The sequence below is a fragment of the Schistocerca nitens genome, chromosome 11, assembly GCF_023898315.1.
Source record: "Schistocerca nitens isolate TAMUIC-IGC-003100 chromosome 11, iqSchNite1.1, whole genome shotgun sequence".
NCBI classification, from domain to species: domain Eukaryota; kingdom Metazoa; phylum Arthropoda; class Insecta; order Orthoptera; family Acrididae; genus Schistocerca; species Schistocerca nitens.
In genome coordinates, this window is record NC_064624.1 from 83,688,452 (window position 1) to 83,832,630 (window position 144,179).

A 144,179-nucleotide genomic window follows, 5' to 3' on the forward strand; every position below is an offset into this window, starting at 1 on the left:
GAGTGCTGAGATGTCTCCGTGCTGTGGCCGGCCTGACTCTGCCTTCAGCCTCCTTACGGCAGCGACGCGTAGTGGTTGGAGAGCGCCTCTGGACTCCTCGCTTGCGAAATGTCGTAAGTGGCCTCTGGTGGGGTAACTTGTGGATCTCTTAAAGCGTCTGCCGAATGAGTTGTTTCAACACTTGCGTGACACTCTCTCGTGGGTCAGCCACACCTGTCACAATTTGTGCTGCCCTTCTCTGTATACGTTCAGTAGCCGCTATCAGTGCTATCTGGTATGAGACCCACACACTAGAGTATTGTGCTATGACAGGACACACAAGTGTTCCCTAACCAATATCGACAGCACATGGCTCCACTGTCCGAGTATCCTGCCAGAGGTCTGAAGTCATCGTCAGTAAATGTCCACCCAGCCCACTAGTTTTCAGTTTGTCAGGATGAGATAACGCAGCAACTAAGATGACATGAAACATAAAAGAGTGCCCCCAAAACAGCTCTGTGTGAAATTCTTGTAACAACTGGGAACGGAACTTCGGACGCTCACGCTCCCCGTATGTCTGCTGCGTCAAATTTGTATAAACATGCAAGATCAGGACGGAAACCGCCATCGGCTTCTGCCCCTCCATCTAACTGCAGTCCTACTGTCGATGTCTGCGACTATCTTTCCGCACAGCTAGACTTAAATGTTTCGAATTCCTGTGTAGTCTCTTAACACTGAGACAGTACCCACGCTGACAGTTAAAATTATTGCTGATCATCATACGATGACGGCCTCTCTGTTAATGGAAATGTAAAACATGAGTGTTGGCCGCTGGATCAAGTTAAAGTAATGTAAATAACTGTGCCTAAAATTCAACAGCGGATATGAATACCTTTCTTAAGTTCTCAGAGGGTATCAAACTGCACAAAAATTGGCTTATTATAAAGTCAGATGGTGCCTTTAGTTTTGTTCTAACAGAAGCGACAGATATTTCTACACTTTTGCGGTTCGTTGTGATAAATACTGCCCAGAGTACATATTTGGTAAAAGTGAAAACACCAAACTTGGTACAAAGAGTTTCCTATCAACTATAACCCATTTAAATGCCTTATTTGACGTTATTGATAATTTGGAAAATTTCACCAGAAAGAACAATAATAGCTCACAGCAGACTACTTGCTATTCATAACCAATGATTTGAAAAATATGGTAAATTTTTTTGGAGAAACTGAAAACAGCAACGTTAATTGTTTATGTGAGCATGTGAATTTAATGGGTGTGCAAAGGAATCATTACAGATACTCGCTAAATTATATTATGTTTTGCAGTATTTGATTTTCAATATCACCACATACTTACGAGTTTATAAGGAGCACACACTGTCTTGTGCTATCCCATCCTAATACACTACATAAGATTTCTCCACATTTTGAAACACACTGAGTAGGTGAGCAGCTAGGTGGCAGTTTTCTGTCGTATACAACACAGAAAATCCAGTTCCTTTGTGAATCAGATCAAGTTGTTTCACTAATAGTTGACAAAATTCAATTGAGGCTTTATTTGGACTTCACATTAGATAATATTTTGGAATCTGCAGCCAGTTCTAAAAATGTGGCAACTAGAGCTCAGGTTTTTATCCCTCCAGTTAGCAACATAAATGGTAAAGAACCGTTCGCTCTAATTAAGAAAATAGTTTTTAGACTACATGCCACTGGTTTTAATTAGCCTGTGTTGTTAGTGAGGATAATTCAAATATCAGATGGGCCACATCATGATTTGCTTCCCCTCCTCAACTATCAATTGTTTACAAACACCCTTTTGATGACACACAATCTCTCTTTATGTTTTATATTCTCCTCACATATTAAAATAAGTCACAAACAACTGAAACGATAAAAAGATAGTGATGAGGAAATGAAGTACCCACAGTTTGAATCAGTTTCAGAAAGTATACAACTGCTTGTGGACAAGTTCTCTGCAGTTAAAAAGCTACATAACGTTGAGTGTACACAGATAACAAAATCTGCCAAAAAATCTAATTCAAAGTCTGTTTCTAAAAGTGACATTGAGTGACCAAATGTCAAACCTGTGCTTAATAGTTCCACTGGGATGGTTTTTCAAGATTTCTTAGCCTTGAGGAAACACAATCTTACTAAGGTTTGAGAGCACTGCTACATTCATCAATATTAATTTACACGTGGTGTAACATTTTAAATGTTACCTTACCTGGTAGAGATAGCCATTTCAAGAATGCTCTGTAAAAACCGCTTTCCATCTCAAGTGACGAAATTATCAGATATTGCGAAAGATTTTTTGTCATGGTTCGATATATGGAAATGTTTCCCTGATTACACATATGGATTATCCAATAACACACATTCAGCCATATCAGATACCACTCACATTCTAGAAATGACAAGTATTGCAGTGAGGGCACCAATTTTAAATATTTTCTGCCACGAAATGTTCAGACAGATGCTCTAGAAGCGAGATTTGGAAAACAGCGAACAATGGAAGGATCCCAATAATTGGTATCTTTGGTATTTTGAGAAAGGTATGAGGCATTCAATTCAAGCTAAGGATTCAGACCTTGCTGCCCTGGAAAATTCCATCATCTGCTCTTCGAGAAGTTGGAATAGATTTACATTCTTTTAAAACTGCCGGCCGCGGTGGTCTAGCGGCTATAGGCGGTCAGTCCGGAACCGCGCGACTGCTACAGCCGCAGGTTCGAATCCTGCCTCGGGCATGGATGTGTGTGATGTCCTTAAGTTAGTTAGGTTTAAGTAGTTCTAAGTTCTAGGGGACTGATGACCACAGATGTTAAGTCCCATAGTGCTCAGAGCCATTTGAACCATTTTTAAAACTGACTGAGTAGATGATGTGAACTTACCTCCATCATCACCAACAAACATTTACAGTATAATGGATTCCAGTAAGGAACGAGTTTAGTCTGTTCAGGAATACTTGCCTGTTTTCACATACTTGTCAGGGTATTGTGCCAGAGCTTTTCTTAAGAAGTTGAGATGTGAGACATCTAAAACATATTAAGAGCTAAATAAAAGACTTTTAGTAATTGAAAATGATGAGAATATAAGAAAGATGGACAGAAGTATGTCATAATGACCTAATAATGAGTTTATTAATGCTGTTATTTTCATTTATTTGGTTGCTAAAAACTTGGTGTCTAGAGAACATAAACAGAGCTTCGTGAGATGCTCTTTCCAGAGAAATTTACTGTTGATGTAATTAAAAGAGAGGACTTCTTCCTAAGGGAGTTTTCTTGTAGTAAAGTTGATCTCACAGATCACAGCTTTCTTCAGTGTGTAGTAAAAGTGGGTGTAATATGTTTCTCAATAATTATGTTAAGAAAATTAACGTTGTCATATCTGTAGAAACAGCTAAGAGAGAAGATTGTCAACTGTAAAGTAGTTTGGAATAACGTTTGTGACACGTAAACCAACATTTACATTTGTCATTTTCCCCTCTATCCAAATTTTCTCTTACCAACATGCGTAATTGCATTTTTAACACTGAATGTGCATAATAATACTAAGCCTATATTTTACTTACAAAGATTTCGTTTCATTAGCAGCAGTATTCTGGTACATATGACACGGACACAAGGGCGTATCAGATTTATGAAACCTCTCTTTTGGCTTTGTTGATTAAAACTTGGTTACATGAGGGACTAAACTATCCGAGCGACAATATCGATACGATCTCTAGTGAGTCATTTATGTCTCCGTGAATTACAATTTTGTCAAAGTGATTAAACTCGTGATCACCAGAATAATTACTGCATCCTGTCTGCTAACTTTTACTAAAACTATATCACACTAACTGCTGTAGCATACTTTAAAGGCTATGGTGTATGTCGGTTTCACTAGCAATGTTTTTCTTAAGAAGCAGTAAAATTTTGTATTTGATCTCATACCCAATAGAAGGAAATCACAGAGAGTTGCAGCCAGCGTGTCATGCATTTGGCACTATAGCCTACAGGAATGGCACAGTTTCTTTGTAAATGGCACACAGACTGACAGTCGAGAACTAAGTCTGTTACGCTCTCACGGAAGAAGTACACGTTCTTGCGCTGATGCTGGTTTGCAGCGACAGCCTAGTGGCGGTGACGTGACAGTTGTGATTTGTTTCTTGTGTCTTCGTTATCATATTCTCTCTTGAAGGGTTCAACGGTTGATACGTTATTAACTGACTTTATAAATGGTAACGTCTTTGCGATAAGTTATCAGCGCCTCGTAACCATGAAACGGCATACTGCGGATTATAAAATAAGCTGTTTCATGTTTAAATTGTCAATTATTGACGATAACAACTCATTCCTAAGAACACTCTTATACGAAGAAATTAACCGTCGATAAATCATTATGTGACTTTCATTATAGCAATGATTATAATCAATCATTCCAAGAACGACGTTTTCCGTAAACATCCCGTACTCGAAGATAAAGTCCTGTGAGAGGCCCATATTGAACGCAAACGAAATTCGATAGCCGTGGTCGATTTTTGCGTATGACGTCAAAATTACGTCACGTGTGCAAGAAGTAAAGTGAAACGAGTGTTACCTCATTTGTTGTGAAAAAAGAAATACAGGCAGAGATTTCAATACCATGACCTCCTTCATAATGTTTCATTTTCAAACAGTCAAATAATTCTTTCTGTTTACAGTGGTGAAATGTTATTTCAAGCGATTAGTTACTGTGTCGAAATAAACACTGTGACACATCTAATTGCAAGTACATGTCATTTTAGAGTAACATTGCACCAGCAAAAAGTACCACTTTTCTAGTACACTGATTATTCTGAATTGGGGCATTATAATTATGTTAACGATATTTTTTTGTTCCCCTTGATTTGCGGCATTTGTTAATTAAGTAGATAATTCGGAAGCTAGTGTTTTGAGGATAATAAAATATTTCATGCAAAATGACTGCTATCAATAATAGTGTTCCTAGGCGAACGTACGTATGGACCTAGCACAGCTGAGGTCAGGCAGTCTGCGGCTGAGGGTAAGTGGAGCAACACCTGTGTCTCATGTCGTAAGCTGTGTGCCGTAGTACGATAACAAACATTCTGAAATATTCGCGCTATTTGTGTATGGTTCGTTTTCTTCAACTCTGGGCTTCATTTGTGACTTTTTTGACAGTAATCAATAATTAACTCCGAGTGAAAACTTATTAGAGGAACATCCGTGATTATTGACTCTCATGAACAATGACTGCTTAGCAGAGCACTGTTGACGGACTTGATTATTTTTGTGCACTATCATAAGTGTTTCGACTTCTCTAAATGTGTATGAGGGCAGTGATATGGTGAACTAACAGGTTAAATGTTTGTCACAGGTGAATTTTTTTCAGCTACTGGACTGTGTCGTGTGGTTACTAACACTAGGACAATTTAACAATCTATGAACCTGTGTAGTAGGTAGTACTCTGCATTCCTTTGATTCGAACTATATGTGAGACACAAATCTGGCAATATCGGTGAACACTTTACACTGAGAGTGTAATTAAAGATTAAAGTGTTTTAAGTCTACGTCTAGTGTCGACCACAATATCGCTATCGACTATTAGTGGAAGTAACATCTTTCAGGAAAATTTTAGAGCCAGTGCAGCTATCGAGAAGAACAATAGAGGCTTATGCAGAAGGAAGTAGAAATGTTCTACACTCTTCCAAATTATTCGAAGAGTACTGTAGGTGCAACTATAAATAAGCTTAAATATTCATTCTAAGCCTCCAATAAGCCGCGAATTAAAACAGTACTGTAGGCTTACTATGTTTTTCTTTTACAGACTGCAGAATGACAGAAACGTCCAAAACCAGGTTCTCAGGAATATGGCACGAAACCGGTCATTCGAATGAAAATCGAGAAGATATTAGAAGAAATTACTTCTCGACTAATTGGACACAGGAAAGCTGCATGGAAGTATTACATTCCAAGACAAACCATTGTGAACAATTTGAGAAACAAGAATGACGGAAAAGCTGGATGGCCCACTGTTCTTACCAAGACTGAAGAGAGATGTTTTGTAGAAGACTGTATCAGTGTCAGTGATACGGTTCTTCCAATATCAATATCTGACTTCAGGGGCATGGTTAAATCATGTTACCTGAAAAAGAACAGTAGACTGCCTTGCTGATAATATGCTTGAATTGGCCTGGGGAAAGGCATTTTTAGAGAGACATAGTTCTGAACTGTCTCACAAATTTACAGTCAATATTTAAACGAAGAGTGCTGCTGTAAATGAGGATGTAATCAATATCTTTTTTAGAGAAATACAAAGCTGAGGTTAAAGGCGGTCCTGCTGAAAAGTTTACAGTTTTGATGAAAATGTATGTCATGACATACCAGCAAAAGAAAGCTCTTATTTCGTTGGACATGTCGACGTCCTGAGAAAATTGAGGACACCTCAAGACCGTGCTTCACTCTTATGTTGTTGGGGAATGCAGCAGGAGCATTCCTTCCGCCTTATCTTATTGATAAACGTAAACGAAAATGGACTGACTGGATATACAGTCACCTCCTGGAACGCAAATAAACACAGCAGAGTGGGTGGCCTAAACAGAGTTGATTGACAATTGAATTCAAACTCACTTCCTCATGTTTGCCTCAAATAAGGAATGAAGGAGATTAATATTTGAAATATTCTCTCTTCTCAAATCTCAATGAAAACTTCAGAGCTTTGTGAGAAAAAGAACATATAGTTCATTTGCATTCCACCGAACGCTACTAGTCTTCTGCGATCTTCCGATCTTGTTTATTTTTCTCCTCTGAAGAGATTCTTTGTTACAGCGTTTTCTGAAGGGTACATTTAGCGGCGCATTGGCGAATATTTTGCGTTTAGGTAAAGAGACAACTACTACAAATTTAGTGAAAGGATTGAGAAATGTGGATATTAAATGCGATGGGAAACTTAGAGTATCTCCCTGTTGCGCTAGAAAGAAGTTTTGTGTTATGATACATGTGGGAACTGAATTCCAGAAACGTTCGGAGACGGCGAGAAAGACAGTCAGACTCTAACGTGAGGATCGCCAAAACGTATATGTTCCCCATAGAACCAGGGATGATATGGACATTGTTTCGGGAGAGGATGTGCATGAAAAAGAAAAAAAACATATTTCATAGCCATGTTCTTATTTAATTTGAAATGCTGTTTAATTCGCCTAAACTTTGAAGAGTGGTTTATATTTCATCAGTCTGACCCTTAGTGGGGAACTAATGAATCAGTAAAGAAGTCGATGTTCTTGTATACAGGTGCTAATACTACATAGTTAACCAACACCTAGTGCCGTGAGCAAAAGACCAACTACCTGCCTGCCATCTGTTGGCAACGTCAGGCAACAGTTGTGTGGCCCGCCTTTTCCGACCAGTAGCAGCCGACAGCTGGAAGTCACATTTATTTCGCATTTTGACGTCTTGTCAGATAGTAGTTGAAGTAGAGTTCATCTCAACAATGATATATCTTTTGTTCTTCAAAGACTTGGATGTAAGGGCTCGAATATTTGCAGTACTTATCACAAAAATATTTAATACTCGTTATGGTAGTTCGTGGCAAATGCTATATAGTTCGTAGCTATTGCGTACTCAAATTAAGTGAAAAATAAATGTTTGTTACGTAATTTTTGGAGAGGTACATCAAATTGTTGTTTGTATCTCGTAACGTGGGCCAAACATTTGCAGTAGTGATGGGCTTGAACTGCGATTTTACCAAATTAGTGATTTCTGTGAATGCTGCTTTTTAGTATCTCTTACTCTTAACTGTGATTTGTCGCAGTTAAGAGCATAGTCGTGTATCTCTCCGCGGCAAGTATGTTTTACGTTTTTTCTTCCGTTGGCTTTAATTTTGTGTTAAAGAAACAACTGTGAAAATTATTAATAGTCTAAGTAATATGTAAGTAGCCGTACAGTACCGTAATAGTTCGTGTTTAGAAAATGAATTCTAACATATTGTTATGTTCACAGGTACCTGAACTACATTTCAGTCACTCAGTAAAGTGAGAACTCAAAATATCATTGTCAACAGATCTCGAGAAATTGCCACTGCGTCTTTAGACCGTTTTCGTCAGACGAGAGGTTAGTTTCTAAGCGTTTCGATGGACTTAATTACTTCAGTGAGATCGTTCTTGCAAATGTGATATTCATTATAGCAAATATTAGCAATCTATCAATTATATTGCTAGTAATTAGTGACAGCAAAAATTGTTTAATAATCCTTGTGTTTTTGCAGACGCAGTTCTGACTCTGATTACTGGTTGCTGTACGTATCTATCCACATCAAGGCTGTTGAGAGAGACTCGTGAAGATTCAAGACAGCTCTTAGAGGATTTGCAGTTTAAAAGTGAAATAAGTGTGTGAATGATTAAACTGTGTTTTATTGAAGTTGTGCGATTTTAAAGGAATAATAAATGTTAAATACAGTGAGTGAATAATAAAAATCTCATTTTCCACATATTTAAGCCGTCCTATACCCGTAATTTTCCGCCACTTATTTACTGGTAAACACTTGTTGGAGAGTGACATGCCGCCCCCCCCCCTCCTCCCCTTCTCAACAATCTTGGTGTGACACTGACGTGTAACATATCCCAAAGTCTACAATATGCATTTTGAGGCTGTTGATATGAAAGTGGGAAGTACAGATCTTCCAGTTAAATCAGGAATACCTTAAGTGCATTACTTGAAAGTAACACAGGAAAAGCTTACTTATGTAGGTGGTAGTAGTGTCGGCAAAAAGTTCTTGTGTGTGAAGTTGCCATGTAGAACACCAGGTGTAAAACTTTTCTCCCGAGTCTTGAACTGTGTCGGAACAAAAGTGAGGCATTCATATGACTGTTTTCATTTCACTACACTTATACAGATGTCTGAGTTCTGCTGTGTTATCATTGCAAAGTCCTGTGGGTATGTGGAGTATCAACCAAAACTGTCATATTGGAAGCAGAATCAAACACATTTGTTACGTTACTTGATATTTTCAGGAGAAAAAGGCAATGTTGCTTCCTATTAATATAATACATTCAGAGTCACAGCAGTATTTGACCAACCATAACTGATGCTGAATGTGCATGTCGTCATATAACATGAAGGGCTTATTTCAATAGTGGTACAAGTCCATTACCTCCACTTTTCTGTCTATAATGCTTCTGAAATTAATGATCCAAACAAACATTAATAAAGTTTCAACTCTAGCAAGAAGCCATAGGCTTGAATATTTCTGGTATCTCAACTGCAGATTTTTTAGCGCTCATTTAACTTTACGACTCTGTATCTCAAAATGAACAAAAATGGACTTGTACCACTATTGAAATAAGCCCTTCATATGCACACACAGCACATCGATCTCGTCACGCATCTTCGGCGGTACACCGCAAGGTTACCGCCCTTCGATAGTGCACTTCTAGCGCTTATCGAAGTGTTAGGTGTTCCAGGTGCCAGCCAGCCAGCCAGCCAGCCAGCCAGCCAGCCCAGCAGCAGCAGCAGCAGCAGCAGCAGCAGTTCCCGGTCCCGGCCTGCAGCAGTGGTCCCGCAGCCAGCCAGCCAGCCAGCCAGCCAGCCCGCCCTCCGGTGCCAGCAGCAGTCCAGCCAGCAGCGGTCCAGGCAGCAGCAGCAGCAGCAGCCGCCGCCGCCGCCGCCCCGGCCCCGTCCGCGGCAGCAGCGTTCCTGCCTCTCGCCGTCGCCGTCGCCGTCGCCGTCGCCGTCGCCGTCACCGTCGCCGTCGCCGTCGCCGTCGCCGTCGCCGTCGCCGTCGCCGTCGCCGTCCGCCGTCCGCCGTCCCCCAGTGTGTGTCCTGTCCTTTTAGTGCTGTGTTTTTTCTTTCTTCTCCTTGTCGTCATGTCCGCCCCCACCACCACCGTCACTACTACCACCACCGCCATCGTGTATACGTCCCCTTCCGCCGCCTCCACCACTATCACTTGGTGTGCCCAGTCCCACCCCCTCCTTCCATCCCTCCCCTCCTCTCTATCCCTTCACCCTCGCTCTTTGTCGCCCCCTCTCCCGCTTCTTCCTCTCGTTCTGATCCCTTCCCCCCACTCCCCCAGCCTGTCACTGCAGCTCCGGCTCGGGTGGTGGCCCGTCGGGCCACTGCCCACGCCCAGCTCTCCCCGTCGCCATCGCCATCGCCATCGCCGCCGCCACCACCACCACCGCCATCATCGTCGCCTTCACCATCACTGACGCCTTCGCCTGCACCGTCACAGTCATTATCTCCGGCGCCGACTGCTGCGTCCGTGCCGGGACCTGTCCCTTCCCGCCACCTCCCCATCGTTCCCGTTCCTCTTATCACCACCCGCCCATCAGCCGCTGTCAAACGCCCTAGTGGCGCCCCCACTTCCTCTGCTCCTAAAAAGGCTCCACCCCGCCCCCCATCCCCGCCCCAAAATACCATGGACGTCTCCCCACCAGGCCCCGCTCCCTCCTCCTCCTCCTCCTCCTCCTCCCCACCCGGTCTCTACAAATATCTCCTGTCCCGTCCCGATCCTTCCTTCCTCGAGGCCCGGAATCTCTCCCTCCTCCTCCGCCAACATTTCCCTGGCGCCCCCATATCTCTCCTTACTCCCAGACGGGACTCTGTTCTTATCTCCTCCCCCAGCCCAACCCTCCATACTGACATCCTCTCCCGCCTCCCCATCACCCGTTTTGGTCCTAACGCCTCCCTCACCCCTGCTCCCTCCCCATCTCCTACCCGCCAACCCCAACCCCCGCGTCGCCCGCCGACCCTCACCGCCGTGATCACTCGGCTTAGTCCGTCGATCGCGGAGGAGGAGGTGTTGGCGGAGCTGAAGGCCCATCCCACCCTGGAGGTGCGGGCAGTCCGCCGCATTTTTAACGCGACTGGCCCCACCCGCCTTATGCGAGTGTTCTCTGAGGACGCCCCCTCCATTGACCGCCTCCTGAAGGAGGGTGCCCTCCTCTTCAATCAGCGGTACAAGGTAGACCCCTCCCGTTCCCCCCCTCAATCCCTGCGCTGCCAGAGATGTCTGCGCTACAATGCGCATACAACAGCCGAGTGCCGCGAGGCCCCCACCTGCCCGCATTGTCGACAAGCGCACTTCCTCCGGCAGTGCCCCAACCTTCAATCCCCTCCCTCCTGTAATACCTGCAGCCTCCCCCACCCTACCTACTCCCAAAAGTGTAAAGCCCGACCCCCTCCCACCACCCCTGAACTCACCGTACCTGTCCGTCCCCTGGACGCCCCCACCCCTCCTGGCAATTCCCTTCGTCCCCCCCCCCCACTGCTGAGGACATCATCAGGTTTCTCACTATTGTCCTCCAAAACGTCCATCCCTTTCAGCGCCCCCACACCCTCCAACAGATCTCCCTCGCCGCCCGTTCCATCTTCCACCTTAAAATGTACGCCACCTATTCCCATAACCAGGCCCATTTCACCTTCTCCCGCCTTGACACCCTCGTCTAAATCCTTATCATGGCGCGACAGCATCGTATCCTGTTCAACAATATCCGCTCCCTTCCCGCCAACAAGAACCTCTTCCTGCACACCCTTGCTACCCACCGTGTGGATGCCTTCCTCCTCAATGAAACCTTCCTCCTACCCCACCACTCCATCCACACCTCCCCCTATCTCCTCCACCGATCCGATAATCCCCTCCCAGTTGCGCGTGGCGGAGTTGCCATTGGCCACCACCGCCAGATCCCCGTTTGGCTCCAACCTCTCCTTCCCGACCCCACCGAACACCTGATCCTTAGTCTCTTCTTCCCCGGCCTTACCGTTACCTGTGTCACCATCTATGTCCGCCCCAACGCCCCTCTTCCTTTCGAATTCCTCTCCCACATCGACCGTACCTTCTCCTCCTATGTGATCGCCGCCGACCTCAACATCCATAGTCGCTCCGCTGCCCAGTTACGGCGGTGGCATCGGTTCCTCTCCTCCCTTCAAGGCGACCTCATCCCCATCCCCCAGCACACCCGCCCCGAATCCAATTCCACTCCCGATGTTATTCTCTCCTCCCCCAACCTCCTTGGTCGCATTACGGTGGATGTCCTGGAGCCTATTGGTAGTGACCATCTCCCTGTCCTCCTCACCGTTTCAGACGGTCGTCGCCCCCGCCCCGACCCTCGTCATGACCCTCCCCCCAAGTACATCCATGACTATTCCCGTGCCAACTGGAATGCCTACCGGGATACCCTCTCCACTCAGGTCGACAGCCACCCTCTCGCCTCCCGCCGTCCCGATGATGTCTCCCATGCCGCCTCCTTTCTCCAGCAGACCTTGTCTGAGGCCGTGGAGGCCCACGTCCCTACTGTTGCCATCCACCCCCACCGTCCTACCTTGCCGCCACAGGCCGTCCTCCTCCTCTGTGAATCCCGTCGTCTCTACCGTGCCTTCCTCCGCACGCGTGACCCGGACACCCTACGACGCCACCGGCAACTACAGCGACACATTCGAAATTTGCTCGCGGCTAAGAAACGCCGGGACTGGCGACAGACATGCACCCGTTTAAATACTACCCTCCCTATAAACTCGTCCAAGTTCTGGACCGCCTTCCGTCGCCTTACCGGAACTAAGCCCTCCCACTACTATCCTCTTCTCCACGATGACCACCCCTTCCCTGACGCCCTTAGTAAGGCCAACCACTTTGCCTCCTACCTGTCCGATGTGTTTTCCATCCCTGATGATCCTCGGTTCGATTACTCCCTCTTCCCAGATATCCGCGATCGAACTGACACGTCTGTCCCTCCCCTCGCTCCTGGTTTCCAGTACTTGGACAACATTCCACACACGGAACTTAATGCCCCCATCACTACACAGGATCTCATTACTACACTCCGCACCAAACGCAACTCCGCTCCTGGTCACGATCGTGTCACCTACCGTCACCTTCGTGAAGCTCCTGTCTCTTTTCTCTCCACCCTGGCCAGGCTCTACAATGTAGTCCTGTCCACTGGTTACTACCCCGACCTGTGGAAAACCTCTCGTATCCTCATGCTCCTCAAACCTGGCAAACCGCCGTCCGCCGTCTCCTCCTACCGTCCCATCAGCCTTACCTCGGTCTTCAGCAAGGTCCTGGAATCTATCCTCACCCGCCGCATCCACCAGCATCTCCGCCAGCACCGCCTCCTCCCCGTTACCCAGTGTGGCTTTCGGCCGTCCTTCTCTTCCGACGATCTTCTCCTTCACCTCACTCATCTCCTTTCCGAACAGCTCAATTCCCGTCGCTCCGCAATCTTCCTCTCTCTTGACCTCGAACGCGCATATGACCGCGTATGGCATTCCGGTCTCCTCTTCAAGCTCCAAACCTTCGCCCTTCCCATTAACTACGTTCGTCTGATCGGTTCCTTTCTCTCCCGCCGTCCTTCCCATGTCACCATCCATAACGCCGATTCCTACACCTTCTTCCCCTCCGCCGGTGTGCCCCAAGGCTCCGTCCTCTCCCCCCTTCTGTACTTGTTGTACACGGCGGACATGCCGCCGCCGTCACCCCCCGTCCTCCTTCTCCAGTTTGCCGATGACACCGCCTTCCTTGCCCTTGCCCCCACCCTGCAACGCTCCCAACACCTTCTCCAATCCCATCTTGACCGGTTCACCGCTTGGTGCGACCAGTGGTTGCTCACGGTCAATCCTTCCAAAACCCAGGCGATCATTGTAGGCAAAACCACCCCTTCCTTCCGCCTCCTTGATTTCTATCTCACCGTTTATGGCCGTCCCATCGCTCTCACCCCCACCCTTAAGTACCTTGGCGTCACCCTCGACCGTCGCCTCTCCTGGACTCCCCATCTCCAGACAATCCAAGCCAAGGCACGTTCCCGACTCCGTCTCCTCAAGCTCCTTTCCGGCCGTACGTGGGGTCTGGACCCCTCCACCATCCTCCACACCTATAAGTCCCTCATCCGCCCTATCCTCTGTTACGCCCATCCTGCCTGGATCTCCGCCCCCCCTTCCTTTTATAAATCCCTCCAAATCCTTGAACGCCATGCTCTCCGCCTTGCCTATCGCATCCGTCTCCCCTCCCCCACGCGGATCCTGTATGATCTTATCCCCTTCCCCCACCTCCTCCTCTTCCTCGAACGAATACGCATCCTCTACACCTCCCGTAAACTCGATCCTCCTCACCCGCTCGTCTCCCCGATCCTCTCCCACCCCCGCCCGCTGCCGCGCCTGTACTCCCATGTCCCACCCGGTCTCCATCTCTCCACCCTCCTTACCCTCTCCCAAGGTGGCTTCCGCCAGCTCCCCCTCCCTGATGATGTCCTCCTCCCCTCCATCTACCCCTCCTACCAACTTTGATCCTTCCACCCTCCTCCTGTGCATGCTCCTCAGGGCACCCTCCCTCCCTTCTCTCCCTTTTTCCCTCCCCCCTCCTTTTCTCTCCCCTCCTCCCCCGGGCCTCCCCTCCCCTGTCCCTCTCCCTCCTGCCCCCGTCTCCTCCGCCATTGGCGTCCTTTTCTCCCTTCTCCCCCACCTCACCCCCGTTCCCCTCTTGGCAGGTCCCCGGACTCGCACACGCTACGTGGACTTTCGCGCGCCGGAGATCGCCGCCATCAGTGTCTTGTGTGTGCCGTCGTGTTTAGTGTTCAGTGTTCACCGTCACACTCCGTTGTTCACCAGTGCCATCGTCTTCTTCAGTGTTTGTGCGTCGTCTCAACAGTTTGCAGTGTGGTTTATCGTCGAGTGTGAACGGCTCCGTGTTTGTCTCTCTGTGTCTCCTGTTTTATCGCCCACCATTTTGTGGCTTTTTTGTTTTTCTCCTGTTTTTTATGCTTATGTCTTCTTTGGCTGAAGAGCAGCGTAGTGTGCTGCTGCCAGCCTGCCTATTGTATAGGTTTTAAAATGACAATAAAGTAAAAAAAAAAAAAAAAATCGATCTCGTGAGGCACAAGGCTCTCATAACGAAGTAGGTACGTCGGTCAACATATGGCACTAGGAAAAGTATGTTAACTGCGCTTTTTAGTTCCTACTTGCGACTCTTAGTTGCGATTTGTCACAGAAATCGCAGTTTGACTCGGTAGCCAATAGCGTAGTATGAACTTTGCTCAACAGATGGCAGTGCTAACTGCGCTTTTTAGTTGCTACTTGCGACTCTTAGTTGCGACTTGTCACGGAAATCGCAGTTTGACTCGATAGCGTGTCGCAGAGATGAGCGTAGTACGAACTTTGGCCAACAGATGCCACTGTTAACCGCGCTTTTTAGTTGCTACTTGCGACTCTTAGTTGCGACTTGTCACTGAAATCGCAGAAAGCAGTGCTAAATTCGACCAATAGATGGCTCACGTCTTTGAATGTGAAATACTACTTGCGACTGCTAACTGTGACTGAAATCGCAGTTAGATTCTGTAAAGTTGCTACTGTGATATCTGTGACTTCTCAGTCACTGTGATTTCTAACAGATACGCGATTTCCTGCCCACCACTAATTTGCAGTGTATGTGTTATATTGTTAACATAGAGCTACGGAGTAGGCTGTCTTGCTTATGAGTTGGTTCATATTATGTCGGATGAATGAGGACACTTGAGGATTTGAATGCAATGTTGTGAACATTATTTAAAAATTAGGTAATCGTGTTCAACATACAGAGTTTCATTGTAATATCAATATGTTAATCCGTTCACAATCCAGAAGCACTATAACTGACGCGTTTCGAACGAGCAAGACAGAATTACTCTGCAAGAAAAAAATAAAGGCGCTATAAATTAATAATGTTCTACAATGGTGATCATTTCCCTTGTAATGTGTAACATAATAAAACGTGCTTCAACTTATTTCTGTTGCATCAGAGCACTTTCGATACTGGAATAGAATTTGATGAATGGAGAACTTAAGCCCATTAAAAATGTTCGATTGAGGGCGAGACGAACAACATAACCAGGCAGTCCGACGTCTCATTCAGCTCTCGATAGCCAGGCGTGCAGAAGACTTCAGGGGATTGGGCCCACAGCTTCTGATACACAGGCCTCACGGTCAACTGTGACGTCATTGCCGATAGACCGTCGCTGATTGCCGCAAAAGCCTGCAGTTCTTTCGTGAAAGTTTAAAAAAATCACGAGACTTAGTTCTCGACTATCAATCTGTGTGCCACTTACAATGAAACTGTGCCGCCCTTTATCGGTTAAAAAGACACTATGCCTTTCCTGTATACTGTTGTGCAAAATGCATGTTACGCTGGTTGCAATGCTCTGTGATTTCCTTCTATTGTGTTTGAGATCATTTGCAGAATTTTACCGTTTGTTAACAAAAACGTTGGGAGTGAAACCGCCATACGCCACAGCCTGTAAATTATTCTACGTGATGGAGATAGTTTTAGTAAAACTTATAGATAGGATGGAGTAATTATTCTGGTGACCATAAGCTTAATTACTTCGACAAAAATATAATTCACTGAGACATAAATGACTCACCAAAGATAGTATCGATGTTGTCGTCAGGATCAGTTTAATTGTAGACCCTCATGTAACCAAGATTTAACCAAAAAAGTAAAAAGAAAGATTTCATAAATCTGACACGTCCCTCTGTCTGTGTGATCAGAACTGTCAAATATGTACCAGCATACTGCCGTTAATGAAATGAAATGTTTATAAGTAAAATATAGGCTTAGTATTATGCACTTTCAGTGTTAACAACGCAATTATACGTATTGAGAAGAGAAAATTAGGAATGAGCGGAAAATGTAAATGTTTGTTAACCTGATACAAAATTTATTTCAAGCTCCTTTACAGTTGACAATTTTCCCTTTTTGCTGTTATTACCGTTACCGCTAATTATTGAGAAAGATATTACACGGTACTTTTACCACCCACTGAAGAATTCTGTCGTCTATGTGATCTACCTACGAAAACTTGCTTCGGAAAAAGTTTTTTTTTTAATTTCATCAGCATCTAGAATTAAAAAGTAAATTTCCCTGGGAAGGGCATCTAATGAAGCTGTGTTGAAGTTCTCGGGAGACCAAGCTATTACCAACCGAATAAGCAGAAATAACAACATTAATAACCTCATTACCCTGCAGTGTTTTCTAATGCTGATAATATATAATCTCTCTCTAAATATGTTTCACATGTGTTGTGTCTCAGATTCTTAAGAACACCATTTGCACTGTGCCCTGACAAGTATGTGTAAGAAAAGGCAAATATTTCTGAACAGACTGAATTTGATCCTCTCTGAAATCGATTATACTGTCAAAGTTTGGTGGTGGGGCCGTGAGTCGTGCTTGGGTTACTCAGTTGGTAGAGCACTTGCCAGCGAAAGGTAAAGGTCCCGAGTTCGAATCTCGCCCCAGCACACAGTTTTAATCTGCAAGGAAGTTTCAATATTAAAAATGTTCCACCATGCACAAATTAATTTTGATGAATTTAGCAGCGCTCTCGAAACTTTCAGTAAGATGATGTTCCCCCAAGGCTACCAAACCTTGAACAGTCCTCTCATTGAAAATATCAAGCACAACTTTCAAAAATTTTCTCACTCCAGGTTGTTTTTATGCAGATACTTTAATTTTTTTGGTAAAAATTTGTTATCTGTTTGTACTCCACGTCGTGCAGAGAATTTCGCCATAAGGAGTTCTTTGCTTTGTGAAACAGTTTCAAACTGTGGGCACTTTATTATCTGATCTGGATCTTCTTTATCGATCCAATGGTATGTGACACATTTTAATATGTGAAAGAAATGTTAAACTAAAAAAGGCGTTGTGTGTCATTACAAAGAAGATTGTAAACAATTGACAGTTGAGAAGGGGAAGCAAAGAATGACGTGGCCCATGTGTTAATTGAACTTTTGTCACTAACATCACAGACTAATCAGTGAACAACAAGGACTGATTCACAAATAAATAGAAGCTTGTGTTTTGAATACAACAGTTAATTGCCCCCTAGCTGCTCAACTGCTGAATGTGTTTGAAAATGCAGACAAATCCTATGCTGTATATTAGGATGGGGTAGCGCAAGACAATTTGCGCTCCTTATAAACTCGTAAGTGTGTGGTGATATTGAAAATAAAATTCTACAAGACATAATGCAATCTGGCGAGTATCTGTAACCCTTCTTTTGGACACTCATTCATTTCACTTGCTAACAAAAAATTTAATATTCCTACTTTCAGTTTTATCAAAAAAATTTAACTTTTTTTTCAAATAATTGGTTATGAATAGTAAGTAGTCCGTTTCTGAAGTATCTTTGTTCTCTCATGGTTTTCCAAGTTATCTATAACGTCAATTAAGTCATTTAATACTACTTTGCATGACCTATATTTTCTGCATATTTACATACCCTGGGTCCAATGGACCCATAATGTATAAATCGAGAATTTAAATAGAAAGAGTATTCTGCGGACATTAACACGCAGAAATATTTTGTTTTAAAGCTTATCAGTATAATAGAAGACAGCTGCGGTTATTTTTAACACTTATACTGAAAAATAAGCCACCAGTATTATCACAGACTGTTCTCGGATCAGTGGCTATAGTATTCACGAAGAACAAATCAATAAGGAAACAAGGATAATAATTTTTACAGTTGTTTCGCACCACACTGCTATGGTCTTGCCACACGTTTCGTGCATTTACAGAACACTGTCCTTTGGAGCAGGACACAATAAACAGCGACTCTTCTGATGACTGACAGTGCTGCTATTGTTACTACTGCTGTTTTGTGTTTTAGGAATAGTAATAAACTTCTCCATATCCAGGTATATGGATTTCTGTTAAGGGGGTTAGACGATCTTCTGTTTATAAACAGTTGGATCAACTCCACTGAAAGGTCCTTGATGAAAAGTCTCCTCCCGCGTAAAGTCGCTTTGTGATACATGGAATGTTGTGTTTTGTAATGAATAAAGGCATTTCGAGTGTGTACATCCCTTATGTTGCACCACAGAGCCATTGGCCACCATTTAGTTCCTCTTTGCATGTATAATCCATAATATTCACACCATCCTTCGTTCGGTTGTACGATTTCACAATCTCAGGGGTCAGCTTTGGATACTGTTCATCTATAGATTTATCATGATGCATGGTACATAGGACTACACACTTGTTTTTTCTTTCGTGATAATCGAACCATCGTCATTTCTTTTGTAAATGCAAATAGACTTGTATTTTCTGCTCTACTCAAAGTAGGCTTAATCTCTTTTGGAATTTCTGTTTTATTCATCCTCATTGTTCCCACAACAATAAGGTTTTGTCACAACAGATTTTCTGCCAATTTCATACTTGTAAAATAATTATCTAGAGTAACATTTCTGGCTGTACCAGCAATATTGCCTGCAAGCATCTTCACTGTGGTAAGTCCCACATTTTTCTGGGGTGACTAACCTGGTTCTCTTCCTGTGTACACAGTCCTGTCAATGGCATAACCAGCTTATCTTCACACATCCAGAATATTTTCATTCCATACTTTCCAGGCTTGTTTGGCATATACTGCACAAATTCACAATGGCTCCTAAATGCAACTAGGTGTTCATCCACAGCGACATTACTTTTAGGTATCATTATTTTCTTGCACTGTCTGGTAAATATTTTCCATACATAGTATATAGCAGCAAGCTTATCGGTTTGTAACCTAGCCTCTTTCTTCTTTTGTCATCAAATCTAATGAATCTTCTTATTGCCTCAAACCGATTCACAGACATTGTAGCACTGTATAACAGACTGGAAAATTTTCATGAAAAAATTCCCTAATTGGAACATCCCAAACCTTATCTGCGCCATTATGAAGTAAAATTACCCAGAAGACGAACATTTCGTCTGTAGCTTCATCATTCCAGTTTATTTTTTTGGTATACAAAGTCTTCTTGCTTCTAGGTTTGTGCATCTCACGATTTCATCCGCAATAGTTAGAGGAGTAAATAAATCCTAAGCATCTTTGGGAGTGTAAGCGATTACGTCCCTTGCTGGTCTTGGAATATTTATTCACCAAATTATGTGCAGGCATTTTATTTAGCACTGGGGGTACTAAACCCACTGCATACCATTTGGGGCAATATATATGGTAGCATTTTCACTGCTTATTTGTCCTGAGGCATTATTACCTACGTCATCGTCATCATCATTACGATCATCATCGTCACTGACATAATCATCACCACCACCACTACGTTGTCCTTCACTCAGAGAGCTGCATGCCGTTACCTAAGGAACAATTTCACGGTTTTATTCTGAAAGGAAATCATCATCTTCAGCACCCCACTGACTAACAGCTGATTCAAAATTTGGGCTTGATAAGCGTATGCTATCTCCTTTCCTGCTCCTATTTATAGATGTAGATTCTGATATTATATCTGAAAAAATGTGAAGAAATAACCTCTCTTCTTCTGTAGACTGTAGGACTGTAACTCATTTTATTGTTTAGTGTTACAAATGACACTTACCTTTCTTCCGAGTTCCTATCGAATATCAAACACACCACTGCTGTGTAGCAGACTCCCACAACATTATACTCGTAATAATCCACTACAGTATTTCGCTCTATTACACCACACAGGAGTACACCATCTGTTGCGAGCTGTAACAATATATTTCCTGCAATGAAAACAATGTGTAGGTGTACTAATAATGTATTCTCTGTATTTCAACAAAACATAATCGATTACAGCCCAGTCTAATTTGATAATGCTGCAACATAAACCATAGCTATATGTATATAACAGGTTATATAAGTATGTGGTATAAAGATGACAATGTATGTAACACTTAAAACTGATGACACGGATTTCTAATGGTACATTTAATGTGTTACTGAATACTGCAAGAGAGCATACCCGATGAGTTGGGCCACAATTTTAAGTCTTTGATATTGTAATTAAAAGTTACTATTGTCTGCAGGTCTGTTGGACTCAGGGTATGCATACCAGGTTCAAATGGTTTATTGTTAATGGGAACTTCCTTGTACCAGGTTTTGTGGTTACACATTACCAAGATGTAACTGCATACTTGGGCCAGTATTCACCACAACAGAACATGAAAGTGTAAGAGTGACTGTCGTTTCTATTAGAGCAAAACTAATGACACTATCCTACTTTACAGTATGCCACTCTTTCGGCACCTTGATCCCCTCCAAGCACTAAAGAAAAAAAAAAGATTTAAGGCTACGAAATGTCTTTCCTGTTCATATTGGGCATAAGTTGTTACATTGGCTACAATAGCTAGTACCTAGTGTCTGTTTTCCAGGCTCTTCCAATGAAAAAGGAGGTGACGAAAGGTACTCCAGAAAGTTAGGTAGAATCCATGGTACAGTTGCTGGTCTAAGGCGAGGTTTCAGAAGAGGCACAGAATATTTCTTTCCTGTGGATGTGTAGAAATATTCACCACGTCTCTGAATGAGGTCATCAGCGAAATGGAGTTTGCAGACCTTGAAATTTGACAAAAACATTTTATTAGCTACAAGTGATAATGCCCAAGGACAAGGTTGCCACTAACGCACAGATGCTATTAGTGTCGGTTACTTTCAGAACAAATTGTTCAATACTGACTCAACATTTTGAGTTATAAAGCTGCATAAGTAAATCACAGTCCGCTAGTGATTCGGTACTTTATACAGTGAAATAGCTCTGCTACAGATTGGCATCAGGTCAACTGAAATCACGTTGTTCCTGAACAACTGGACATCATGCTAACACGAACACACGACAAGTTGTTCTTGCTCTCTGTATTAAAGCACTCATACCATGACACAATCTAAGTGACTTGTAAAGACACTGAGCTTACCTTTGAATTCTGGGTAACATGGAAATTTTCATGATGTATTGCAGTCAGCTATACAGTTCTGCTGGAGTTCTGACATTTTAGGAGAAAAAAACACCGCTACTCGTGGCTCATTTCCATAATTTCGTCTGCAACTAGGTACACCACATTTCTACACCATTTCGAATCATTGCACTTAACTGTCGCATATATCAAGAGTGTAAATAAGACAAAGTAAGAAATGCATGTAACTATGAAAACTTCAATTGGTTAAGACATGTTCCTGCAAAACGCAAGAAAACGAAATGAAATCAGCCACGGCTGGTCCTGCCATCGAGCGGTACGCCACGTAACTACACCCTGTTGCAAGTCGGCGCAACAAGATGGCAGCACGGTAAGTAGCCTCATGTTTGTCCTGAACGATCGTTACTCGACGTGCAGTTTTTAGCGTATAGCTTGCCACCTGGAAACAAAACCTCACAGCATGCGTTGTGACGTCACAACAGGAGTCAAACAATATCTGCACTTTGGGATGCCCTGCAACATGGATTGTCCATTTAAGTGAATGTATCATTAGTTCCTGCGTCTTGCATAAACGTAAATTATCATTTAAAACAACGTAAAATAAATATGGTCATAATTTCCTTCACTGATTCCTATTATCACTGCAAATCTCATATTATTTATACTTTTTTTTAAGTGCAGCTTTGTAATTTTAACATAGGCTCGTAGATTGACAAAACTTAAATCGTAATTTGCACCATTTTGTGCTACAATTAGCGGTCCACGTATTCGCATTTTTATGTTAAAACGTATATGTTTCATCAGAATAAAACATTAACATCTCTTAATGGGAAACGTGTGCAGATGTGAATTACTAATTGCAAAATATAGAGGCAGCATACCATGTTCATTTTCTATTAATGGAAAATTACCGAATTAGCTGATACCTAGCCACCAAAATTTTCTTTCATACAAATAAACATCTAAAGAGCAGCACACAAATCAATTCAAATATTTTGGAATCTATTGATTCATGTAATGTCATCAATGAGTAAGAAAACACACATTCATGACCCTTAAAAATAATAGAGATATTCTGTTACACACATCAGTCAGGATAAAAAGCACACACACAGAAAGCGAGGGGTGGGAAGAAATGGAATAATTATTTAAAAATATAAAAGTGACTTTTTATTTCACCTCATAATGCGATTTCCAATACACTCTCCTACATATCAATAAAAAAATTCAAGTATGCTCTAATGATGTTTTACTTCTTTTAAAAAACTTTTAAATTTTTCTTCATAGCTGCATAATTTCTTCTCTTAATATGATTATTTAATATGATATTTACACAACAGAGCAGTATGGAACACCTGATAGATTCAAGACTATGTTCGTTTTTTACATTGAAATCCACCAAACAAATCACTGGGAATATTACAGGATGCTACCATCAGAAGCACACACCTTTGATTTCCCTATTGGAGAAACAAAATTTGATGTTCTTTTACATTTTTTGAAAAGTTAAATAAACATATGTTACACATGATACATCTTCTTTGGGATATGCCAAGCCTCCTAGATCATTTGCCGTTATCAAATGATCATCTTGCTTTACATCATCTGAAATAAGAAATACTCACAGTGCAATACTCACAGTGAGGTTTTTTTTCAGCACTTGGTGTGAGCAGTATCCTGATATGTAGTGAAATAACGGCCATTTGTCCTCCACTATCCCTTCAACCTCATTCTCATCTACCACCAAACTTAATAAATCTGGTACTGGGATATCATTTAACTCCTGGATTTCAAAAGTTGTTTCAAAACTATATGACACGTAAATAACCACATCGCCAACTACTATAGGTTTTTGCTCAGTTTCAAAAGCCTGTCTAAGAGAAATATGGTATTTTCCCCCACTTAATTCCAAACTGTCAGTCCATACTCTTCCAAGGAGCCAATATGACCCGTTTTTGTCAGACAGACTGAAATCAGTCAAAGCAGCTGTTGTATGTCTTAAAGCAAAGCGTGTTTCTTTAGAAAGTTTCCTGTTATCATTCAAGCCATGCCATAAACCTAACCAAGACACAAAGCTCTTTAAAAAATCAAATATATGATAGGAATTAGAAGTTGCAGTTTCCTGAAAAATATTTCTTAGCCTCTGACCCTTAAGTAAGAGGTTGGCAGCCCTGCAGCCAGGCGACTAGCGCGAGTTTTGGTGCTCTCGTAAAGATAAGTCATTTTAGATTATAAAACATATAGATTAGTACTGAATACGTGGTAAATAAGTGTATTAGTGTGCCGTTTAAGTCTACCATTAAAGGTTTCATTTTTCTTTACGTAATATAGCAGAAAACACGAAAAGACCGTACAGTCGTATTTTCTGTTTACGTTCTGCTGAAGCAAATCTATAGAATTTCGTTTAGTTGTTCCTTGCTCTCTCCAGCAATTTAACTTAGCGTACCTCTTCATTATTTAACTAGCATTTCCGGAAAGTAGCGTAAAGTTTAAGTTGTTGTTTCAGAAACTTTGCACTTTTGTTTTTGTTTACACACAGTTGTGTAAACAGTTGCGTATAGGCCAAATTTGTGTAACCATATTTTCGTGTTTATCTGTAATTTAACTGACTTATTCTTAATAAACTATTACGTTTATCATGAGTGAAAAGTGCTTGACTTGCCGTAGAATTGTTAGGTCGGGGCTTTGGTGTGATGGGTGCTGTAGTTTTTTCCATGTGGGTGACTGTAGTGGCGTGGGAATAGGGGACGTAAACGAGACTCATCAGTGGTTTTGTAGGATTTGTAGTAGAGATAGGAAGATACTAGAACAGGAGGGGAAAATTGCCGCCCTTCAGGCTGAGTTAGACAAGGCCAGGGGAGATCTTGACAGGTTAAGGAGGGAGAAGGGTAAAGAGAGGTGGGAAGTGGCAACAGGCAACAGGAGGAACAGGCCTAGAACTTTGTCTGACAGCTTTATGGTGAATGTGGAAAATAGATTTGACCTGTTGCTTCAGTTAGAAGCTGGTGAGCCTCAAGCAGTTGCAGGTGTAGACAGGGCACAACAAACTTTCAGCAGCAAATTGAAAAGTAAGAATGTAAGGAAATCAGTAAAGAGAAAGAAAGTGTTGTTGTTAGGTAGTTCCCATGGAAGAGGTGTTGGCCAACTTTTGCAGGATGAACTAGGATCAGAATACCAGGTCACCAATTTTTTTAAACCTAGTGCTGGTCTGGAGCAGGTGACAGAGGATTTAGGATCACTTTGCAAAGACTTCACTAAGGAAGACACCGTGGTTATAGTGGGTGGGGCAGGTAACAGTATTGACAGAGATCCTGGGTACAGTATAGAGTGTGACCTGGCGAAGATTGCATCAGCATCGAAGCATACTAGTGTTGAGTTTGTATCTGTTCTTGGGCGCCATGACCGACCTCATTTGAACTCTTCTGTCAAGAGAGTTAATTTGGAGCTGGAACGGCTGCTCATGTCGGGTGCGGGGTCACACATTGGTGTGGTTCCTGTTGATTCTCTCAGTAGGTGGGATTATACTAGGCATGGCCTTCACCTCAACAGGAAGGGGAAGGGTAAATTGGCTGGGGAAATAGCAGGAAAGTTAAAGGGGGGAGGCACTGTCATGAGTGGTAAAATACCAGTGGTTATAGGATTCAGAAAAGACCCTTTTTTAGGGTAGAGAGGACAGAAAGAAAGCAAATTTTAAGAGAGGTTAGAACCGAGACAAATCTTCAGTTTGAGAAAGAAATCAAAAAACATAATTCCAGTTTATTACATCAGCATAAACAGCCATTGGTTAAGAATTTTCAACTGTCAGCAGATATTTTAACTCCACCCAATTTTAACTCAGTCAATGAGAAATGTCAGCTATCTTTATTGCATCAAAATATTCGAGGACTGAGAAATAAAATTAATGAATTAACTATCTGCATAGATGAATTAGAGTCTTCAAACCCAGCTGACATAATCTGCCTCTCTGAACATCATGTGACCACTGGTATAGAACTTTTAAGTATTACAGGGTTTAGGTTAGCATCTCACTTTTGTAGATCAGAAATGGAGAAAGGAGGAGTTGCCACATTCATCAGGAACTGTCATAAATTTAAGAACATAGACATTCAAAATTTTGCCTAGAACAGCATATGGAAGCATGTGCAACAGAATTAGAATTTCACAAAAAATCCTTCATAATATTAAGTGTATATCGAGCACCTGCAGGTAACTTTAATCTGTTTGTCAACCACCTTGAAGCTGTACTGGCCCATTTAACAACCAAAAACAAAGAAATAGTGGTTGCTGGTGATTTCAATGTAGATTTCTTTAAAGACTCTCCCAATAAGAACTTGTTTGAGTTAGTAACACTATCATTCAACTTAATTCCCACAGTAAAGTTCCCCACTAGGATAGCCACTTGCTCACAAACAGCCATTGATAATATCTTTATAGAAAAGTCCAATGAACAAAATTATATTACAAAACCAATAGTCAATGGCCTCTCAGACCATGACATGCAGTTCCTTCTGTTAAATGTTAATACTGAACAGGATATAAAATCTGTTAAATCTGAGCTCAAAAGGGTAATCAGTAAGCCAAAAATTGATTATTTTAGGACACTCCTCAGAGACATTCACTGGACTGATGTTTACAGCGTTCATGGCATGAATGAAAAATATAACATTTTTGCTAATAAAGTGCTTACCTTATTCGAACACTGCTTTCCCCCAAAACTTACCAAGGTTAGAGCAAAGTCTACAAAGAAGCCATGGATTACTCGAGGAATAGGGGTATCTTGTAAAACTAAAAGAAAACTGTATCTGTCACTCCGAAACATTTCCAATGTTGATGCTATAGCACATTATAAGAAATACTGCAAAATATTAAAGACTGTAATACGGATGTCAAAGCAAATATATTACAAGGAAAAGATAGTCATATCAGACAACAAAATAAAGACAATATGGGATATAGTGAAGGAGGAGACCGGTAGAACCAGACATGAAGAGGAACAAATAGCATTAAGAGTAAATGATACATTGGTGACAGATGTGTATAGAGTTGCAGAACTTTTTAACAAACATTTTATAACTGTTACTGAAAAGATGGGGTTGTCAGGTTCGGTAGATGCTGCTATGGATTACCTTAGACCAGACATTTCAAGTAACTTCCTTAATATGAATTTGACCCTCACTACCCCAACAGAAATAATGTCCATCATAAAATCTTTAAAATCAAAAACATCTAGTGGGTATGATGAAATATCAACAAAGTTAATTAAAGAATGTGATTCTGAGCTAAGTAACATATTAAGCTATCTGTGTAACCAGTCGTTTATTAGTGGAATATTTCCTGAATGGCTGAAATATGCTGAAGTTAAGCCACTGTTTAAGAAGGGAGATAAAGAAATAGCATCAAATTTCCGTCCAATTTCACTGTTGCCAGCATTCTCAAAAATTTTCGAAAAAGTAATGTACAGTCGTCTTTATAACCATCTTATCTCAAATAACATACTGTCAAAGTCACAGTTTGGATTTCTAAAAGGTTCTGATATTGAGAAGGCTATCTACACTTACAGTGAAAATGTGCTTAATTCATTAGACAAAAAATTGCAGGCAACTGGTATATTTTGTGATCTGTCAAAGGCATTTGACTGTGTAAATCACAATACCCTTTTAAGTAAACTAGAATATTATAGTATAACAGGAAATGCTGCAAAATGGTTCAAATCTTATATCTCTGGCAGGAAACAAAGCGTGTTATTAGGAAAGAGACATGTATCAAGCTATCAGGCCTCATCCAACTGGGAACTAATTACATGTGGGGTCCCACAAGGTTCCATTTTGGGGCCCTTACTTTTTCTTGTGTATATCAATGACCTTTCATCAGTAACATTACCAGATGCCAAGTTTGTTTTGTTTGCCGATGATACAAACATTGCAATAAATAGCAAGTCAAATGTAGTGTTAGAAAGATCAGCCAATAAAATATTTGTGGACATTAATCACTGGTTCCTAGCCAATTCTTTGTCACTAAACTTTGAAAAAACACACTACATGCAGTTCAGAACTTGTAAGGGGTGTCCCAAGAGTATATGTCTAACATACAATGACAGGAAGATAGAAGAAGTGGACAGTGTTAAATTCTTGGGATTACAGCTTGATAATAAATTCAACTGGGAGGAGCACACCACAGAACTTCTGAAGCGTCTTAACAAATCTCTGTTTGCAATGCGAATTTTGTCAGACATAGGGGATATAAAAATGAAAAAGCTGGCATACTATGCTTACTTTCATTCCATAATGTCATATGGGATTATTTTTTGGGGTAATTCATCAAGCCAAACTAAAGTTTTCCGGGCACAAAAACGTGCAGTGAGAGTTATATGTGGTGTGAACTCAAGAACATCCTGCAGAAGCCTGTTTAGGGAACTAGGGATACTAACTACTGCTTCCCAATATATTTATTCCTTAATGAAATTTGTCATTAAAAATATATCACTTTTTCAAACCAACAGCTCAATTCATGGAATCAATACTAGAAATAAGAATAATCTTCACAAGGATTTAAAGTCACTTAGTCTTGTACAAAAAGGTGTGCATTATTCAGGAACACACATTTTCAATAACTTGCCAGCAGCCATAAAAAGCTTAACAATCAATGAAATTCAGTTTAAGAGAAGCCTAAAGGATTTATTGGTGGCCAACTCCTTCTACTCCATTGATGAATTTCTTAGTAAAACCAACTGATTTGTATATAAGTACAACATAACTTCTGCACAATTTCAGTGCAGTAATGTGTTAATTGAAAATTTGTGTGTGTGTGTGTGTGTGTGTGTGTGTGTGTGTGTGTGTGTGTGTGTGTGTGTGTGTGTGTTAGTATAATCTAACTTCTGCACCATTTCAGTGCAGTAATGTGTTCATTGTAAATAAGTATTACAGTAGTTGTATTACCTTATAAATAAATAAAAAACTTTTTTATTTTAAATTCAGTGCATTAGTATTTGTAAAATGACTCTTAGTGTTCATTAAAAAATGACGATCATTCCACTTGGGACCTGTGGAATGGTACATTAGCTTATTTGTGTTAGTTGTAAATATTTGTCATGTATTGTTGTTTTTCTGACATGTTCCACATCCTGGAGGACCTCCTCACTACGGATCAATTGGAATGAAAGTAAATCTAATCTAATCTAATCTAATGTTTTCGCATTCACAGTACACCACTGAAGTTTTATTATTCTTATAAATGTTACAGCACTTTAAAAATTTTGAATTCCTTTCTTCGAGCCTAGTCTCTGCAAAGCAACAACTGTCATATCATTAAAAAGCACTTGTTTAGCATCTTGCCTTTCAATTGAATTTGGAAACAGAGATTTTAAAGCTAGAGAGTTTCTCTATTGTAATAAATCATCCTTTTCAACCTCCCTCCATGCTCCCACTGAAATCAGGAAAACACAGAATCTGCTCCTTTTCATTGAACCAGTTGTTACAAATACACTTTAAAGGATGAACTGTATCCCCAAAATAGTACAGTGGGCGATCTGCAGAAGTCCTTGCAGGGTGACAGTACTTTAACTTTACTTCTGGCGGAGTGCTAAAGTTAGATATTGCTTTTCTATAAATTCAGTTATTGTCTCCCACTAACCCAACTACCTCACATCAAGCTGCTTCTAATTTAAGAATTACTTCTTTTATGTATGAGGAAACTACATAAGACTGAATTGTTTTAAGTGGGAGAATGTATACCACATCCTCGTAAGGTGAATGTAATCTTTGTATCCTAAAAACATAAACACTGGTTGCACACAAAAAGTTGTCACTGTTGAACACACCACCTGCAATATTCCCACCTTCGTTGTCAAGTTTTTGATGAAAGTAATAAATACTCCTTGCAAAAATAGAATTGTAACTTAAATATACTCTGTTAGTGATATACGACGCCGCTTTTTCATTTTCTGTTAAAATATTTTATTATACAGTAGATAATCGACGGTCGCAATTTGCACACGATATCTACAATGTATTTACCATAAATGAGGTCCTCTGATTTAAGTTAAATTAGTGGTTTTTGTTGCTAATATCAATAGGTACTGTCTAACATTTTTTTTTGTATAACGTTATTTTTTGTTTTATCACGATTTTTCTTTATATCGGTACGCTACGTTTAGCCTAGACATTTACTGAAGAATACAGCAATTATAGCGTCGCAGATGTGTTTGACGTCAGTATATGCCTTTCAGATGGCGATGAGTTTTCGTCGCTGCTTATGGTGCAATTGCTCGCCGACACTCACAAGCACGTGTGAAAGTAGTGGAAACATCGCGTTACCCCGATATGTGTAGCTCAAGTTATGAGAAAGAATAGTTAGTAATGATTGTAAACATGCGCTGTTAAGTTTTAGCCACAATTATTCACATTACTTCAAATCCAACTGTCGGCGCTCATATTTTACATTTCCGTCAACGGAGGCCGTCAGGGTATGAAACTGAACAATAACTTTAACTGTCACGGCGGATATTGTCTTAGGGTTAAGAGACTAGACAGGAATTTACAGAATTATTTACGTCTCGTTGTGCAGAAACAGAGTCCTAGCAGGATTCCAGTCAGTTGCTGTGGCAAAAGCTGATGCTGGTTATCATCGTAATCTTGCATTTTTGTTGAAATTTGACGCGACAGAAATACGGTGAACGTCCGAAATTCCGACTCCGATTGTAACAAAATTTTCGACCTAGAGCTGTTTTGGGGGAACTTCTTCTTGTTACATGTCATCTTAGTTGTTGCTTTGCCAGATCCTTACGGACTGAAAACTAGTGAGCTGGTCTGAAATATAGTGACGATCACTTCGGACCTCCGATATCGGTTACGAAACATCTGTGGGTCCCGTCATAGCACGATACCCAACTGTGTGGGACCCATACCACACAGAACCGACAGCGGCTAATGTACGTCTACAGAGAAGGGCAGCAGAAATCGTGAAAGGTCTGTTTGACCCACAGGAGAGTGTCACGCAAATGTTGAAACAACTCAGTGATGAGAGACGCAAGCTGTCCCACGAGAGGCCGCTTACGAAATGTCGCAGACGACTGCTAAGCGAGGAGTCCAGAGGCGCTCTCCAGCCGCTACTCGTCGCTGCCGTAAGGAGGCTGAAGGCAGAGTCAGGCCGGCCACAGCACGGAGACGTCTCAGCTCTCGCCCTTAATGCACTGCGTTCGCGAACGGAACGGGAAAAAATTCAAGATTTGTTACCGTGCAAAGTACTCTCTGCCATGCAGTTCACAGTGGCTTGCAGTGTACGTACGGGGATGTAGATGTAGACGTGACGGTGAATATTCGGTGCTCGTAAATACGTCGCGATGTAGATACTTCCAAAACAGCAACATGTGAACTAGTGTGTGCAGCTCCACATAAAGACAGATTCAATTGTTAGATTTGTCCGTGGGTTCTCATGTTGATTCTTGGATCGTTGAAGCATTTTTGAGGCGTTAGTGGTGCTCGGGAACTAACGATTAATGACCGGGAATCTTGTCACGGATACTAACGATAGAGTAGCGTTAGACAACGTCTTACTAATATTACGGTAGGTCAAATAAAGTTGGAAATTTAGTTGGAATCCTATCATTTTAAGATTCTTATTATGCTTAGCATTCAGACTACCCAACCGTCGAAGTATTATGCACTGTTTACGGCTCAAACGTTTGAGCTCGCGACTGGTGGAGGAGAAACCTACTGGGGCAACTCTTACGAGACCAGAGGTAAGAAAGTCGACTACAAATCAGTTACCAGAAGTGTGGGGAGGACGCACTGGACTTCGATACGTGAATCACAAATAGCGGCACTGTGCACCCCCGTCTACGTATTGTGGCAGACGATATTTCAAACATTCATTCCGCTGTCTGTTGTGATAGAATTACGCTTTGCATCCCTGTGCGTGGATGTGTCACTAAAGTGTCAAACTATATACTGAACAAGAGCTTTTGTAGCCCTCTTGTGGTAGTGTTATTGTTGGAAGCTTTACGACACTGTTTGCGGACGATACGGCGGTCTATAAGAGAGTGGCGACGCCAGAAGACAGTATCGATTTGCTTAATGACCTGCAGAGGACTGATGATTGCTGCAGCCTCTGTGAGTTGACCCAGAACGTCAATGAATGTAACATATTGCGCATAGATAGGAAAAGAAATCCACTGCTGCCCAACTACACTACTGATTAAATGGTTCAAATGGCTCTGAGCACTACGGGACTTAACTGCTGTGGTCATCAGTCCCCTAGAACTTAGAACTACTTAAACCTAACTTATCTAAGGACATCACACACATCCATGACCGAGGCAGGACTCGAACCTGCGACCGTAGCGGTCGCGCGGTTCCAAACTGTAGCGCCTAGAACCGCTCGGCCACTGCGGCCGGCTACTATTGATTACAATTTGATGGAAGCAGTATCTACCTTAAAATATCTAGGAGTAATTATCTTGAGCGACCCTATGTGGAATGACCATGTAAACCAAGGAATAGTCTCATAACGAGAAGGATTAGGAAATGCAACGCATCCACGAAACACGTGGCTTACAAGATGCTTGTACGATCGATTCTTGGGTACTGTTCAACAATCTGGGACGTTTACCGGATAGCACTGATAGGAGAGACAGAGGAGATTCAACGAAGACCGGCGCGTTTCGTCTCGTCATCGTTTTGTCGGAGCGAGAGCGTCGCAGGGGTGCCCAACAAACTCCAGCGGCACACGCTACAAGAGAGGCGCTGTGTACCACGGAGAGTTTTGCTGCTGAAATTTCGAGAAGGGATGAGACGGACGGCGCGTTACTTCCTCCCTCAAACACCCCGAGAAATGACCACAACGAAAAAATTGGAGAAATTAGAGTTAACGCTACCGACAATCATTTTTAACATTCGCCATTCGCGACAGGGATGGGGACGGTTGGGATCAGTTGGCTACACGCTCCCATGCTTCAGTGTCACACTTGGGCCGTTCCTCTAAATGCATTATTTTTTCCTCTCTTTCAATTTGAAATACTTAGGTCTCGTAATTATAAAACTTATCATCATTTTCTATGAATAATGCATGACTTCTTGTTTCTAATTACATATTGGACGCGAAATTCCTGTTTCCATTTCAAATACAAATTCCTAACTATCGATGTTTTATGAAAGACTATTCATAAAAGTTGATTGATGTAAGAAAACATAACAACTTAATTTTTAACGCAAAAATGAAGAACCAAATACTCTTTATTTGGACTATTTCCATCGTTTTATACCCCAGAGGTAGACAAGTAGCGTAGAAACATGAAAAACTATCATTTTAACAGCATCGAGCACATCATACAAATGCTGTATTTTTGCAGGAGAACTGACCTGGAGCCAACCTGCGGGATTTGGCCTGAGAACTAACAAGAAAAAAATGTTTCAAATGGCTCTGAGCACTATGGGAATTAACTTCTGAGGTCATCAGTCCCCTAGAACTTAGAACTACTTAAACCTAACTAACCGAAGGACATCACAAACATCCACGCCCGAGGCAAGATTCGAACCTGCGCCCGTAGTGGTCGCGCGGTTCCAGACTGTAGCGCCTAGAACCGCTCGGCCACTCCGACTGGCCTCTACGGAACAGGAAGCAGCCTCAGCCATTTTCGTGCTGCTCATTACCAACGCGACAATCGGAGCACAACACTGCAGAAGCTGTAACTGCACACGATTTTTGAAATGAAAACTACGTTGCTAAAGGGTGATTAAGAAAATCGTTGATGGCTGTTACTACATTTGAATATCTTAAAGTTTCAGTTAACGTAACTTAGCAATAAAAAAAAATGGCTCTGAGAACTATGGCTCGTGTAAGGAGGAGAAATGCGTACCATCACGTTTCCGACTTTGATAAAGTTCGGATTGTAGCCTATCGCGATTACGGTTTATCGTATCGCGACATTGCTGCTCGCGTCGGTCGAGATCCAATGACTGTTAGCAGAATATGGAATCGGTGGGTTGAGGAGGATAATACGGAACGCCGTGCTGGATCCCAACGGCTTCGTATCACTAGCGGTCGAGATAACAGGCATCTTATTCTCACGGCTGTAACGGATCGTGCAGCCACGTCTCGATCCCTGAGTCAACAGAAGGGGACGTTTGCAAGACAACCACCTGCACGAACAGCTCGACGACGTTTGCAGCAGCACGGACTATCAGCTCGGAGACCATGGCTGCGGTTACCCTTGACGCTGCATCAGAGACAGGAGCGCCTGCGATGGTGTACTCAACGATGAAACTGGGTGCACGAATGGCAAAACGTCATTTTTCCGGATGAATCCAGGTTCTGTTTACAGCATCATGATGGTCGCGTCCGTGTTTGGCGACATCGCGGTGAACGCACATTGGAAGCGTGTATTCGTCATCGCCATACTGGCGTATCACCTCGCGTGATGGTATGGGGTGCCATTGGTTACACGTCTCCGTCACCTCTTGTTCGCATTGACGGCACTTTGAACAGTGGACGTTACAGTTCAGATGTGTTACAACCCGTGGCTCTACCCTTCATTCGATCCCTACGAAACCCTACATTTCAGGTGGATAATGCACGACCGCATGTTGCAGGTCAGGTCCTGTACGGGCCTTTCTGGATACAGAAAATGTTTAGATTGCTGCCCTGGCCAGCACATTCTCCAGATCTCTCTCCAATTGAAAACGTCTGGTCAATGGTGGCCGAGCAATTGGCTCGTCACAATACGCCAGTCACTACTCTTGATGAACTGTGGTATCGTATTGAAGCTGCATGGGCAGCTGTACCTGTTCATGCCATCCGAGCTATGTTTGACTCAATGACCAGGCGTATCAAGGCTGTTATTACGGCCAGAGGTGGTTGTTCTGGGTGCTGATTTTTCAGGATCTATGCACCCAAATTGCGTGAAAATGTAATCACATGTCAGTTCTAGTATAATATATTTGTCCAATGAATACCCGTTTATCATCTGCGTTTCTTCTTGGTGTAGCAATTATAATGGCCAGTAGTGTACTTCGAAGAGCATAACAACACCAGTCTACGAGTGCTACGGCTTCTCATCAATCGTCGCGTTTGTGTTTGTTTACAACAGGTTTATTCTTATGACGAACGGAGTGTAGTAAACATGAGCTCTAAAATGCTTAACTGAAAAGGCTATGAGCACACGTTCAGTAGGAGAGATCATTTCTCAGCAGCGAAGATGAAAAAGTGTGAGAATATTGAAGAATGGGATACAACCCGTCGGCTTTGATCAATGATGTCACACGTTACCACACATCTGGCATTGCAAAGATTTAAAAGCATAGACGAATGTTGAGAAACAAACATTTGAAGTACAGTGGCAACAGATCGTGCACATGTATCATGTACATCAATATTTCGAATGTAGTGTGAGGCATATCGCTTTCTCTTACAGTAGAAAACCCTAGTATAAAGTGATATATCTGACATTGGCATGGAGTGCCTATGTTGATATATACACGAATTTTACGTTTATCAGTTTTTTCACCTTCGTTGGTACTAGCGTCAACTGAAAAATAGGATACTAGTACTAGCGAAGCCGAAAAAAGAGACAAACATAAAATTTGTATCCTGTACTTCAGGTGACCTACATAGTCCAGTGGAAGAATACGATACTAATACCAGCGAAGGCGCTAAAGTACTGCCGGCGGAAGTGGCCGTGCGGTTAAAGGCGCTGCAGTCTGGAACCGCAAGACCGCTACGGTCGCAGGTTCGAATCCTGCCTCGGCCATGGATGTTTGTGATGTCCTTACGTTAGTTAGGTTTAACTAGTTCTAAGTTCTAGGGGACTAATGACCTCAGCAGTTGAGAACCATAGTGCTCAGAGCCATTTGATAATGTACTTGCATCCTATATACATGTATAGGTCAGCTGAAGAACACGATACAACCATCGTAATTCAACTGAGGTATGTGATGCCAGTTATGCGTATGTCGCTTCTTCTTCTATCGCCAATACTTCTTCAGCTGACCTAAATAGTACAAGATACGAATCGAGTGCAGAGGAAACAGCAATTAGAACGACTGACTATCAGACACAGGTATAATTCGCAAGACCTACGCAAGTGATTCAAAATTACCACCAGCATCAAAAATCGTACACATTATTTATTTCTTAATAAAACATTCATTTATTCCTAGTTACGATTATTACCACAGAAAGTAACCAATTTATTACCTATGGTTCGAAAATAAATTAATATCTATGACTAAAATATGACGTCATTAGTCAAAGCCGACGAGTTTTATCCCATTCTTCGTTTGACCCTGAACACCTCCCAAAATATGGAAAACAAAGAGCTGCAATAGAAGAGGTTGGTTTCACAGCATCTGAGATGACGAAGTGCTCATAGCTGTTAAGGTATGCATGTTAGAGCTCATGTTTAATAGACATTTTTGCTTCGAATGATCATTCCAGTCATATCTCTGAATATTGACCGTTGCTCCTGGGACAGCAGAAAATTGGAACGGTTATCACAAAAGAACTTTAACTATTTATCGAAATGGGAACGAACCAAGTACCGCGAAACAAGGAAAGACTACAGCTGTGGCACAGTCTTAACATGGTGATAAACATCTTAGTAAATTAGCTTACTACGCCTATTTTCACTCATTGCTTTCATATGGCATCATATTTTGGGGTAATTCATCACTGAGGAATAAAGTATTTATTGCACAAAAGCGTGTAATCAAAACAATAGCTGGAGTCCACCCAAGATCATCCTGCAGACATTTATTTAAGGATCTAGGGATATTCACAGTAGCTTCTCAGTATATATACTCTCTTATGAAATTTGTTATTAACAACCAAACCCAATTCAAAAGTAATAGCAGTGTGCATAACTACAATACTAGGAGAAAAGATGATCTTCACTATTCAAGATTAAATCTAATTTTGGCACAGAAAGTGGTGAATTACACTGGCACTAAAGTCTTTGGTCACTTACCAAATAGTATCAAAAGTCTGACAGATAACCAACAAGTATTTAAGAAGAAATTAAAAGAATTTCTGAATGACAACTCCTTCTACTCCATAGAGGAATTTTTAAGATGTAAATTAAGGGAAAAAAAAGGTTGTTATATTAACTTAAGTATGTTATTAAATTAACTTAATTATGTCATGTATTGGAAAATTTGACTCGTTCCACATCATTACGAAATATCGTATTCATGATCCATGGAACTGGTATTAATCTAATCTAATCATAACAGTCATGGCGCTCCATTTCTTTCTTGTTACCCGCAGCGGTTGCAGCGCACCAAGCGGCCAGGAAGTTACACTGTTGAGTTCGGTGAGATCTTTTAAAAGCGAAAGCGTTGCGTAATTGTTTATATTGGTCTTTAGAATGGTTTTCACAAACGGAAGCGTATGTAGCGCTGCACATTGGAACAACAACAAGAAGAAGACACCACATTTTTCTTTTTTAGTTTCCTAGCATACCTAGCAGATGTGAACTGCTACATTATGGAACAGTTCATTTACAATTTTCTTGTAACCTACAAATATTTCCTATAGAATGTCGTGTTCTTTAAGAACAAAAACATCGCTAGTAAACAGAAGGAGACGTGACAGCTTGCAGAGAGGCATTTTCGGTTGAGGCGGAATCTTCTCACGAAATTTCAATCACTAGTTTTCTGCTCCAAATGCGAAAACATTTTGCTGCCGCCCACCTACATAGAAAGAAACGATCATTATAATAAGAGAAATCAGAGCTCGCACGGAAAGATATATGCATTCGTTTTTTCCGCGCACTGTTCGGAGATTGAAATAATAGAGAATTATTGTGAAGGTGGTTGGACGAACCCTCTGCCAGGCACTTAAGTCTGATTTGCAGAGGATCCATGTAGATGCAGTGGCGGATACATACGGGGTGGAACCCCCCTCCCCCCTCCCTTGCGTGGCCGATTCGTTCGTTTCTTTCGGCAGTAGACTCGACTGAATCGAGATATGAAGTAGTTGTACTAAAAATAAAATAATTGTGCTTGCATAAGGCTGATTTCCAAAATAACCCAGATTTAGTTGTACTTTCCTATGTAGCACGCGCGTCCGCGTGATCATATTTTATACGTTTTTGTCTGGGACATAAATAGCTAACACACACCTACGAGTAAAGTCGCGACCATTCTAGTAACCCCGATTCGTTATCCTGTCTGGCATTTGTTCAAGAAAGTCGCGAATATTCTACTGTTTCCTTGTACAGAGAACCTTCGATACGTAGCGTTATAAATACGGACTATTCGCCGAATGGGAAGCTAGTTTACATTCAGAAGCAGAAATATGAATATTGAAGAATGAATAAGTAAAAAGTCCTAGTTGTAGCAAGTGCAAGTGTGAAGGCTAGTCAAGAGTGAGATTGACCAATTGATTGTGAAGTATTAATAATAGTAATTCGTAGTAATTTCTCAGGAAAAATATTGTTATGAGACTCGTAACAACATTTTTACCAATAACGTAACAGTAGTTTCCCTTACCTAACTCGTAATCTACGGTAATAGTGATTTTCGAGAAAATGCCTAAAAACGCATTTTTATTACAGTAAAAGTAAAGGTAGCTCAAGATATCTATAGCGCCCCATCCTTGAGGTTCTTCTGTATCCGCCACTGTGTAGATGTAGATATATATCTACTCAAAAACGTAAATTTTTCTTCACTGCACTTCCAGTCAAATCAGTACACGTGGAAAATAGGAAACGTGTAAGCAATGCAATACCTACGTTATTTAAAGTAGCAGATAAACTACCACAACTGTAGTTCAAGGAAAAACCCGACTGGAGTCACAATAAAAGAATAAAAGCAATAAAACTGTTTCCCAATACAGATGAAACCAACTCCGTAATTGTTGCTGCGTCTGATTCACAAACAGTTAGAATCTTCAACACATTCGATTTTGAAGCAAAAGTAATTAGATTTACAAAAATATTTATGTATTAGAAAGCCAAGTGACGTGTAAGACTATGCGAAACATTAGGCTGCTTACGAAGTTGTTACGCGTCAAGGAAAGCGTCTGTTTTAATTAGAACAGGCAACAAAACAAATATATTCTTCTCATCCATGAAATATACGTTTAAATCCTCTTGTTTTCAGCAGAGTAAGCTACAATTATACGCATATTCGAAAGTATTACTTCATCATTCGGTTGTAGCTTATGTCATTGAACCAGGTTCAAATGGCTCTGAGCACTATAGGACTTAACTTCTGAGGTCATCAGTCCTCTAGAACTTAGAACTACTTAAACCTAACTAACCTAAGGAGAACACACACATCCATGCCCGAGGCAGGATTCGAACCTACTACCGTAGCGGTCTCGCGGTTCCAGACTGTGTAAGTAGGCTGTTCAGGTTTTCTTATTGGTAACGCCACGTAGCGCTCTGTATGAATATCACTGGCTGTGCTGTGTGCAGTCTATGGCTAGTTTGCTTTGTTGTCTGCCATTGTAGTGTTGGGCAGCTGGATGCGAACAGCGCGTAGCGTTGTGCAGATGGAGGCGGGCTGCCAGCAGAGGTGGATGTGGGGAAGTGAGATGGCGGATTTTTGAGAATGGATAATCTGGAGGTGTGCCCATCAGAAACAGTACATTTGTACGAATGGATGTCATGAACTGCTATATATATTATGACTATTAAGGTAAATACATTGTTTGTTCTCTATTAAAATCTTTCATTTGCTAACTATCCCTATCAGTAGTTAGTGCCTTCCGTAGTTTGAATCTTTTATTTAGCTGGCAGTAGTGGCGCTCGCTGTATTGCAATAGTTCGATTAACGAAGATTTTTGGTGAGGTAAGTGATTTGTGAAAGGTATAGGTTAATGTTAGTCAGGGCCATTCTTTTGTAGGGATTTTTCAAAGTCAGATTGCGTTGCGCTAAAAATATTGTGTGTCGGTTTAAGCACAGTCGTATATAATTTTTCAAAGGGGACGTTTCATCATTACGATGCTATGTTTTACACGGTCTTGTGTAGCTTGAGACCAATACGCTGAGAGGAAGGCATGATAAAATTCTCCTTCACTGTGACAATCGTGAATGACCGATCGCATTCTTTCAGCTGGTTCATTCTCTAAGTAGCCACACATAAATTCTAATCTGTGCTCTAACGACCAGTTGGGTGGAAAACAATGAGAGAATTGATGGAGCCATGCTTGTGGATGAATGTCGTTGTCAGAATTCTTAAATGTTTTGAATTTACGTGTTGTAATGAACAGCTTATAGTCAAAATCATCGTGTCGGCGAGTCGCACATCGCTCATTGTTACTTCGTTTCGGCGGTTCCATCTCAAAATCCAATGCGCCTTGCCAATTTCTTTCATAATTTCCGAAGTGTCCTGTGTTATTATTTTGTGGTTGTTCCGTATTTCTATGTCCCTCTTCTCGTACTGGAACGCGAGTGTAATTCTTATATTACTTGTGCCAACTGATCTTGTACTTCCTGGATTTCTCTTTTGTACTGTGTATTGATTTGATTTTGATTTTGTTTGAATTTTCTAATTTGTTCATACTCTTCTGTGTCAGTGATGGCTACAGGTCTTGTGTCATTCAGATCATCATCTACCTTTGCAGATAAGTTAGTGAACTGATCCGAAAGTTCGGCTACTTTCTCCGATAGTGTACTTATTTCCTCAGTGTGTTTTTCTGAACCAAGTTTCAGAGTGTCCATTTGTGTTGAAATCGTATCTACTGTGTCCTTTAAGTTTTCTTGAGTTTTTGCAAGTTGTGTAACGGAATCGGTAGATGCAACTGAGTCAATTTTAGCTTGCAAGGTGTCGTGATTTCCATGAACAATAGTTTGCAGTTCTTTTCTGGCTGCTTCGTGATTTTGTAAGGCATTTTCATGACTCGAAAAAATAGGTTGGAAATGCTCACAACTTTGTGTTTTTACGTCATTACAGACTTTTTGACATTTCGATTCGATGTTATGTAACTCAGTAGTTAAATTTTCACGTGTTTGTTCAAGCGTGGTGTCTAAGTTTTGAAGATTTTGTTCCATTGTGTCTAACTTTTTAAGATTTTGTTCCACTCTGTCTAACTTTTTAAGATTTTGTTCCACTGTGTCTAACTTTGAAGATTTTGATCCATTGTGTCCAACTGTTGCTGTGTTTGTCTCTGGTGTTGTTCCATTGTGTCTAACTTTTGAAGATTTTGTTCCATTGTGTCTAACTTTTGAAGCCTTTGTCCCATTTGTTGCATTAACTGTAATAACAGTGCACTGGTGTCTGAAACATGTTCCTCAGTGCTTTTCGGCAGTGAATTTGCACCGGTAATATTCGCATTTTGAAAAGCAGAAAATGTGTCTTGATTTATTTGAGAAAACGGTGAGGACGCAAAACCTGAATCTACAGTATTTGCAAGATTGTGTCCTGTCGTTTCTGAATCCTGAGGCGAGCCGTTGCCGGCTGATCGATCGATAATGCTTCCCTGTTCACTAATTGTTTCACTGCCTACACCATTATGTGCAGCCCGCTCCATGTCCCTACGCACAATTACCAAATTACTACTTTGAACATTAGTTAATTCATTACATGGTGGCGCTAACACACTGCTTTCGTCTTCACTGTCATTTCTCAGTTTACTTTGGAGCCTAGTATTACGTTTTTCACACGCCATTATTGTCACAATATTTCACACGACAACACAGAAAAACACAATTTGAAGAGCAAAAATAAGAGACCACATTAACATAGCACTGAAAATAATATGTAGTTAGTTGCAAGCGCAGCTGGAAATACTTGGTGCAAATCTACATGCATGCCACAACTGTTTTACTGTACAACAATGAAAGACTGCAACTACAAAGGCGATTCTCTCTACAATTACGCGCTAGCAATAAACAAAATCTACACTAATTACACAAACTACAAGAAAAAATCAGAAGATTCCAGTGAGGTATCCTCGGCTAAGGGTTGACATATGACACGTCCCCTTTGAACAATTATACATGACTGTGCTTATACTGACACACAATATTTTTAGCGCAACGCAATCTGACTTTCAATAATCCCTACAAAAGAATGGCCCTGACTAACATTGAACTATACCTTTCACAAATCACTTACCTCACAAAAATCTTCGTTACTCAAGCTACTGCAAAACAGCGAGCGCCACTACTGCCAGCTAAATAAAAGATTCAAATTACTGAAGGCACTAACTACTGATTGGCATAGTTAGCAAATGAAAGATATTAATAGAGAACAAACAATGTATTTACCTTAATAGTGTTGAAAAATTATAATATATATAGCAGTTCATGACATCCAGTCTTACAAATTTCAAAACTCCGCCATTTCTCTCCCCACATCCACCACTGCTGGCGGCTCACCTCCAACTGCGCAACGCTACGCGCTGTTAACATCCAGCTGCCCAACACTACAATCGCAGACAACAATGCAAACTAGCCACAGACTGCACACAGCACAGCCAGTGATTTTCATACAGAGCGCTACGTGGCGTTACCAATAAGAAAACCTAAACAGTCTACTTACACTATATGGAATGTAATACCTAAATTATTTAACGTAACAAATGAGCCCCCACAACTGTAGCTTAAGGGAAAACGTCAGAAGTAATAAAACTGTTTCTCGACACGGAAAAATTCATTTCACAAAATGATTTGCTAAACCTGAGCCGCGTACGGCAAGAATCTTCAACACGTGCACTTTTGAAGCAAAAGTAATTACATTTACAAGAATAATTGTGTATTAGGAATTCGAGTGATGTGTTAGAAAGGGGGTAAATCACGAGACACCATAAAATTTTTTTAAGTGGTTCGGAAAGTGCCCATGGCAATAACAACAGAAATATGTGCTACTCGTGCATGACATATGCGTTTACATTCTCCTTCTTTCAGTGCAGTATGCTGCAAATACACGTATTCCAAAGAATTGCTTAATGAATTAGTTATAGCTTACATCGTTGAACCAGTGTGGTTGGGCTGTATTCACATGTATTTGATGATACTTCACGTCTCTTGATAACTTCCAAATACATGAAACTCAAAAATGTAATAGCTGTTTCCTGAATTAAGTAGAATATAACTAGAAACAAAACACTATCCTTAAGACGCATGTGACTGCTTTCTCACCCCTCGGGGCGCTAGTATCGCTCTAGCTGTCGAACGGTAAGGGAGTGCGGCCATAAAATCTAGAGCTGTTCCCAAAATATCGATATCCTTTCCAAAATATATCGATTTTCAACGTCGTGAAATTCAACGCCGACATATCGACATTTTTATATCGAAACGCCTATATCGAGTGCCGATATTTTTATTTTATATTCTTTTCTCTTATTGAATTTCTATTATTTATTTTTATTATTTTATTATTTATTTTATGTTATTATACTTTATTTATTATTATTTGTATGTCTATTATATTCTTTTTCGCAATTTTCGGCAAATATTTGAAGCTTTTTTTTAAAAATAATAGTAGAACATAATTTTATTTTCTCTGTGTGAATGAGTCATTTATGTCTCAGCGAATCAAATTTTTGTCGAAGTAATTAAACTTACGATCACCAGAATAATTATGACATCTAATCTACTAAATTTTAGTGTTGATATCACTGTCACAGTAACTCTGTTAGTGTAATTTACAGGCTATGGGGTCTGTTTCTGTCGCCGCGTTTTTCTTCGCACATAGTAAAAGTTGGCATACGACCTACAGCAGAACAGAAGGAAGCCACAGCGTATTGTAACTAGCTTAACATGCATCACCTTAAAATACGGCAACTACAGAGTTTCCTTGTAAATGATAAAGAGCGGCACCACTTCTTCATAAATGACACACCGTTACACTTTCGGGAAAGAAGTAGACGCTCTTGCGCTGACGGTTGTTTGCAGCAGCGACCTAGCGGCGATGACCTGACAGTTGCGCCGTGAGGCCGGGATATCGGAGGGTGTGGGTTGAGACCCCTGTTATCTTCTGCAAGTTCTGCAAGCCCGGCTGTTCGGAACCTAGCTGCTCGGTAACGTAAAACTCTGTATCTCATTAGGTCAATATCATTGTTTTCAAGGAAAGTATCTACTATTCGATTACGCATACCACTTTTCAAATACTAAATACAAATACATTGCACAGACTCTTACCGCAGTCTGTGCCTGCCAAAAATTACACCGTTTCGACAATTCGATGCGATTAGGTCTAAATCATTGTTTTCAAGGAAAGTACCTACTATTCGATTACGCATACCACTTCTCAAATACTAAATACAAATACATTGCACAGACTCTTACCGCAGTCTGTGCCTGCCAAAAATTACACCGTTTCGACCACTTCTTCGTAAATGACACACCGTTACACTTTCGTGAAAGAAGTAGACGCTCTTGCGCTGACGCTGGTTTGCAGCAGCGACCTAGAGGCAATGACCTCACATTTGCCCCGTGACGCCTGGATATCGGAGGGTGTGGGTTGAGACCCCTGTTAACTTCTGCAAGCCCGGCTGTTCGGAATCTAGCTGCTCGGTAACGTAAAACTCTGTATCTCATTAGGTCAAAATCATTGTTTTAAGGAAAGTACCTACTATTCGATTACGCATACCACTTTTCAAATACTACATACAAATACATTGCACAGACTCTTACCGCAGTCTGTGCCTGCCAAAAATTACACCGTTTCGACCACTTCTTCGTTTATGACACACCGTTACACTTTCGGGAAAGAAATAGACGCTCTTGCGCTGACGCTGGTTTGCAGCAGCGACCTGGAGGCAATGACCTCACAGTTGCCCCGTGACGCCTGGATATCGGAGGGTGTGGGTTGAGACCCCTGTTAACTTCTGCAAGCCCGGCTGTTCGGAATCTAGCTGCTCAGTAACGTAAAACTCTGTATCTCATTAGGTCAAAATCATTGTTTTCAAGGAAAGTACCTACTATTCGATTACGCATACCAATTTTCAAATACTAAATACAAATACATTGCACAGACTCTTACCGCAGTCTGTGCCTGCCAAAAATTACACCGTTTCGACCACTTCTTCGTAAATGACACACCGTTACACTTTCGGGAAAGATGTAGACTCTCTTGCGCTGACGCTGGTTTGCAGCAGCGACCTGGAGGCAATGACCTCACAGTTGCCCCGTGACGCCTGGATATCGGAGGGTGTGGGTTGAGACTCCTGTTATCTTCTGAAAGTTCTTCAAGCCCGGTTGTTCGGAATCTAGCTGCTCGGTAACGTAAAACTCTGTATCTCATTAGGTCAAAATCATTGTTTTCAAGGAAAGTATCTACTATTCAATTATGCATACCACTTTTCAAATACTAAATACAAATACATTGCACAGACTCTTACCGCAGTCTGTGCCTGCCAAAAATTACACCGTTTCGACCACTTCTTCGTAAATGACACACCGTTACACTTTCGGGAAAGAAGTAGACGCTATTGCGCTGACGCTGGTTTGCAGCAGCCACCTAGAGGCAATGACCTCACAGTTGCCACGTGAGGCCTGGATATCGGAGGGTGTGGGTTGAGACCCCTGTTATCTTCTGCAAGTTCTGCAAGCCCGGCTGTTCGGAATGTAGCTGCTCGGTAACGTAAAACTCTGTATCTCATTAGGTCAAAATCATTGTTTTCAAGGAAAGTATCTACTATTCGATTACGCATACCACTTTTCAAGTACTAAATATGGTGTGTGTTTCTGTCGCCACGTTTTTCTTCGCACGTAGTAAAAGTTTGCATACGACGTCCAGCAGCACAGAAGGAAGCCACAGTGTATTGTAACTAGCTTAAGATTCATTTTGCACCTTAGCATATGGCAACGACACAGTTTCCTTGTAAATGATAAAGAGTGGCACCACTTCTTCGTAAATGACACACCGTTACACTTTCGGGAAAGAAGTAGACGCTCTTGCGCTGACGCTGGTTTGCAGCAGCGACCTAGAGGCAATGACCTCACAGTTGCCCCGTGAGGCCTGGATATCGGAGGGTGTGGGTTGAGACCCCTGTTATCTTCTGCAAGTTCTGCAAGCCTGGCTGTTCGGAACCTAGCTGCTCGGTAACGTAAAACTCTGTATCTCATTAGGTCAAAATCATTGTTTTCAAGGAAAGTACCTACTATTCGATTACGCATACCACTTTTCAAGTACTAAATATGGTGTCTGTTTCTGTCGCCACGTTTTTCTTCGCACGTAGTAAAAGTTTGCATACGACCTCCAGCAGCACAGAAGGAAGCCACAGTGTATTGTAACTAGCTTAAGATTCATTTTGCACCTTAGCATATGGCAACGACACAGTTTCCTTGTAAATGATAAAGAGTGGCACCACTTCTTCGTAAATGACACACCGTTACACTTTCGGGAAAGAAGTAGACGCTCTTGCGCTGACGCTGGTTTGCAGCAGCGACCTAGAGGCAATGACCTCACATTTGCCCCGTGACGCCTGGATATCGGAGGGTGTGGGTTGAGACCCCTGTTAACTTCTGCAAGCCCGGCTGTTCGGAATCCAGCTGCTCGGTAACGTAAAACTCTGTATCTCATTAAGTCAAAATCATTGTTTTCAAAGAAAGTACCTACTATTCAATTACGCATACCACTTTTCAAATACTAATGCACAGACTCTTACCGCAATCTGTGCCTGCCAAAAATTACACCGTTTCGACAATTCGATGCGATTAGGTCTAAATCATTGTTTTCAAGGAAAGTACCTACTATTCGATTACGCATACCACTTTTCAAATACTAAATACAAATACATTGCACAGACTCTTACCGCAGTCTGTGCCTGCCAAAAATTACACCGTTTCGACCACTTCTTCGTAAATGACACACCGTTGCACTTTCGTGAAAGAAGTAGACGCTCTTGCGCTGACGCTGGTTTGCAGCAGCGACCTAGAGGCAATGACCTCACATTTGCCCCGTGACGCCTGGATATCGGAGGGTGTGGGTTGAGACCCCTGTTAACTTCTGCAAGGCCGGCTGTTCGGAATCTAGCTGCTCGGTAACGTAAAACTCTGTATCTCATTAGGTCAAAATCATTGATTTCAAGGAAAGTACCTACTATTCGATTACGCATACCACTTTTCAAATACTACATACAAATACATTGCACAGACTCTTACCGCAGTCTGTGCCTGCCAAAAATTACACCGTTTCGACCACTTCTTCGTTTTTGACACACCGTTACACTTTCGGGAAAGAAATAGACGCTCTTGCGCTGACGCTGGTTTGCAGCAGCGACGTGGAGGCAATGACCTCACAGTTGCCCCGTGACGCCTGGATATCGGAGGGTGTGGGTTGAGACCCCTGTTAACTTCTGCAAGCCCGGCTGTTCGGAATCTAGCTGCTCAGTAACGTAAAACTCTGTATCTCATTAGGTCAAAATCATTGTTTTCAAGGAAAGTACCTACTATTCGATTACGCATACCAATTTTCAAATACTAAATACAAATACATTGCACAGACTCTTACCGCAGTCTGTGCCTGCCAAAAATTACACCGTTTCGACCACTTCTGCGTAAATGACACACCGTTACACTTTCGGGAAAGATGTAGACTCTCTTGCGCTGACGGTGGTTTGCAGCAGCGACCTGGAGGCAATGACCTCACAGTTGCCCCGTGACGCCTGGATATCGGAGGGTGTGGGTTGAGACTCCTGTTATCTTCTGAAAGTTCTTCAAGCCCGGTTGTTCGGAATCTAGCTGCTCGGTAACGTAAAACTCTGTATCTCATTAGGTCAAAATCATTGTTTTCAAGGAAAGTATCTACTATTCAATTATGCATACCACTTTTCAAATACTAAATACAAATACATTGCACAGACTCTTACCGCAGTCTGTGCCTGCCAAAAATTACACCGTTTCGACCACTTCTTCGTAAATGACACACCGTTACACTTTCGTGAAAGAAGTAGACGCTCTTGCGCTGACGCTGGTTTGCAGCAGCGACCTAGAGGCAATGACCTCACAGTTGCCCCGTGACGCCTGGATATCGGAGGGTGTGGGTTGAGGCCCCTGTTAACTTCTGCAAGCCCGGCTGTTCGGAATCTAGCTGCTCGGTAACGTAAAACTCTGTATCTCATTAGGTCAAAATCATTGTTTTAAAGGAAAGTACCTACTATTCGATTACGCATACCACTTTTCAAATACTAAATACAAATACATTGCACAGACTCTTACCGCAGTCTGTGCCTGCCAAAAATTACACCGTTTCGACAATTCGATGCGATTGGATCAAAATCATTGTTTTCAAGGAAAGTACCTACTATTCGATTACGCATACCACTTTTCAAATACTAAATACAAATACATTGCACAGACTCTTACCGCAGTCTGTGCCTGCCAAAAATTACACCGTTTCGACCATTTCTTCGTAAATGACACACCGTAACACTTTCGTGAAAGAAGTAGACGCACTTGCGCTGACGCTGGTTTGCAGCAGCGACCTAGAGGTAATGACCTCACATTTGCCCCGTGACGCCTGGATATCGGAGGGTGTGGGTTGAGACCCCTGTTAACTTCTGCAAGCCCGGCTGTTCGGAATCTAGCTGCTCGGTAACGTAAAACTCTGTGTCTCATTAAGTCAAAATCATTGTCTTCAAAGAAAGTACCTACTATTCGATTACGCATACCACTTTTCAAATACTAATGCACAGACTCTTACCGCAGTCTGTGCCTGTCAAAAATTACACCGTTTCGACAATTCGATGCGATTAGGTCAAAATCATTGTTTTCAAGGAAAGTACCTATTATTCGATTACGCATACCACTTTTCAAATACTAAATACAAATACATTGCACAGACTCTTACCGCAGTCTGTGCCTGCCAAAAATTACACCGTTTCGACCACTTCTTCGTAAATGACACACCGTTAAACTTTCGAGAAAGAAGTAGACGCTCTTGCGCTGACGCTGGTTTGCAGCAGCGACGTGGAGGCAATGACCTCACAGTTGCCCCGTGACGCCGGGATATCGGAGGGTGTGGGTTGAGACCCCTGTTAACTTCTGCTTGCCCGGCTGTTCGGAATCTAGCTGCTCAGTAACGTAAAACTCTGTATCTCATTAGGTCAAAATCATTGTTTTCAAGGAAAGTACCTACTATTCGATTACGCATACCAATTTTCAAATACTAAATACAAATACATTGCACAGACTCTTACCGCAGTCTGTGCCTGCCAAAAATTACACCGTTTCGACCACTTCTTCGTAAATGACACACCGTTACACTTTCGGGAAAGATGTAGACTCTCTTGCGCTGACGGTGGTTTGCAGCAGCGACCTGGAGGCAATGACCTCACAGTTGCCCCGTGACGCCTGGATATCGGAGGGTGTGGGTTGAGACTCCTGTTATCTTCTGAAAGTTCTTCAAGCCCGGTTGTTCGGAATGTAGCTGCTCGGTAACGTAAAACTCTGTATCTCATTAGGTCAAAATCATTGTTTTCAAGGAAAGTATCTACTATTCAATTATGCATACCACTTTTCAAATACTAAATACAAATACATTGCACAGACTCTTACCGCAGTCTGTGCCTGCCAAAAATTACACCGTTTCGACCACTTCTTCGTAAATGACACACCGTTACACTTTCGTGAAAGAAGTAGACGCTCTTGCGCTGACGCTGGTTTGCAGCAGCGACCTAGAGGCAATGACCTCACAGTTGCCCCGTGACGCCTGGATATCGGAGGGTGTGGGTTGAGACCCCTGTTAACTTCTGCAAGCCCGGCTGTTCGGAATCTAGCTGCTCGGTAACGTAAAACTCTGTATCTCATTAGGTCAAAATCATTGTTCTAAAGGAAAGTACCTACTATTCGATTACGCATACCACTTTTCAAATACTAAATACAAATACATTGCACAGACTCTTACCGCAGTCTGTGCCTGCCAAAAATTACACCGTTTCGACAATTCGATGCGATTGGATCAAAATCATTGTTTTCAAGGAAAGTACCTACTATTCGATTACGCATACCACTTTTCAAATACTAAATACAAATACATTGCACAGACTCTTACCGCAGTCTGTGCCTGCCAAAAATTACACCGTTTCGACCATTTCTTCGTAAATGACACACCGTAACACTTTCGTGAAAGAAGTAGACGCACTTGCGCTGACGCTGGTTTGCAGCAGCGACCTAGAGGCAATGACCTCACATTTGCCCCGTGACGCCTGGATATCGGAGGGTGTGGGTTGAGACCCTTGTTAACTTCTGCAAGCCCGGCTGTTCGGAATCTAGCTGCTCGGTAACGTAAAACTCTGTATCTCATTAGGTCAATATCATTGTTTTCAAGGAAAGTATCTACTATTCGATTACACATATCACTTTTCAAATACTAAATACAAATACATTGCACAGATACTTACCGCAGTCTGTGCCTGCCAAAAATTACACCGTTTCGACCACTTCTTCGTAAATGACACACCGTTACACTTTCGTGAAAGAAGTAGACGCTCTTGCGCTGACGCTGGTTTGCAGCAGCGACCTAGAGGCAATGACCTCACATTTGCCCCGTGACGCCCGGATATCGGAGGGTGTGGGTTGAGACCCCTGTTAACTTCTGCAAGCCCGGCTGTTCGGAATCTAGCTGCTCGGTAACGTAAAACTCTGTGTCTCATTAAGTCAAAATCATTGTCTTCAAAGAAAGTACCTACTATTCGATTACGCATACCACTTTTCAAATACTAATGCACAGACTCTTACCGCAGTCTGTGCCTGTCAAAAATTACACCGTTTCGACAATTCGATGCGATTAGGTCAAAATCATTGTTTTCAAGGAAAGTACCTACTATTCGATTACGCATACCACTTTTCAAATACTAAATACAAATACATTGCACAGACTCTTACCGCAGTCTGTGCCTGCCAAAAATTACACCGTTTCGACCACTTCTTCGTAAATGACACACCGTTAAACTTTCGTGAAAGAAGTAGACGCTCTTGCGCTGACGCTGGTTTGCAGCAGCGACCTAGAGGCAGTGACCTCACATTTGCCCCGTGACGCCTGGATATCGGAGGGTGTGGGTTGAGACCCCTGTTAACTTCTGCAAGGCCGGCTGTTCGGAATCCAGCTGCTCGGTAACGTAAAACTCTGTATCTCATTAGGTCAAAATCATTGTTTTCAAGGAAAGTACCTACTATTCGATTACGCATACCACGTTTCAAATACTAAATACAAATACATTGCACAGACTCTTACCGCAGTCTGTGCCTGCCAAAAATTACACCGTTTCGACCACTTCTTCGTAAATGACACACCGTTACACTTTCGGGAAAGAAATAGACGCTCTTGCGCTGACGCTGGTTTGGAGCAGCGACCTAGAGGCAATGACGTCACAGTTGCCCCGTGACGCCTGGATATCGGAGGGTGTTGGTTGAGACCCCTGTAAACTTCTGCAAGCCCAGCTGTTCGAAATCTAGCTGCTCAGTAACGTAAAACTCTGTATCTCATTTGGTCAAAATCATTGTTTTCAAGGAAAGTACCTACTTTTCGATTACGCATACCACTTTTCAAATAGTAAATACAAATACATTGCACAGACTCTTACCGCAGTCTGTGCCTGCCAAAAATTACACCGTTTCGACCACATCTTCGTAAATGACACACCGTTACACTTTCGGGAAAGATGTAGACTCTCTTGCGCTGACGGTGGTTTCCAGCAGCGACCTAGAGGCAATGACCTCACAGTTGCCCCGGACGCCTGGATATCGGAGAGTGTGGGTTGAGACTCCTGTTATCTTCTGCAAGTTCTTCAAGCCCGGTTGTTCGGAATCTAGCTGCTCGGTAACGTAAAACTCTGTATCTCTTTAGGTCAAAATCATTGTTTTCAAGGAAAGTATCTACTATTCGATTATGCATACAACTTTTCAAATACTAAATACAAATACATTGCACAGACCCTTACCGCAGTCTGTGCCTGCCAAAAATTACACCGTTTCGACCACTTCTTCGTAAATGACACACCGTTACACTTTCGGGAAAGAAATAGACGCTCTTGCGCTGACGCTGGTTTGCAGCAGCGACCTAGAGGCAATGACCTCACAGTTGCCCCGTGACGCCTGGATATCGGAGGGTGTGGGTTGAGACCCCTGTAAACTTCTGCAAGCCCAGCTGTTCGAAATCTAGCTGCTCAGTAACGTAAAACTCTGTATCTCATTTGGTCAAAATCATTGTTTTCAAGGAAAGTACCTACTTTTCGATTACGCATACCACTTTTCAAATACTAAATACAAATACATTGCACAGACTCTTACCGCAGTCTGTGCCTGCCAAAAATTACACCGTTTCGACAATTCGATGCGATTGGATCAAAATCATTGTTTTCAAGGAAAGTACCTACTATTCGATTACGCATACCACTTTTCAAATACTAAATACAAATACATTGCAGAGACTCTTACCGCAGACTGTGCCTGCCAAAAATTGCACCGTTTCGACCACTTCTTCGTAAGTGACACACCGTTATACTTTCGTGAAAGAAGTAGACGCTCTTGCGCTGACGCTGGTTTGCAGCAGCGACCTAGAGGCAATGACCTCACATTTGCCCCGTGACGCCTGGATATCGGAGGGTGTGGGTTGAGACCCTTGTTAACTTCTGCAAGCCCGGCTGTTCGGAATCTAGCTGCTCGGTAACGTAAAACTCTGTATCTCATTAGGTCAATATCATTGTTTTCAAGGAAAGTATCTACTATTCGATTACACATATCACTTTTCAAATACTAAATACAAATACATTGCACAGATACTTACCGCAGTCTGTGCCTGCCAAAAATTACACCGTTTCGACCACTTCTTCGTAAATGACACACCGTTACACTTTCGTGAAAGAAGTAGACGCTCTTGCGCTGACGCTGGTTTGCAGCAGCGACCTAGAGGCAATGACCTCACATTTGCCCCGTGACGCCCGGATATCGGAGGGTGTGGGTTGAGACCCCTGTTAACTTCTGCAAGCCCGGCTGTTCGGAATCTAGCTGCTCGGTAACGTAAAACTCTGTGTCTCATTAAGTCAAAATCATTGTCTTCAAAGAAAGTACCTACTATTCGATTACGCATACCACTTTTCAAATACTAATGCACAGACTCTTACCGCAGTCTGTGCCTGTCAAAAATTACACCGTTTCGACAATTCGATGCGATTAGGTCAAAATCATTGTTTTCAAGGAAAGTACCTACTATTCGATTACGCATACCACTTTTCAAATACTAAATACAAATACATTGCACAGACTCTTACCGCAGTCTGTGCCTGCCAAAAATTACTCCGTTTCGACCACTTCTTCGTAAATGACACACCGTTAAACTTTCGTGAAAGAAGTAGACGCTCTTGCGCTGACGCTGGTTTGCAGCAGCGACCTAGAGGCAGTGACCTCACATTTGCCCCGTGACGCCTGGATATCGGAGGGTGTGGGTTGAGACCCCTGTTAACTTCTGCAAGGCCGGCTGTTCGGAATCCAGCTGCTCGGTAACGTAAAACTCTGTATCTCATTAGGTCAAAATCATTGTTTTCAAGGAAAGTACCTACTATTCGATTACGCATACCACGTTTCAAATACTAAATACAAATACATTGCACAGACTCTTACCGCAGTCTGTGCCTGCCAAAAATTACACCGTTTCGACCACTTCTTCGTAAATGACACACCGTTACACTTTCGGGAAAGAAATAGACGCTCTTGCGCTGACGCTGGTTTGGAGCAGCGACCTAGAGGCAATGACGTCACAGTTGCCCCGTGACGCCTGGATATCGGAGGGTGTTGGTTGAGACCCCTGTAAACTTCTGCAAGCCCAGCTGTTCGAAATCTAGCTGCTCAGTAACGTAAAACTCTGTATCTCATTTGGTCAAAATCATTGTTTTCAAGGAAAGTACCTACTTTTCGATTACGCATACCACTTTTCAAATAGTAAATACAAATACATTGCACAGACTCTTACCGCAGTCTGTGCCTGCCAAAAATTACACCGTTTCGACCACATCTTCGTAAATGACACACCGTTACACTTTCGGGAAAGATGTAGACTCTCTTGCGCTGACGGTGGTTTCCAGCAGCGACCTAGAGGCAATGACCTCACAGTTGCCCCGGACGCCTGGATATCGGAGAGTGTGGGTTGAGACTCCTGTTATCTTCTGCAAGTTCTTCAAGCCCGGTTGTTCGGAATCTAGCTGCTCGGTAACGTAAAACTCTGTATCTCTTTAGGTCAAAATCATTGTTTTCAAGGAAAGTATCTACTATTCGATTATGCATACAACTTTTCAAATACTAAATACAAATACATTGCACAGACTCTTACCGCAGTCTGTGCCTGCCAAAAATTACACCGTTTCGACCACTTCTTCGTAAATGACACACCATTACACTTTCGTGAAGAAGTAGACGCTCTTGCGCTGACGCTGGTTTGCAGCAGCGACCTAGAGGCAATGACCTCACATTTGCCCCGTGACGCCTGGATATCGGAGGGTGTGGGTAGAGACCCTTGTTCTGCAAGCCCGGCTGTTCGGAATCTAGCTGCTCGGTAACGTAAAACTCTGTATCTCATTAGGTCAATATCATTGTTTTCAAGGAAAGTACCTACTATTCGATTCCGCATACCACTTTTCAAATACTAAATACAAATACATTGCACAGACTCTTACCGCAGTCTGTGCCTGCCAAAAATTACACCGTTTCGACAAATCGATGCGATTAGGTCAAAATCATTGTTTTTAAGGAAAATACCTACTATTCGATTACGCATACCACCTTTCAAATTCTATATACCAATACATTGCACAGACTCTTACCGCAGTCTGTGCCTGCCAAAAATTACACCGTTTCGACCACTTCTTCGTAAATGACACACCGTTACACTTTCGTGAAAGAAGTATACACTCTTGCGCTGACGCTGGTTTGCAGCAGCGACATAGAGGCAATGACCTCACATTTGCCCCGTGACGCCTGGATATCGGAGGGTGTGGGTTGAGACCCCTGTTAACTTCTGCAAGCCCGGCTGTTCGGAATCTAGCTGCTCGGTAACGTAAAACTCTGTATCTCATTAAGTCAAAATCATTGTTTTCAAAGAATGTACCTACTATTCGATTACGCATTCCACTTTTCAAGTACTAATGCACAGACTCTTACCGCAGTCTGTGCCTGCCAAAAATAACACCGTTTCGACAATTCGATGCGATTAGGTCAAAATCATTGTTTTTAAGGAAAATACCTACTATTCGATTACGCATACCACCTTTCAAATACTAAATACAAATACATTGCACAGACTCTTACCGCAGTCTGTGCCTGCCAAAAATTACACCGTTTCGACCACTTCTTCGTAAATGACACACCGTTACACTTTCGTGAAAGAAGTAGACGCTCTTGCGCTGACGCTGGTTTGCAGCAGCAACCTAGAGGCAATGACCTCACATTTGCCCCGTGACGCCTGGATATCGGAGGGTGTGGGTTGAGTCCCCTGTTAACTTCTGCAAGGCCGGCTGTTCGGAATCCAGCTGCTCGGTAACGTAAAACTCTGTATCTCATTAGGTCAAAATCATTGTTTTCAAGGAAAGTATCTACTATTCGATTATGCATACAACTTTTCAAATACTAAATACAAATACATTGCACAGACTCTTACCGCAGTCTGTGCCTGCCAAAAATTACACCGTTTCGACCACTTCTTCGTAAATGACTCACCATTACACTTTCGTGAAAGAAGTAGACGCTCTTGCGCTGACGCTGGTTTGCAGCAGCGACCTAGAGGCAATGACCTCACATTTGCCCCGTGGCGCCTGGATATCGGAGGGTGTGGGTTGAGACCCCTCTTAACTTCTGCAAGCCCGGCTGTTCGGAATCAAGCTGCTCGGTAACGTAAAACTCTGTATCTCATTAGGTCAAAATCATTGTTTTAAAGGAAAGTACCTACTATTCGATTACGCATACCACTTTTCAAATACTAAATACAAATACATTGCACAGACTCTTACCGCAGTCTGTGCCTGCCAAAAATTACACCGTTTCGACAATTCGATGCGATTAAGTCAAAATCATTGTTTTCAAGGAAAGTACCTACTATTCGATTATGCATACCACTTTTCAATTACTAAATACAAATACATTGCACAGACTCTTACCGCAGTCTGTGCCTGCCAAAAATTACACCGTTTCGACCACTTCTTCGTAAATTACACACCGTTACACTTTCGTGAAAGAAGTATACGCTCTTGCGCTGACGCTGGTTTGCAGCAGCGACCTAGAGGCAATGACCTCACATTTGCCCCGTGACGCCTGGATATCGGAGGGTGTGGGTTGAGACCCTTGTTAACATCTGCAAGCCCGGCTGTTCGGAATCTAGCTGCTCGGTAACGTAAAACTCTGTATCTCATTAGGTCAATATCATTGTTTTCAAGGAAAGTATCTACTATTCGATTACGCATACCACTTTTCAAATACTAAATACAAATACATTGCACAGACTCTTACCGCAGTCTGTGCCTGCCAAAAATTACACCGTTTCGACCACTTCTTCGTAAATTACACACCGTTACACTTTCGTGAAAGAAGTATACACTCTTGCGCTGACGCTGGTTTGCAGCAGCGACCTAGAGGCAATGACCTCACATTTGCCCCGTGACCCCTGGATATCGGAGGGTGTGGGTTGAGACCCCTGTTAACTTCTGCAAGCCCGGCTGTTCGGAATCTAGCTGCTCGGTAACGTAAAACTCTGTATCTCATTAAGTCAAAATCATTGTTTTCAAAGAAAGTACCTACTATTCGATTACGCATTGCACTTTTCAAGTACTAATGCACAGACTCTTACCGCAGTCTGTGCCTGCCAAAAATTACACCGTTTCGACAATTCGATGCGATTAGGTCAAAATCATTGTTTTTAAGGAAAATACCTACTATTCGATTACGCATACCACCTTTCAAATACTAAATACAAATACATTGCACAGACTCTTACCGCAGTCTGTGCCTGCCAAAAATTACACCGTTTCGACCACTTCTTCGTAAATGACACACCGTTACATTTTCGGGCGAAGAAATAGACGCTCTTGCGCTGACGCTGGTTTGCAGCAGCGACCTAGAGGCAATGACCTCACAGTTGCCCCGTGACGCCTGGATATCGGAGGGTGTTGGTTGAGACCCCTGTTAACTTCTGCAAGCCCGGCTGTTCGAAATCTAGCTGCTCAGTAACGTAAAACTCTGCATCTCATTAGGTCAAAATCATTGTTTTCAAAGAAAGTACCTACTATTCGATTACGCATTCCACTTTTCAAGTACTAATGCACAGACTCTTACCGCAGTCTGTGCCTGCCAAAAATTACACCGTTTCGACCACTTCTTCGTAAATGACACACCGTTACACTTTCTGGAAAGAAATAGACGCTCTTGCGCTGACGCTGGTTTGCAGCAGCGACCTAGAGGCAATGACCTCACAGTTGCCCCGTGACGCCTGGATATCGGAGGGTGTTGGTTGAGACCCCTGTTAACTTCTGCAAGCCCGGCTGTTCGAAATCTAGCTGCTCAGTAACGTAAAACTCTGTATCTCATTTGGTCAAAATCATTGTTTTCAAGGAAAGTACCTACTATTCGATTACGCATACCACTTTTCAGATACTAAATACAAATACATTGCACAGACTCTTACCGCAGTCTGTGCCTGCCAAAAATTACACCGTTTCGACCACTTCTTCGTAAATGACACACCGTTACACTTTCGGGAAAGATGTAGACTCTCTTGCGCTGACGGTGGTTTCCAGCAGCGACCTAGAGGCAATGACCTCACAGTTGCCCCGTGACGCCTGGATATCGGAGGGTGTGGGTTGAGACTCCTGTTATCTTCTGCAAGTTCTTCAAGCCCTGTTGTTCGGAATCTAGCTGCTCGGTAACATAAAACTCTGTATCTCTTTAGGTCAAAATCATTGTTTTCAAGGAAAGTATCTACTATTCGATTATGCATACAACTTTTCAATTACTAAATACAAATACATTGCACAGACTTTTACCGCAGTCTGTGCCTGCCAAAAATTACACCGTTTCGACCACTTCTTCCTAAATGACACACCATTACACTTTCGTGAAAGAAGTAGACGCTCTTGCGCTGACGCTGGTTTGCAGCAGCGACCTAGAGGCAATGACCTCACATTTGCCCCGTGACGCCTGGATATCGGAGGGTGTGGGTTGAGACCCCTGTTAACTTCTGCAAGCAAGGCTGTTTGGAATCAAGCTGCTCGGTAACGTAAAACTCTGTATCTCATTAGGTCAAAATCATTGTTTTAAAGGAAAGTACCTACTATTCGATTACGCATTCCACTTTTCAAGTACTAATGCACAGACTCTTACCGCAGTCTGTGCCTGCCAAAAATTACACCGTTTCGACAATTCGATGCGATTAGGTCAAAATCATTGTTTTTAAGGAAAATACCTACTATTCGATTACGCATACCACCTTTCAAATACTAAATACAATTACATTGCACAGACTCTTACCGCAGTCTGTGCCTGCCAAAAATTACACCGTTTCGACCACTTCTTCGTAAATGACACACCGATACACTTTCGGGAAAGAAATAGACGCTCTTGTGCTGACGCTGGTTTGCAGCAGCGACCTAGAGGCAATGACCTCACAGTTGCCCCGTGACGCCTGGATATCGGAGGGTGTTGGTTGAGACCCCTGTTAACTTCTGCAAGCCCGGCTGTTCGAAATCTAGCTGCTCAGTAACGTAAAACTCTGTATCTCATTTGGTCAAAATCATTGTTTTCAAGGTAAGTACCTACTATTCGATTACGCATAGCACTTTTCAGATACTAAATACAAATACATTGCACAGACTCTTACCGCAGTCTGTACCTGCCAAAAATTACACCGTTTCGACCACTTCTTCGTAAATGACACACCGTTACACTTTCGTGAAAGAAGTATACACTCTTGCGCTGACGCTGGTTTGCAGTAGCGACCTAGAGGCAATGACCTCACATTTGCCCCGTGACGCCTGGATATCGGAGGGTGTGGGTTGAGACCCCTGTTAACTTCTGCAAGCCTGGCTGTTCGGAATCTAGCTGCTCGGTAACGTAAAACTCTGTATCTCATAAAGTCAAAATCATTGTTTTCAAAGAAAGTACCTGCTATTCGATTACGCATTCCACTTTTCAAGTACTAATGCACAGACTCTTACCGCAGTCTGTGCCTGCCAAAAATTACACCGTTTCGACCACTTCTTCGTAAATGACACACCGTTACACTTTCGGGAAAGAAATAGACGCTCTTGCGCTGACGCTGGTTTCCAGCAGCGACCTAGAGGCAATGACCTCACAGTTGCCCCGTGACGCCTGGATATCGGAGGGTGTTGGTTGAGACCCCTGTTAACTTCTGCAAGCCCGGCTGTTCGAAATCTAGCTGCTCAGTAACGTAAAACTCTGTATCTCATTTGGTCAAAATCATTGTTTTCAAGGAAAGTACCTACTATTCGATTACGCATACCACTTTTCAGATACTAAATACAAATACATTGCACAGACTCTTACCGCAGTCTGTGCCTGCCAAAAATTACACCGTTTCGACCACTTCTTCGTAAATGACACACCGTTACACTTTCGGGAAAGATGTAGACTCTCTTGCGCTGACGGTGGTTTCCAGCAGCGACCTGGAGGCAATGACCTCACAGTTGCCCCGTGACGCCTGGATATCGGAGGGTGTGGGTTGAGACTCCTGTTATCTTCTGCAAGTCCTTCAAGCCCTGTTGTTCGGAATCTAGCTGCTCGGTAACAAAAACTCTGTATCTCTTTAGGTCAAAATCATTGTTTTCAAGGAAAGTATCTACTATTCGATTATGCATACAACTTTTCAATTACTAAATACAAATACATTGCACAGACTCTTACCGCAGTCTGTGCCTGCCAAAAATTACACCGTTTCGACCACTTCTTCCTAAATGACACACCATTACACTTTCGTGAAAGAAGTAGACGCTCTTGCGCTGACGCTGGTTTGCAGCAGCGACCTAGAGGCAATGACCTCACATTTGCCCCGTGACGCCTGGATATCGGAGGGTGTGGGTTGAGACCCCTGTTAACTTCTGCAAGAACGGCTGTTCGGAATCAAGCTGCTCGGTAACGTAAAACTCTGTATCTCATTAGGTCAAAATCATTGTTTTAAAGGAAAGTACCTACTATTCGATTACGCATTCCACTTTTCAAGTACTAATGCACAGACTCTTACCGCAGTCTGTGCCTGCCAAAAATTACACCGTTTCGACAATTCGATGCGATTAGGTCAAAATCATTGTTTTTAAGGAAAATACCTACTATTCGATTACGCATACCACCTTTCACATACTAAATACAAATACATTGCACAGACTCTTACCGCAGTCTGTGCCTGCCAAAAATTACACCGTTTCGACCACTTCTTCGTAAATGACACACCGTTACACTTTCGTGAAAGAAGTATACACTCTTGCGCTGACGCTGGTTTGCAGCAGCGACCTAGAGGCAATGACCTCACAGTTGCCCCGTGACGCCTGGATATCGGAGGGTGTTGGTTGAGACCCCTGTTAACTTCTGCAAGCCCGGCTGTTCGAAATCTAGCTGCTCAGCAACGTAAAACTCTGTATCTCATTTGGTCAAAATCATTGTTTTCAAGGAAAGTACCTACTATTCGATTACGCATACCACTTTTCAGATACTAAATACAAATACATTGCACAGACTCTTACCGCAGTCTGTGCCTGCCAAAAATTACACCGTTTCGACCACTTCTTCGTAAATGACACACCGTTACACTTTCGGGAAAGATGTAGACTCTCTTGCGCTGACGGTGGTTTCCAGCAGCGACCTAGAGGCAATGACCTCACAGTTGCCCCGTGACGCCTGGATATCGGAGGATGTGGGTTGAGACTCCTGTTATCTTCTGCAAGTTCTTCAAGCCCTGTTGTTCGGAATCTAGCTGCTCGGTAACATAAAACTCTGTATCTCTTTAGGTCAAAACCATTGTTTTCAAGGAAAGTATCTACTATTCGATTATGCATACAACTTTTCAAATACTAAATACAAATATATTGCACAGACTCTTACCGCAGTCTGTGCCTGCCAAAAATTACACCGTTTCGACCACTTCTTCCTAAATGACACACCATTACACTTTCGTGAAAGAAGTAGACGCTCTTGCGCTGACGCTGGTTTGCAGCAGCGACCTAGAGGCAATGACCTCACATTTGCCCCGTGACGCCTGGATATCGGAGGGTGTGGGTTGAGACCCCTGTTAACTTCTGCAAGCCCGGCTGTTCGGAATCAAGCTGCTCGGTAACGTAAAACTCTGTATCTCATTAGGTCAAAATCACTGTTTTAAAGGAAAGTACCTACTATTCGATTACGCATACCACTTTTCAAATGCTAAATACAAATACGTTGCACAGACTCTTACCGCAGTCTGTGCCTGCCAAAAATTACACCGTTTCGACAATTCGATGCGATTAGGTCAAAATCATTGTTTTCAAGGAAAGTACCTACTATTCGATTATGCATACCACTTTTCAAATACTAAATACAAATACATTGCACAGACTCTTACCGCAGTCTGTGCCTGCCAAAAATTACACCGTTTCGACCACTTCTTCGTAAATGACACACCGTTACACTTTCGTGAAAGAAGTATACGCTCTTGCGATGATGCTGGTTTGCAGCAGCGACCTAGAGGCAATGACCTCACATTTGCCCCGTGACGCCTGGATATCGGAGGGTGTGGGTTGAGACCCTTGTTAACTTCTGCAAGCCCGGCTGTTCGGAATCTAGCTGCTCGGTAACGTAAAACTCTGTATCTCATTAGGTCAATATCATTGTTTTCAAGGAACGTATCTACTATTCGATTACGCATACCACTTTTCAAATACTAAATACAAATACATTGCACAGACTCTTACCGCAGTCTGTACCTGCCAAAAATTACACCGTTTCGACCACTTCTTCGTAAATGACACACCGTTACACTTTCGTGAAAGAAGTATACACTCTTGCGCTGACGCTGGTTTGCAGCAGCGACCTAGAGGCAATGACCTCACATTTGCCCCGTGACGCGTGGATATCGGAGGGTGTGGGTTGAGACCCCTGTTAACTTCTGCAAGCCTGGCTGTTCGGAATCTAGCTGCTCGGTAACGTATAACTCTGTATCTCATTAAGTCAAAATCATTGTTTTCAAAGAAAGTACCTACTATTCGATTACGCATTCCACTTTTCAAGTACTAATGCACAGACTCTTACCGCAGTCTGTGCCTGCCAAAAATTACACCGTTTCGACAATTCGATGCGATTAGGTCAAAATCATTGTTTTTAAGGAAAATACCTACTATTCGATTACGCATACCACCTTTCAAATACTAAATACAAATACATTGCACAGACTCTTACCGCAGTCTGTTCCTGCCAAAAATTACACCGTTTCGACCACTTCTTCGTAAATGACACACCGTTACACTTTCGTGAAAGAAGTAGACGCTCTTGCGCTGACGCTGGTTTGCAGCAGTGACCTAGAGGCAATGACCTCACATTTGCCCCGTGACGCCTGGATATCGGAGGGTGTGGGTTGAGAACCCTGTTAACTTCTGCAAGCCCGGCTGTTCGGAATCTAGCTGCTCGGTAACGTAAAACTCTGTATCTCATTAAGTCAAAATCATTGTTTTCAAAGAAAGTACCTACTATTCGATTACGCATACCACTTTTCAAATACTAATGCACAGACTCTTACCGCAGTCTGTGCCTGCCAAAAATTACACCGTTTAGAGAATTCGATGCGATTAGTTCAAAATCATTGATTTCAAGGAAAGTACCTACTATTCGATTACGCATACCACTTTTCAAATACTAAATACAAATACATTGCACAGACTCTTACCGCAGTCTGTGCCTGCCAAAAATTACACCGTTTCGACCACTTCTTCGTAAATGACACACCGTTACACTTTCGTGAAAGAAGTAGACGCTCTTGCGCTGACGCTGGTTTGCAGCAGCGACCTAGAGGCAATGACCTCACATTTGACCCGTAACGCTTGGATATCGGAGGGTGTGGGTTGAGACCCCTGTTAACTTCTGCAAGGCCGGCTGTTCGGAATCTAGCTGCTCGGTAACGTAAAACTCTGTATCTCATTAGGCCAAAATCATTGTTTTCAAGGAAAGTACCTACTATTCGATTACGCATACCACTTTTCAAATACTAAATACAAATACATTGCACAGACTCTTGCCGCAGTCTATACCTGCCAAAAATTACACCGTTTCGACCACTTCTTCGTAAATGACACACCGTTACACTTTCGTGAAAGAAGTATACACTCTTGCGCTGACGCTGGTTTGCAGCAGCGACCTAGAGGCAATGACCTCACATTTGCCCCGTGACGCCTGGATATCGGAGGGTGTGGGTTGAGACCCCTGTTAACTTCTGCAAGCCTGGCTGTTCGGAATCTAGCTGCTCGGTAACGTATAACTCTGTATCTCATTAAGTCAAAATCATTGTTTTCAAAGAAAGTACCTACTATTCGATTACGCATTCCACTTTTCAAGTACTAATGCACAGACTCTTACCGCAGTCTGTGCCTGCTAAAAATTTCACCGTTTCGACAATTCGATGCGATTAGGTCAAAATCATTGTTTTTAAGGAAAATACCTACTATTCGATTACGCATACCACCTTTCAAATACTAAATACAAATACATTGCACAGACTCTTACCGCAGTCTGTTCCTGCCAAAAATTACACCGTTTCGACCACTTCTTCGTAAATGACACACCGTTACACTTTCGGGAAAGAAATAGACGCTCTTGCGCAGACGCTGGGTTGCAGCGGCGACCTAGAGGCAATGACCTCACAGTTGCCCCGTGACGCCTGGATATCGGAGGGTGTGGGTTGAGACCCCTGTTAACTTCTGCAAGCCCGGCTGTTCGGAATCTAGCTGCTCAGTAACGTAAAACTCTGTATCACATTAGATAAAAATCATTGTTTTCAAGGAAAGTACCTACTATTCGATTACGCATAGCACTTTTCAAATACTAAATACAAATACATTGCACAGACTCTTACCGCAGTCTGTGCCTGCCAAAAATTACACCGTTTCGACAACTTCTTCGTAAATGACACACCGTTACACTTTCGGGAAAGATGTATACTCTCTTGCGCTGACGGTGGTTTGCAGCAGCGACCTAGAGACAATGACCTCACAGTTGCCCCGTGACGCCTGGATATCGGAGGGTGTGGGTTGAGACCCCTGTTAACTTCTGCAAGCCTGGCTGTTCGGAATCTAGCTGCTCGGTAACGTATAACTCTGTATCTCATTAAGTCAAAATCATTGTTTTCAAAGAAAGTACCTACTATTCGATTACGCATTCCACTTTTCAAGTACTAATGCACAGACTCTTACCGCAGTCTGTGCCTGCCAAAAATTACACCGTTTCGACAATTCGATGCGATTAGGTCAAAATCATTGTTTTTAAGGAAAATACCTACTATTCGATTACGCATACCACCTTTCAAATACTAAATACAAATACATTGCACAGACTCTTACCGCAGTCTGTTCCTGCCAAAAATTACACCGTTTCGACCACTTCTTCGTAAATGACACACCGTTACACTTTCGTGAAAGAAGTAGACGCTCTTGCGCTGACGCTGGTTTGCAGCAGTGACCTAGAGGCAATGACCTCACATTTGCCCCGTGACGCCTGGATATCGGAGGGTGTGGGTTGAGAACCCTGTTAACTTCTGCAAGCCCGGCTGTTCGGAATCTAGCTGCTCGGTAACGTAAAACTCTGTATCTCATTAAGTCAAAATCATTGTTTTCAAAGAAAGTACCTACTATTCGATTACGCATACCACTTTTCAAATACTAATGCACAGACTCTTACCGCAGTCTGTGCCTGCCAAAAATTACACCGTTTAGAGAATTCGATGCGATTAGTTCAAAATCATTGATTTCAAGGAAAGTACCTACTATTCGATTACGCATACCACTTTTCAAATACTAAATACAAATACATTGCACAGACTCTTACCGCAGTCTGTGCCTGCCAAAAATTACACCGTTTCGACCACTTCTTCGTAAATGACACACCGTTACACTTTCGTGAAAGAAGTAGACGCTCTTGCGCTGACGCTGGTTTGCAGCAGCGACCTAGAGGCAATGACCTCACATTTGACCCGTAACGCTTGGATATCGGAGGGTGTGGGTTGAGACCCCTGTTAACTTCTGCAAGGCCGGCTGTTCGGAATCTAGCTGCTCGGTAACGTAAAACTCTGTATCTCATTAGGCCAAAATCATTGTTTTCAAGGAAAGTACCTACTATTCGATTACGCATACCACTTTTCAAATACTAAATACAAATACATTGCACAGACTCTTGCCGCAGTCTATACCTGCCAAAAATTACACCGTTTCGACCACTTCTTCGTAAATGACACACCGTTACACTTTCGTGAAAGAAGTATACACTCTTGCGCTGACGCTGGTTTGCAGCAGCGACCTAGAGGCAATGACCTCACATTTGCCCCGTGACGCCTGGATATCGGAGGGTGTGGGTTGAGACCCCTGTTAACTTCTGCAAGCCTGGCTGTTCGGAATCTAGCTGCTCGGTAACGTATAACTCTGTATCTCATTAAGTCAAAATCATTGTTTTCAAAGAAAGTACCTACTATTCGATTACGCATTCCACTTTTCAAGTACTAATGCACAGACTCTTACCGCAGTCTGTGCCTGCCAAAAATTACACCGTTTCGACAATTCGATGCGATTAGGTCAAAATCATTGTTTTTAAGGAAAATACCTACTATTCGATTACGCATACCACCTTTCAAATACTAAATACAAATACATTGCACAGACTCTTACCGCAGTCTGTTCCTGCCAAAAATTACACCGTTTCGACCACTTCTTCGTAAATGACACACCGTTACACTTTCGGGAAAGAAATAGACGCTCTTGCGCAGACGCTGGGTTGCAGCGGCGACCTAGAGGCAATGACCTCACAGTTGCCCCGTGACGCCTGGATATCGGAGGGTGTGGGTTGAGACCCCTGTTAACTTCTGCAAGCCCGGCTGTTCGGAATCTAGCTGCTCAGTAACGTAAAACTCTGTATCACATTAGATAAAAATCATTGTTTTCAAGGAAAGTACCTACTATTCGATTACGCATAGCACTTTTCAAATACTAAATACAAATACATTGCACAGACTCTTACCGCAGTCTGTGCCTGCCAAAAATTACACCGTTTCGACAACTTCTTCGTAAATGACACACCGTTACACTTTCGGGAAAGATGTATACTCTCTTGCGCTGACGGTGGTTTGCAGCAGCGACCTAGAGACAATGACCTCACAGTTGCCCCGTGACGCCTGGATATCGGAGGGTGTGGGTTGAGACCCTTGTTAACTTCTGCAAGCCCGGCTGTTCGGAATTTAGCTTCTCGGTAACGTAAAACTCTGTATCTCATTAGGTCAATATCATTGTTTTCAAGGAAAGTATCTACTATCCGATTACGCATACCACTTTTCAAAAACTAAATACAAATACATTGCACATACTCTTACCGCAGTCTGTGCCTGCCAAAAATTACACCGTTTCGACTACTTCTTCGTAAATGACACACCGTTACACTTTCGTGAAAGAAGTAGACGCTCTTGCGCTGTCGCTGGTTTGCAGCAGCGACCTAGAGGCAATGACGTCACATTTGCCCCGTGACGCCTGGATATCGGAGGGTGTGGGTTGAGACCCCTGTTAACTTCTGCAAGCCCGGCTGTTCGGAATCTAGCTGCTCGGTAACGTAAAACTCTGTATCTCATTAAGTCAAAATCATTGTCTTCAAAGAAAGTACCTACTATTCGATTACGCATACCACTTTTCAAATACTAATGCACAGACTCTTATTGCAGTCTGTGCCTGCCAAAAATTACACCGTTTCGACAATTCGATGTGATTAGTCCAAAATCATTTTTTCAAGGAAAGTACCTACTATTCGATTACGCATACCACTTTTCAAATACTAAATACAAATACATTGCACAGACTCTTACCGCAGTCTGTGCCTGCCAAAAATTACACCGTTTCGACCACTTCTTGGTAAATGACACACCGTTCCACTTTCGGGAAAGATGTAGACTCTCATCCGCTGACGGTGGTTTGCAGCAGCGACCTAGAGGCAATGACCACACAGTTGCCCCGTGACGCCTGGATATCGGAGGGTGTGGGTTGAGACTCCTGTTATCTTCTGCAAGTTCTTCAAGCCCGGTTGTTCGGAATCTAGCTGCTCGGTCACGTAAAACTCTGTATCTCCTTAGGTCAAAATCATTGTTTTCAAGGAACGTATCTACTATTCGATTATGCATACAACTTTTCAAATACTAAATACAAATACATTGCACAGACTCTTACCGCAGTCTGTGCCTGCCAAAAATTACACCGTTTCGACCACTTCTTCGTAAATGACACACCGTTACACTTTCGTGAAAGAAGTAGACGCTCTTGCGCTGACGCTGGTTTGCAGCAGCGACCTAGAGGCAATGACCTCACATTCGCCCCGTGACGCCTGGATATCGCAGGGTGTGGGTTGAGACCCCTGTTAACTTCTGCAAGCCCGGCTGTTCGGAATCAAGCTGCTCGGTAACGTAAAACTCTGTATCTCATTAGGTCAAAATCATTGTTTTCACGGAAAGTACCTACTATTCGATTACGCATACCACTTTTCAAATACTAAATACAAATACATTGCACAGACTCTTACTGCAGTCTGTGCCTGCCAAAAATTACACCGTTTCGACAATTCGATGCGATTAGGTCAAAATCATTGTTTTCAAGGAAAGTACCTACTATTCGATTATGCATACCACTTTTCAAATACTAAATACAAATACATTGCACAGACTCTTACCGCAGTCTGTGCCTGCCAAAAATTACACCGTTTCGACCACTTCTTCGTAAATGACACACCGTTACACTTTCGTGAAAGAAGTATACGCTCTTGCGCTGACGCTGGTTTGCAGCAGCGACCTAGAGGCAATGACCTCACATTTGCCCCGTGACGCCTGGATATCGGAGGGTGTGGGTTGAGACCCTTGTTAACTTCTGCAAGCCCGGCTGTTCGGAATCTAGCTGCTCGGTAACGTAAAACTCTGTATCTCATTATGTCAATATCATTGTTTTCAAGGAAAGTATCTACTATTCGATTACGCATACCACTTTTCAAATACTAAATACAAATACATTGCACAGACTCTTACCGCAGTCTGTGCCTGCCAAAAATTACACCGTTTCGACCACTTCTTCGTAGATGACACACCTTTACACTTTCGTGAAAGAAGTATACACTCTTGCGCTGACGCTGGTTTGCAGCAGCGACCTAGAGGCAATGACCTCACATTTGCCCCGTGACGCCTGGATATCGGAGGGTGTGGGTTGAGACCCCTGTTAACTTCTGCAAGCCCGGCTGTTCGGAATCTAGCTGCTCGGTAACGTAAAACTCTGTATCTCATTAAGTCAAAATCATTGTTTTCAGAGAAAGTACCTACTATTCGATTACGCATTCCACTTTTCAAGTACTAATGCAGAGACTCTTACCGCAGTCTGTGCCTGCCAAAAATTGCACCGTTTCGACAATTCGATGCGATTAGGTCAAAATCATTGTTTTTAAGGAAAATACCTACTATTCGATTACGCATACCACCTTTCAAATACTAGATACAAATACATTGCACAGACTCTTACCGCAGTATGTGCCTGCCAAAAATTACACCGTTTCGACCACTTCTTCGTAAATGACACACCGTTACACTTTCGTGAAAGAAGTAGACGCTCTTGCGCTGACGCTGGTTTGCAGCAGCAACCTAGAGGCAATGACCTCACATTTGCCCCGTGACGCCTGGATATCGGAGGGTGTGGGTTGAGACCCCTGTTAACTTCTGCAAGGGCGGCTGTTCGGAATCCAGCTGCTCGGTAACGTAAAACTCTGTATCTCATTAGGTCAAAATCATTGTTTTCAAGGAAAGTACCTACTATTCGATTACGCATACCACTTTTCAAATACTAAATACAAATACATTGCACAGACTCTTACCGTAGTCTGTGCCTACCAAAAATTACACCGTTCGACCACTTCTTCGTAAATGACACACCGTTACACTTTCGGGAAAGAAATAGACGCTCTTGCGCTGTCGCTGGTTTGCAGCAGCGACCTAGAGGCAATGACCTCACAGTTGCCCCGTGACGCCTGGATATCGGAGGGTGTTGGTTGAGACCCCTGTTAACTTCTGCAAGCCCGGCTGTTCGAAATCTAGCTGCTCAGTAACGTAAAACTCTGTATCTCATTTGGTCAAAATCATTGTTTTCAAGGAAAGTACCTACTATTCGATTACGCATACCACTTTTCAGATACTAAATACAAATACATTGCACAGACTCTTACCACAGTCTGTGCCTGCCAAAAATTACACCGTTTCGACCACTTCTTCCTAAATGACACACCATTACACTTTCGTGAAAGAAGTGGACGCTCTTGCGCTGACGCTGGTTTGCAGCAGCGACCTAGAGGCAATGTAATAGCGGCAGCGGATGACCTTGAGCAAGCGCCAGTGTATCTGACGCAACTCAGTAATTACGTCATGCTCTATGCGAACAAAAAAAACTGTTCTCACTCTATGGCCTCCGGTCAATGTAGCGTACGTCTTGCGTTCAGAATCTAGCCGGTCAATAACTGTTTAAATGAAACAAATTTTTATAAGATTAAAGTTTATTTAAAAATCAAACATTACAATAATAAAACATAACATCTCCTTGAACAGTACAATCATTACCGATAGAACGACCACTTTTACACCATACATATACATGTTCAGAACTTTCAACTTTTCTACATACACGACTTCTTAAAACTAAAGGTTCATCACTTGAAAGATAACTTCCTCCATACGACTTGTTGGACTGATGAATAATGTTAAATGTCTTCCATGCGATAACATCTCTTGAAGCATAAGGAAGCATAAGGCTTGTTTTCAAGGAAAGTACCTACTATTCGATTACGCATAGCACTTTTCAAATACTAAATACAAATACATTGCACAGACTCTTACCGCAGTCTGTGCCTGCCAAAAATTACACCGTTTCGACAACTTCTTCGTAAATGACACACCGTTACACTTTCGGGAAAGATGTATACTCTCTTGCGCTGACGGTGGTTTGCAGCAGCGACCTAGAGACAATGACCTCACAGTTGCCCCGTGACGCCTGGATATCGGAGGGTGTGGGTTGAGACTCCTCTTATCTTCTACAAGTTCTTCAAGCCTGGTTGATCGGAATCTAGCTGCTCGGTAACGTAAAACTCTGTATCTCATTAGGTCAAAATCATTGTTTTCAAGGAAAGTATCTACTATTCGATTATGCATACCACTTTTCAAATACTAAATACAAATACATTGCACAGACTCTTACCGCAGTCTGTGCCTGCCAAAAATTACACCGTTTCGACCACTTCTTCGTAAATGACACACCGTTACACTTTCGTGAAAGAAGTAGACGCTCTTGCGCTGACGCTGGTTTGCAGCAGCGACCTGGAGGCAACGACCTGACATTTGCCCCGTGACGCCTGGATATCGGAGGGTGTGGGTTGAGACCCTTGTTAACTTCTGCAAGCCCGGCTGTTCGGAATTTAGCTTCTCGGTAACGTAAAACTCTGTATCTCATTAGGTCAATATCATTGTTTTCAAGGAAAGTATCTACTATCCGATTACGCATACCACTTTTCAAAAGCTAAATACAAATACATTGCACATACTCTTACCGCAGTCTGTGCCTGCCAAAAATTACACCGTTTCGACTACTTCTTCGTAAATGACACACCGTTACACTTTCGTGAAAGAAGTAGACGCTCTTGCGCTGTCGCTGGTTTGCAGCAGCGACCTAGAGGCAATGACCTCACATTTGCCCCGTGACGCCTGGATATCGGAGGGTGTGGGTTGAGACCCCTGTTAACTTCTGCAAGCCCGGCTGTTCGGAATCTAGCTGCTCGGTAACGTAAAACTCTGTATCTCATTAAGTCAAAATCATTGTCTTCAAAGAAAGTACCTACTATTCGATTACGCATACCACTTTTCAAATACTAATGCACAGACTCTTATTGCAGTCTGTGCCTGCCAAAAATTACACCGTTTCGACAATTCGATGTGATTAGTCCAAAATCATTTTTTCAAGGAAAGTACCTACTATTCGATTACGCATACCACTTTTCAAATACTAAATACAAATACATTGCACAGACTCTTACCGCAGTCTGTGCCTGCCAAAAATTACACCGATTCGACCACTTCTTCGTAAATGACACACCGTTACACTTTCGTGAAAGAAGTAGACGCTCTTGCGCTGACGCTGGTTTGCAGCAGCGACCTAGAGGCAATGACCTCACATTTGCCCCGTGATGCCTGGATATCGGAGGGTGTGGGTGGAGACCCCTGTTAACTTCTGCAAGGCCGGCGGTTCGGAATCTAGCTGCTCGGTAACGTAAAACTCTGCATCTCATTAGGTCAAAATCATTGTTTTCAAGGAAAGTACCTACTATTCGATTACGCATACCACTTTTCAAATACTAAATACAAATACATTGCACAGACTCTTACCGCAGTCTGTGCCTGCCAAAAATTACACCGTTTCGACCACTTCTTCGTAAATGACACACCGTTACACTTTCGGGAAAGAAATAGACGCTCTTGCGCTGACGCTGGTTTGCAGCAGCGACCTAGAGGCAATGACCTCAAAGTTGCCCCGTGACGCCTGGATATCGGAGGGTGTGGGTTGAGACCCCTGTTAACTTCTGCAAGCCCGGCTGTTCGGAATCTAGCTGCTCAGTAACGTAAAACTCTGTATCTCATTAGGTCAAAATCATTGTTTTCACGGAAAGTACCTACTATTCGATTACGCATACCACTTTTCAAATACTAAATACAAATACATTGCACAGACTCTTACCGCAGTCTGTGCCTGCCAAAAATTACACCGTTTCGACCACTTCTTGGTAAATGACACACCGTTCCACTTTCGGGAAAGATGTAGACTCTCATCCGCTGACGGTGGTTTGCAGCAGCGACCTAGAGGCAATGACCACACAGTTGCCCCGTGACGCCTGGATATCGGAGGGTGTGGGTTGAGACCCCTGTTAACTTCTGCAAGCCCGGCTGTTCGAAATCTAGCTGCTCAGTAACGTAAAACTCTGTATCTCATTTGGTCAAAATCATTGTTTTCAAGGAAAGTACCTACTATTCGATTACGCATACCACTTTTCAGATACTAAATACAAATACATTGCACAGACTCTTACCACAGTCTGTGCCTGCCAAAAATTACACCGTTTCGACCACTTCTTCGTAAATGACACACCGTTACACTTTCGGGAAAGATGTAGACTCTCTTGCGCTGACGGTGGTTTCCAGCAGCGACCTAGAGGCAATGACCTCACAGTTGCCCCGTGACGCCTGGATATCGGAGGGTGTGGGTTGAGACTCCTGTTCTCTTCTGCAAGTTCTTCAAGCCCTGTTGTTCGGAATCTAGCTGCTCGGTAACATAAAACTCTGTATCTCTTTAGTTCAAAATCATTGTTTTCAAGGAAAGTATCTACTATTCGATTATGCATACAACTTTTCAAATACTAAATACAAATATATTGCACAGACTCTTACCGCAGTCTGTGCCTGCCAAAAATTACACCGTTTCGACCACTTCTTCCTAAATGACACACCATTACACTTTCGTGAAAGAAGTAGACGCTCTTGCGCTGACGCTGGTTTGCAGCAGCGACCTAGAGGCAATGACCTCACATTTGCCCCGTGACGCCTGGATATCGTAGGGTGTGGGTTGAGACCCCTGTTAACTTCTGCAAGCCCGGCTGTTTGGAATCAAGCTGCTCGGTAACGTAAAACTCTGTATCTCATTAGGTCAAAATCATTGTTTTAAAGGAAAGTACCTACTATTCGATTACGCATTCCACTTTTCGAGTACTAATGCACAGACTCTTACCGCAGTCTGTGCCTGCCAAAAATTACACCGTTTCGACAATTCGATGCGATTAGGTCAAAATCATTGTTTTTAAGGAAAATACCTACTATTCGATTACGCATACCACCTTTCAAATACTAAATACAAATACATTGCACAGACTCTTACCGCAGTCTGTGCCTGCCAAAAATTACACCGTTTCGACAACTTCTTCGTAAATGACACACCGTTACACTTTCGTGAAAGAAGTAGACGCTCTTGCGCTGACGCTGGTTTGCAGCAGTGACCTAGAGGCAATGACCTCACATTTGCCCCGTGATGCCTGGATATCGGAGGGTGTGGGTTGAGACCCCTGTTAACTTCTGCAAGCCCGGCTGTTCGGAATCTAGCTGCTCGGTAACGTAAAACTCTGTATCTCATTAAGTCAAAATCATTGTTTTCAAAGAAAGTACCTACTATTCGATTACGCATACCACTTTTGAAATACTAATGCACAGACTCTTACCGCAGTCTGTGCCTGCCAAAAATTACACCGTTTCGAGAATTCGATGCGATTAGTTCAAAATCATTGTTTTCAAGGAAAGTACCTACTATTCGATTACGCATACCACTTTTCAAATACTAAATACAAATACATTGCACAGACACTTACCGCAGTCTGTGCCTGCCAAAAATTACATCGTTTCGACCACTTCTTCGTAAATGACACACCGTTACACTTTCGTGAAAGAAGTAGACGCTCTTGCGCTGACGCTGGTTTGCAGCAGCGACCTAGAGGCAATGACCTCACATTTGACCCGTGACGCCTGGATATCGGAGGGTGTGGGTTGAGACCCCTGTTAACTTCTGCAAGCCCGGCTGTTCGGAATCTAGCTGCTCAGTAACGTAAAACTCTGTATCTCATTAGATCAAAATCATTGTTTTCAAGGAAAGTACCTACTATTCGATTACGCATAGCACTTTTCAAATACTAAATACAAATACATTGCACAGACTCTTACCGCAGTCTGTGCCTGCCAAAAATTACACCGTTTCGACCACTTCTTCGTAAATGACACACCGTTACACTTTCGGGAAAGATGTAGACTCTCTTGCGCTGACGGTGGTTTGCAGCAGCGACCTAGAGACAATGACCTCACAGTTGCCCCGTGACGCCTGGATATCGGAGGGTGTGGGTTGAGACTCCTCTTATCTTCTACAAGTTCTTCAAGCCTGGTTGATCGGAATCTAGCTGCTCGGTAACGTAAAACTCTGTATCTCATTAGGTCAAAATCATTGTTTTCAAGGAAAGTACCTACTATTCGATTATGCATACCACTTTTCAAATACTAAATACAAATACATTGCACAGACTCTTACCGCAGTCTGTGCCTGCCAAAAATTACACCGTTTCGACCACTTCTTCGTAAATGACACACCGTTACACTTTCGTGAAAGAAGTAGACGCTCTTGCGCTGTCGCTGGTTTGCAGCAGCGACCTAGAGGCAATGACCTCACATTTGCCCCGTGACGCCTGGATATCGGAGGGTGTGGGTTGAGACCCCTGTTAACTTCTGCAAGCCCGGCTGTTCGGAATCTAGCTGCTCGGTAACGTAAAACTCTGTATCTCATTAAGTCAAAATCATTGTCTTCAAAGAAAGTACCTACTATTCGATTACGCATACCACTTTTCAAATACTAATGCACAGACTCTTATTGCAGTCTGTGCCTGCCAAAAATTACACCGTTTCGACAATTCGATGCGATTAGTTCAAAATCATTGTTTTCAAGGAAAGTACCTACTATTCGATTACGCATACCACTTTTCAAATACTAAATACAAATACATTGCACAGACTCTTACTGCAGTCTGTGCCTGCCAAAAATTACACCGTTTCGACCACTTCTTCGTAAATGACACACCGTTACACTTTCGTGAAAGAAGTAGACGCTCTTGCGCTGACGCTGGTTTGCAGCAGCGACCTAGAGGCAATGACCTCAAAGTTGCCCCGTGACGCCTGGATATCGGAGGGTGTGGGTTGAGACCCCTATTAACTTCTGCAAGCCCGGCTGTTCGGAATCTAGCTGCTCAGTAACGTAAAACTCTGTATCTCATTAGGTCAAAATCATTGTTTTCACGGAAAGTACCTACTATTCGATTACGCATACCACTTTTCAAATACTAAATACAAATACATTGCACAGACTCTTACCACAGTCTGTGCCTGCCAAAAATTACACCGTTTCGACCACTTCTTCGTAAATGACACACCGTTACACTTTGGGGAAAGATGTAGACTCTCATCCGCTGACGGTGGTTTGCAGCAGCGACCTAGAGGCATTGACCACACAGTTGCCCCGTGACGCCTGGATATCGGAGGGTGTGGGTTGAGACTCCTGTTATCTTCTGCAAGTTCTTCAAGCCCAATTGTTCGGAATCTAGCTGCTCGGTAACGTAAAACTCTGTATCTCATTTGGTCAAAATCATTGTTTGCAAGGAACGTATCTACTGTTCGATTATGCATACAACTTTTCAAATACTAAATACAAATACATTGCACAGACTCTTACCGCAGTCTGTGCCTGCCAAAAATTACACCATTTCGACCACTTCTTCGTAAATGACACACCGTTACACTTTCGTGAAAGAAGTAGACGCTCTTGCGCTGACGCTGGTTTGCAGCAGCGACCTAGAGGCAATGACCTCACATTTGCCCCGTGACGCCTGGATATCGGAAGGTGTGGGTTGAGACCCCTGTTAACTTCTGCAAGCCCGGCTGTTCGGAATCTAGCTGCTCGGTAACGTAAAACTCTGTATCTCATTAGGTCAAAATCATTGTTTTAAAGGAAAGTACCTACTATTCGATTACGCATACCACTTTTCAAATACTAAATGCAAATACATTGCACAGACTCTTACTGCAGTCTGTGCCTGCCAAAAATTACACCGTTTCGACAATTCGATGCGATTAGGTCAAAATCATTGTTTTCAAGGAAAGTACCTACTATTCGATTACGCATACCACTTTGCAAATACTAAATACAAATACATTGCACAGACTCTTACCGCAGTCTGTGCCTGCCAAAAATTACACCGTTTCGACCACTTCTTCGTAAATGACACACCGTTACACTTTCGTGAAAGAAGTAGACGCTCTTGCGCTGACGCTGGTTTGCAGCAGCGACCTAGAGGCAATGACCTCACATTTGCCCCGTGACGCCTGGATATCGGAGGGTGTGGGTTGAGACCCTTGTTAACTTCTGCAAGCCCGGCTGTTCTGAATCAAGCTGCTCGGTAACGTAAAACTCTGTATCTCATTAGGTCAAAATCATTGTTTTAAAGGAAAGTACCTACTATTCGATTACGCATACCACTTTTCAAATACTAAATACAAATACATTGCACAGACTCTTACCGCAGTCTGTGCCTGCCAAAAATTACACCGTTTCGACAATTCGATGCGATTAGGTCAAAATCATTGTTTTCAAGGAAAGTACCTACTATTCGATTATGCATACCACTTTTCAAATACTAAATACAAATACATTGCACAGACTCTTACCGCAGTCTGTGCCTGCCAAAAATTACACCGTTTCGACCACTTCTTCGTAAATGACACACCGTTACACTTTCGTGAAAGAAGTATACGCTCTTGCGCTGACGCTGGTTTGCAGCAGCGACCTAGAGGCAATGACCTCACATTTGCCCCGTGACGCCTGGATATCGGAGGGTGTGGGTTGAGACCCTTGTTAACTTCTGCAAGCCCGGCTGTTCGGAATCTAGCTGCTCGGTAACGTAAAACTCTGTATCTCATTAGGTCAATATCATTGTTTTCAAGGAACGTATCTACTATTCGATTACGCATACCACTTTTCAAATACTAAATACAAATACATTGCACAGACTCTTACCGCAGTCTGTACCTGCCAAAAATTACACCGTTTCGATCACTTCTTCGTAAATGACACACCGTTACACTTTCGTGAAAGAAGTATACACTCTTGCGCTGACGCTGGTTTGCAGCAGCGACCTAGAGGCAATGACCTCACATTTGCCCCGTGACGCCTGGATATCGGAGGGTGTGGGTTGAGACCCCTGTTAACTTCTGCAAAGCTGGCTGTTCGGCATCTAGCTGCTCGGTAACGTAAAACTCTGTATCTCATTAAGTCAAAATCATTGTTTTCAAAGAAAGTACCTACTATTCGATTACGCATTCCACTTTTCAAGTACTAATGCACAGACTCTTACCGCAGTCTGTGCCTGCCAAAAATTACACCGTTTCGACAATTCGATGCGATTAGGTCAAAATCATTGTTTTTAAGGAAAATACCTACTATTCGATTACGCATACCACCTTTCAAATACTAAATACAAATACATTGCACAGACTCTTACCGCAGTCTGTGCCTGCCAAAAATTACACCGTTTCGACCACTTCTTCGTAAATGACACACCGTTACACTTTCGTGAAAGAAGTATACACTCTTGCGCTGACGCTGGTTTGCAGCAGTGACCTAGAGGACATGACCTCACATTTGCCCCGTGACGCCTGGATATCGGAGGGTGTGGGTTGAGACCCCTGTTAACTTCTGCAAGCCCGGCTGTTCGGAATCTAGCTGCTCGGTAACGTAAAACTCTGTATCTCATTAAGTCAAAATCATTGTTTTCAAAGAAAGTACTTACTATTCGATTACGCATTCCACTTTTCAAATACTAATGCACAGACTCTTACCGAAGTCTGTGCCTGCCAAAAATTACACCGTTTCGAGAATTCGATGCGATTAGTTCAAAATCATTGTTTTCAAGGAAAGTACCCACTATTCGATTACGCATACCACTTTTCAAATACTAAATACAAATACATTGCACAGACTCTTACCGCAGTCTGTGCCTGCCAAAAATTACACCGTTTCGACCACTTCTTTGTAAATGACACACCGTTACACTTTCGTGAAAGAAGTAGACGCTCTTGCGCTGACGCTGGTTTGCAGCAGCGACCTAGAGGCAATGACCTCACATTTGATCCGTGACGCCTGGATATCGGAGGGTGTGGGTTGAGACCCCTGTTAACTTCTGCAAGGCCGGCTGTTCGGAATCTAGCTGCTCGGTAACGTAAAACTCTGTATCTCATTAGGTCAAAATCATTGTTTTCAAGGAAAGTACCTACTATTCGATTACGCATAGCACTTTTCAAATACTAAATACAAATACATTGCACAGACTCTTGCCGCAGTCTGTGCCTGCCAAAAATTACACCGTTTCGACCACTTCTTCGTAAATGACACACCGTTACACTTTCGGGAAAGATGTAGACTCTCTTGCGCTGACGGTGGTTTGCAGCAGCGACCTAGAGACAATGACCTCACAGTTGCCCCGTGACGCCTGGATATCGGAGGGTGTGGGTGAGACTCCTCTTATCTTCTACAAGTTCTTCAAGCCTGGTTGATCGGAATCTAGCTGCACGGTAACGTAAAACTCTGTATCTCATTAGGTCAAAATCATTGTTTTCAAGGAAAGTATCTACTATTCGATTATGCATACCACTTTTCAAATACTAAATACAAATACATTGCACAGACTCTTACCGCAGTCTGTGCCTGCCAAAAATTACACCGTTTCGACCACTTCTTCGTAAATGACACACCGTTACACTTTCGTGAAAGAAGTAGACGCTCTTGCGCTGACGCTGGTTTGCAGCAGCGACCTGGAGGCAACGACCTGACATTTGCCCCGTGACGCCTGGATATCGGAGGGTGTGGGTTGAGACCCTTGTTAACTTCTGCAAGCCCGGCTGTTCGGAATTTAGCTTCTCGGTAACGTAAAACTCTGTATCTCATTAGGTCAATATCATTGTTTTCAAGCAAAGTATCTACTATTCGATTACGCATACCACTTTTCAAATACTAAATACAAATACATTGCACAGACTCTTACCGCAGTCTGTGCCTGCCAAAAATTACACCGTTTCGACCACTTCTTCGTAAATGACACACCGTTACACTTTCGTGAAAGAAGTAGACGCTCTTGCGCTGATGCTGGTTTGCAGCAGCGACCTAGAGGCAATGACCTCACATTTGCCCCGTGACGCCTGGATATCGGAGGGTGTGGGTGGAGACCCCTGTTAACTTCTGCAAGGCCGGCTGTTCGGAATCTAGCTGCTCGGTAACGTAAAACTCTGCATCTCATTAGGTCAAAATCATTGTTTTCAAGGAAAGTACCTACTATTCGATTACGCATACCACTTTTCAAATACTAAATACAAATACATTGCACAGACTCTTACCGCAGTCTGTGCCTGCCAAAAATTACACCGTTTCGACCACTTCTTCGTAAATGACACACCGTTACACTTTCGGGAAAGAAATAGACGCTCTTGCGCTGACGCTGGTTTGCAGCAGCGACCTAGAGGCAATGACCTCAAAGTTGCCCCTTGACGCCTGGATATCGGAGGGTGTGGGTTGAGACCCCTGTTAACTTCTGCAAGCCCGACTGTTCGGAATCTAGCTGCTCAGTAACGTAAAACTCTGTATCTCATTAGGTCAAAATCATTGTTTTCACGGAAAGTACCTACTATTCGATTACGCATACCACTTTTCAAATACTAAATACAAATACATTGCACAGACACTTACCGCAGTCTGTGCCTGCCAAAAATTACACCGTTTCGACGACTTCTTCGTAAATGACACACCGTTACACTTTCGGGAAAGATGTAGACTCTCATCCGCTGACGGTGGTTTGCAGCAGCGACCTAGAGGCAATGACCACACAGTTGCCCCGTGACGCCTGGATATCGGAGGGTGTGGGTTGAGACTCCTGTTATCTTCTGCAAGTTCTTCAAGCCCGGTTGTTCGGAATCTAGCTGCTCGGTAACGTAAAACTCTGTATCTCATTAGGTCAAAATCATTGTTTTCAAGGAACGTATCTACTATTCGATTATGCATACAACTTTTCAAATACTAAATACAAATACATTGCACAGACTCTTACCGCAGTCTGTGCCTGCCAAAAATTACACCGTTTCGACCACTTCTTCGTAAATGACACACCGTTACACTTTCGTGAAAGAAGTAGACGCTCTTGCGCTGACGCTGGTTTGCAGCAGCGACCTAGAGGCAATGACCTCACATTTGCCCCGTGACGCCTGGATATCGGAAGGTGTGGGTTGAGACCCCTGTTAACTTGTGCAAGCCCGGCTGTTCGGAATCTAGCTGCTCGGTAACGTAAAACTCTGTATCTCATTAGGTCAAAATCATTGTTTTAAAGGAAAGTACCTACTATTCGATTACGCATACCACTTTTCAAATACTAAATGCAAATACATTGCACAGACTCTTACTGCAGTCTGTGCCTGCCAAAAATTACACCGTTTCGACAATTCGATGCGATTTGGTCAAAATCATTGTTTTCAAGGAAAGTACCTACTATTCGATTACGCATACCACTTTTCAAATACTAAATACAAATACATTGCACAGACTCTTACCGCAGTCTGTGCCTGCCAAAAATTACACCGTTTCGACCACTTCTTCGTAAATGACACACCGTTACACTTTCGTGAAAGAAGTAGACGCTCTTGCGCTGACGCTGGTTTGCAGCAGCGACCTAGAGGCAATGACCTCACATTTGCCCCGTGACGCCTGGATATCGGAGGGTGTGGGTTGAGACCCTTGTTAGCTTCTGCAAGCCCGGCTGTTCGGAATCAAGCTGCTCGGTAACGTAAAACTCTGTATCTCATTAGGTCAAAATCATTGTTTTAAAGGAAAGTACCTACTATTCGATTACGCATACCACTTTTCAAATACTAAATACAAATACATTGCACAGACTCTTACCGCAGTCTGTGCCTGCCAAAAATTACACCGTTTCGACAATTCGATGTGATTAGGTCAAAATCATTGTTTTCAAGGAAAGTACCTACTATTCGATTATGCATACCACTTTTCAAATACTAAATACAAATACATTGCACAGACTCTTACCGCAGTCTGTGCCTGCCAAAAATTACACCGTTTCGACCACTTCTTCGTAAATGACACACCGTTACACTTTCGTGAAAGAAGTAGACGCTCTTGCGCTGTCGCTGGTTTGCAGCAGCGACCTAGAGGCAATGACCTCACATTTGCCCCGTGACGCCTGGATATCGGAGGGTGTGGGTTGAGACCCCTGTTAACTTCTGCAAGCCCGGCTGTTCGGAATCTAGCTGCTCGGTAACGTAAAACTCTGTATCTCATTAAGTCAAAATCATTGTCTTCAAAGAAAGTACCTACTATTCGATTACGCATACCACTTTTCAAATACTAGTGCACAGACTCTTATTGCAGTCTGTGCCTGCCAAAAATTACACCGTTTCGACCACTTCTTCGTAAATGACACACCGTTACACTTTCGTGAAAGAAGTAGACGCTCTTGCGCTGACGCTGGTTTGCAGCAGCGACCTAGAGGCAATGACCTCACATTTGCCCCGTGACGCCTGGATATCGGAGGGTGTGGGTGGAGACCCCTGTTAACTTCTGCAAGGCCGGCTGTTCGGAATCTAGCTGCTCGGTAACGTAAAACTCTGCATCTCATTAGGTCAAAATCATTGTTTTCAAGGAAAGTACCTACTATTCGATTACGCATACCACTTTTCAAATACTAAATACAAATACATTGCACAGACTCTTACCGCAGTCTGTGCCTGCCAAAAATTACACCGTTTCGACCACTTCTTCGTAAATGACACACCGTTACACTTTCGGGAAAGAAATAGACGCTCTTGCGCTGACGCTGGTTTGCAGCAGCGACCTAGAGGCAATGACCTCAAAGTTGCCCCGTGACGCCTGGATATCGGAGGGTGTGGGTTGAGACCCCTGTTAACTTCTGCAAGCCCGGCTGTTCGGAATCTAGCTGCTCAGTAACGTAAAACTCTGTATCTCATTAGGTCAAAATCATTGTTTTCACGGAAAGTACCTACTATTCGATTACGCATACCACTTTTCAAATACTAAATACAAATACATTGCACAGACTCTTACCGCAGTCTGTGCCTGCCAAAAATTACACCGTTTCGACCACTTCTTCGTAAATGACACACCGTTACACTTTCGGGAAAGATGTAGACTCTCATCCGCTGACGGTGGTTTGCAGCAGCGACCTAGAGGCAATGACCACACAGTTGCCCGTGACGCCTGGATATCGGAGGGTGTGGGTTGAGACTCCTGTTATCTTCTGCAAGTTCTTCAAGCCCGGTTGTTCGGAATCTAGCTGCTCAGTAACGTAAAACTCTGTATCTCATTAGGTCAAAATCATTGTTTTCAAGGAACGTATCTACTATTCGATTATGCATACAACTTTTCAAATACTAAATACAAATACATTGCACAGACTCTTACCGCAGTCTGTGCCTGCCAAAAATTACACCGTTTCAACCACTTCTTCATAAATGACACACCGTTACACTTTCGTGAAAGAAGTAGACGCTCTTGCGCTGACGCTGGTTTGCAGCAGCGACGTAGCTGCAATGACCTCACATTTGCCCCGTGACGCCTGGATATCGGAAGGTGTGAGTTGAGACCCCTGTTAACTTCTGCAAGCCCGGCTGTTCGGAATCTAGCTGCTCGGTAACGTAAAACTCTGTATCTCATTAGGTCAAAATCATTGTTTTAAAGGAAAGTACCTACTATTCGATTACGCATACCACTTTTCAAATACTAAATGCAAATACATTGCGCAGACTCTTACTGCAGTCTGTGCCTGCCAAAAATTACACTGTTTCGACAATTCGATGCGATTAGGTCAAAATCATTGTTTTCAAGGAAAGTACCTACTATTCGATTACGCATACCACTTTTCAAATACTAAATACAAATACATTGCACAGACTCGTACCGCAGTCTGTGCCTGCCAAAAATTACACCGTTTCGACCACTTCTTCGTAAATGACACACCGTTACACTTTCGGGAAAGATGTAGACTCTCATCCGCTGACGGTGGTTTGCAGCAGCGACCTAGAGGCAATGCCCACACAGTTGCCCCGTGACGCCTGGATATCGGAGGGTGTGGGTTGAGACTCCTGTTATCTTCTGCAAGTTCTTCAAGCCCGGTTGTTCGGAATCTAGCTGCTCGGTAACGTAAAACTCTGTATCTCATTAGGTCAAAATCATTGTTTTCAAGGAACGTATCTACTATTCGATTATGCATACAACTTTTCAAATACTAAATACAAATACATTGCACAGACTCTTACCGCAGTCTGTGCCTGCCAAAAATTACACCGTTTCGACCACTTCTTCGTAAATGACACACCATTACACTTTCGGGAAAGATGTAGACTCTCATCCGCTGACGGTGGTTTGCAGCAGCGACCTAGAGGCAATGACCACACAGTTGCCCCGTGACGCCTGGATATCGGAGGGTGTGGGTTGAGACTCCTGTTATCTTCTGCAAGTTCTTCAAGCCCGGTTGTTCGGAATCTAGCTGCTCGGTAACGTAAAACTCTGTATCTCATTAGGTCAAAATCATTGTTTTCAAGGAACGTATCTACTATTCGATTATGCATACAACTTTTCAAATACTAAATACAAATTCATTGCACAGACTCTTACCGCAGTCTGTGCCTGCCAAAAATTACCCCGTTTCGACCACTTCTTCGTAAATGTCACACCGTTACACTTTCGTGAAAGAAGTAGAAGCTCTTGCGCTGACGCTGGTTTGCAGCAGCGACCTAGAGGCAATGACCTCACATTTGCCCCGTGACGCCTGGATATCGGAAGGTGTGAGTTGAGACCCCTGTTAACTTCTGCAAGCCCGGCTGTTCGGAATCTAGCTGCTCGGTAACGTAAAATTCTGTATCTCATTAGGTCAAAATCATTGTTTTAAAGGAAAGTACCTACTATTCGATTACGCATACCACTTTTCAAATACTAAATGCAAATACATTGCACAGACTCTTACTGCAGTCTGTGCCTGCCAAAAATTACACTGTTTCGACAATTCGATGCGATTAGGTCAAAATCATTGTTTTCAAGGAAAGTACCTACTATTCGATTACGCATACCACTTTTCAAATACTAAATGCAAATACATTGCACAGACTCTTACTGCAGTCTGTGCCTGCCAAAAATTACACTGTTTCGACAATTCGATGCGATTAGGTCAAAATCATTGTTTTCAAGGAAAGTACCTACTATTCGATTACGCATACCACTTTTCAAATACTAAATACAAATACATTGCACAGACTCTTACCGCAGTCTGTGCCTGCCAAAAATTACACCGTTTCGACCACTTCTTCGTAAATGACACACCGTTACACTTTCGTGAAAGAAGTAGACGCTCTTGCGCTGACGCTGGTTTGCAGCAGCGACCTAGATTCAATGACCTCACATTTGCCCCGTGACGCCTGGATATCGGAGGGTGTGGGTTGAGACCCTTGTTAACTTCTGCAAGCCTGGCTGTTCGGAATCTAGCTGCTCGGTAACGTAAAACTCTGTATCTCATTAGGTCAATATCATTGTTTTCAAGGAGAGTATCTACTATTCGATTACGCATAACACTTTTCAAATACTAAATACAAATACATTGCACAGACTCTTACTGCAGTCTGTGCCTGCCAAAAATTACACCGTTTCGACCACTACTTCGTAAATGACACACCGTTACACTTTCGTGAAAGAAGTAGACGCTCTTGCGCTGACGCTGGTTTGCAGCAGCGACCTAGAGGCAATGACCTCACACTTGCCCCGTGACGCCTGGATATCGGCGGGTGTGGGTTGAGACCCCTGTTAACTTCTGCAAGCCCGGCTGTTCGGAATCTAGCTGCTCGGTAACGTAAAACTCTGTATCTCATTAAGTCAAAATCATTGTTTTCAAAGAAAGTACCTACTATTCGATTACGCATACCACTTTTCAAATACTAATGCACAGACTCTTACCGCAGTCTGTGCCTGCCAAAAATTACACCGTTTCGACAATTCGATGCGATTAGATCAAAATCATTGTTTTCAAGGAAAGTACCTACTATTCGATTACGCATACCACTTTTCAAATATTAAATACAAATACATTGCACAGACTCTTACCGCAGTCTGTGCCTGCCAAAAATTACACCGCTTCGACCACTTCTTCGTAAATGACACACCGTTACACTTTCGTGAAAGAAGTAGACGCTCTTGCGCTGACGCTGGTTTGCAGCAGCGACCTAGAGGCAATGACCTCACATTTGCCCCGTGACGCCTGGATATCGGAGGGTGTGGGTGGAGACCCCTGTTAACTTCTGCAAGGCCGGCTGTTCGGAATCGAGCTGCTCGGTAACGTAAAACTCTGCATCTCATTAGGTCAAAATCATTGTTTTCAAGGAAAGAACCTACTATTCGATTACGCATACCACTTTTCAAATACTAAATACAAATACATTGCACAGACTCTTACCGCAGTCTGTGCCTGCCAAAAATTACACCGTTTCGACCACTTCTTCGTAAATGACACACCGTTACACTTTCGGGAAAGAAATAGACGCTCTTGCGCTGACGCTGGTTTGCAGCAGCGACCTAGAGGCAATGACCTCAAAGTTGCCCCGTGACGCCTGGATATCGGAGGGTGTGGGTTGAGACCCCTGTTAACTTCTGCAAGCCCGGCTGTTCGGAATCTAGCTGCTCAGTAACGTAAAACTCTGTATCTCATTAGGTCAAAATCATTGTTTTCACGGAAAGTACCTAATATTCGATTACGCATACCACTTTTCAAATACTAAATACAAATACATTGCACAGACTCTTACCGCAGTCTGTGCCTGCCAAAAATTACACCGTTTCGACCACTTCTTCGTAAATGACACACCGTTACACTTTCGGGAAAGATGTAGACTCTCATCCGCTGACGGTGGTTTGCAGCAGCGACCTAGAGGCAATGACCACACAGTTGCCCCGTGACGCCTGGATATCGGAGGGTGTGGGTTGAGACTCCTGGTATCTTCTGCAAGTTCTTCAAGCCCGGTTGTTCGGAATCTAGCTGATCGGTAACGTAAAACTCTGTATCTCATTAGGTCAAAATCATTGTTTTCAAGGAACGTATCTACTATTCGATTATGCATACAACTTTTCAAATACTAAATACAAATACATTGCACAGACTCTTACCGCAGTCTGTGCCTGCCAAAAATTACACCGTTTCGACCACTTCTTCGTAAATGACACACCGTTACACTTTCGTGAAAGAAGTAGACGCTCTTGCGCTGACGCTGGTTTGCAGCAGCGACCTAGAGGCAATGACCTCACATTTGCCCCGTGACGCCTGGATATCGGAAGGTGTGGGTTGAGACCCCTGTTAACTTCTGCAAGCCCGGCTGTTCGGAATCTAGCTGCTCGGTAACGTAAAACTCTGTATCTCATTAGGTCAAAATCATTGTTTTAAAGGAAAGTACCTACTATTCGATTACGCATACCACTTTTCAAATACTAAATGCAAATACATTGCACAGACTCTTACTGCAGTCTGTGCCTGCCAAAAATTACACTGTTTCGACAATTCGATGCGATTAGGTCAAAATCATTGTTTTCAAGGAAAGTACCTACTATTCGATTACGCATACCACTTTTCAATTACTAAATACAAATACATTGCACAGACTCTTACCGCAGTCTGTGCCTGCCATAAATTACACCGTTTCGACCACTTCTTCGTAAATGACACACCGTTACACTTTCGTGAAAGAAGTAGACGCTCTTGCGCTGACGCTGGTTTGCAGCAGCGACCTAGAGGCAATGACCTCACATTTGCCCCGTGACGCCTGGATATCGGAGGGTGTGGGTTGAGACCCTTGTTAACTTCTGCAAGCCTGGCTGTTCGGAATCTAGCTGCTCGGTAACGTAAAACTCTGTATCTCATTAGGTCAATATCATTGTTTTCAAGGAGAGTATCTACTATTCGATTACGCATAACACTTTTCAAATACTAAATACAAATACATTGCACAGACTCTTACTGCAGTCTGTGCCTGCCAAAAATTACACCGTTTCGACCACTACTTCGTAAATGACACACCGTTACACTTTCGTGAAAGAAGTAGACGCTCTTGCGCTGACGCTGGTTTGCAGCAGCGACCTAGAGGCAATGACCTCACACTTGCCCCGTGACGCCTGGATATCGGAGGGTGTGGGTTGAGACCCCTGTTAACTTCTGCAAGGCTGGCTGTTCGGAATCTAGCTGCTCGGTAACGTAAAACTCTGTATCTCATTAAGTCAAAATCATTGTTTTCAAAGAATGTACCTACTATTCGATTACGCATACCACTTTTCAAATACTAATGCACAGACTCTTACCGCAGTCTGTGCCTGCCAAAAATTACACCGTTTCGACAATTCGATGCGATTAGATCAGAATCATTGTTTTCAAGGAAAGTACCTACTATTCGATTACGCATTCCACTTTTCAAATATTAAATACAAATACATTGCACAGACTCTTACCGCAGTCTGTGCCTGCCAAAAATTACACCGTTTCGACCACTTCTTCGTAAATGACACACCGTTACACTTTCGTGAAAGAAGTAGACGCTCTTGCGCTGACGCTGGTTTGTAGCGGCGACCTAGAGGCAATGACCTAACAATTGCCCCGTGACGCCTGGATATCGGAGGGTGTGGGTTGAGACCCCTGTTAACTTCTGCAAGCCCGGCTGTTCGGAATCTAGCTGCTCGGTAACGTAAAACTCTGTATCTCATTAAGTCAAAATCATTGTTTTCAAAGAAAGTACCTACTATTCGATTACGCATACCACTTTTCAAATACTAATGCACAGACTCTTACCGCAGTCTGTGCCTGCCAAAAATTACACCGTTTCGACAATTCGATGCGATTAGGTCAAAATCATTGTTTTCAAGGAAAGTACCAACTATTCGATTACGCATACCACTTTTCAAATACTAAATACAAATACATTGCACAGACTCTTACCGCAGTCTGTGCCTGCTAAAAATTACACCGTTTCGACCACTTCTTCGTAAATGACACACCGTTACACTTTCGTGAAAGAAGTAGACGCTCTTGCGCTGACGCTGGTTTGCAGCAGCGACCTAGAGGCAATGACCTCACATTTGCCCCGTGACGCCTGGATATCGGAGGGTGTGGGTTGAGCCCCTGTCAACTTCTGCAAGGCCGGCTGTTCGGAATCTAGCTGCTCGGTAACGTAAAACTCTGTATCTCATTAGGTCGAAATCATTGTTTTAAAGGAAAGTACCTACTATTCGATTACGCATACCACTTTTCAAATACTAAATACAAATACATTGCGCAGACTCTTACTGCAGTCTGTGCCTGCCAAAAATTACACCGTTTCGACCACTTCTTCGTAAATGACACACCGTTACACTTTCGGGAAAGAAATAGACGCTCTTGCGCAGACGCTGGTTTGCAGCAGCGACCTAGAGGCAATGACCTCACAGTTGCCCCGTGACGCCTGGATATCGGAGGGTGTGGGTTGAGACCCCTGTTAACTTCTGCAAGCCCGGCTGTTCGTAATCTAGCAGCTCAGTAACGTAAAACTTTGTATTTCATTAGGTCAAAATCATTGCTTTCAAGGAAAGTACCTACTATTCGATTACGCATACCACTTTTCAAATACTAAATACAAATACATTGCACAGACCCTTACCGCTGTCTGTGCCTGCCAAAAATTACACCGTTTCGACCACTTCTTCGTAAATGACACACCGTTACACTTTCGGGAAAGATGTAGACTCTCATCCGCTGACGGTGGTTTGCAGCAGCGACCTAGAGGCAATGACCACACAGTTGCCCGTGACGCCTGGATATCGGAGGGTGTGGGTTGAGACTCCTGTTATCTTCTGCAAGTTCTTCAAGCCCGGTTGTTCGGAATCTAGCTGCTCAGTAACGTAAAACTCTGTATCTCATTAGGTCAAAATCATTGTTTTCAAGGAACGTATCTACTATTCGATTATGCATACAACTTTTCAAATACTAAATACAAATACATTGCACAGACTCTTACCGCAGTCTGTGCCTGCCAAAAATTACACCGTTTCAACCACTTCTTCATAAATGACACACCGTTACACTTTCGTGAAAGAAGTAGACGCTCTTGCGCTGACGCTGGTTTGCAGCAGCGACGTAGCTGCAATGACCTCACATTTGCCCCGTGACGCCTGGATATCGGAAGGTGTGAGTTGAGACCCCTGTTAACTTCTGCAAGCCCGGCTGTTCGGAATCTAGCTGCTCGGTAACGTAAAACTCTGTATCTCATTAGGTCAAAATCATTGTTTTAAAGGAAAGTACCTACTATTCGATTACGCATACCACTTTTCAAATACTAAATGCAAATACATTGCGCAGACTCTTACTGCAGTCTGTGCCTGCCAAAAATTACACTGTTTCGACAATTCGATGCGATTAGGTCAAAATCATTGTTTTCAAGGAAAGTACCTACTATTCGATTACGCATACCACTTTTCAAATACTAAATACAAATACATTGCACAGACTCGTACCGCAGTCTGTGCCTGCCAAAAATTACACCGTTTCGACCACTTCTTCGTAAATGACACACCGTTACACTTTCGGGAAAGATGTAGACTCTCATCCGCTGACGGTGGTTTGCAGCAGCGACCTAGAGGCAATGCCCACACAGTTGCCCCGTGACGCCTGGATATCGGAGGGTGTGGGTTGAGACTCCTGTTATCTTCTGCAAGTTCTTCAAGCCCGGTTGTTCGGAATCTAGCTGCTCGGTAACGTAAAACTCTGTATCTCATTAGGTCAAAATCATTGTTTTCAAGGAACGTATCTACTATTCGATTATGCATACAACTTTTCAAATACTAAATACAAATACATTGCACAGACTCTTACCGCAGTCTGTGCCTGCCAAAAATTACACCGTTTCGACCACTTCTTCGTAAATGACACACCATTACACTTTCGGGAAAGATGTAGACTCTCATCCGCTGACGGTGGTTTGCAGCAGCGACCTAGAGGCAATGACCACACAGTTGCCCCGTGACGCCTGGATATCGGAGGGTGTGGGTTGAGACTCCTGTTATCTTCTGCAAGTTCTTCAAGCCCGGTTGTTCGGAATCTAGCTGCTCGGTAACGTAAAACTCTGTATCTCATTAGGTCAAAATCATTGTTTTCAAGGAACGTATCTACTATTCGATTATGCATACAACTTTTCAAATACTAAATACAAATTCATTGCACAGACTCTTACCGCAGTCTGTGCCTGCCAAAAATTACCCCGTTTCGACCACTTCTTCGTAAATGTCACACCGTTACACTTTCGTGAAAGAAGTAGAAGCTCTTGCGCTGACGCTGGTTTGCAGCAGCGACCTAGAGGCAATGACCTCACATTTGCCCCGTGACGCCTGGATATCGGAAGGTGTGAGTTGAGACCCCTGTTAACTTCTGCAAGCCCGGCTGTTCGGAATCTAGCTGCTCGGTAACGTAAAATTCTGTATCTCATTAGGTCAAAATCATTGTTTTAAAGGAAAGTACCTACTATTCGATTACGCATACCACTTTTCAAATACTAAATGCAAATACATTGCACAGACTCTTACTGCAGTCTGTGCCTGCCAAAAATTACACTGTTTCCACAATTCGATGCGATTAGGTCAAAATCATTGTTTTCAAGGAAAGTACCTACTATTCGATTACGCATACCACTTTTCAAATACTAAATGCAAATACATTGCACAGACTCTTACTGCAGTCTGTGCCTGCCAAAAATTACACTGTTTCGACAATTCGATGCGATTAGGTCAAAATCATTGTTTTCAAGGAAAGTACCTACTATTCGATTACGCATACCACTTTTCAAATACTAAATACAAATACATTGCACAGACTCTTACCGCAGTCTGTGCCTGCCAAAAATTACACCGTTTCGACCACTTCTTCGTAAATGACACACCGTTACACTTTCGTGAAAGAAGTAGACGCTCTTGCGCTGACGCTGGTTTGCAGCAGCGACCTAGATTCAATGACCTCACATTTGCCCCGTGACGCCTGGATATCGGAGGGTGTGGGTTGAGACCCTTGTTAACTTCTGCAAGCCTGGCTGTTCGGAATCTAGCTGCTCGGTAACGTAAAACTCTGTATCTCATTAGGTCAATATCATTGTTTTCAAGGAGAGTATCTACTATTCGATTACGCATAACACTTTTCAAATACTAAATACAAATACATTGCACAGACTCTTACTGCAGTCTGTGCCTGCCAAAAATTACACCGTTTCGACCACTACTTCGTAAATGACACACCGTTACACTTTCGTGAAAGAAGTAGACGCTCTTGCGCTGACGCTGGTTTGCAGCAGCGACCTAGAGGCAATGACCTCACACTTGCCCCGTGACGCCTGGATATCGGCGGGTGTGGGTTGAGACCCCTGTTAACTTCTGCAAGCCCGGCTGTTCGGAATCTAGCTGCTCGGTAACGTAAAACTCTGTATCTCATTAAGTCAAAATCATTGTTTTCAAAGAAAGTACCTACTATTCGATTACGCATACCACTTTTCAAATACTAATGCACAGACTCTTACCGCAGTCTGTGCCTGCCAAAAATTACACCGTTTCGACAATTCGATGCGATTAGGTCAAAATCATTGTTTTCAAGGAAAGTACCAACTATTCGATTACGCATACCACTTTTCAAATACTAAATACAAATACATTGCACAGACTCTTACCGCAGTCTGTGCCTGCTAAAAATTACACCGTTTCGACCACTTCTTCGTAAATGACACACCGTTACACTTTCGTGAAAGAAGTAGACGCTCTTGCGCTGACGCTGGTTTGCAGCAGCGACCTAGAGGCAATGACCTCACATTTGCCCCGTGACGCCTGGATATCGGAGGGTGTGGGTTGAGCCCCTGTCAACTTCTGCAAGGCCGGCTGTTCGGAATCTAGCTGCTCGGTAACGTAAAACTCTGTATCTCATTAGGTCGAAATCATTGTTTTAAAGGAAAGTACCTACTATTCGATTACGCATACCACTTTTCAAATACTAAATACAAATACATTGCGCAGACTCTTACTGCAGTCTGTGCCTGCCAAAAATTACACCGTTTCGACCACTTCTTCGTAAATGACACACCGTTACACTTTCGGGAAAGAAATAGACGCTCTTGCGCAGACGCTGGTTTGCAGCAGCGACCTAGAGGCAATGACCTCACAGTTGCCCCGTGACGCCTGGATATCGGAGGGTGTGGGTTGAGACCCCTGTTAACTTCTGCAAGCCCGGCTGTTCGTAATCTAGCAGCTCAGTAACGTAAAACTTTGTATTTCATTAGGTCAAAATCATTGCTTTCAAGGAAAGTACCTACTATTCGATTACGCATACCACTTTTCAAATACTAAATACAAATACATTGCACAGACCCTTACCGCTGTCTGTGCCTGCCAAAAATTACACCGTTTCGACCACTTCTTCGTAAATGACACACCGTTACACTTTCGGGAAAGATGTAGACTCTCATCCGCTGACGGTGGTTTGCAGCAGCGACCTAGAGGCAATGACCACACAGTTGCCCGTGACGCCTGGATATCGGAGGGTGTGGGTTGAGACTCCTGTTATCTTCTGCAAGTTCTTCAAGCCCGGTTGTTCGGAATCTAGCTGCTCAGTAACGTAAAACTCTGTATCTCATTAGGTCAAAATCATTGTTTTCAAGGAACGTATCTACTATTCGATTATGCATACAACTTTTCAAATACTAAATACAAATACATTGCACAGACTCTTACCGCAGTCTGTGCCTGCCAAAAATTACACCGTTTCAACCACTTCTTCATAAATGACACACCGTTACACTTTCGTGAAAGAAGTAGACGCTCTTGCGCTGACGCTGGTTTGCAGCAGCGACGTAGCTGCAATGACCTCACATTTGCCCCGTGACGCCTGGATATCGGAAGGTGTGAGTTGAGACCCCTGTTAACTTCTGCAAGCCCGGCTGTTCGGAATCTAGCTGCTCGGTAACGTAAAACTCTGTATCTCATTAGGTCAAAATCATTGTTTTAAAGGAAAGTACCTACTATTCGATTACGCATACCACTTTTCAAATACTAAATGCAAATACATTGCGCAGACTCTTACTGCAGTCTGTGCCTGCCAAAAATTACACTGTTTCGACAATTCGATGCGATTAGGTCAAAATCATTGTTTTCAAGGAAAGTACCTACTATTCGATTACGCATACCACTTTTCAAATACTAAATACAAATACATTGCACAGACTCGTACCGCAGTCTGTGCCTGCCAAAAATTACACCGTTTCGACCACTTCTTCGTAAATGACACACCGTTACACTTTCGGGAAAGATGTAGACTCTCATCCGCTGACGGTGGTTTGCAGCAGCGACCTAGAGGCAATGCCCACACAGTTGCCCCGTGACGCCTGGATATCGGAGGGTGTGGGTTGAGACTCCTGTTATCTTCTGCAAGTTCTTCAAGCCCGGTTGTTCGGAATCTAGCTGCTCGGTAACGTAAAACTCTGTATCTCATTAGGTCAAAATCATTGTTTTCAAGGAACGTATCTACTATTCGATTATGCATACAACTTTTCAAATACTAAATACAAATACATTGCACAGACTCTTACCGCAGTCTGTGCCTGCCAAAAATTACACCGTTTCGACCACTTCTTCGTAAATGACACACCATTACACTTTCGGGAAAGATGTAGACTCTCATCCGCTGACGGTGGTTTGCAGCAGCGACCTAGAGGCAATGACCACACAGTTGCCCCGTGACGCCTGGATATCGGAGGGTGTGGGTTGAGACTCCTGTTATCTTCTGCAAGTTCTTCAAGCCCGGTTGTTCGGAATCTAGCTGCTCGGTAACGTAAAACTCTGTATCTCATTAGGTCAAAATCATTGTTTTCAAGGAACGTATCTACTATTCGATTATGCATACAACTTTTCAAATACTAAATACAAATTCATTGCACAGACTCTTACCGCAGTCTGTGCCTGCCAAAAATTACCCCGTTTCGACCACTTCTTCGTAAATGTCACACCGTTACACTTTCGTGAAAGAAGTAGAAGCTCTTGCGCTGACGCTGGTTTGCAGCAGCGACCTAGAGGCAATGACCTCACATTTGCCCCGTGACGCCTGGATATCGGAAGGTGTGAGTTGAGACCCCTGTTAACTTCTGCAAGCCCGGCTGTTCGGAATCTAGCTGCTCGGTAACGTAAAATTCTGTATCTCATTAGGTCAAAATCATTGTTTTAAAGGAAAGTACCTACTATTCGATTACGCATACCACTTTTCAAATACTAAATGCAAATACATTGCACAGACTCTTACTGCAGTCTGTGCCTGCCAAAAATTACACTGTTTCGACAATTCGATGCGATTAGGTCAAAATCATTGTTTTCAAGGAAAGTACCTACTATTCGATTACGCATACCACTTTTCAAATACTAAATGCAAATACATTGCACAGACTCTTACTGCAGTCTGTGCCTGCCAAAAATTACACTGTTTCGACAATTCGATGCGATTAGGTCAAAATCATTGTTTTCAAGGAAAGTACCTACTATTCGATTACGCATACCACTTTTCAAATACTAAATACAAATACATTGCACAGACTCTTACCGCAGTCTGTGCCTGCCAAAAATTACACCGTTTCGACCACTTCTTCGTAAATGACACACCGTTACACTTTCGTGAAAGAAGTAGACGCTCTTGCGCTGACGCTGGTTTGCAGCAGCGACCTAGATTCAATGACCTCACATTTGCCCCGTGACGCCTGGATATCGGAGGGTGTGGGTTGAGACCCTTGTTAACTTCTGCAAGCCTGGCTGTTCGGAATCTAGCTGCTCGGTAACGTAAAACTCTGTATCTCATTAGGTCAATATCATTGTTTTCAAGGAGAGTATCTACTATTCGATTACGCATAACACTTTTCAAATACTAAATACAAATACATTGCACAGACTCTTACTGCAGTCTGTGCCTGCCAAAAATTACACCGTTTCGACCACTACTTCGTAAATGACACACCGTTACACTTTCGTGAAAGAAGTAGACGCTCTTGCGCTGACGCTGGTTTGCAGCAGCGACCTAGAGGCAATGACCTCACACTTGCCCCGTGACGCCTGGATATCGGCGGGTGTGGGTTGAGACCCCTGTTAACTTCTGCAAGCCCGGCTGTTCGGAATCTAGCTGCTCGGTAACGTAAAACTCTGTATCTCATTAAGTCAAAATCATTGTTTTCAAAGAAAGTACCTACTATTCGATTACGCATACCACTTTTCAAATACTAATGCACAGACTCTTACCGCAGTCTGTGCCTGCCAAAAATTACACCGTTTCGACAATTCGATGCGATTAGATCAAAATCATTGTTTTCAAGGAAAGTACCTACTATTCGATTACGCATACCACTTTTCAAATATTAAATACAAATACATTGCACAGACTCTTACCGCAGTCTGTGCCTGCCAAAAATTACACCGCTTCGACCACTTCTTCGTAAATGACACACCGTTACACTTTCGTGAAAGAAGTAGACGCTCTTGCGCTGACGCTGGTTTGCAGCAGCGACCTAGAGGCAATGACCTCACATTTGCCCCGTGACGCCTGGATATCGGAGGGTGTGGGTGGAGACCCCTGTTAACTTCTGCAAGGCCGGCTGTTCGGAATCGAGCTGCTCGGTAACGTAAAACTCTGCATCTCATTAGGTCAAAATCATTGTTTTCAAGGAAAGAACCTACTATTCGATTACGCATACCACTTTTCAAATACTAAATACAAATACATTGCACAGACTCTTACCGCAGTCTGTGCCTGCCAAAAATTACACCGTTTCGACCACTTCTTCGTAAATGACACACCGTTACACTTTCGGGAAAGAAATAGACGCTCTTGCGCTGACGCTGGTTTGCAGCAGCGACCTAGAGGCAATGACCTCAAAGTTGCCCCGTGACGCCTGGATATCGGAGGGTGTGGGTTGAGACCCCTGTTAACTTCTGCAAGCCCGGCTGTTCGGAATCTAGCTGCTCAGTAACGTAAAACTCTGTATCTCATTAGGTCAAAATCATTGTTTTCACGGAAAGTACCTAATATTCGATTACGCATACCACTTTTCAAATACTAAATACAAATACATTGCACAGACTCTTACCGCAGTCTGTGCCTGCCAAAAATTACACCGTTTCGACCACTTCTTCGTAAATGACACACCGTTACACTTTCGGGAAAGATGTAGACTCTCATCCGCTGACGGTGGTTTGCAGCAGCGACCTAGAGGCAATGACCACACAGTTGCCCCGTGACGCCTGGATATCGGAGGGTGTGGGTTGAGACTCCTGTTATCTTCTGCAAGTTCTTCAAGCCCGGTTGTTCGGAATCTAGCTGATCGGTAACGTAAAACTCTGTATCTCATTAGGTCAAAATCATTGTTTTCAAGGAACGTATCTACTATTCGATTATGCATACAACTTTTCAAATACTAAATACAAATACATTGCACAGACTCTTACCGCAGTCTGTGCCTGCCAAAAATTACACCGTTTCGACCACTTCTTCGTAAATGACACACCGTTACACTTTCGTGAAAGAAGTAGACGCTCTTGCGCTGACGCTGGTTTGCAGCAGCGACCTAGAGGCAATGACCTCACATTTGCCCCGTGACGCCTGGATATCGGAAGGTGTGGGTTGAGACCCCTGTTAACTTCTGCAAGCCCGGCTGTTCGGAATCTAGCTGCTCGGTAACGTAAAACTCTGTATCTCATTAGGTCAAAATCATTGTTTTAAAGGAAAGTACCTACTATTCGATTACGCATACCACTTTTCAAATACTAAATGCAAATACATTGCACAGACTCTTACTGCAGTCTGTGCCTGCCAAAAATTACACTGTTTCGACAATTCGATGCGATTAGGTCAAAATCATTGTTTTCAAGGAAAGTACCTACTATTCGATTACGCATACCACTTTTCAATTACTAAATACAAATACATTGCACAGACTCTTACCGCAGTCTGTGCCTGCCATAAATTACACCGTTTCGACCACTTCTTCGTAAATGACACACCGTTACACTTTCGTGAAAGAAGTAGACGCTCTTGCGCTGACGCTGGTTTGCAGCAGCGACCTAGAGGCAATGACCTCACATTTGCCCCGTGACGCCTGGATATCGGAGGGTGTGGGTTGAGACCCTTGTTAACTTCTGCAAGCCTGGCTGTTCGGAATCTAGCTGCTCGGTAACGTAAAACTCTGTATCTCATTAGGTCAATATCATTGTTTTCAAGGAGAGTATCTACTATTCGATTACGCATAACACTTTTCAAATACTAAATACAAATACATTGCACAGACTCTTACTGCAGTCTGTGCCTGCCAAAAATTACACCGTTTCGACCACTACTTCGTAAATGACACACCGTTACACTTTCGTGAAAGAAGTAGACGCTCTTGCGCTGACGCTGGTTTGCAGCAGCGACCTAGAGGCAATGACCTCACACTTGCCCCGTGACGCCTGGATATCGGAGGGTGTGGGTTGAGACCCCTGTTAACTTCTGCAAGGCTGGCTGTTCGGAATCTAGCTGCTCGGTAACGTAAAACTCTGTATCTCATTAAGTCAAAATCATTGTTTTCAAAGAATGTACCTACTATTCGATTACGCATACCACTTTTCAAATACTAATGCACAGACTCTTACCGCAGTCTGTGCCTGCCAAAAATTACACCGTTTCGACAATTCGATGCGATTAGATCAGAATCATTGTTTTCAAGGAAAGTACCTACTATTCGATTACGCATTCCACTTTTCAAATATTAAATACAAATACATTGCACAGACTCTTACCGCAGTCTGTGCCTGCCAAAAATTACACCGTTTCGACCACTTCTTCGTAAATGACACACCGTTACACTTTCGTGAAAGAAGTAGACGCTCTTGCGCTGACGCTGGTTTGTAGCGGCGACCTAGAGGCAATGACCTAACAATTGCCCCGTGACGCCTGGATATCGGAGGGTGTGGGTTGAGACCCCTGTTAACTTCTGCAAGCCCGGCTGTTCGGAATCTAGCTGCTCGGTAACGTAAAACTCTGTATCTCATTAAGTCAAAATCATTGTTTTCAAAGAAAGTACCTACTATTCGATTACGCATACCACTTTTCAAATACTAATGCACAGACTCTTACCGCAGTCTGTGCCTGCCAAAAATTACACCGTTTCGACAATTCGATGCGATTAGGTCAAAATCATTGTTTTCAAGGAAAGTACCAACTATTCGATTACGCATACCACTTTTCAAATACTAAATACAAATACATTGCACAGACTCTTACCGCAGTCTGTGCCTGCTAAAAATTACACCGTTTCGACCACTTCTTCGTAAATGACACACCGTTACACTTTCGTGAAAGAAGTAGACGCTCTTGCGCTGACGCTGGTTTGCAGCAGCGACCTAGAGGCAATGACCTCACATTTGCCCCGTGACGCCTGGATATCGGAGGGTGTGGGTTGAGCCCCTGTCAACTTCTGCAAGGCCGGCTGTTCGGAATCTAGCTGCTCGGTAACGTAAAACTCTGTATCTCATTAGGTCGAAATCATTGTTTTAAAGGAAAGTACCTACTATTCGATTACGCATACCACTTTTCAAATACTAAATACAAATACATTGCGCAGACTCTTACTGCAGTCTGTGCCTGCCAAAAATTACACCGTTTCGACCACTTCTTCGTAAATGACACACCGTTACACTTTCGGGAAAGAAATAGACGCTCTTGCGCAGACGCTGGTTTGCAGCAGCGACCTAGAGGCAATGACCTCACAGTTGCCCCGTGACGCCTGGATATCGGAGGGTGTGGGTTGAGACCCCTGTTAACTTCTGCAAGCCCGGCTGTTCGTAATCTAGCAGCTCAGTAACGTAAAACTTTGTATTTCATTAGGTCAAAATCATTGCTTTCAAGGAAAGTACCTACTATTCGATTACGCATACCACTTTTCAAATACTAAATACAAATACATTGCACAGACCCTTACCGCTGTCTGTGCCTGCCAAAAATTACACCGTTTCGACCACTTCCTCGTAAATGACACACCGTTACACTTTCGGGAAAGATGTAGACTCTCTTGCGCTGACGGTGGTTTGCAGCAGCGACCTAGAGGCAATGACCTCACAGTTGCCCCGTGACGCCTGGATATCGGAAGGTGTGGGTTGAGACTTCTGTTATCTTCTGCAAGTTCTTCAAGCCCGGTTGTTCGGAATCTAGCTGCTCGGTAATGTAAAACTCTGTATCTCATTAGGTCAAAATCATTGTTTTCAAGGAAAGTATCTACTATTCGATTATGCATACCACTTTTCAAATACTAAATACAAATACATTGCACAGACTCTTTCCGCAGTCTGTGCCTGCCAAAAATTACACCGTTTCGACCACTTCTTCGTAAATGACACACCGTTACACTTTCGTGAAATAAGTAGACGCTCTTGCGCTGACGCTGGTTTGCAGCAGCGACCTAGAGGCAATGACCTCACATTTGCCCCGTGACGCCTGGATATCGGAGGGTGTGGGTTGAGACCCCTGTTAATTTCTGCAAGCCCGGCTGTTCGGAATCTAGCTGCTCGGTAACGTAAAACTCTGTATCTCATTAGGTCAAAATCATTGTTTTAAAGGAAAGTACCTACTATTCGATTACGCATACCACTTTTCAAATACTAAATACAAATACATTGCACAGACTCTTACCGCAGTCTGTGCCTGCCAAAAATTACACCGTTTCGACAATTCGATGCGATTAGGTCAAAATCATTGTTTTCAAGGAAAGTACCTACTATTCGAATACGCATACCAGTTTTCAAATACTAAATACAAATACATTGCACAGACTCTTACCGCAGTCTGTGCCTGCCAAAAATTACACCGTTTCGACCACTTCTTCGTAAATGACACACCGTTACACTTTCGTGAAAGAAGTAGACGCTCTTGCGCTGACGCTGGTTTGCAGCAGCGACTTAGAGGCAATGACCTCACATTTGCCCCGTGACGCCTGGATATCGGAAGGTGTGGGTTGAGACTCTTGTTAACTTCTGCAAGCCCGACTGATCGGAATCTAGCTGCTCGGTAACGTAAAACTCTGTATCTCATTAGGTCAATATCATTGTTTTCAAGGAAAGTATCTACTATTCGATTACGCATACCACTTTTCAAATACTAAATACAAATACATTGCACAGACTCTTACCGCAGTCTGTGCCTGCCAAAAATTACACCGTTTCGACCACTTCTTCGTAAATGACACACCGTTACACTTTCGTGAAAGAAGTAGACGCTCTTGCGCTGACGCTGGTTTGCAGCAGCGACCTAGAGGCAATGACCTCACATTTGCCCCGTGACGCCTGGATATCGGAGGGTGTGGGTTGAGACCCCTGTTAACTTCTGCAAGGCCGGCTGTTCGGAATCTAGCTGCTTGGTAACGTAAAACTCTGTATCTCATTAAGTCAAAATCATTGTTTTCAAAGAAAGTACCTACTATTCGATTACGCATACCACTTTTCAAATACTAATGCACAGACTCTTACCGCAGTCTGTGCCTGCCAAAAATTACACCGTTTCGACAATTCAATGCGATTAGATCAAAATCATTGTTTTCAAGGAAAGTACCTACTATTCGATTACGCATACCACTTTTCAAATACTAAATACAAATACATTGCACAGACTCTTACCGCAGTCTGTGCCTCCCAAAAATTGCACCGTTTCGACCACTTCTTCGTAAATGACACACCGTTACACTTTCGTGAAAGAAGTAGACGCTCTTGCGCTGACGCTGGTCTGCAGCAGCGACCTAGAGGCAATGACCTCACATTTGCCCCGTGACGCCTGGATATCGGAGGGTGTGGGTTGAGACCCTTGTTAACTTCTGCAAGCCCGGCTGTTCGGAATCTAGCTGCTCGGTAACGTAAAACTCTGTATCTCATTAGGTCAATATCATTGTTTTCAAGGAAAGTATCTACTATTCGATTACGCATACCACTTTTCAAATACTAAATACAAATACATTGCACAGACTCCTACCGCAGTCTGTGCCTGCCAAAAATTACACCGTTTCGACCACTTCTTCGTAAATTACACAACGTTACAGTTTCGTGAAAGAAGTAGACGCTCTTGCGCTGAAGCTGGTTTGCAGCAGCGACCTAGAGGCAATGACCTCACATTTGCCCCGTGACGCCTGGATATCGGAGGGTGTGGGTTGAGACCCCTGTTAACTTCTGCAAGCCCGGCTGTTCGGAATCTAGCTGCTCGGTAACGTAAAACTCTGTATCTCATTAAGTCAAAATCATTGTTTTCAAAGGAAGTACCTACTATTCGATTATGCATACCACTTTTCAAATACTAATGCACAGACTCTTACCGCAGTCTGTGCCTGCCAAAAATTACACCGTTTCGACAATTCGATGCGATTAGGTCAAAATCATTGTTTTCAAGGAAAGTACCTACTATTCGATTACGCATACCACTTTTCAAATACTAAATACAAATACATTGCACAGACTCTTACCGCAGTCTGTGCCTGCCAAAAATTACACCGTTTCGACCACTTCTTCGTAAATGACACACCGTTACACTTTCGGGAAAGATGTAGACTCTCTTGCGCTGACGGTGGTTTGCAGCAGCGACCTAGAGGCAATGACCTCACAGTTGCCCCGTGGCGCCTGGATATCGGAAGGTGTGGGTTGAGACTCCTGTTATCTTCTGCAAGTTCTTCAAGCCCGGTTGTTCGGAATCTAGCTGCTCGGTAATGTAAAACTCTGTATCTCATTAGGTCACAATCATTGTTTTCAAGGAAAGTATCTACTATTCGATTATGCATACTACTTTTCAAATACTAAATACAAATACATTGCACAGACTCTTACCGCAGTCTGTGCCTGCCAAATATTACACCGTTTCGACCACTTCTTCGTAAATGACACACCGTTACACTTTCGTGAAAGAAGTAGACGCTCTTGTGCTGACGGTGGTTTGTAGCAGCGACCTAGAGGCAATGACCTCACAGTTGCCCCGTGACGCCTGGATAACGGAGGGTGTGGGTTGAGACCCCTGTTAACTTCTGCAAGCCCGGCTGTTCGGAATCTAGCTGCTCGGTAACGTAAAACTCTGTATCTCATTAGGTCAAAATCATTGTTTTAAAGGAAAGTACCTACTATTCGAATACGCATACCACTTTTCAAATACTAAATACAAATACATTGCACAGACTCTTACCGCAGTCTGTGCCTGCCAAAAATTACACCGTTTCGACAATTCGATGCGATTAGGTCAAAATCATTGTTTTCAAGGAAAGTACCTACTATTCGATTTCGCATACCACTTATCAAATACATTTTAAGGCACATACAATTACCTCAGTCTGTGCCTGCCAAAAATTACACCGTTAGTTGCAACCCATTAAAGAATGGTAGAGTGGTCATTCTATACATTTTTTTTTTTGTTTTTTCTTTATTGTAAGTTTAATCACCTCATACAAGGTGGGCCGGCAGCAGCTTTATACGCCGCTCTTCAGCCTTATGGGTACAATAACATGATAGAGATGACACAGACAATACAAAAAATGGCGGGCAAAGAAAGTAGATACAAAAAACAATAAACAAGAAGCCCTTCACGTTGGACGATAAAAAACACTAACACTCGTTGACACGGCGCACAAAACACGGAGAACGGCGACGGCACATGTGAACAGTCGAGTTGTGACTGCACGAGACACAAAACGAAGCACACACACTAGACACTGATGGCAACGATCTCCGGCGCGCGAATGTTCACTATGCGTGTGCGAGTCCGGGGACCTGCGAAGAGAGGAGGAGGAGGATGGGGAGTGGGAGAGGGAGAGGGGAGAGTAGAGATGCCACAGGCAGGGGAGAAAAGGGGGAGGGAGGAAGGGGGAGGGGAAGCCCGGGGGAGAGGGGTGGAGGGAGGGGACGGGAGAAAAGGAAAGAGAATGGAAGGGAAGGGAAGAGAAGGGAGGGATAGAGGGTGCCTAAAGGAAAGGACACAAGAAGTGGGGGGTGGGGCAGGGTCAAAGTTGATAGGAGGGGTAGATGGAGGGGAGGAGGACATCATCAGGGAGGGGGAGCTGGCGGAAGCCACCTTGGGAGAGGGTAAGGAGGGTGGAGAGATGGAGACCAGGTGGGACGTGGGCATACAGGCGCGGCAGCGGGCGGGGTTGGGAGAGGATTTGGGAGACGAGCGGGTGAGGAGGATCGAGTTTGCGCGAGGTGTAAAGGATCCGTATCCTTTCAAGGAAAAGGAGGAGGTGGGGGAAGGGGATGAGATCGTACAGGATCCGCGTAGGGGAGGGGAGACGGATGCGATAGGCGAGGCGGAGAGCATGGCGTTCAAGGATTTGGAGGGATTTATAAAAGGAAGGGGGGGCGGAGATCCAAGCCGGATGGGCATAACAAAGGATAGGGCGGATGAGGGATTTATAAGTGTGGAGGATGGTGGAGGGGTCCAGACCCCACGTGCGGCCGGAGAGGAGCTTGAGGAGACTGAGTCGGGAGCGTGCCTTGGCTTGGATTGACCGGAGGTGGGGGGTCCAGGAGAGGCGACGGTCGAGGGTGACGCCAAGGTACTTAAGGGTTGGAGTGAGGGCGATAGGACGGCCATAGATGGTGATGTAGAAATCAAGGAGGCGGAAGGAAGGGGTGGTTATGCCTACAATGATCGCCTGGGTTTTGGAGGGATTGACCTTGAGCAACCACTGGTTGCACCAAGCGGTGAACCGGTCAAGATGGGATTGGAGAAGGTGTTGGGAGCGCTGCAGGGTGGGGGCAAGGGCAAGGAAGGCGGTGTCATCGGCAAACTGGAGAAGGTGGACGGGGGGTGACGGCGGCGGCATGTCCGCCGTGTACAAAAGGTACAGAAGGGGGGAGAGGACGGAGCCTTGGGGCACACCGGCGGAGGGGAAAAAGGTGTAGGAATCTGCGTTATGGATGGTGACATAGGAAGGACGGCGGGAGAGAAAGGAGCCGATCAGACGGACGTAGTTAATGGGAAGGGCGAAGGTTTGGAGCTTGAAGAGGAGACCGGAATGCCATACGCGGTCATAGGCACGTTCGAGGTCCAGCGAGAGGAAGATTGCAGAGCGACGGGAATTAAGCTGTTGGGAAAGGAGATGAGTGAGGTGAAGGAGAAGGTCGTCGGAAGAGAAGGACGGCCGAAAGCCACACTGGGTAACGGGAAGGAGGCGGTGCTGGCGGAGATGCTGGTGGATGCGGCGGGTGAGGATAGATTCCAGGACCTTGCTGAAGACCGAGGTAAGGCTGATGGGGCGGTAGGAGGAGACGGCGGACGGTGGTTTGCCGGGTTTAAGGAACATGAGGATACGGGAGGTTTTCCACAGGTCGGGGTAGTAACCGGTGGACAGGACTACATTGTAGAGCCTGGCCAGTGTGGAGAGGAAAGAGACAGGAGCTTCACGAAGGTGACGGTAGGTGACACGATCGTGACCAGGAGCGGTGTTGCGTTTTGTGCGGAGGGTAGTAATGAGATCCTGTGTAGTGATAGGGGCATTGAGTTCCGTGTGTGTAATGGTGTCCAAGTACTGGAAACCAGGAGCGAGGGGAGGGACAGACGTGTCAGTTCGATCGCGGATATCCGGGAAGAGGGAGTAATCGAACTGCGGATCATCGGGGATGGAAAATACATCGGAGAGGTAGGAGGCAAAGTGATTGGCCTTACTAAGGGAGTCAGGGAAAGGGTGATCATCATGGAGAAGAGGATAATAAGGGGAGGGTTTAGTTCCGGTAAGGCGACGGAAGGCCGACCAGAACTTGGACGAGTTGATTGGTAGGGTAGCATTTAAACGGGTGCATGTCTGTCGCCAGTCCCGGCGTTTCTTAGCCGCGAGCAAATTACGAACGTGTCGCTGGAGTTGCCGGTGGCGTCGTAGTGTGTCCGGGTCACGCGTGCGGAGGAAGGCTCGGTAGAGACGACGGGATTCACGGAGGAGGAGGACGGCCTGTGGGGGTAAGGTAGGACGGTGGGGGTGGATGGCGACAGTAGGGACGTGGGCCTCCACGGCCTCAGACAAGGTCTGCTGGAGAAAGGAGGCGGCATGGGTGACATCGTCAGGGTGGTGGTAGGTGAAGGGGTGGCTATCGACCTGGGTGGAAAGGGTATCCCGGTAGGCATTCCAGGCGGCACGGGAGTAGTCATGGACATACTTAGGGGGAGGGTCATTACGAGGGTCGGGGCGGGGGCGACGACCGTCTGAAACGGTGAGGAGGACAGGGAGATGGTCGCTACCAATAGGCTCCAGGACATCCACCGTTATGCGGCCAAGGAGGTTGGGGGAGGAGAGGATAACATCGGGAGTGGAGTTGGATTCGGGACGGGTGTGCTGGGGGATGGGAATGAGGTCGCCATGAAGGGAGGAGAGGAACCGATGCCACCGCCGTAACTGGGCAGCGGAACGACTATGGATGTTGAGGTCGGCGGCGATCACGTAGGAGGAGAAGGTACGGTCGACGTGGGAGAGGAAGTCGAAGGGAATAGGGGCGTTAGGGCGGACATAGATGGTGGCGCAGGTAACGGTAAGGCCAGGGAAGAAGAGACTAAGGATCAGGTGTTCGGTGGGGTCGGGAAGGAGAGGTTGGAGCCGAACGGGGATCTGGCGATGGTGCCCAATGGCAACTCTGCCACGCGCAATTGGGAGGGGATTATCGGAGCGGTGGAGGAGGTAGGGCGAAGTGTGGACGGTGTGGTGGGGTTGGAGGAAGGTTTCATTAAGGAGAGAGGCGTCCACGCGGTGGGTGGCAAGGGTGTGGAGGAAGAGGTTCTTGTTGGCGGGAAGGGAGCGGATGTTGTTGAAAAGGATACGGTGCTGTCGCGCCATGACAGGGATTTAAACGAGGGTGTCAAGACGGGAGAAGGTGAAATGGGCCTGGTTATTGGAGTAGGTGGCGTACATTTTGAGGTGGAAAACGGATCGGGCGGCAAGGGAGATCTGTTGGAGGGTGTGTGGGCGCCGGAAAGGATGAACATTCTGCAGGACAATGGTGAGGAATCGGATGATGTCCTCGGCGGTAGGGGGGGGGGGCGAAGGGAGTTGCCGGGAGGGGTGGGGGCGTCCAGAGGGCGGACAGGAACGGTGAGTTCAGGAGTAGTAGGAGGGGGTCGGGCCTTACACTTCTGGGAGTAGGTGGGATGAGGGAGGTTGCAGGTATTACAGGAGGGGGGGACTGGAGATTGGGGCACTGCCGTAAAAAGTGGGCTTGCCTACAGTGCGGGCAGGTTGGGGCCTCGCGGCACTCAGATGTTGTGTGCGCATTATATCGCAAGCACCTTTGGCAGCGGAGGGATTGAGGAGGGGAATGGGAGGGGTCAACTTTATAGCGCTGGTTAAAAAGGAGGGCACCCTCCTTCAGGAGACGGTCTATGGAGGGGGCGTGCTCAGAAAAAACGCGCATAAGGCGGGTGGGGCCGGCAGCGTTATGGATGCGGCGAACCGCACGCACCTCCAGATGGGGATGGGCCTGAAGCTCCGCCAACACCTCCTCCTCCGTGATCACTGGACTGAGCCGAGTGATCACGGCAGTGAGGGTCGGCGGGCGACGCGGAGGTTGGGGTTGGCGGGAGGGAGGTGGTGAAGGAGCAGGTGTGAGAGAGGCATGAGGGCCAAAGCGGGTGACAGGGATGCGGGAAAGGAGGTCTGTGTGGAGGGTAGGGCTGGGGGAGGAGATTAGTACCGAATCACGGCGAGGAGTGAGGAGGGAGATGGGGGCACCAGGACAATGCTGGCGAAGGAAGAGGGTGAGGTTCCAGGCTTCAAGGAGGGAGGGATCCGGACGGGAGAGGAGGTAGCGGTAGGAGGAGGGGGTAGAGGAGGAGGAGGAGGAGGGGGCAGGGACGGGAGGGGAGACATCCATGGCATCAGGGGTGGGGGATGGGGGACGAGGCGGAGCCTTTTTGGGGGCAGAGGAGGCAGGGGTGCCGCTGGGGCGCTTGACGGCGGTGGAGGAGGCGTGGGGGATGGGAACAACGGGAATGTGGCGGGGAGCGGCAGGTCCCGGGGCTGGAGTCGGCGCCGGAGATGGTGAGGGCAATGGCGATGGCGATGATGAAGCCGACGACGAAGACGATGAAGGTGAAGGGGAGAGTGGAGCGTGGGCAGTAGCCCGCCGGGCTACCACCCTGGCGGGGGCTGCAGAAACGGATGGAGCAGGGGGAGGGAGTGGAGGGAAGGGATCAGAGGAGGCGCGGGAGGGAGGAGCCGTGGACGGGGCGACAAAGAGGGAGGGAGAGGAGAGAGTGAGGAGTGGGGGGATGGACTGAGGGGGGAGGGAAGCGGCACACCACGTGATAGTGGTGGCAGCAGCGGAGGGGGAGGTGTAGATAATGGCAGTGGTGGTGGCTGTAGAAGTGGTGGTGGGGGTGGACATGATAATAAGGGGGAAAAAACACAGTACTAGACAAAGGAACAAACGAGAGAGACAGGAGAGAGACAGAAGAGACGGACGGAGAATGACGAAGGAGATTGGGGCCGAAGCCCCACTCTGCTGCCGCTGGTGGCGGGCGACCCGGCCGGTTGACCGGCTGCTGCTGCTGCTGGGGGCAGCGAGGACCACCGCTGGCCGCTGGCTGCAACGGCTGGAGGCAGGACCACTGCTCGCCGCTGGATGGTGGCCGCTGGCTGTTGGCTGGGGCCGGCGTGGATGAGGACCGCTGCGTGCTGCTAGCAGGGACGCTGCTGGCTGCTGGCCGCAGGCTGCTGGCGTAGACCGCCGCTGGCGAGGACTGCTGCTGACCGCTGGCTGCTGGCTGCTGGCTGCTGGCTGCTGGCTGCTGGCTGCTGGCTGCTGGACGTCGATGGGCTGGCTGGCTAGCACCTGAAGCACCTAACACTTCGATCGGTACGTGAACAGCACAGATCGAAGGGCGGTATTCGACTGAATTACCGCCGAAGATGGATGGTCATTCTATACATTTTTTTACTTTATTGTTATTTTAATACTTGTACAAAGCAAGTAGGCTGGCAGCGGCACACTACGCCGCTCTTCAGCCACAGCGGTTTACAAAAGTAGAAAAACGGAGAAAGACAATGAAACAAAGTGACGGGCAAAAGAAAGATGTCACATAGACACAAAAAACACGGAGACGTTCACACGTGACGATAACAACACTGATAACACATGGGCACGGCGCACACAACACTGACGAACCCGACGGCACAAGTGAACGTAGTAGTGGGACGGCGGACACCAAAAACACTAAACGGCGGCACACACACGAGACACAGAAGGCGATGATCTCCGGCGCGCGAATGTTCACTAAGCGTGTGCGAGTCCGGGGACCTGCCAAGAGAGGAGGAGGAGGAAGTGGAGAGGGAGAGCGAGAGGGGAGAGCAGGGATGCCATGGGCAAAGGAGAGAGGGGGAGGGAGGAAGGGGGTGGGGAAGCCCGGGGGAGAGGGGAGGAGGGAGGGGGGAAAGGAAAGAGAAGGGAGGGGATAGGAGGGAGGGAGGGTGCCTAAAGGATAGGACACAGGAGGAGGGGGGGGGATCAAAGTTGATAGGAGGGGTAGATGGAGGGGAGGAGGACATCATCAGGGAGAGGGAGCTGGCGGAAGCCACCTCGGGAGAGGGTAAGGAGGGTGGAGAGATGGAGACCGGGTGGGACATGGGAGTATAGGCGCGGCAGCGGGCGGGGGTGGGAGAGGATCGGGGAGACGAGCGGGTGAGGAGGATCAAGTTTACGGGAGGTGTAGAGGATTCGTATCCTTTCGAGGAAGAGGAGGAGGTGGGGGAAGGGGATAAGGTCATACAGGATCCGCGTGGGGGAGGGGAGACGGATGCGATAGGCAAGGCGGAGAGCATGGCGTTCAAGGATGTGGAGGGATTTATAAAAGGAAGGGGGGGCGGAGATCCAGGCTGGATGGGCGTAACAGAGGATAGGGCGGATGAGGGACTTATAGGTGTGGAGGATGGTAGAGGGGTCCAGACCCCACGTACGGCCAGAAAGGAGCTTAAGGAGACGGAGGCGGGAACGTGCCTTGGCTTGGATTGTCTGGAGATGGGGAGTCCAGGAGAGACGACGGTCGAGGGTGACGCCAAGATACTTAAGGGTGGGGGTGAGAGCGATGGGACGGCCAGAAACGGTGAGATAGAAATCAAGGAGGCGGAAGGAAGGAGTGGTTTTGCCTACAATGATCGCCTGGGTTTTGGAAGGATTGACCTTGAGCAACCACTGGTTGCACCAAGCGGTGAACCGGTCAAGATGGGATTGGAGAAGGTGTTGGGAGCGTTGCAGGGTGGGGGCAAGGGCAAGGAAGGCGGTGGCATCGGCAAACTGGAGAAGGTGGACGGGGGGTGGCGGCGGCGGCATGTCCGCCGTGTACAACAAGTACAGAAGGGGGGAGAGGACGGAGCCTTGGGGCACACCGGCGGAGGGGAAAAAGGTGTAGGAATCGGTGTTATGGATGGTGACATGGGAAGGACGGCGGGAGAGAAAGGAACCGATCAGACGAACGTAGTTAATGGGAAGGGCGAAGGTTTGGAGCTTGAAGAGGAGACCGGAATGCCATACGCGGTCATATGCGCGTTCGAGGTCAAGAGAGAGGAAGATTGCGGAGCGACGGGAATTGAGCTGTTCGGAAAGGAGATGAGTGAGGTGAAGGAGAAGATCGTCGGAAGAGAAGGACGGCCGAAAGCCACACTGGGTAACGGGGAGGAGGCGGTGCTGGCGGAGATGCTGGTGGATGCGGCGGGTGAGGATGGATTCCAGGACCTTGCTGAAGACCGAGGTAAGGCTGATGGGACGGTAGGAGGAGACGGCGGACGGCGGTTTGCCAGGTTTGAGGAACATGAGGATACGAGAGGTTTTCCACAGGTCGGGGTAGTAACCAGTGGACAGGACTACATTGTATAGCCTGGCCAGGGTGGAGAGGAAAGAGACAGGAGCTTCACGAAGGTGACGGTAGGTGACACGATCGTGACCAGGAGCGGTGTTGCGTTTGGTGCGGAGTGTAGTAATGAGATCCTGTGTAGTGATGGGGGCATTAAGTTCCGTGTGTGGAATGTTGTCCAAGTACTGGAAACCAGGAGCGAGGGGAGGGACAGAGGTGTCAGTTCGATCGCGGATATCGGGGAAGAGGGAGTAATCGAACCGGGGATCATCAGGGATGGAAAACACATCGGACAGGTAGGAGGCAAAGTGGTTGGCCTTACTAAGGGCGTCAGGGAATGGGTGGTCATCGTGGAGAAGAGGATAGTAGGGGGAGGGCTTTGTTCCGGTAAGGCGACGGAAGGCGGTCCAGAACTTGGACGAGTTTATAGGAAGGGTAGCATTTAAACGGGTGCATGTCTGTCGCCAGTCCCGGCGTTTCTTAGCCGCGAGCAAATTTCGAATGTGTCGCTGTAGTTGCCGGTGGCGTCGTAGGGTGTCCGGGTCACGCGTGCGGAGGAAGGCACGGTAGAGACGACGGGATTCACGGAGGAGGAGGACGGCCTGCGGTGGCAAGGTAGGACGGTGGGGGTGGATGGCAACAGTAGGGACGTGGGCCTCCACGGCCTCAGACAAGGTCTGCTGGAGAAAGGAGGCGGCATGGGAGACATCATCGGGACGGCGGTAGGCGAGAGGGTGGCTGTCGACCTGAGTGGAGAGGGTATCGCGGTAGGCAGTCCAGTCGGCACGGGAATAGTCATGGATGTGCTTGGGGGGAGGGTCATTACGAGGGTCGGGGCGGGGGCGACGACCGTCTGAAACGGTGAGGAGGACAGGGAGATGGTCACTACCAATAGGCTCCAGGACATCCACCGTAATGCGACCAAGGAGGTTGGGAGAGGAAAGAATAACATCGGGAGTGGAATTGGAGTCGGGGCGGGTGTGCTGGGGGATGGGGATGAGGTCGCCTTGAAGGGAGGAGAGGAACCGATGCCACCGCCGTAACTGGGCAGCGGAGCGACTATGGATGTTGAGGTCGGCGGCGATCACGTAGGAGGAGAAGGTACGGTCGATGTGGGAGAGGAAGTCGAAAGGAAGAGGGGCGTTAGGGCGGACATAGATGGTGGCACAGGTAAGGGTAAGGCCGGGGAAGAAGAGACTAAGGATCAGGTGTTCGGTGGGGTCGGGAAGGAGAGGTTGGAGCCGAACGGGGATCTGGCGGTGGTGGCCAATAGCAACGCCGCCACGCGCCACTGGGAGGGGATTATCGGATCGGTGGAGGAGATAGGGGGAGGTGTGAATGGAGTGGTGGGGTTGGAGAAAGGTTTCATTGAGGAGGAAGGCATCCACACGGTGGGTAGCAAGGGTGTGCAGGAAGAGGTTCTTGTTGGCGGGAAGGGAGCGGATATTGTTGAAAAGGATACGATGCTGTCGCGCCATGATAGGATTTAGACGAGGGTGTCAAGGCGGGAGAAGGTGAAATGGGCCTGGTTATTGGAATAGGTGGCGTACATTTTAAGGTGGAATATGGAACGGGCGGCGAGGGAGATCTGTTGGAGGGTGTGGGGGCGCTGGAAGGGATGGACGTTTTGGAGGACAATAGTGAGGAACCTGATGATGTCCTCAGCAGTGGGGGGGGGACGAAGGGAATTGCCAGGAGGGGTGGGGGCGTCCAGGGGACGGACAGGTACGGTGAGTTCAGGGGAGGTGGGAGGGGGCCGGGCTTTACACTTTTGGGAGTAGGTAGGGTGGGGGAGGCTGCAAGTATTACAGGAGGGAGGGGATTGGAGGTTGGGGCACTGCCGGAGAAAGTGCGCTTGGCGACAATGCGGGCAGGTGGGGGCCTCGCGGCACTCGGCTGTTGTATGTGCATTATAGCGCAGACATCTCTGGCAGCGCAGGGATTGAGGGGGGGAACGGGAGGGGTCGACCTTGCACCCTCCTTCAGGAGGCGGTCAATGGAGGGGGCGTCCTCAGAGAACACCCGCATAAGGCGGGTGGGGCCGGTCGCGTTAAAAATGCGGCGGACTGCCCGCACCTCCAGGGTGGGATGGGCCTTCAGCTCCGCCAACACCTCCTCCTCCGTGATCGACGGACTAAGCCGAGTGATCACGGCGGTGAGGGTCGGCGGGCGACGCGGGGGTTGGGGTTGGCGGGTAGGAGAAGGAGAGGGAGCAGGGGTGAGGGAGGCGTTAGGACCAAAAAGGGTGATGGGGAGGCGGGAGAGGATGTCAGTATGGAGGGTCGGGCTGGGGGAGGAGATAAGAACAGAATCCCGTCTGGGAGTAAGCAGAGATATGGGGGCGCCAGGGAAATGGCGGCGGAGGAGGAGGGAGAGATTCCGGGCCTCGAGGAAGGAAGGATCGGGACGGGACAGGAGATATTTGTAGAGACCGGGTGGGGAGGAGGAGGAGGAGGAGGAGGGAGCGGGGCCAGGTGGGGAGACGTCCATGGCATTTTGGGGTGGGGATGGGGGGCGGGGTGGAGCCTTTTTAGGAGCAGAGGAAGTGGGGGCGCCACTAGGGCGTTTGACAGCTGCAGATGGGCGGGTGGTGATAAGAGGGACGGGAAAGATGGGGAGGTGGTGGGAAGGGGCAGGTCCCGGCACGGACGCAACAGTCGGCGCCGGAGATGACTGTGACGGTGCAGGCGAAGGTGGCAGTGATGGTGACGGCGACGAAGATGGCGGTGGTGGTGGTGGTGGCGGCGGAGATGGCGATGGCGACGGGGAAAGCTGGGCGTGGGCAGTGGCCCGACGGGCCACCACCCGAGCCGGAGCTGCAGTGACAGGCTGGGGGAGTGGGGGGAAGGGATCAGAACGAGAGGAAGAAGCGGAAGAGGGGGGGACAAAGAGCGAGGGCGAAGGGATAGAGAGGAGGGGAGGGATGGAAGGAGGGGGGTGGGACTGGGCACACCAAGTGATAGTGGTGGAGGCGGCAGAAGGGGACGTATACACGATGACGGTGGTGGTAGTAGTGACGGTGGTGGTGGGGGCGGACATGATGACAAGGAGAAGAAAATACACAGCACTAAAGGACAGGACACACACTGGGGGACGGCGGACGGCGGACGGCGGACGGCGGACGGCGGACGGCGGACGGCGGACGGCGGACGGCGGACGGCGGACGGTGGGAACGCTGCTGCCGCGGACGGGGCCGGGGCGGCGGCGGCGGCGGCGGCGGCGGCGGCGGCGGCGGCGGCCGCCGCTGCTGCTGCTGCTGCTGCTGCTGCTGCTGCTGCTGCTGCTGCTGCTGCTGCTGGCTGGACGGCGAGAGGCAGGAACGCTGCTGCCGCGGACGGGGCCGGGGCGGCGGCGGCTGCTGCTGCTGCCGCTGCTGCTGCTGCTGGCGGGACTACTGCTGCTGCCACCGGAGGGCTGGCTGGCTGGCTGGCTGGCTGGCTGGCTGGCTGGCTGCCCGACCACTGCTGCAGGCCGGGACCGGGAACTGCTGCTGCTGCTGCTGCTGCTGCTGCTGCTGCTGCTGCTGCTGCTGCTTCTGGGCTGGCTGGCTGGCTGGCTGGCTGGCTGGCTGGCTGGCTGGCTGGCTGGCTGGCACCTGGAACACCTAACACTTCGATAAGCGCTAGAAGGGCACTATCGAAGGGCGGTAACCTTGCGGTGTACCGCCGGAGATGCATTCTATACAAAGTTACTGAACTCTATATAGCATTCGCCACAAAGCGTGAGAACGAGTATTAAATATTATTCGAAGAAGTACTGTAGATCTTCTTTCATTTACATCAACGTCATTACAGAACAAAGTATATACAATTGTTGAGATTAGCGTTACTTCAGATACTGTCCGACAAGACGTCAAATTTGGAAATAAATGCGATTCCCAGCTGTCTGTTGCTACTGGTCGGGGACGCGCGGGCCGCACAGCTGTTGCGTGGCGTCGCCAAGAGATGGCAGAGCGGTAGCCGGTCCTTTGCTCACAGCAGTACGTGTAGTAGTAAACACCTATATGCAAGAATGACGACCTCTTTGCTAATACTTTGGATGGCCAATAAGTGGCAGGCCGACGACGAAGAAACAGCTCTTCTGTCAAAGTTCAAGCTAATTAAAACGTAGTTTGAATTACATAAAACCAGATGGCTATGAAAGATGATTGTTCTTTTAATGCGTACCCTACCCCGAAACAACGTCCATTCATCCCTGGCTCTATGGGGAACAAATACGTTTTGACGATCCTCACATTGAATTCTGACTGTCTTTCTCGCCTTCTCCAAATGTTTCTGGAATTCAGTTTAGACACTTCTCATAACACAAGGCTTATTTCTGGTATTATCACACTTCCAGCGCATTTGACATTTCTCAATCCTTTCACTAAATTTGTAGAAGCTGTCTGTTCATCTAAAAAATCTTCGACAGTGGGCCACTAAATACACCCTTCGCAAAACGATGTTTCTTTTTTCCATTTGCAGTCTACCTCCATTGACAAAGAATCTCTCTCCAGTCATTCTTCAGAGAAGAAAAATAAGCCACATCTAAAGACTGCATAAGACTAGTACTGTTCGGTTGAATGCAAATGAAATTTATGTTGTTTTCCTCACACAGCCCCGTAGTTTTGTGAGAAGAGGGATTATCTCTGATAATTACTTTCCGTCGTCCTTTCTCTAAGGTAAACAGGAGGAAGTGAGTCTGAACCCAACTGTCAAACACACTCTGTTCTAGCCAATCACTCAAATGTGTTCATTTGCATTCCAGGAGATGAACTGTAAATCCAGTCTGTCCATTTTGGCTAACCTTTATCAATATGATAAGATCGAAGGAATTCTTGTGCTGCCTTCCCAAACAACATGAGAGTGTGGCACGGCTTTGAGGTGTCCTCAGTTTTCTCAGGACGTCGACATGTCCGACGAAACATGGGCTTTCTTTCGCAAGTATGTGATGAAACCCAGTTTCATCAAAACTGAAAACATTTCAAAAGGAACGCCTTCAACCTCGGCTTTGTATTTCTCTAAAAAGACATTGATTCTGCTAAGGACACAGGATCAGCCCCGCACCACTCTGTGGGACGGTTTAGGAGGGAATTGGAGGCGAGGACAGTGGGTGCTGTTGGATGGTGACGAGGTGTACGTTCCACATTAGTAATGCGTCGAGAGTTAGTCGTAAACGTTTCACTGCCAGTCGGGGCGGTGGGTTGGTTGCAGATGGAGAGTCGGAAACGCGGGCGACGGAGGCGCCGACCGCTCAGCCACGCAGCCTGCAGAGCTGTGTCGCCAGTCGCGGTGCTGCGTGGAGTACCGGCAGTGTTCAGGGTGCGCCGCGGTTCCGCGCTGTGCGAATTACGGCGCCGTCAGAGCTCTGAGAGTCTGGGACCTGACGCAGCGCCACCTTCAAACGAAGCCTCACACCGTACGCCTCAGGCAGCTGTGACGTCACATGCAGGGGTCATAACAAACCGAACTCTTTGAGTCTTCTGCAAGTACCACATGGTGTGTTGTGCTTCGGATCGAGTGACTGTTTACATTTTAGATTGTGCTAAATAAATCACGGCGTTTATCAGAATGCCACGGAGGTGTTGCTTGCCAAATTGCAGAGGCAATTACGGCAATGGGCCTAAAGTTTCTGTATTTTACTTTCCATCTATGAGTCTCTAAGATTGAAATGGATCTGGGCTGTTCACAGACAAGATTGGATGCCCAGCAAACATTCAGTTGTAACTATCGTTGTTTTTCTTAACTACTGTAACACCATTACATAAATCGTAACACATAACTTTTATTGCAAAATGTATTACGAGCAAAAGCAATACACAGTCCCGCCCATCTTAACGGTCATTTTAATAACATCTTTATCAATCTACTGTACGCTTCACTTAAGGTATGTGAGCTACATTTCAACGAAAAAGGTGTATTAATAAGTACAAGTATTTACCACCCAAGAACTGGCAAGCTGTTAACAGCACCATTGGATCGTCGATGTTTGAGAAAAGGTAAGTTAAACAACGAAATGTTAGGCAGGGGCCTACATTTGTAAATTACAATGTCATAAGGGGGAAGCTGGTTGTATAGTTGCATCTCATTTGATGTTAAGCTTTTCTCTTTGAGATGCTGTACCTTCAAAGTTACCAGGATGCCCTTCATATTTGTCCAATACGCCGACATCAGCCTGATGGGACCCCGAAAGTCGCAGGGAGCGACTAGAAAACAGTGCCCTTCACATCGCCATTCGAGAATGTGTATAAACGCAGGAGAAGTTGATAGGAGCGGCTTCTTTCTGTAGTTTAGAGCAACTAAAAAGTAAAATAAGTGACTGCGATAAGCATAGTGACTGGATCGCAGATCACAAATTAGACAGTGTGTGCTTATTGTTAATTACCAACAATCCTTACCCTAGAGTAGATTGCTACTCTGTTATAAACAGTGATTTATTTCTCAGAGTTTTTATTAATGGTGTGGAATTGAAATGTGTTCGAAAGATGAAACTTCCCAAAAGTCTGCAACACACAAGAGGTGTGTCAAGCTCTTAACGAAATTTATTTATTGTGTAATAAAGATGAGATTCCTGTTGATAGTGTTCTGTCGTTCACTGAAGATAATTTGCAGAATTTAGTGGAGAAGTTGCCAGAAAGGGAAACTGAAATTTTTTTTTAAAGTTCCAGGTTTCATTCCTGAAATGTAGAAGTTCATCTCAATTTAGATATTATACTGACTGGTGCTGTGATCATTACTAAATACTATTAGCTGACGTGGATGTACGTTTGTCAGAAGCACTGCCATTATTTCTATGCCAAATACAAATACACTGTCCAGGCTTTGCAGTAGGCTTTTAACTAGTCCATCATTGAAAAACATAGTGATCAGTTAGTAGTCATATCTCACAGAAAGCTGGAACTTTAGCCTCACAGGGTAAAGCACTTCTTGTGTCAACTGATGCAATACATTTGAAATCCTAGCTTGATTACGAAGGTGAACTTTCCTGATACATAAAAGAAGTAATTCTTAAATCAGAAGCAGCTTGATTTGAGGTGGTTAGGTTAGTGGCAGACAGTAAGTCAACTTATAGAAAAGCAATATCAAACTTTATTACTCCACCAGAAGTACAGGTAAAGTACTGTCACCGTGCACAAACTTCTGCAGATTGCCCACTGTACTCTTTTGTGGATACAGTTCATCTCTTAAAGCGTATCTGTAAAAACATGATCTATTGCAATATGGAAACTTTCTAGCTTTAAAAACTCTTTTTCCAAATTCAATTGAAAGGCAAGATGTTAAATTGGTGCTTCGTATCTTAAATAATAAGACAGTTGTAGCTTTGCAGAGACTAGACTCGAAGAAAGGAATTCAAAATTGGGAAAACACTGCGACATTTATAAAAATAATAAATCTTCGGTGGTGAACTGTGAATGTGAAAACATTACTTAAGGGCCAGAGGCTAATAAATGTTTTGCAGAAACCTGTAACTTCTAATTCCCATGAGATATTTGATTTTTTAAAGAGCTTTGTCTCTTGGTTAGGTTTATGGAAAGGGTTGAATGATGCAGGATACTTTCTAAAGAGACACACTTTGCTCTAAAACATACAACAGCTTCTTTAACTGATTTCAGTAGCAATTAGCTCTCTGACAAAAACAGGACCTGTTTGCTCCTTGGAAGAGTACAGACTGACAGTTTGGAAGAAAGGTTGGGTAAATACTGCCATTTACGTTGGGGAAATTACCACATTTCTCTTAGACAGGTGTTTGAAACTGAGCAAAAACTTAGGGCTTAGAGCACAATGCAAAGTAGTTCGCGATGTGCTTATTAAGTACTTTTGAAACAAGTTTTGAAATCCAGGAGTTAAAAGATTTATTAAATGTAGCAGTAGATGAGAATGATGTTTAAGGCACAGTAGAGGACACTTAGCCATTATTGCCCCACATACCAGGATATTGCTCACACCAAGTCCTGAAAAAACTCACTGTGAGTATTGGAATGTGAGTATTTCTCATTTCGGGTGAAGTAAAGCACGATGATCATTTGATAGTGGCATAGGATCGAAGAGGCTTGGTATACCCCAAATAAGATATAGTGGCATGTGTAACTTACATTTACTTTCCTTTCAAAAAATTGTAAAAGAAAATGAAACTTTGTTTCTCCAATTGGCAAATCAAAGGCGTGTGCTTTTGAAGATAGCATCCTGTAATAATATTCCCAGTGATATGTTTAGTGGTTTCCAATGTAAAACTAGACATAGTCTTGAATCTATCCGGTGTTCCATACTGCTCTGTTGTGTAAATATCGTATTAAATAATCATACTAAGGGAAGAAATGATGCAACTACGAAGAAGAACATAAATGTTTTTAAAAGAATGAAAAATGTAATTAAAGTGTACTTTAATTTTTTATTGACGTGTACAAGAGTGTTTTAGAAATCATATTATGAGGTGAAATAAAAAGTCACTTTTATATTTTTATTTAATTAGATTCCGTTTCCTCCCACCCCTCGCTTTTTGTGTTGTGTTTTTTTCCCATCTGTCTGTAACAGAATTTCTCAATTATTTTAAATAGTTTCCTTACTCATTGGTGACATTGCATGAATGAATAGATTCCATAATGTTTGCAGTAATTTGTGTGTATTCGTATAAAACAAAATTTTGGTGGCTAGATTTCAGGTAGTTCGGTAATTTTCCAGCAACGGAAAATGAACATGGTATTCACCTGCTAAATTTTACAGTTAGAGTGCGCTTGTTTTCCATTAAAAAGGTATTAAGATGCAAATTGCGATTTATGTATCGTCACTCTATGGGGCCATGCTAAAATTACAAATATGCACCTGAAAAAAGTCGAAATGTTGGGAATATGAGATTTGCAGTCATAATACGCATCAGTGAAGGAAATTATGAACATGTTTACTTTACGTTATTTGAAATGACTATTTACATTTATGCAAGACGCATTAAGTAATGATACATTCACTTAATTGGACAGACCGTTTTGCTGGGCGTGCCAAAGTTCCGATATTTGCTTGACCCCTGCTGTGACAACACGACGCCGGCTGTGAGGCTTTGATTCCAGGTGGCGTTGCCTGACGACGGCGAGCTCTACGCTACAAACTGCAAGCAGAGTAACGATCGCTCTCGACAAGCGTGAGGCTGCCTACCGTGCTGCCATCTTGTGGCGCCGGCCTGCAACAGGGGTTAGTTGCGTGGCGCACCGTTCGATGGCAGGACTAGCCGTCGCTGATTTCATTTCGTTTTCTTGCGTTTTGCAGGAACGTGTCTGAACCAGCGGAAGTTCTCGCAGTAGCATCAATTACTTACTTTGTTTTATTTACATAGCTGATATATGTGGCAGTGAAGTGTAATCGTTCGGAATGGTGTAGAAGTGTTGTGTGCCTCGTTGCAGAGGAAATTATGAGAATGAGCCACGAGTAGTAAAACTGAAATTACCAACATTAATGTTTCATGTGAACAAGTGAACTTAATGAGTGTCCAAAAGAAGGATTACAGATACTCGCCAGATTGTATTACGTTTTGTAGTATTTTATTTTCAATATCACCACACACTTATCAGTATATAAGGAGCACACCCTGTCTTGTGCTACCCCATCCTAGTACACTTCATAAGATTTGTCCACATTTTCAAACACACTCAGCAGGTTAGAAGCCCGATGACAAATACCTGTTGTATACAAAACTCCAAGTTCCAATCTTTTTGTGTGAAGCAGATCATTTTGCTTCACTAATTAGTCTCTGTTCTTACAAGGGGAACCTCCCCATCGCACCCCCCTCAGATTTAGTTATAAGTTGCCACAGTGGATAGGCCTTGAAAAACTGAACACAGATCAATCGAGAAAACAGGAAGAAGTCGTGTGGAACTATGAAATAATAAACAAAATATAGAAAATGAGTAGTTGATGTGCATCATGGTTCACATCAAGGACCATCCGACCCCAAGAGCGCTGTGGTCCCGTGGTTAGCGTAAGCAACTGTGGGACGAGAGGTCTTTGGTTAAAGTATTCCCCCAAGTGAAAATTTTAATTTTTCATTTTCAGTTTATGTGACAAACTCTTACGTGTTCATCACTTTCTTGGGAGTGATTATCACATCCACAAGAAAACCTAAATCGGGCAAGGTAGAAGAATGTTCCCAGAATGATATTTTCACTCTGCAACGGAGTGTGCGCTGATATGAAACTTCCTGGCAGATTAAAACTGTGTACCCGACCGAGACTCGAACTCGGGACCTTCGCCTTTCGCGGGCAAGTGCTCTACCATCTGAGCTATCGAAGCACGACGCACGCCCAGCCTTCTTTAGAAGAATGTTTTTACCCATTCGCCAAGTGTACAAGTTAGGTGGGTCGACAACATATTCCTGTCATGTGACGCACATGCCGCCAGCAGTGTCGTATGGAATATATCAGACGTGTTTTCCTGTGGAGGAGTCGGTTGACCTATGACCTTGCGATCAAATATTTTCGGTTCCCATTGGAGAGGCACGTCCTTTCGTCTACTAATCGCATGGTTCTGCGGTGCGGTCGCAAAACACAGACACTAAACTTATTACAGTGAACAGAGACGTCAATGATCGAACGGACAGATCATAACTTTGCGAAAATAAAGAAAGTAAATTTTTTACTCGAGGAAAGACTTGAACAAATGACCTCACGTTCCTCAGTTGCTCACAGTAACCACGTGACCACGGCGCTCTAGAGTTCAGACAATCCTTGATGTTGCATATCTTTCACATGGACTACTCAGTTTGTATATTTTGCTTATTATTTCATAGTTCCACACAACTTCTTCCTGTTTTATCGATCGATCTGTGTTCAGTTTTTCAAGGCCTATCCACTGAGCCAGCTTATAACTAAATCTGTAGGGGGTGCGATGGGGAGGTTCCCTTGTTAGTGACAAAAATTCAGTTAACTGATGGACCATGCAATTCTTTGCTTCCCTTTCTCAACTGTCAGTTGTTTACAATTTCCCTTGTTATGACACCCAACCCTCTTGTTAGTTTAACATTCCGTTCACATATTAAAATGTGTCACATACGATTGGATCAGTAAAGAAGATCCAGATCAGACAAAGTACCCACACTTTGAAACTATTTCAGAACGTACACAAATAAGTATGGGCAAAATCTCTGCAATTAAAATGCTGCATGACGTGGAAAGTCCACAGATAATCAATTTTTGTAAAAAAAACTAGATTTAAAGTCTCATTATAAAAACTACCTGTCAAATATGTGCTAGATATTTTCAAGGAGAGGACTGTTCAAGGTTTCCTGTCATTAGGGGAACATCATGTTACTGAAGGTTTTGACAGCAGCAAAATTAATTTGGACATGGTGGAACATTTTATATATTAGCTGAACAGGTAATCTGTTTCAAGAATGCACTGCAGAAACCACTGTCAGATATTCTGAAAAGTGTTTATCATGGCTGGATATATGGAAACGTTGTTCTGATCGCACATTTGGATTATCCAAAGACACTCATTTGCACATACCTCATGCCACTCACGGTCATCTAGAAATGACCAAGTATTGCACTAAGGACTCCAATTTTGAATATCTTTTGCCACGAAAGTTTCGGACAGATGCTGTAGAAAAAAAATCGTAAAATATCTAACAATGGCAGTATGTCACTATTTGGCATCTCTGGGACAGGTAATTGAAATTGAATCCAAGCTAAGAATTCAGGCCCCGCTACCCTTGAAAATTCCATCATCTGTTCTTGGAGGAGTTGGAACAGATTTAGATTCTTTGGAAGCTGACTGTGTAGATGATGTCACCTTACCACCACCACGATCAGACATCGACAATATAACGGATTTCAGTGAGGATCGAAAAAAGCTGACACGTAAGACATGTAAAACATATTTTGAGCGAGATAAAACATTATCAGCAACAGAAAATGATGAAGGCCAATAAGGTTATTAATGTTGTCATTTCTGCTTATTGGGGTGTTAAAAACATGGTCTCTGGAGAACATCTACACAGTGTCATTAGATGCTCTTCCCAGAGAAATTTACTTTTAAGATTAGCTGTTGATGCAATTAAAAAAGAAGACATCTTCCTAAAGTAATTTTGTCGTAGTCAGGTAGATCACACAGATAACAGACTTCTTCGGTGTGTAATAAAATGTAGGGTGTAATATGCTTCTCAATAATTATGTTAAAAAAATAACAATAGCCATAATAGTAATAACAGCAGAAAGGGAAAAGTGTGAACCGTAAAGCAGTTTGGAATAAATTTCGTGACTGGTTAATAGACATTAACATTTTTCCTTTTCCCTTCATTTATAATTTTTTTTCTTCATCTGTTTAATTGCGTTGTTAACACTGAAACTGCATAATACTAAGCCTACATTTTACTTAAAAAGATTTCATTTAATTAATGGCATTATTCTGGTACATATTTGACAGTTCTGACGACACAGACAGATGGAGGTGTCAGATGTATGAAAACACTCTGTTTGATTTGTTGGTTAAAACTTGGTAAGATGACGATTTACTATTAAACCGATCCCGGCGACAATATCGATAAGATCTTTATGTCTCACTGAATTACATTTTTGTCCAAGTGATTAAGCTTACGATCACCAAAATAAGTCTACGTGCAAGTCGCCGAAGTGGTGTCAACTCGAAAGACTTGCCCCCAGTGAACGGTCTACCCGACAGGAGGCCCTAGTCACACGACATTTTGTTACCAGAATAATTACTTCATCTCGTCTGATAAATTTTACTAAAACTATCTCTCTCACGTGGTGTAAATTACAGGCTGTGTTGTATGTTGCGTATGATCTGAAACACAATAGAAGGAAATCAAAGAGTATTGTAACCAGCGTAATATGCATTTTGCACTACAGCATACAGGAACCACATAGTTTCTTTATGAATGATAAAGGCCGGCACTATTTCTCTGTAAATGGCGAACATCTTCTCCTCCAGCTATATTCAAACAACAGAAAAAAGTTGAAACACGTTTTATTAAGTCACGGTTTACAAGGGAGGTGACACCAATTTTGAATATTATTTCTTTATAGCACCTTTATTATTTCTTGCAGAGCAAATTTATTTTGCTTGTTCGAAAGGCATCAGTTCTAGAGCTTCTGGGTTTTGAAATGAATTACCTAATGGCTTTCGCTGGTTCCAAAATATGACGTGAATCACTAATGCATAGATCCAACCCACACGTCCCAACGTTCAATAAAAGTTATGGGAAACGGATCACATTTCGAATCTGCTCCAGCCAAAAATTATAACTGATACCAATATCGTACAACAGTTCATCAAAAGTGCTGTAAAATATATAACATATGACAAAAAATATAGGAACGAGTATTAAATATTTTTAGAATAAGTTACTGCAAATCTATGTTCTCTTATACCAAAGTCTTTAAAAAAGAAGAGATATGCTTTTGTTGAGATGAACTCTACTTCAAATACTTTCCGTCAAGACGTCAAAAAGCGAAATAAACGTGACTGCCATCTGTCGGCTGCTCTGGAAGGCGAAGGGCGGGCCGCGCAACTGTTGCCGGCCGTCGCCAACAGATGGCAGTACTGTAGTCATTCTATTGCATGCAGCAGTACGTGTTGGTATGCAGGAATGTCGACTTCTCTACTCTTAAACTAATTCCCCACTAAGGGGAAGGCTAAAGGAACATAAACCACTCTTTAGAGTTCAGGGGAAATAAAAGATATTTTAAATCAAATAATAACATGGCTATGAAAGCTGTTTGTTCTTTTAATGCATATCCTATCCGAAAATAACGTCCATATCATTCCTGGTTCTATGGGCAACATATACGTTTTGTCACATTGTAAACTGACTGTCTTTCTCACCGTCTCCAAACGTTTGTGGAATTCAGTTCCCACATGTCTCATAGCACAAGACTTATTTCTGGCATAACAGGGAGATGCTATAAGACTCACATCGCATTTAATATCCACATTTCTCAATTGTTTCACTAAATTTGTAGAAGCTGTCTGTTCACCTAAATGCAGAATATTCGCCAATGCGACACTAAATGTACAACAGAAAACGCTGTTTCTTCTTTTCATTTGCAGTCATCCTCCTCCACCAGAGAAACTCTTCAGAGAACAAAAAGAAACAACATTGCAGAAGACTAGTAGCGTTCAGTGGAATGCATATGAACTTTATGATGTTTTCCTCATACGGCTCCGAAGTTGTCATTGAGATGTGACAAGAGAGATTATCTTCAATAATTACTCTCCTTCCTTCTCTCTTTAAGGCAAACAGGAGGAAGTGAGTTTGAAACCAATTGCCAAACAACTCTGTTCTAGCCAGCCGCTCTGCAGTGTTCATTTGCATTCCAGGAGGTGACTGTAAATCCAGTCAGGCCATTTTAGCTTTTCTTTTTAAATAAGATAAGGGAGAAGGAATTCTCCTGTGCATTCCCAAATAACATGAGAGGTTTTCTCAGGACGTCGACATGTCTGGCAAAACAAGAGCTTTCTTTTGCTGGTATATCTTGAAACTTAGTTTTATCAAAACTGAAGATATTTCACAGGGACACCTTCAACCTCAGCTTGGTATTTCCCTAAAAAGTTATACATTCCCATTTACATTAGCAGAATTCCTTGAAATATTGACTGTAAATATGTGAGACAGTTCAGAATTTGTCTCTCTAAAAATGCCTTTCCCCAGTCCCATCCAAGCATATTACACTGAACAACAAATTTGAAGTAGAAGCGTGTAAGTTGCATGATTTTGAGTTAGTTATGTTTCTTTCAATATAAAATGATACAAATGCATCATCTTCATAAATATTTAGCTCTAGTTTTTGAAAAAGTAATCTACATTTTTGTATAAATAACTCACTAACTAAACATGTATTCATGTTCCAAGATTCAGCATGACAAATTTTAACTGAATAATTACTTGAATTATGTTATGTGTTATGCATTGATGAATTTCAGTGCCATTCTGGGAGTACAAAAGTAAAATAATAAGAAAAAATGAAGATGATATTACATGAATGAAAATACTTTGTAAGTGTACATTGTACCAGAACTATGTAAAGCACAAAAGAAAATATATAAAGTAACTGGCCACAAATATATATAAAGGATTAGAAATGTTAAATGTCCATATGTATAGTATATAGAATTACATATTTTGTTTGGAGATAAATACAGAAGATGACCGTTTTCGCTTGACTTTACGTTTATACACAAACTAGGGAACATCCCTTATGACAGTCCAGCAGTAATCTGCTAAAATAGTAGGGCTCCACTTTCTGGCATACCTCTTCTCAAATGTGGCAGTATCTTGATGGAATCGCTCCCCATGTTCATCACTTACTGCACCACAATCTTTGGGGAAGAAGTCAAGATGACTATGTAAGAAATGCATTTTCAGTGACATCTATGGACCTAGTTTTTCATAAGATGACAACATGTTATCTACAATCTCCTTGTAATTTATTGTGCGTTTGTTCCATAAGAACTGTTAATAGATTGCCTTAAAACATTCCCATGCGTGCTTCTCATCACCCTGTATGATTCTATCAAAAGTATGGTCTCCAAAAAGCTCTAGAATCTGTGGGCCTACAAAGGTGGCCTTCTTTACTTTGGCATCACTTAAGTAAGGGAATTTTTGCCTTAAGTACTTAAATGCGTCACCATCTTTGTTCATCCCTTAACAAAGTTTTTCATGAGACCCAACTTGATGTGCAAGGGCGGGAGCAGAATCTTTTAGGGTCTACTAGAGGTTCACTCTCTTTTGTAAAACAAATGTCACTTCTCCCCACACACAGCAAAATGTGTCAGCACTGTTAACACAAACTCGTGGCATTTTTGTTCACTTCAGTAGAAGTCACCTTGAACAATTGGTAGTTAATCTGGAAACAAATGAGCAAAAACTATTACATAAAGTCTATGAAGTTGAAGATGAGGGAGACAAAAAGATCACTAAGACTTATATCAAAATGTTTATAGCTAAAATAATGCACAGGTAAGGGCAGGGACAATAATATAATGCATTGTTACTAGTAATTATGACTTTAACAAACCAATATAATATTTGGTTTTAAACTTAACATAAAAATCCGTATATAATAATCTCACCGTAATTCAACAGTGTAAAATGAAAACTAGAGGTAATTTTGAATTGTCTTTGTGATATTCGCGATAAGTACATTAGAACTGATAAGAATCGGCTATTTTCATTAGATTTACATTTTCATTGTTGCACAATGTTATCAGCAAGGCAGTCTACTTTCCTTTTATAGGTAACAAGTTATGATTTAACCAAGCACCTCAATTCAAAGACTGATATTGAGAGACCCACATCACTGACACAGATACTGTCTTTTACAAAAGATCTTTCTCCAGTCCCAGTAAGAACTGTGGGCCTTCCACCTTTCCCATTATTCTTGTTTCTCAATTTGTTCACAATGTTTCTTGTCTTGGAATGTCACACTTCCCTGCAGCTCTCGCAAATTCGTAATGAAGTAATTTCTTTTAATATCTTCTTGATTTTTGTTCGAATAACAAGTTTTGTGTCATATCCCTGAGTACCTGGGTATGGACGTTTCTGTCATCCAGTGGTCTGTAGAAGAAAAACATAGTAAGCCTACTGATTTATATTCGTGGCTAATTGGAGGCTTAGAATGAATATTTAAGCTTATTTAGAACTGAACCTATAGTACTTTTGAAGGAAGAATATAGAACAATCCTGTTTTCTTTTGCATAAGTTTCTACTGTTGTTCTCGGTAGCTGTGCTGCCTCCAGAACTGGCTGAAAGATGCTGGTTCTACTAATAGTCTAAAGCGATACTGTGGTCGACACCAGAGGTAGGTTTAAAACACCTTAATTACACTCACAGTGTAAAGTATTCATCGATAAGTCCAGATTTGGGTCTCACATGTAGTTCAAATCAAAGAAAATCTACTACACTGATTCATATATTGTTAAATTGTCCTAGTTTTAGTAACCACACTACACAGCCCAGCAACTGAAAGCGATTCACATGTAACAAAAATTTTTGCCTTAAGTACTTAAATTCGTCACCATCTTTGTTCATCCCTTAACAAAGTTTTTCATGAGACCCAACTTGATGTGCAAGGGCGGGAGCAGAATCTTTTAGGGTCTACTAGAGGTTCACTCTCTTTTGTAAAACAAATGTCACTTCTCCCCACACACAGCAAAATGTGTCAGCACTGTTAACACAAACTCGTGGCATTTTTGTTCACTTCAGTAGAAGTCACCTTGAACAATTGGTAGTTAATCTGGAAACAAATGAGCAAAAACTATTACATAAAGTCTATGAAGTTGAAGATGAGGGAGACAAAAAGATCACTAAGACTTATATCAAAATGTTTATAGCTAAAATAATGCACAGGTAAGGGCAGGGACAATAATATAATGCATTGTTACTAGTAATTATGACTTTAACAAACCAATATAATATTTGGTTTTAAACTTAACATAAAAATCCGTATATAATAATCTCACCGTAATTCAACAGTGTAAAATGAAAACTAGAGGTAATTTTGAATTGTCTTTGTGATATTCGCGATAAGTACATTAGAACTGATAAGAATCGGCTATTTTCATTAGATTTACATTTTCATTGTTGCACAATGTTATCAGCAAGGCAGTCTACTTTCCTTTTATAGGTAACAAGTTATGATTTAACCAAGCACCTCAATTCAAAGACTGATATTGAGAGACCCACATCACTGACACAGATACTGTCTTTTACAAAAGATCTTTCTCCAGTCCCAGTAAGAACTGTGGGCCTTCCACCTTTCCCATTATTCTTGTTTCTCAATTTGTTCACAATGTTTCTTGTCTTGGAATGTCACACTTCCCTGCAGCTCTCGCAAATTCGTAATGAAGTAATTTCTTTTAATATCTTCTTGATTTTTGTTCGAATAACAAGTTTTGTGTCATATCCCTGAGTACCTGGGTATGGACGTTTCTGTCATCCAGTGGTCTGTAGAAGAAAAACATAGTAAGCCTACTGATTTATATTCGTGGCTAATTGGAGGCTTAGAATGAATATTTAAGCTTATTTAGAACTGAACCTATAGTACTTTTGAAGGAAGAATATAGAACAATCCTGTTTTCTTTTGCATAAGTTTCTACTGTTGTTCTCGGTAGCTGTGCTGCCTCCAGAACTGGCTGAAAGATGCTGGTTCTACTAATAGTCTAATGCGATACTGTGGTCGACACCAGAGGTAGGTTTAAAACACCTTAATTACACTCACAGTGTAAAGTATTCATCGATAAGTCCAGATTTGGGTCTCACATGTAGTTCAAATCAAAGAAAATCTACTACACTGATTCATATATTGTTAAATTGTCCTAGTTTTAGTAACCACACTACACAGCCCAGCAACTGAAAGCGATTCACATGTAACAAAAATTTAACGTATCAGTAATCCATGACATTGCTCTCATACACATTTAAGGAACTCTAAACCATTGAGATAGTGCACAAAAATAATAAAGTCCGACAACACTGCCCTGCTAAGAGGTCACTGTTCATGGGAGTGAATGATAAGTTCTCACTCGGAATTAATAAGTAATTACTGTCAGAAAAGTCACGAATGAAGGAATCGTACAGTACACAATATATGTGAATATTTCAGAAGGTTAGTTATTAGACTACAGCACACAGCTCATGACAAGAGATACAAATGTTGCTCTATTTACCCTCAGCCACAGACTGCCTTACCTCTGATGTACTAGGTCTGTATATAGTTTCGCCTATGAACAATATGTTCTATGTTACTCATTATTGATAGCAGCCATCTTGCATAAAATATTTTATAACCCTCCAAATACTGAGCTTTATAATTAGCTATGTAATCAACAAATGCTGCATATCAAATGGAACATAAAAATTTACTACTAAAATTATAAAATCCAAGTTCAGAATCTATCAGTAATTTCGACATAATTTGTAACAGTAGTTACCTTTAATAATAATTGATTCAGAAGATAATTAGTTTCAGACAATTTTAGATACCTTGTGGAATTAATAGGTACCTTCAAATGACATTCGTTAACATGCTGAAATACGTTTCCTACCACATGCTACATTTGTATGGTCGTATTGTATGAACTTTTTCAGTTAACAATAATTCACAATAAACAATGTTTCTGAGTTAACTAATTAGATAACTGCAACTGTATTAGTAAGTAGTGTGTAATGAGAATGAAAGTCAGTAGGGCTAAGCTTATTTAAGAATCTGAAATCACTATGCACTCCCTGGGTACTAGGTGCAGTATCATATTGTCATTATTACAGATATCATTACTATAGTTACTTTCGAAAATTTATCGGGGTTGAAAAACATAGAAGATGAGCTAGGATACTGAACTTGCTTCGTCTCAAATGACATCAGAAGTTGTGCAACTGTCTAGCAGAAGTTCTTTTTTTATAATTGGGATAAGAATTTTCCAATCCTTACATGCATAAGTAGTATAGTAGTATTGACGGGGTCCATCATCAAAATCGGATAATTCACGCTAAAGCGAGTCACTTTCTCAATTTTATTGTAGTAGTATCTTGATTTATTATTACAGTTACAATTTAGTAAACGTTATACTATAGTAGTGGCAACCTTTCACCGACGGAGTGTTTCTCTAAAACGAGCATGAACTTGCAACTAACTGTGTCACAGTGTTAATTTTGATACAGTAACTAATCGTTTGAAATAACATTACTCCACTGTAAACTGAAAGAATTATTTGACTGCTTGAAAATGAAACATTATGAAGGAGGTCACTGCACTGAAATCTCTACCTGTATTGCTGTCTTCACAGCCAATTTGGTAACACACGTTTCGCACAACTTCCCGCAAACGTGACGTCACTTTCACCCCACACGCAAAAGTCGACGACCGCGAATTTCGTCAGCGTTCGATACGGGCCTCTCACAGGACTTCATGTGCGCATACGGGATATTTACAAAAACACATCAGCCTTGTAATGATTTATTATAGTCATTGCAATACTAAGACCCATATAACGATTATCGGCAGTTAATGTCTACGTATAGGAGTGCTCTTTGAGGAGTGAGTTTTTATCGTCAATCATTTTCAAGTTAAACATTAACGTTTTTATCATTTGCCGTTTCAAGGTCACAGGGCGCAGATAATTCATCGCAAACGCGTTGCCATTGTGTCTGAGATGATATACAAAATTTTATTGCTTGTTAAGAAAAATGCTGAGAGTGAAACCGACATACATCACAGCCTGTAAATTACCCTACAAGAGTATCTGTGATAGTTTTAGTAAAAATTAGAAGACAGGATGAAGTAATTACTCTGATGACCTTACGTTTAATTACTTTGACAAAAATGTAGTTCACTGAGACATAAATGACTCACCAAAGATCGTATCGATATTGTCGCTGGGATTAAATAAATTTTGAACCATCATGTAACCAAGTTTTAAACAACACATAAAAAAATAATATATAGGCCTAGTTTTATGAACATTCAGTGCTAAAAGTGCAGTTACGCATATTGAGGAGAGAAAACTAGGAATGAGGGGAAAATGACAAAAGTAAATGTTTGTTAACCTCTCAGAAAATTTATTCCAAACTAATATACAGTTGAATATTTTCTCATCTTGCTGTTATTAGCATTATGGCTCTCGTTAAATGTTTAAACATAATTATTGAAAAAAATATACACGGTACTTTTGTTACACACTGAATAATTCTGTGGTCTGTCTGATCTACCTTACTACAAGAAAAGTCCCTTAGGTAGAAGTCTTCTCTTTTAATTACAACAACAGTAAATATCTCAGGGGAGAGCATCTAAAATGGCTCTGAGTACTATGGGACTTAACAGCTGAGGTCATCAGTCCCCTAGAACTTAGAACTAGTTAAACCTAACTAAGGACTTTAGATAAATCCATGCCCAAGGCAGGATTCAAACCTGCGACCGTAGCGGTCGCGCAGTTCCAGACTGAAGCGCCTAGAACCGCTCGGCCACACCGGCCGGCGGGAAGAGCATCTCATGAAGCTGTGTTCATGTTCTCTAGATGCCATGATTTTAACAACAAAATAAGTAAAAATAACAACATTAATGACCCATTATTAGGACACTACGACACAAATCTGTTCACCTTTCTTATGTGTTCATCATTTTCTATTACTAAAAGTCTTTTATCTAGCACTAATTACGTTTTAGATGTCTCACATCTCAGCTTCTTAAGAACAGATCTGGCATAAAACCCTGACAAGTATGTGAAGACAGTCAAGTATTCCTGAATTTGTTCCTCACTGAAATCCATTTCACTGTCAAAGTTGGTGGGAGTGGAGGTAAGGCCTCATCAACTACACAGTCAGTTTAAAAAGAATCTGAATCTGTTCCAACTTCTTCAAGAGCACATGTCAGAATTTTCAAGGGCAGCCAGGTCTGAATTCTTAGCTTTAATTTCAATATCAAATCCCTGTCTCAAGAAACCAAACGTTGAGATCCTGCCATTGTTCGATGTTTTCCAAATCTCGCTTCTAGAGTAGCTATCTGAACCGTTCCTGGCACTTCCTCACTGCAATACTTGGTCATTTATAGACTGTGAATGGTATCTGATATGGCCAAATGTGTGTTATTGGATAATCCAAATGTGCAATCAGGACAACATGTCTGTATATCCAACCACGATAAAAATCTTTCTAAATATCTGATATTTTCGTCACTTTTGCTAGAAAGTGGTTACTGAAGAGCATTATTGAAATGGCTATCTCTACCAGGTGAGGTAAAATTTAAAATTTTCCGCCATGTGTAAATTAATTTTGATGAGTTTAGCAGTGCTCCCAGAACTTAGTAAGATGATGTCCCCTCAAGGCTAAGAAACCTTGAACAGTCATCTCATTGAAACTATTAAGCACAGGTTTGACATTTGGTCGCTCTAGGTGGCTTTTATAATGATACTTTAAGTTGATTGGCAGATTTTATTATCTGTATACACCCTGCATCAAGTAGCTTTTTAACGGCAGAGAACTTGGCCATAACCACTTGTATACTTTTTGAATCTGTTTAAAACTGTAGTTACTTTATTGCCCCATCAGTATCTTTTTTATCGATTCAGTTGTTTCTGACACATTTTAATATGTGAAAAAATTAATAGTTTAAGAGCGGTTGTGATTCATCACAGTGGTGATTGTAAACTATTGACAGTTGAGGAAAAGAAGCAGAGAATGATGTGGCCCCTTCAATTGAATTCTCGTCACTAACAACACAAGATAATTATAACCAATTGCATGTAGTCTAGAAACTATTTTCTTAATTAGAGTGAATAGTTCTTCACCATTTATGTTTCTCGCTGTAAGGATAAAAACCTGAGCCTAGTGCATTTTTAGAACTGAACCAGTTTCCAAAATGTAATCTCCCGTGAAGTGCAAATAAGGCGTCAAGATAATTTCGTCAACTATTAGTGAAACAACATGATTTCATTCACAAAGGATACGAATCTTCTGCTTTGTATACAACAGAAAATTGCCACCTAGCTCCTTACCTGCCCCTCCTACCTTTTACAAATACCTTCAAATCCAAGAACACCATGCTCTCGGCCTCGCCTATCGCATCCGTCTCCCCTCCCCCATGTGGATCCTGTATGACCTTATTCCGTTCCCACACCTCCTCCTTTTCCTCAAACGGATACAGATTCTCTACACCTCCCATAAACTCGATCATCGTCACCCGCTTGTCTCACCCATCCTCTCCCACCCCTGCCCGCTGCTGCGCCTGTATTCCCACGTCCCACCTGCTCTCCATCTCTCCACTCTCCATACTCTCTCCCAAGGTGGCTTCCACCAGCTCTCCCTCCCTGATGATGCCCTCATCCCCTACATCTACACCTCCTATCAACTTTGATCCTCCTCTTCCACTTCCTGTGTTTTTTGCTTAGGGCACCCTCTCTCCCTTCTCTCCCTCCTCTCTTCCTCAACCTCCTGCCCTGGGCTTCACCTACACCCCCTGTACCTTCTTTCTTCCCCCCTTCTCCTCTGCCCCTGGTATCTACACTCTCCCCTCTCCCTGCTCCCCCACTTTTCCGCTTTTGGCAGGTCCCCGGATTCGCACTCATCAAGTGAACATTTGCGCACTGGAGATCATTGCCATCGGTTCTGTGTGTGTGTTTTCGTGTTAGTGCTTCAGTGTTTTCACCGCCCACGCTCCATCAATTCATGTGTGTCATCTCAATCGTCAGTGTTTGTGTACAGTGCTGACTTTTTTTAAATTTTTCTACACCTGTGAACGGCTTTGTGTTTTTTTGCTCCTGTGTCTACTGTTTTTGTGCACCATTATGTTTTGTGTATCTATGTCCTCCTTGATTCTATTTGTACTGTCTGTGGCCGAAGGCCGGCCGAAGTGGCCGCGCGGTTCTGGCGCTGCAGTCTGCACCGCGAGACCGCTACAGACGCAGGTTCGAATCCTGCCTCGGGCATGGATGTGTGTGATGTCCTTAGGTTAGTTAGGTTTAACTAGTTCTAAGTTTTTGGGGACTAATGACCTCAGCAGTTGAGTCCCATAGTGCTCAGAGCCATTTTAACCATTTTGTGGCCGAAGAGTGGCGTACTATTGCCGCCGCCAGCCAACCTTTACATATAAGGTGTGAAAATAACAATAAAGAAAAAAAATTGTTCTACTTAGTCTAGGGTCCCTGCTAAGGTGCAACAGCAGCACTGTATTCTGTTCAACAACATCTGCTCCCTCCCCACCAACAAACATCTCCTACTCCACACACCCCCCACCACCATGTGGATGCCTTCATCCTCAATGAAACCTTTCTTCAGCCTACTCACACAATTAACATCTCTCCGTATACCTTTCACTGCACCAACAATCCCCATCCTGTTCTGCGTGGTGGAGTTGCCATTGGCCACCTCTGCCATCTCCCTGTTCGACCTCAACCTCTCTTCAATGACCCTACTGAACACCTGATCCTCGGTCTCTTCTTCCCTGGCCTTACCGTCACCTATGCCACCATTTATATCTCCCCTAATACCCTGATCCCATATGATTTCCTCGCCGACATAGACCGCACCTTCTCCTCCTACACGATTGCCGCCGACCTCAGCATCCACAGCCAGACATCCACACAGTTATGGCGGTGGCATTGGTTTATTGCCACCCTCCAAGGTGACCTCCCCTCTCTCTTTCAACATACCTGCCCAGAATCCAATACCACTCCCAACGTAGTCCTTTCCTCCCGAAACCTCCTTGGGCACATTACTGCAGACATCTTTGACCCTATAGGTAGCAATCACCTTCCCATCCTGCTCACCCTATCAGGCAGACCTCGCCCTCACTCAGCCCATGACCCAGACTCGCCCCCGAGACTCGTCTATGATTACTCCCGTGCCAACTGGGATGCCTACTGGGATAACATAGATACCCAGGTCGGACGCCACCCTCTCACCTACCAGCACCCTGATGACATCACCTATGCCGCTTCCTTTCTCCACTGGAGTTTGTCGGAGGCCGTTGCGGTGCACATCCCCACCAAAACTATCTACCCTCACTGTCCTACCTTGCCACCAAAAGTCGTCTCCTCCACGAATCCCATCACTTTTACCGCTCCTTTCTCCATACCCGGAACCAGGACACACTCCTCCACCTCCAGCAACTCCAACACCATATTAGAAACATGCTCACGGCCAAAAAACGCCAGGCCTCGTGACAGACATGCACCAGTCTTAATGCTTCACCGCTTATTAACTCCTCGAAGTACTAGTCAGCTGTCAACCACCTTACTGGCACAAAACCTTCTCCTCACTATCCTCTCATACACGATGACCACCCTTTCCTGGACAATACCAGTAAGGCCAATCATTTTGCCTCCCACCTGTCTGATGTCCTTTCCATCCCTGATGATCCATAATTTGATTATTCCCTCTTCCCTGACATCCAGGACTGCACTGACACTTCTCTCCGCCCACTTGCTCCAGGCTTCCAGTACTTGGGGGCCACACCATCAACCAACCTCATACCAATACCATCACAAAAGACATCGTCAACACACTACACACCAAATGCAACACAGCTCCCGGTCACGATCCTATTACATACCACCACCTCAAAGAAGCCCCCTCTCCTTCGTTACAGGACTAGCCACCATATATAATGTTATCCTCTCCACTGGCTTCCACCCCGACCTGTGGAAGACTTCCCGGGTCCTTATGTTTCCCAAACCTGACAAACCCCCTTCCAACACCACACCTGTGAACTCTATTAGTTTGACATCATTCATCAGCAAAGTCCTGGAATCCATCCTTACCTGCTGCATCCGCCACCCCTCCACCAGCACTGTCTCCTTCCATTGACGCCATGTGGCTTTTGACCTTCCTTCTCAGCCGATGATCTCCTCCTCCACCTGACACACTTCCGCTCCACTGACCTCAATTACTGTCGCTCCACCATCTTTGTATCCCTTGACCTTGAATGTAGCCTCCTTCCGCTCTCACTGCCTCTCCTATGTTACCATCCACAACTCCACCTCTTGTACCTTCTACCCCTTGGCACATGCGCCCCAAGGCTCCATCCTTTCCCTTCTCCTCTACCTCTTATATGTGGCAGACATGCTGCAGTCCCCACCACCTGTGCATCCTCTGCAATATGCCAGTGACACCACCTTCCTTGTTCTTGTCCCCTCCTTCCTACATTCCCAGCGCCTTCTCCACTCACACCTTGACCTTTTCACCACCTGGTGCAACCAATGGCTCCTTAATCCCTCCAAGACCAAGGCAATCATCATAGGCCATACCACCCCCTCCTTCCACCTTCTATATTTCTACCTCATCATCTATTTCCACCCCACTGCCCTCACTCCCACTCTCAAGTACCTTGGCATCATCCTCGAATGCTCCCTTTCCTGGACCCCCCCAATCTCACATTCCAAGCCAAGGTATATAACTTTCTGTCTCCTCAAACTCCTCTCTGGTCGACCATGTGGATTAGACCCTTCCACTATCCTACATACCTATAAGTCTCTCATCTGCCCCATCCTATGCTGTGCCCACCCAACTTATATCTCTGCCCCCACATCTGCTAGAAATCCCTCCAAGTCCTTGAGCACTAAGCTCACTCACTCCATCCATCTCCTGCCCCCACGTGGATACTTTATGATCTTATTCCCTTCCCCCGTCTCCTCCTGTTCCTAGAACAAATACAGATCCAATATGTCTCCTGCAAACTGGATCCCCCCATCCTTTGGTTTCACCCATCCTCTCCCACCCTAGCCCACTGCCCTGCCTGTACCACAGTGTCCCGCCTGGTCTCCATCTCCACATGCTCCATACCCCCGCCCAAGGTTGCTTCCACCAACTCTCCCTCCCAAATGATGTCCTTGTGCCTTCCATCTACCCCTCCTACCAGGTCTAAACCCTCCTTCTTCCCCCTCCTCAGGGCTCCCTCTCTCCCTCCCTCTCCCCCTTCCCTTCTTCCTCCTTTTCCCCAGCCAAACATCTTCTTTTTCCTTTTCACCTCCCAGGATTCGCTCTTTTCCTTCTCCCTTCCACTGCCCCCTCCTACCCCCCTCACCGTCTCTCCCCTCTTTTCTTCCCCCATCCTCCCTTCACCTGGTGGTAGGTCCCCTTAAGTACCATGATTTTTAACGTTTTCATTGTGGTGTCAGTGTTACTGCAGTGCTGCGTGCAGTGTTATGTTCCACCAGCACCAACAGTGTCACCAGCATCATTCATTTTTGTTCCCACAGTGTGGTGTTTCTTTGTTTTTGTGTTGACACAGTGTTGATTTTCTGTATGTGTGTGTGGCTCTCATCTATTTTGTTTCTAAATCTACCGTTTATACTCATCTATTTTTGTTCATGTTTATTCATCACTTTATACCATTCTATGCTATGTGTTATTTTCTCATTTGACTATGTTTTTTCTGTAACTCTCTTGGCTGAAGAGCGGCATATTGTGCTGCTGCCAGCCCACCCCATTCTGGGGAGTGAAGTAACAATAAAGAAAAAACAAGTAGTAAATGGCTAGTGAATAGCAGATGAGAAGATCCTATGAAGAAAGACCCTGTCTACCTTTATAATAATGTTGAGTTTTGTCCGCTCGACGTCGAACAAAACCAATTCATGAATAAAAAACTCTTGTGGAATGCAGTTAACCACACTGTTTGACATTTCAAATACGCCATCTCAACTGATGATGAAGAGGAGACTGCCACAAATGTTCGACAATCCGTCTAAAGCTGTGAAACGCTCCAATGGCACATGAGCAATCGGTTCAACTCTCCATGTATCAGTGCCAGATTCATCTGAATCGACATCACAGATCTGCGTTGACGATGAAATGGTAAAATTAAGTGCAGTTATTCGTGTTTATGAAAAGTGTGTGGAGAATGAGATTGGTCAGATAGCTAGACTTCGCACAAAACTGTTATGGTACAAGGGCAGTGCCTATCATTTTAAGTGCAGACAGCAACAGAAACTGTATAAAAAGGATCAAGTGAAGGGCAAACAAATTTTGAAGACTATAGGATCCCAGTGTTTAAAAATAGATGCCATTGGCTTATTGTTAAACCAGATTAGCATGCCATCTGCAAGATGGAAAGACAAAACTAAGCTGTTCGCTCTAAATTTATTATATTACAACACTCAGGCATACAGGTTTTGTCAGAATGTTTTATCCTTCCATCAGTGTGCACGTTACACAGGTATATGGAAGACATACAAATAAAATGTGGGATAAGTGACAATATGTTCCATTTTTTAAAGAAGAAGGTACAGCATTTCTCCGATACTGATAAACTAGTGCATATGTCATTGGATGAAAAGTCTTTAGAGGCAAATTTAATGTATGACAGCACTTCTGACAGTGTTTTTGGCTTTCGGGGTTTAAGGAACCATTTACACTCGAGCACAGACAATATTTAATTTAGTTAACTTAGATTATATGTATCGATTTTTTAAGAGAATAGAATGCAAAATAAAGCAATTAACACCGCTCTCTTGTCACAGATGGGGAATGGAATCGTACAATGGCCTTTCCTAGTTGTCCAAAGCCTTGCTGCCAATTGTATATTGGGTATTGATTTTCTTTGCGAGAAGGACTGTACTATAGACTTCTCCAAAGGCATTTGTTATTTTAAGTATGAAGGCAGAGACATAGTTTTGAACTTGGACACTCGACTACTAGACCATAACAAGCACTGCTCTGGCTACAAGATACAGATTATACACGAGACTGACGTAGATTCCACACAACAACCTGTATCACACAGTGAGGTAGTGAATGATGTACTTACACAAATTAATTCTAAGTTATCAGAATGTGATGCTATTAATGAAGAGGAGAGATCCCAGTTCAAACATATTTTACTTGAGAATAAAGATGTTTTCACTAGTAAGCCAGGTAGGATCAACACATATATGTATACGATTGAAGTCAAGCCTCACCAAATCTATTACCACAAGTCATACAATGTACCTCTAGCTCTGCGACCTGCAGTTTGGGAAGAACTAAAGAAAATGATTACATATTATAGAACCATCAACATCTCCATATTGTAGCCCTTTGCATGTAGTGAAAAGACACAATGGAAGTATCAGGTTAGTATTAGATGCAAGAGCTATCAACCAAATTATCTTACCTGTGAGGACACAACCAGAAAATCTTGACGAACAACTTCAGAAGTTCTTGGATGCAAAATATTTCTCTACAATAGACCTTAAAAATTCGTTTTGGCAGGTGCCAATAAGCAAAGAATCCAGAAAATATACAGCCTTTATGTTTGGTGGCAGAACTTATCAATTTTGTGTATTACCATTTGGCCTAAATGTAAGCTCAGGAGTATTCATTACTGCACTAAACTCTGTACTCGGTGATGATTTACTAGAAACTGTTACACACTATGTAGATGACATACTGATTGCCTCAAAAACCTGGAAGGAACATACTGATACCCTGAACACTTTACTATGCAGATTCAAACAAGCTAGTATCACTGCCAATATTTGTAAGTCTAGATTTGCTTGTTCTGAGATCAAATACCTAGGACACATCATCAACACACAAGGCATTAAACCTGACCCTTCAAAATTAGATGCTATCAGACATTTCCCCAGTCCCACTACAAAGAAACAGTTAAAATCATTTCTCGGTCTATGCTCATTTTTCAGACGATTCATACCTAAACAGTTCCTCAATAGCAGATACTTACCAAACTTATTAAAGAAGAACCAGCTATGGATTTGGAACCAAGACTGTGAAAATGACTTTACTAAAATCAAAGAAGCCTTAGTAAATTCTAACATACTGGAACATCCAGACTTCAATTTGAACTTTTGTATTGCTTGTGATGCATCAAATATTGGTTTGGGATGTTGTTTATTCCAACTTGTTAAAACAGGAACTTCAGAACATATTAAGATCATTGGTTTTGCCAGTCGGACTTTAACGGAATGTGAAAGATCTTACTCCACCACAGAATTGGAAACATTATCTATTATATGGGCATTTAAAAAGTTTAATTATTATCTGTATGGAAGACACACCATTATATACACTGACCATCAAGCACTTATCTTCCTTTTGTCATGTAAACTCATTCATCCTAGACTTACACGATGGGCACTTGCATTACAGAATTACTCTTTCGAAATCAAGCACATCAAGGGAAAAGGCAACATAATAGCTGACACACTTTCAAGACTACCACAAGGATTACACCATAAGAATACAGACTTTGAGAACACACATGATTACAGAATACATCTCATGCAAGACAAACAGTTTACACAACACTACATAGACCTATGCACGAACATGGCAACACTACAAGATTCAGATCCACACTTGTACAAAATAAAATAAATCATAGTACAACAACACAATGACACTTTACAAGACAGATACATGTTACACAACAACATACTTTTCTACAAATGACACACAAATGCTACTAACTGGTGCGTTTGCATACCACAAGATTCTGTACACAATCTCGTTGCACACACTCACACAGTTTGGGGACACTACAGAACAAAGAAATGTCTAAACAAATTACATACATATTGCTATTTTCCATACATGAGAAGAAAAATACGTGATGTTATCAGCAAATGTCTCATATGTCAAAAAATCCAAGCCACAAAATCAAGCCACCAAAACAGATTTGCACTCTATCTTACCTACTGGACCTAGAGAGATACTTTGTACAGATGTTAGCGGACCTCATCCAACTAGCATCGGAGGTTGCAAATACATTCTAGCATTTTATGACATATTTTCTAAGCACATCAAACTTTTTGCCATTAAATCACCCACAGCAAACACCATCATCAGAAGTTTCACAAATGATTACATGCCATACTGTGGAAAACCTAAAGCCATTCTATCAGATAACGCCAAGTATTATGCAGGATTCACCTGGAGAAAATTTCTAAAGGACAATAACATTAAGAGCATCTTTATTTCAAAGTTTCATGCATCAGCCAACCCTTGTGAGAGAGTTTTTACAGAATTAAATAGATTCATGAGAACTTACACCTCAACACAGCACACAAACGGGATACATTACCTAGCACTTTTTGAGTAAATACACAACAATTTAAATATATACAACACACCCTATACTCCCAGAGAAATCATGTTTGACACAAAGGAAACTAATGAATGGAGCAACCCACTACCAAAATTTTCTGACAGCAAACCTTCACACGAGGAAAAGGTAAGGGAAGTACTCATTGCAATTACTGAACAAGCTGACATTAGAAATAAGAACTATGGTGCTAATCTGAAAAGAAGGCAAAACTTTACAATAGGCATGCAAGTTTTACTTAAGACCCACTACAAATCATCATTACCTCTAAAACGTAATGTTAAGTGGCGTCCATTATATGAAGGTCCTTACACAATCATTGATATACCACACCCTGGAGCATATCTGTTACAAAACCCCACGAATAAGAGAATTTTAGGTTTGTACCCTCACAAAGATTTGAAAACCTTCAGCCCTTAGCAGAGTATGCTGATACAACAACAAGGTAAGTCACATCTGATACTTCAAGCTGGAAGAAGAAGAAGATATAAGATATAATCTTAAGTATCTACATTTTACAGCACCAGCAGTAACAGCAGCAGCAGCAGCAGCAGCAGCAGCAGCAGCAAGAAGATAAGACACAGGAAGAATTAACAATTTTCATGCAAAGCACAGCTACTCATTATATTTATTAATACCCTGCAGACAAGCTGACAGACTAAATGACCGGAGACAATTGCTGCCCTGAACCTGATATATTAATTGGCATGATAGACACTTGATTTGCTATTCACACTCACACCAAAAAAAAAAAAACACTCTACAGGAAATGACAAATGAGATTAATTGAGCAAGGCTATATACTTTATTTTATTTGTAAATGATACTTTGTGCATGTGCTAATTTGGAATTGATTGTGGATGTGACGTGTCGTGTCTTATTGTAATCATGACTTTTCAGGACAGATCATCTCAAAGATGTTTTCTAACCTATTATGAAAGTTTATGTTGCAGGAAACATTTAATGAGGAAGAACACTTATTGTGTAATACTGATGTAAAGGAAAATATACTTAAAAGGAAAACTTTATTAAAAAGGGGAAGAGACCTATAAAAGAAAATGGATTTTCTGAATGTATCACAATACACTGAACCTATAAGATGATTTTTTTTATGTCTGACCCATATGTATTTGTAAATATCTAGTTTAATGCAATTGAAAAATATAAAATATGTATATGTATTACCAAACGATGCAGTGTAAATGTATGGTACATGTTTCACAGAAAATTTTATATCTATGTAAATATGTAACAGAAAACTGTACTCAAAGTGAAGTGATTATTTGTTATGTTTTGTGCTCTCTGTTATGAATGAACATTCTGTTTTGCAACGAACAATGTATGAACAAGTTGTGTGCAAATATTTAAAAAACGGTTCACTGCGCTCATGATGGGACACTATAGGTGACGTGAGTCGCAAAACCACGGCACACTTTTCGACGAGACGACGATACAATATCCAGGAGACGACATACGCCTTTTGGAAGACGAAATATGGAGGTTATTGAGTAGATGTAACACGGACTGGTCAGTATGGAACCACTGACACCATAAATTCCTACCAAGACGAAAACACATTTTAACTACGTCTTCCAAAGCACGCTTCATTGCGAGATTCTTGATCTCCAATTTATTTCTTCAAGAACTTTCGTCGCAATGTAAACAAAACGTGTGACACGTGACATTTATTGTAAAGTGCAAAGACTTTAGCACAGTATAAACCTTTAGCGACAAGTGACATTCTAAAGAGAATGTGTTCACATATCTCTGAATATGACACAAAACCATTAATTAATTTTATTTATTGAATGAACATGTGTAATAACATTTCGAAGTGAAAGAGAACAATGGAGTATATGCCCTACAAGTTTTTACAAAGTAACAGCACAAGTGAATACGAACTGTGAAATTTGTTACAGTCTCTGTAGAAGTGTTAAATAACAATGACTTATAGAGTATGATTAGCAGTGATAGCACTGAGCCAGTGTAGTGGACTCTGATTGAAGAGATACCGGGTTGAATACTGCTCGGTATCAAATATTTTTCTTTTTTCTTTTTGCTTTCATTGATTTTGTATGTAAATATTATTTATGTATTCGTGTGGATGAATGACATTTTATCATATTTTAAGTATGTTGAATCTGTGAAACAAGATACGTAATAACTTATGATTCATCACATGACAAATAAAGAGAATACGTCAACAAATTGCTCAGCTGCAGGTGGTACACCTTTGCTCTCGCAATTTGGGGGGCAGTTTAATGAACCATTTGCACTCGAGCACAGACAATATTTAATTTAGTTAACTTAGATTATATGTATCGATTTTTTAAGACAAGAGAATGCAAAATAAAGCAATTAACACCGCTCTCTTGTCACAGCTAGTAGGCATCAGCACTCTCATGTCATTCGTTGTCCTAGAAGGGCTTAATATTTTGTGCGGCTCCACAGTTAGCCATATTGATATTTATTTGCAGAATAGAGGCGCAGAATTAATAAGTCGCTCTCATTTGTGAATTATCTGCAATTATTTAGATAGAGTTTTACGTGTCAATTATATCGTAATGTATATGTTAAAAGGAATATAAGTTTTATTTAATCGTATGCTTTTCTTTGTTTTAGTAGTTTTAGTCACTCCATTTTCATGATTGATGCTGAGGTCAGATATCAGACTCTGTCTACAAAAAAAAAATACATAATGAGCCCTGGCTACGTTCCGTACATCTTCGGACGTGCGAAGCTCGATAAATTCACGGCGTAAAATTTTAATCCCTCAATTACTTATCCAAACAAACAACAATTATTATTATTACAAATTATTATTATATATTATTATTATATTATATTTTTTTATTTGTTACAAGGGCTTGGAGTTTACATTCACAGTATATTTATCCCACTATTTGGCAGTTGATTTCCCCACTTAGAATAATATAAAGCTGAAGGTCGTACTAGTGGCAACAGACGACAATGACTAAGACACAGTAGACCTACGGAATGACAAATTGGGCGTTGATCCCTTTTGCATGTAGAGGTAGGCGTCTGTGCTTCTTAAGTGTGAATCTATGTGTTTATATTCCGTGAATATAAAGGAGCTAAGCTGGAGTTCTATGCAACGTCAAAAGCGTTTCTTCACGAGTGTGCGTAGCTTGCCACTGGATTCATCAGTTTTATCCCTACTTGCGCTTATTTTAAAATCATTTTTAGAAACATATATGTCTTCTGATGTTACACAAACTCTTGGAAGTAAAAAAAAATAATTCAAATATTTCTTAAATCACGTAGCAAGGGGATGCAAAAGAAGATTATGCTTACGACGCATCTTAAGTTCTGCTTCTTCGCCGCTTTGAGTGCTACTGTCGCTCCACTTTTCAAACGGTAATAACGTTTACAGCAGTGAGTGTTAGACTGTGAGTGTTAGACTGTGATAAGGCCCTGAATAAAAAAAGTCTCCTTCTTTATTGAGATTTCAACTCCTCTCAAAGTGGGCCCGCTGACAGCAGATTAAAACTGCACTTCAGCCAGAAGTTACATAAACTGTATTTAAAAGGTAGTTAAAATATGTAAAAGGTTCTAAACAAAGTCATCCCCTCTGCTGGCTTCTGCCCCAACCTGTCGACAACTTCCCGCACCCAACAAACCCCCATCTGTCACCTCTTCCTATAATCCCATGTGCCTCAACACCATTTTCAGTAAGGTCTTTAAATCCATCCTCTCCCGTTGTCTCCATCACCACCTCCATCAACACCACCTCCTCCCCATTAGTGTGGCTTCCGACCCTCATTCTCCACCGAAGACTAACTCCTTAACCTCATCCACCTTCTCTCCCTCCAGGTTAACTCCCAACCAACTCCTTAACTTCGTCCACATTCTCTCCCTCCAGCTTAACTCCCATCGCCCAGACATTTTTGTTTCCCTCATGCTCCGAAATGCCTACGACAGCATGTGGCATCCCAATCTACTCTTGAAACGCCAAACATACGCCCTGCCAATTGATTTTGTCTGGTCGGTTTCTTCCTCTCATGCTGTCCCTATTTCACTCTCCAAGCCACCAAATCCTATCTCTTTTATCCCACTGCTGGCGTCCCCCGGACCTGCATCCTCTACGTACTCCTCTGTCTCCTGTACACTGCCAATATGTCCAAATCACCTCCTCCTGTCCACCTCATCCAATACGCTGAAGTCACCACGTTCCTGCCTCTCCATCCTACCCTTCAATGGTCCTAGCACACTCTCCAAACCCACTGTTTTCATTTATGCCTCACCATTTATGGTCATCCCACCCAGATCACCCCCACCCT